The sequence below is a fragment of the Fistularia commersonii genome, chromosome 2 (genome assembly GCF_037954325.1).
Source record: "Fistularia commersonii isolate RoL2024-O1a breed Wild chromosome 2, RoL_Fcom_v1.0, whole genome shotgun sequence".
NCBI classification, from domain to species: Eukaryota; Metazoa; Chordata; class Actinopteri; order Syngnathiformes; family Fistulariidae; genus Fistularia; species Fistularia commersonii.
In genome coordinates, this window is record NC_141285.1 from 6,470,864 (window position 1) to 6,615,042 (window position 144,179).

General features: G+C 41.1%; 1 protein-coding gene and 2 pseudogenes across 2 annotated transcripts; 1 reads left to right on the plus strand and 2 right to left on the minus strand.

Moving 5' to 3' along the window:
• Positions 1-3,332: 3,332 nt before the first annotated feature.
• On the plus strand, positions 3,333-5,208 carry LOC147236221 (nucleolar RNA helicase 2-like; annotated as a pseudogene).
• Positions 5,209-17,025: 11,817 nt separating this feature from the next.
• On the minus strand, positions 17,026-85,780 carry rin2a (Ras and Rab interactor 2a). Of its 2 annotated transcripts, XM_086165167.1 has the most exons (14): positions 85,682-85,780; positions 85,552-85,613; positions 70,897-70,993; positions 63,270-63,366; positions 50,502-50,602; positions 47,732-47,942; positions 47,207-47,318; positions 42,348-42,420; positions 41,541-41,632; positions 32,301-33,836; positions 23,334-23,642; positions 22,399-22,530; positions 22,136-22,299; positions 17,026-20,694 (listed from the first exon to the last, which is right to left on the minus strand). In XM_086165167.1, the coding sequence occupies exons 4-14, from the start codon at positions 63,324-63,326 to the stop codon at positions 20,239-20,241; spliced, it is 3,243 nt and encodes a 1,080-aa protein (XP_086021293.1). In that variant the 5' UTR covers positions 63,327-63,366; positions 70,897-70,993; positions 85,552-85,613; positions 85,682-85,780; the 3' UTR covers positions 17,026-20,238. The 2 variants fall into 2 exon arrangements, with proteins under 2 accessions (XP_086021293.1, XP_086021284.1); XM_086165158.1 differs by lacking the exon at positions 70,897-70,993.
• A 10,241-nt stretch (positions 85,781-96,021) lies between these two features.
• Positions 96,022-103,415, minus strand: LOC147236223 (uncharacterized; annotated as a pseudogene).
• Positions 103,416-144,179: the final 40,764 nt, after the last annotated feature.

Below are 144,179 nucleotides of genomic sequence, written 5' to 3' on the forward strand. Positions count from 1 at the left end.
GCCAAGCACAAGTTGATGAAGGAAGCTAGCCGAAGAAATAGCTAGCTAATGTGACCACGCTGTGCACCCGATCAGATATCCAGACGACTTCTACGAGGATGGATGAGTAAACAAGGAACACAATTGAATGAATGGATAAATTATAACTTAGAGCTGGATAGGAATGGCGAATTAAGGATTATTTCGTCATTGTAATGAACGTAGCCAACTAACGTGACCAAACCACACAGGACGTTTGAAGAGTGCTATATTGTTGGCTAGTCATATTAGCCCAGAAGAAGCTCGAGTTTGATGCTGGAAATAAGAACAGCCCTGGAATCTTGTTTTTGAAAGCATTTACATGTTTTGAGGTCGAGGACTGCTAATCTGGATTTCAGAAATTCGCAAGAGCTTGCTATAAGACTGATCTAACATTTGATAGCCACTTGAAATGTTGTATGAAACTGAGATGGATGGCAATGTCGAGCTAGCGGTAAAAAGAAAGGTCAAGTTGACCACAAAGGCCCTAGAAGAGAAACTTTGTAAACAGATGAATCTCAGAAAACGTGTATTTGCACACCTTGTTTCTAAAGCAGAGGAAATAGAAAACCTCATGCAAAATGATTTTAATGCACTTCGAGCGGAAAAGGATTATCTGAGTGATTATTCAAAATTCTTGAATATTCAAGTTTCAGTGGAAAGCAAGTTGAACTCGGTGAGGTGATACTGAAACAAAAGGATATCACAGAGATGTTAGTCACACAACAGAGACTAGCCAACCTACCTCAATGAAAAATTCCTGCATTCAGTGGTGATCCTTTTGAGTTCCTGCCATTCCTGAAGGCCTTTGAGTACATCATCCACAGTCGTACAGACAACGATGAAGACCGCTTGTACTACCTTGAGCAATTCACCAGTGGTGAACCAAAGGAACTCGTGAGAAGTTGCCAACACATGAGCGCACAACAAGACTACAAAGAAGCAAGAAAGCTTTTGACCTATCACTATGGCAATGAACAGAAAATAGCTGCGGCTTGCATGGGCAAGGCTGTCAAATGGCCTCAAATCAAAGCAGAAGATGCCAAGTCACGTCATAGCTTCTCCATCTTTCTCACCTGATGTAACAATGTCATGAAGGACATGGAGTACCTTGAGGAGAGGAACAGCGCAAGCAACCTCCAGACTGTCATCTCAAAGTTGCCTTTCAGACTTCGTGAAAGATGGAGAATCATAGCCTTTGACATACAGGAAAGGGAAGGAAGAAGAGCAAAGTTCTCTGATCTAGTGACATACATCAACAGACAGGCAAAGATTGCTTCGGACCCGCTGTTTGGTGATGTCAAAGTCCTCTGAAGCGAAAGAAAAGAGTAAGTCAAGATCTGCCAAGGGAGGCGGGCTGAAAAGAACTACTGGCTGCGCTACAAGTGTTAAGCCAGATGAAGAGGATGCCTTAGAATCGAGAAAGAACAAGCAGACAAACAACGCATTTCAAGAGCCATGCCTGTACTGCAACAAAAGACACACAGTGAGCGCATGTAACAAAATAGGAAGTCTTCCGAACAAAGAGAGAATTGAGTTACTCAAAGGTAAAGGACTTTGTTTCGGGTGTCTGGCCCGAGGGCACATGGGAAAAAACTGTAAAAGGAGAGCCACGTGTGAGATCTGCAGCAAGAAATGCACAGCAAAAGGGATGAGAATGACCAAGAGAACGCCCAGTCTGAGAGGAGTCAAGACTCTACCAGCGGATGCTCAACTCTTCAAGAAGATGCGTCAGCCAAGAGTGAAGTCACAGCAGTCACCGGGGCCGGAGGCAACGACTGCATTCTTTCCATCGTGCCTGTGTGCATCAAATCCAAGAGGAGCAACATGACAATAGAGACGTACACGTTCATGGACTCTGGAAGTTCTGCTTTGTTTTGCTCCGAAAGGTTGATGAGACAGCTTGGCATCCATGGTAAGAAGGCTCTAGTGCGACTCCGTACTATGGGCCGGGAGAAGCCTGTGTCCTGTTTTGTGCTCTCAGATCTAGAAGTCTGTGGTCTGACAGAGAACAAGTACATCAGCAATGTCTACACCCACACAGATATACCTGTAACAAAGGACAATGTTCCCGTTGAAAAGGACTTGGAGAGATGGTCTTATCTGTGGAAGGAAGTAGGGCTACCACAGATCGATGCAGATGTTGAGTTACTAATTGGAATGAACGCTCATTCTGCGATGGAGCCGTGGAAGATAATCCACTGCCAAGATGACGGGCCTTATGCGGTAAGGACGACCCCCTCAGTTGGGTAGTTAATGGCCCTCTCAAGAAAGGTGACGATCACCACAGGTCAAGACAAGGCAGGTCAAGCCACTACAGTCAAAGGGCTTCAGTCAACAGAATCTCAGTCAGCGGCGTGGACAGCATGCTTTTGCAGCAATACAATCACGACTTTCCGTAGCAAGCCTGTAAAGAGAAGTCAAGAATGTCGCGAGAAGATGTTCTGTTCATAAAGTCTGTGACTGAGACAATCAAGAAAGTTAATGGGCAATACAGCATTGGGATGCCTCTCAGAAACAAAAATCTGGTGATGCCAAACAATACATGTGTTGCAGAGCAACATGCATCAAACTTGAAAAGGAAACTCGCCAAGAACTCCAGCTTCCACGACGACTACAAGACCTTCATGTCAGACCTGCTGAACAAAGGCTATATGCAGTGGAAGTTCCTGAAGATGAGCGCAATAGCAGCGATGGCAGAGTATGGTATATTCCCCATCACGGCGTGATCAATCCACAAAAGGGAAAGCTGCGGGTTGTTTTTGATTGTGGTGCTTTGTTTCAAGGGAAGTCACTGAACAAGGAGCAGTTACAGGGTCTGGACTTCACTAATGTTCTGGTTGAAGTCCTGACGAGGTTTCGACATGAACACATCACACTCATCTCCGAGATTGAAGCGATGTACCATCAAGTAAGAGTCCCTGATGAGGACTCCAATCTTCTACGATTCCTCTGGTGGCCACTGGGGGATTTGAGCCAGCCACTGCGCGAGTAGAAGATGGTGGTCCACTTGTTCGGGGCCAAGTCGAGCCCGAGCTGTGCCAACTATGCATTACGGCGGACTCCAGAGGATCGGAAAGACAGGTCATCACATGAAGCAGCAACTACAGTCCCAGACCTCATTGCACTTAGTAACAGTGGAGGATTCCGCCTGACTAAGTGGTCAAGCAACAGTCGCGTAGTGCTGTCATCACCTCCGGAACTTGAGAAGACCAAGGAGGGCAAAAAGCTGAGGAAGAAAAAGCAGTTGACACAGGAGGCAAAGGAGGAACAGGAGGAGGTAGACTGTGAACCTTCTGCTCCTAAAAAGAAAAAGAAGAAGAAGCTGAAGAAAGCAATTACTGAGACCCAAATCAATGAACATTCCAATCCAAATACACGTGTTCAGACACCATCACATTAAGGTGAAGACTCAACCAGTGACAGTGAAAAAGAAATGGAGGAGACACCGGAGCAGAAAGAAGGAGCCTTCTCTAACTTCAGGCTCTCTCAAAGAACCATTGAGAAACTCAAAGCTCGTGGAGTCACTTACCTGTTTGATATTCAAGTCAAGACATTTAACCCTATATATGATGGAGAAGATGTACTTGCTCAGGCCCGTACTGAAACAGGAAAGACATTCTCCTTTGCTATCCCATTGGTGGAGAAGCTCCAGTTGGGGTCTGCAGAAAGGACTAGGGGCCGTGCCCCAAGGTCTTGGTTTTAGCTCCAAACTGAGAGTTGGCCATCCAAGTTGCAAAGGACTTCAAAGACATCACTAAGAAACTTGTTATCACTTGTTTCTATGGTGACAGCTCCTACAACCCCCAAATTGATGCTATCCGCAATGGTATTAATATATTCATTGGAACCACTGGTTGTATCAAATACCACATCCAGAATAATAAATTGGACCTTTCTAAACTGAACCATGTTGTGCGTGCCACAAACCCCCAGACACTGCTGTTTTCAGCCACCTGCCCCCCTTGGGTCTATGAAGTTGCCAAGAAATACATGAAACCACAGTGCAAACATGTCGATCTGATTGACAAGAAAACACAGAAAACTGCAACAACTGTGGAACATTTGGCCATGGCGTACCACTGGTCACAGCGAGCAGCAGTGCTACGAGATGTGGTCCACGTTTACAGCGGCAGCCACGGCGGAACTATTGTCTTCTGTGAAACTAAGAAAGAAGCCAATTAACTTTCCCATTACGCATCCATTAAACAGAGCGCACAGTCCCTCCATGGTGATATCCCTCAGAAACAAAGAGAGCTTACACTGAAGGGCTTCAGGAACGGATTCTTCAGGGTTTTGGTTGCCACCAATGTTGCAGCCCGTGGTTTAGATATCCCTGAAGTTGACCTGGTGGTTCAATGTTCTCCACCCAAGGATGTGGACTCCTACATCCATCGTTCAGGTCATACAGGCCGAGCAGGCAGGACTGGAGTCTGCATCTGCTTCTACCAGAGGAAAGAGGAGGACCATCTGCGCAATGTTGAAAATAAAGCTGGTATCACATTCCGACGAGTCGGTGTTCCCACTGCTAATGCTATAATCAAGTCTTCAAGCAGGGATGCAGTCAGGTTCTTGGACTCAGTTCCAACCACAGCTATCGGATACTTCAGGGCCTCTGCTGAGAAGCTGATTGAAGAGAGAGGAGCAGTTGATGCATTAGCTGTAGCCCTTGCACACATTTCAAGAACCACTAATCTAGAGCAGAGGTCATTGCTCAACTCTGATGCTGGTTTTACCACTCTACAGTTGGTGTGCTCTCAGGAGATGCATAATATTGGATATGCCTGAAGAATCATCAAAGAACAGTTAGGAGACGATATGGAGGATCACATTCACAGAATGACCTTCCTTAAAGGCAAAACTGGAGTTTGTTTTGATGTCCCAGTTGACAAAGTCAAGGAAATTCAGGAGAGTTGGACTGATGGCCGTTGTTGGCAACTCACTGTGGCCACTGAGCTCCACGAGCTAGAGGAGAAGCAGCTCAATAATCGTGGTGACAGAGGATTTGGCTGCGGGAATCGCAATGAGAGAGGAGGACGATTCAGGGGTGGAAGAGGCCGTAGTTTCAGGGGAAATGGCAGCCGCGGAAATGAGTACCGTAATAGCAGTGGTGGCAATGGCAACACCTTAGAGATGCCCATAGACAAGTTGTTTCTTCTGCTCGAGATGGAAGAATCTCATGGACAATAAAGGACATTGTTATTTTGGATTTATAATTACTTACAGTGTTACCTACCTTATAAGCTTCACCTAGATTAGTCTAGGTTGTTTGTGTTGTTTAGACCCTATTGAAAGTGTACAGAAAGGGATTAAAATGTAGAAAATGACTCTTTAGTTTTATTTAGGTAATTGTCATCCCCATGATGAGCAATTAGGGGCCGTAAATGTTAATGCCATTTTCCATTTTTGTAATTTAGCCTCAGATTTGGATATAATGCTATTTAAATTAATTTTGGTGATTGTTTATTATAGCATAATAGTTTTATAATTACATTATTGTATTTAATTTTGCATTTTAGTTTAGTACATGTTTATTCATGGCACATGTATTCATGTTTAGGTTAGCCAAATAAGGATAGGAGCACACACTGAGCTATGACGTGGTCAGTTCACGTGTGACTAGAAAATGAAACTGTGTATTTGTACCTGATTCAGAATGCAGTAAAGGACGGATCGAACACACTGTTTGCCACCGTTGTCAACAGTAAACACACGTAGAGACTTGTTCTTTCCGTCTTAGAGTGGTTAAATGAGTGAGTACTTTGGCAAACACTTAATGAATACATAGAGGAAACTTTAGCCACTTCAGTGTCTTCGGTCACTGACGCAGCGTGTGGGTCTGGTCGTAAGATCGACAGGTTTTCAGCTTGCTCTGCCTCCATATGTCCTCTCCAGACTCCTTCCTTGCTGTTGTCTCCCTATTGGTCCCTACTTTGTTTACATCAAAGTCACAAAGGGGGATGTCACTGCTGACCAACCCCTTCTTGGACTGTTGCGTTCACTTCCAACATGACAGAAGCCTGCCCATCAAGATTTACAGGAAACCAACAAACACCGACCAGTATCTACTTTTCGACTTACACCACCCCCTTGAGCACAAACTGGGGGTAATCTCTGCAACTAAACCATCGTGGATGAACCTTGAGCAGTAGGCTGCTGTGGACCAGCACCAGGGGAGCAGTTAGGTTGCTCAACAACCCTTCGACACATTAGGAGGAGCCAAGAATCAAACTAGGAATGTTCGGCTCCAAAGACGATTGCTCTATCTCCACGCCACCCATTGTAGAACTCTACACCACCAGGCAAAGAACATCCCATCAACCACCAAAGGAAGCAAGACCGAGGTACAACACATTAGGAAAGCCATGAGATCCTGTGGCTACCCTAACTGACCCTTCACCAAATCAGAAACACCCAGACGCAGGGAAGTAGAACAGGAGGAAGACAACAACAAATGACAAAGCACCGCCATAGCACCATATATTGATGGTGTTTTGAACAAATACCAGATGTGTACCAAACAATACCAGATATATTTCAAACCCCATAACACTCAGAAGCAAAAACTGGTTCACCCCAAGGACAAAACACTCAGACACAAGGTAACGAATGTGGTGTATTCTGTCACTTGCACTGAGGACTGTGATGATGTCAACATTGGAGAGACCAAACAAACTCTGCACAAACAGATGGGCTAACACAGGAGAGCCAACAATTCAGGACAGGATGCCACAGTCCACCTGAAGGACAAAGGAGATTCATTTGAAGACAGCACTGTCCTTATTCTGGCCAGAGAAGACATATAGTTTAAGAGAGAAGTTAAAGAACCCATGTTCGGAAAATCCCCACAGGTCATTAGAACTGATGAAGCCCCTTGGATAAGGGGTGAAACATCTTCAAGTGAAAGCCCAGTTGCAAAGAAGCCATTTGTCCAAACAGAAAAACCATCTCTGAACAGAGGAGGGGGTTTCAGACACAACCTTTTCCAAACATACAACACCATACTGGGATCAATACCAAGACAGATTTGCACACGGACCAGGCCCATCTGCACCCCCCAAACAACCAGGAAAGTCCCACCACTAGAGCCAGCCCCTGGTAATGTCAACATGAGCCTCACTTCATGCAATCCAATAGGTTTCCCTCCTTTGTTTACCTTTACCTATTCACATTCCAATCCAGTTAATCTCACTAAATTGCTGTTCTATCGAATAACACACATTAAGCATAAAACCCCCTAATACCTAGTTTCTTCAGATCAACTCATTCTATTTACACAACAAGCAACCATAACCTAAACCCACCCAAAACCCTGGCAGCTATATTTAACTCCCCACAGGTCATTAGAACTGAAGAAGCCTCTCGGATGAGGGGTAAAACATCTTCAAGTGAATAAGTCCAGTTGCCAAAATAAGAAGATTTCCACAAGAGTCCCCTCCTATTCAATAGTTTGGGGTCTGTTATGACTGATGATGAATCACTAATTATCTAAGATTATTGATACTGTCTCAAGCCAAGCATTTTACTGCTATATTGGGTCTCAGTGAGGAAATGGTGACAGAGTCCCGGAGTCGTGGATGAGTTCAATTTTAATCACTGAGCACATACAACCAACAACTGCCACAGCGAACCTCCAGGGGCAAATATATCCCCAGCTTAAACCATGGCCCCAAGACCCTCCTCCCCTGGTGTGAGAGGCCGTGCCCCTTAGTTTCTGCAAAACATCCCCCCTTGATGCCCAGAAAGGACACAGTCAACAGTTGCTCCCCCACCTGGACCGCCCTGGAAGGTCTGAGCAGCACCCTTCAAACCAAAAGGCATGCGCAGGAACTCGAAAAGGCCAAACGGGGTTATAACAACGGTCTTGTGCATGTCCTCCGTGTGCACAGGCAACTGTTGATAACCATGCACCAGGTCCACCTTTGAAAAAATGGTGGCGCCTGACAGCCGCAAGGAGAAGTTTTGAATTTGGGGGATGGGATAGCAGTCATTCACAGTAAAATTATTCAACCGGCGAACGTCGCGCCTTGACCCATCAGCCTTGGGCACCATGTGGAGTGAGGGGGCTCATGGGCTGCTGGACTCCCACACTATCCCTGGACCAGTGACCGACAGTGAGTTTCATGGCTGGTGAGGCACTGACGTCATCATAGTCAGATTTACAAACATATGAACCCTACAGAATAGCTTATTCACCATTTTATTGGCAGCTGTTAATGTGTCTTGATTAAAATATCATATCAGCATTCTTTACATATACAAACTGTAGCATAGAAAAAAGCACATTAAAAAAATGTTATTATCTCTTATCCTTGCTCATAAACAGTGGTGGGCCATGCATTTTACGCCTAGTAGTGCTCCGAATCAATCCACCCCCCAATCATTACTTTATGGCTACAAAAAAACATCTTACTACGCAGAAATGAAGTATAAAGAGAGGTTCATCCCAGTTAGATAACTCGCGTCGTGTTAACGTTGTCCGCGGGAACGCATCATGTGATGACAAAGGGATGCCCAACTCTGTACTCTTCCACTGATACCCCCCGCGTGTAATCAATCATGCACCCAGCAGTTTTGTCTGGGGCGTGGCCCAGCACCCAGGTGTCCAAATTCCAAGACTATGTAAAACAAGTCCTTATTAGGAAGTTACCCAACCGCTAAGGCGATGGTAAGAAATGACCGGGCCTCTTCGACTCTAGGCCAGAACCTCCTCACCTGCACATCCGCTGGACTTGTCTCAGTGGGTGTGCAGAGAGGGTGAACACTTCCTCTCAGGGTGACATTCATTCTGGCCCGGGATATCTCGTAAGTGTATTTCCTGACTTTGAATAAACCATTCTTGCTTGATCAGTTCCTGACCATTGTGACGTTTTTCCCTGAATGAAATCACAACAGGACAACAATGCCCGGTCCCGTGGTGGAAGCTACAAATATGGACAGTAGCCACAATAAATGCCTTTTTTTAGGTCAGCAGAGAAGGTCTTGCAGGCCCTGACGGCCCACCACTGCTTATAAATGAAGTCCAAGCGCCGCTCCTTCTCAAGAAAAAGATCAATAACCTGCTTGTAGAAGTCCTCTTCAGTTCTAAAAGTTTCTCTGTCTCAATGGAAATCACTGCCAGTGAAGACAGTCGTCTTTGATTAGTCCTGTTCCAACTGTATGTTTTGAGTCTTTTCAGGGCTTTTTTCAGACTTTGACAAAAAAAAAAAATGTGAAGTGGGGTTGTGAAGTGGAAAAAGTGGAAAATAACCTTGAGAAATCACTGAATAAATATAACCATCTAATCTATTTTTTCATTTTACATTTTTTTCTTTCCATGATGACAGATGAGGCCCGGCCTGCCTTGCCTCTTATGACTGCAAGTCATTGCCCTCGACACTCCATGGTGGTGAGCTCCTCCTTAGCAGTTGCCAACTTGGCCATTGTTAGAGTTTTCTCTATATATTCATAGCTATGTTATTTCGACTAATCACATGAAGACAGCCAGACGTGTGAGCACAAATGGCCCCCATGATCGTATATTCAAATAAGCATAAAGGTGTGCATGAGGTCCTGGGTTCAATCCCCAGCACCACCACTGTAAGTCGCTTTTGATGAAAGCGTCTGCCAAATGACTGCAAAGCAAATGGGAACCTACCCCCTGATAAGGAACCTACCCCCCTGAATGTAAACAGGAATTACCCTCTCCCTGTATATGATCTTGTCAACAACACCAATACAGTTTCACACAATAAAAGGCCGAGCAAGGAGGAACTCAGTGGGATTCTCTGGATCTTGCCTCCAAAGAGCACGCTGAGTCTCCCCCTCTGCAGAGCTTAAAAGAATAGTCACTTGTCTGTTATTTCTTGTGATAACCTCGGTCTCCTCTTTACAGGCTTCAACTTAGACCAGCATGAATTAGAATTACTCTCCAACAGCCATGTTTAGGCACCACGCAACACCTGCGTGATAAGAGACGATCCCACCGTGGGGATGAGTCCTCCACACCATGTCTAGTAGACACTGTGGAAAATGTGGGCGTCGTTAGAACGGAAAATATGCAAACATTGTCACATGTCCCCCAATGCTAAGAAATTAGTGCGTGTTCATGACCCAGTCCCCCCTGTCTCACACCAGTAGGTGGCAAACGAAGGTCACTGTAGAGGACCCGTTGGCGGCACTCAGTAGCAGGCCGCTGCCTGTGGCCTGAATGTCTGTTCATGATTGGGGGAGAAGGCTCTTCTGCGAGCCAGAGTTCACGCGAAATCTCAGTCCATTCTTGAGTCTGTGATGAACAGCAGCCAGGTGTGCCCACGGCTGCTACTGAATGCTTGCTCTGGCAATCTCCTAGCACCCCAAATGAGCATCAGGGAGTGTACCGCCATGCCTTGCTGCCGAATCTCTTGTGGAAAAAACAGTGGTTGGTCCTTCGCCTCCTTGTGGCAAACCCCACAGCTGGATCCGCGACTCCCACCATCATCCACAGGAGCTCTAGCGCCACACTCTCGATGGTGAACTGCTTGGTCATGGGACATGGCTGGCTTCCTCTGCCAAGCCCCAGCAGTCCCCAGCATTCCCTGCTCATTACTGTCCAACCAAGCATACAAGTCATCTTACCCCCTTTGTTTTGCCTTTGCTACCTCTATCTTTACCTTACGTTGTATCTCCCTGTACTCCTGTCTGTTCTCTTCAGTCCTCAGTCCTCCAGCATTCCCCGCAATAATTGGTAAATGATGAATGCGCCTCGAAACCAAATCAGGAGCTTTGCCAAGGTACCACTGAACAAATGTGTATTCAAAGTGTATTTGTTGGATGGCTTGCCGCCTTTCATCTTTAGGTAAAATCAAATGACAAATGACATTTAGGAGTGCCGCACCTCCACCTTGTCAATTTTTCATCTATTATCTGTGTGAAGCCTTCCCACACATTATCATTGCCCAAAATTTGACCTAGGCAGAAATCTTCAAGCAATATATTCACATTTGTAGAGGGAGGAGTTAAACTCAAAACTGCCCTTTTTTAATTCAGCCCAGTTCATACAGCAGCTGCCCTGTGTCTGACAGTAGGGAGTGGATTAGCATCTGCCCGTATTTCCTCTCTCAAAGAGGATGCTAGAGGGAATATCCATCTGTGATATCCTGGAGCACCCCGAAATTTTGTGTCTCACAGGTTGGTCGAACCCATACGGTCTCAATATGCCACAAATTTTTGCCCTTGGCTCACTCATTTATTCTGGCTCCATTGTAACACCCTCCAGAACCTCAATAGATCTGGGTGATGCCACGTTTGACATTTTGAGTGCGGTGTATGATCAAAAAAGTTAATTTTCAGTATGATTAAAACCACCCTCTAAGAAACATAATCACAGGACCTACAGTCTTTCAATTTCTTGTTGGTTCTGTCAAAAAATGTCGCTCTGCAGCTTTTTTTAGGCCATAAATATTCATTAAGGAAATAGTAAAATTATCAAAAGCAGCTATGGCTAATTGACATCTTCCCTGAGCCACATGTTCTTTCGATGGAGTTTGGAGTAAAGGTTCTGGAGAAAAAAGCTCACTTCTGCACTTAATGAAAAGCTACTTTCCCATATCAGCTGGAACTGGATTGACTTGCCATCAATACATCTTAATTGCATGTCTTCAGTATTTTATATGTGAGAAGATTGCCATCATCAGAATGTTGTGAGCTCATGTTGCAGCAAGCAAATAGAAAAAAAGAAAATAATTCTTGATGAAACAGAAAGGATAATGCACTCCAACAACTGCTCAAATAGTCTCATTGATGGTGCTTCCATACATGGTGCTTCCATATTCTCCCCTTCCATCATGTGATGGTTTAGTAGTGGTAAGTGCACTATGATGTTACAAGTACAGTGCACCTTCCATCACAAGGCAACTGCTCTAACCACCTAAGCTACAGCACCCATGAATACAAAACAACAAACATGATTTAAAATTCAAAATAAGAAAGAGAAAAAGTGTTTGTATTTCATCTACTTACTGCACAGTGATTCATTGTGCTTAACACTGGTTGGTTGCCCCTCCTTTTTGTGAGATTTAAGATGCACAGAAAACCCTCTATATGTGAGACAAATAAGTCAAAATATGTAACTGTAAAGTGCAGATAATTCAGAATAATGTGTCATCAAGGACTCAATACCTGTGCCTATGAGACACAGTGCATCAGAATGCATAAAAATGCAGATTGTAGCTTAAGCATCTCAGCTGGCTCTTTCTGAATACAGAGTAGAAGTTTTTGCTTTGATTATTAAAATAGCTTCCTCAGCTAATATATCATAAGTAAATCAGACATAAACAGGAATAAAATGGATAGTCAAAAGTTGCAGGAGGAATACTGAAGATGTTCTCTTTATATAGATCAAATTAAAAAGCAAAGGACTCATCTCTGTTGGGCTTCTACTGGTATCTCTGTTCCCAACGGTGAGTCATTCTATGTTCCACTGAAGCCCTGTTCCATGTTTGGGGTCAGTGACAATATGTGATTCTGCAAACCCAAATATGTCATACCAATTAAGACAAATTTTCTTAAATCAAAATAAATGGAGAAGCAAGAGGACAAGTGGACTTCGAACCAACGTCTTGGTCTGATGTGTCTCTTCCTCTATTTAATCTTCCTGTCCTTCTCTTGTCTAATTGAGAACAACGTCTTCACTTTTGTCAACCTGCTAACCTGCTGAAAAGACTGAGACCAGCAGCCACACACACACAGGCGCGCACGCACAGGCACGCACACACACACTATCTAGTGTGTTGATATGGGAGTGATGGGCAAGCAGTTACACAGCAGAAACAGAAACAAAAACAGCTACTGCTTACTTTTAACATGAAGAATGTTGAAAAATGTCAACAGCAGTCTAGTGTGCTATAAGCTAACCTTTCCTGAGAGGAAATGCGGGCCGATTACATCCACTGAGCTAAGATTAATAAATCTAAAAAGCAATGAAGCACATGGGTAGATGGGGTAGGTGGTCGGAGTTAATCTCTTAATGATTTGAATGATTGAGCCATGTTGGGATGAAGAGCAGAATTTGTTCTGTACATTTTTCAAATGCTATTATGATATGAGGAATATTTTTATCACAGTCATAGCCTCATAATGTTGTATGTTGAATGCTTATCCTATGAAGTAGTTTGATGAGGACATTTTAAGAGCAACAGGCCTTGGAATATTAAAAAAAAACAAACAAAAAAAAAAAAAAAAAACGAGATAATCTGTTTTTCTAAATTAACTTTGAATGATTACCACAACTGTAGTCTCTATGTTTTGTAGAGACAAAGGATTTATTAGATTTATGAACAGCCTTTTTTCTCTAAATAGCCCCCTTTTACATTTTAAATACCCTCCATAATGTATTTTAGGACATGTTTATTTCTGGAGCTTGGGGTGGTTTAAGGCCACACCTTTAAGAGAAACCATGTTCAAGTGAGCACAATTTTCTTGGGGCCAATTGTCATGTGGACCTGTAAAAAACAACTTGCTTAGCGCCATTCTAGTGGCCCGCAAAAAAAATCTGTTTTGTACGTGTGGGCCGCGAGGGCTGCGGGAAGCAATAACAACTCCCGACCATGTAGTGGCGCTAATGCATCAGTCAGTTGTTACTTTAACCAGCTCCATAAATAAGGAGAAGAAGACACTCAGCTGGCTGTAAACAAACAAGATGGAGAAATATTTAAAACGAAAAAATTAAGACGACCCCCCGCCAAAAAGTAAATTTTTGCGCAAGTACAATCCCGACTTCATTGAGTACGGCTTCGTAAACGGAGGTAGCGAGGCAGTGCCGAGAGCCCAGTGTGTGGAGTGTGGGTTAACGCTGTCTAACGAAGCACTTAAAGCCGTCAAAACTACAGCGGCACCTAGAGATCAAGCATCCGACGCTTGTGGGAAAGCCGGTGGAATTTTCAAGAGAAAAGAAGATGGTCTGCAGATGCAGAAAAGATCGATCGTGTCACTGACTGGCAACTCTAAAAGTGCACTGAAAGCTAGTTACCTCGTAGCCAGACGTGTGGCACAAAGTAAGAAACCATTCACCATAGTGGAGGAGTTGGTTCTGCTTGCTGCTGTTGATATGTGCCTTGAGATGATCGGAGAGGCCAATTCAAAGAAGCTGCTGACCATTGAATTGAATACAAATCAAACCAAGAGTGAGATAATTATAAACCTACACAGTGTATATATATTAAATAATACATATTAAATAATATATAATATAATATAATTAATAATATATATTAAGATTATATTTAATGGGCCCTGGGCCCCTCTGTACTGGAAAAAAATGGGCCTCAGGGTCAGAAAGGTTAAGAACCCCTGCTTTAGGTGAACAGTGTTTGGATGTTGAAATTAAAAGAGACAAAAATAAAGCCTGGACTGAAGTTTCACTGAGAGCAACTCTGTCCTTGCAACTGCAAGCTCATTTTAAGGATGCCATCCTTCCTAAAATGAAGCAGGTTTTCCTGTAAGCACCACAATGTTGCATCTGGATCTTTGACATCACATTTGGACTGAAACAAGTAATAGACTGCTGCATTTCTCATTTCAAGGTGCTGAATGATTAGCATGAAATGTGGGTGGAGGCTGGGGGGCCTGGAGGTTATGGAATACTGTGAAATTTACTTCCTCTTTGGTGTCCTGCCACAGTTACCAGGTAGTCTCATAGAGGAAGGCCTGTTTGAGGAAGAGGAAGACCACACCAAGGCCTGTTCAAAAGCTTGCTGCTTTCTGTTGGCACAGAAAGCATCAGGTTTATTTATTACTCAGGAATTCTTTGTATTTCGTCATGCCTAACATCTATATTTGTCCAAGTATGGTAGGTTTATGCATAATGAATATTTCTACTAGTTTTAGATCATTTACATTGTGGTTTGTGACCCCGTTTGTGGCAATTAATTCCACGAGAGGAGTCGTAACTGAGGATGGGAGTAATTTAAAATAACTTTATTTATTAACTTTTTCTACTATATCTATTTTTTCATATTAACAGTTCTGTGCTAGGACAGGAAAACAGGGTTTAGAAGTGTTTGAGTCCTGTGTAACGTAATGATAATGACCTTAGAAGCATGTTAATATTCTGCTGCGTCTCAGTGACTTTTAGCGGTATGTTTTTTTAATCAGCCCTGTTAGTGCTGTGTTACTACCTTATTGCTGCTGTGTTACTGCCGCGTCACAGGCACAGTTTGGAAAGAAGAGCTAAGGTATATTATTAAAACTTTGAAAACTCTTTCTGTGTACCGTCTTTCTTTATAAATACCTCATGTTTCAATGTGGGCACATGCGGCTTATAGACAGGAGCGGCTTATGTATGTACAAAATGTTCTTTCATTTTAAAATGTACTGGGTGAGGCTTATAATCAGGTGCGCTTTATAGTCCAGAAATTACGGTACTCATTTTTAGAGCTGTTGCAGTGGCTGCAACCCTCAATCACCATGGTAACATTCTTTCCACTGCTGTGGTCATGTTTGTGGTAATCAATCAGCGGAAGGAGGGGGGGTCATACCCTCTAAGACAGAGGTCGGCAACCTTTAACTCCAAATGAGCCATTTGGACCCGGTTTCACGGAAAAGAACACTGGGAGCCACAATTACTTTTTGATGTCTGAAATAAAGGTACCATTGTTTATATATTGCTTTTTTTTACCTTTACACTTTGTATAAACAGCTAGTTCCGAAACAGCTTTCTTTCTCTCTTCTCCCTCTGGATATTTTTCAGCAAAGGCTCTGTGTGTATTTTGGAAATGTCTTGTGCCATTTGCCTTTTTTTTGTTTGCCAGTTTGTCTTCACAAATTAGGCACACTAGTAGGTCACTCTCGTCAGAGGTAAATGCAAATGAATCTGCCCAGGCATCATGAAATGTTCTATTTTCTATTTTCTTTTTTTACATTCTCTCCATAGTTTGCCTACCTGGGGTTGAAAGTCTCAAAAAATTGACAATGTTTTGGTGGGTATACAGGCTTCTGTGAGTGTGATGTTTATTTTGAGCATTGAAAAAATATGAATATAATTTTATTTAATATTTCAAGATCACAAAAATCTTCCAATTTAGAAATAAAATTAATAAAAGGAACAAACACACAAATACACTTGAAATACACAACAAATACACTTCAATTAAATACTTATAATTTATTTTCCCAAGCCATTCGGAGCTGCAGTGTATGAATGAAAGAGCCACATGTGGCTCAAGAGCTGCAGGCTGCTGACCCCCGCTCTAGGACAAATCAAGAAATCACATTTTGGAATGTTTCCAAAACAATTCTGACTGTTTCCTAAAATATAAAAATATCACTAAAATGCAACAATACCAATTTTTCTGTGATAGGCTGATATCAGCCAATGATTATTGGCCAACCAGCATATAATAATAATCTATCCTTTATTGATCCCCATGGAGAAATTTATTCTCTGCAATTAATGAACCATGAGCAAGCAGGGGAGCATTAGGGGTTCAGTGTCTTGCTCAACAACACTTCAACACACTGGAGGAGTCAGGAATCGAACCAGAAATATTCAGTTCCAAAAACGATTCCTCTACCTCCAAAGTCATATCAGTGTCATATCGTATCATATCATATCATATCAGTCACCAATCATATCTAGTGTCTGTGATGGCCAGTGATGAGATGGTTTCAGTCAATAATATTAGCTCGAATTTGACAGTAACTGGTGACCACCACAAGCCAAATGCGCACCACCAGTCACTCAACACAGGGCAGTGCCATACAAACATTTACATGAAGTTATGTAATACTAAAGGTTGCCCATTGATAAATCACTGGCCCCAAGGCACTGACCTTTGATCTACTTAAGTATCAGTGTCTGCATGATCTTGAGCTTTTTTATGCTATGTACACAGCAGAAAATATTTGAATCATGCATTTCAAATTACGAATACTTTGTTCTAGTCCTTCTCTGCTGTTACTCAATGCATGCATCTGAATCCTAAATCTAGGATGACATGTCTAAAAGCAGCACAACCAGGGGAAAAGCTATGAAAGGAAGTGAACAGACAATTTGTAATTACAGTATTTAATAAGTATTCATGGAAAAAAATATAATTAACACCTGTGATTCAGATATTTTTTAGGCTAGCAGAAAAGACCTTGCAGGCCCTGACAGCCCACCACACAGATATATACAGTATATGCAGTGTTTATCATTAGTATTCACCCACTTGGATGTTTTACCCTTTTAGTGCTTTCATAAAACAATCACGGTCAATAAAATTTGGCTTTTTTAACACAAAAAATATTGGAAAAAACTCTTTAATGTCAAAGTGAAAACAGATTTCTACAAAGTAATGTCTATGAAATAAAAATATATAAAGATATATAATTTTTTGCATAATTAATCACCCTCATCCAGTCAGTATTTTGTAGATGCACCTTTGGATGCAATCACAGCAGTGAGTCTGTGTGGATAAGTCTTGATAAGTCTTGTACATCTGCCCACAGCAATTTTGCGCCATTCTTCCTTGCAAAACCGCTCAAGCTCTGTCGGGTTGCATGGGGTATCGGGCATGAACAGCCCTTTCTAAGTCCAGCCACAAATTCTCTATAGGATTGAGGTCTGGGCTTTGACTCTGCCACTCCAGAACATTTACCTGGTTCTGGGGCTAATTACTTATGATAGACACTGCGTGTGTATATATATATACATATATATTATTTTGTCTCAATGTCTCAATCTGGATATCTGTTGAATATATTTTCATAGATCCTAGCTCTCCCCCATAATCTCTTCTGTTTGGCATGTTGGGAGACCTCTATCCTTTGTTTATATGCATGGAGATACCATGATATAGTACATATAATTAATCATCATATATGCTATCATACATATAATTATACATGTCATTATTTATCTATCCAACAAGTTTATAAAAATCACTGAATTTAGCTTGAAATGTGCATCCTAAGTGATTGCACAGTTTCACCTGTTAGGTTATAAGAACATGAAGATTGAGGGTGTACAAAGATGACGTGTCAATCTACTGAATGGTTGACTGCGTTTCTGATGTTTCAAACGTAATTTTAGAGATCCTTTTGCTACCAGAACATTAATAAAGATGTCATTGTTTAAATTAATAAGTTTGTTTTCTTTTTCCAATATTGTTTTGATTACATGGACACTGTTTGAAAACAAGCCCATATCTATCAGTAAACGATTGAAAAGACAAAAAACACATGTGATTAATCTTGAGATTAAAAAAAAAAAATTACATCAATAAATATGTAAGGTTGAGGTAATGGAAACCAATTTTCAGAAATATTCAATTTTTGTTAGATATTGAAATGCACTGATGTGCAAGTATTCATCATGAAGCTTATTATAAAGTTGTAGTGACCAAATTGTCCAGCGCATATTCTTGGGGGTTCTTGCACATGCCATGGACTTAAATGCATAGAGGGTTGAATTTCATGATTAGAGACTATGAGATGTTATAATTTTGTATTATTGAGATGAATATTTGTTATTGTTTCCAGGTAGAAATTGACTTCACTAAAAATTATGTTATCACTCAAGGTGATTGGTTAGCAACTTTGCTGGTTACAGGCTGAATTACTTAAATCAGAGTGATTGCCTTATAATATCTAAAATTCAGCACACTTTCACCATAGTTCTGCAATTCAGCTTACATGTGTGACCTCAAACTTAGATCGCTTACTGTTACAACTGTGTGATGTTACGTCTCAAGAATGTTTGTAATTTCAGTTTAAGTTCCTGTGACCTGATGTGTGCATCAAGAAGGCTCTGATTCAATCTCTAAGGATCCTCAAAAGGGTGGAGACAAAATGGTCAATTGACATTACAGAAGCATTTTAAAAGATCCCTTAGTTACATAATTAAGATATATTTTCCACATAAGTGCCCTTTGCAGTACCCTTTGCATTTCATGCCATAGAGTGTTAACAGTTCAATTCATAGTTCAAGTCATTAAAGTACAAAAAAAAAAAAAAATCAATCCTAGGAATATGGAAACCTTCGAAATTCATGCACTGTTTTCAAGTATTTTTAATAGACAGTACCAAAATTGTGTGTAGATACTGTAGTATTTCATTGTCCTCATACATCCTTTAGTCTTTCAAAATATCGCCAAGCCTGGAAATATTCATACCCCTGGGGTATAAACTATTTTTGGCTTGACTGTATATAAGAGCAGTGTTCATCATAGACAAAGCACATACACGTCTATATCCTTTACAAAATTGGCCCTCTTCCCCCTTATTACATGTCATATTTGTCAGTAGCACATAGACTGTTAATAGAGCCACACTACAATCTCTTTCATACCGTCAGGGCAAACAGTTAGATAGAACATTACTGTTCAACACTGGCATTGCCTGACTAACATGGCAAATAAACACAAAGTACTACTGTTAGAAGATTTGACGATGATTACAATGTTAATCCCTCTAAAACATCTCATATATATTTTATTAACAACAACAACAGAAAGAACAAAACACTGTTTCTTACCCTCACTTGGTCGCATATTTGAGGATTATATGAAAATTATAATGATGATGGCTGGATTACATATTACATTTTATCTTGGTAATTTTTTCAAGCCAGAAAAGTTATTGAAGTTAACATGATTATAGGCTGTAACTTAAAGAAAGACCTATTATAGCTGAAAGTTGGTTGAGGTTGCAGCTCACTTTTATTAAGAGAGAGAGTTGTTGTTCACACCATCCGCCACTGGGTGTTGCCCCATCAATGACTACAAATATTCAAAGGGAGCAACAAGTTTCAAAATACAAACACCATAACCAAACAGTTTACCAGCAACTGCTCAAACTTAATCATTGTTCTAAACATAAAAATAATCTTTCTGATATGTATTTACAAAGTAAGGGTTAGTACTGAGAGTATTTGACATGCGATTTCCCTGTGCTTACCCCCAAAGTTGCAACTTGGATCTGGTGATCCTGACCCTTGAAACTACAGGTCCGGTGTAGAAGCATCGGGTCCTGTCATCTTTGCTAAGTTTTTGAACAGCTGATGAAATCTGTTACAAATCTTGAGTAGAAAATATAAAGACAAACTATCCTTCTCACTTCCTTCCCTGCTTCCTTCCTGTGCTCTTTCACCCCAGTCTGTCAGACAACACTTTCCACAGAAAGGATGTTGACTGACGCTAACGCTTCCTCTGTAAAGAGAAGTCAGACCAGATGAAGTCCTGCAACGCACTCTTTGTTTGGCTGTCTAAAATACTGGTGGCATCAGTGAAGTGGGTTAGATACAACAGAGTCAGATATGGAGTTCCCGTTCAGGTGGTTAGGTGACAGGCTGAGGCTCAGACCAGGGCTGAGAATGGATTGGTTGGATGAGGCAGGCAGGTCTTTGAAGATTGAGTGAGGGTCAGAGTATTTGTTGAGTTCAGATGAGGAATCTGAGGAAGATGAAGTGTTGCTCACGCGCCGAAAGACGAAATGAAAAGTAACGGCTTCTGGGCGGCTATGCAGTTCTGCCTTGATCTTCTGAGGGTGTGTGTCCATGGCGAGCTGCTGTGAGCTGCCCTCTATCAACAGGAACAGCCCATAGTTCAAAGGGTCTGAAACTTTGAATTTTTGGGCGCACAGTTGGCACACCTCCTCCACAGTGGTGTAGGGTCGCACCTGGAGGGTCTTGGCAGTGCAACCGCTGTTCATCTCCTGCAGTGCCACACGCAGGTAGTTCTGAGAAACAGAGTGGGTTATGTGCTGTCAATCAGATCAAAATGTTGGAGAGTATCAGCCAGGGTGAAAGGAAAGGTACACAAGACAGTAGTGAGACCAGTGATGCTCTATGGTTTAGAGTTTGCATTGGCAAACTACAGCCCAATGGGCTTTTTTGTTCAGCCAGCTAAACTAGAAATTATACACTTATTTATTTGATTATGCTAGTGTGTAGTTACCTCAAGAATGAGTACCCACGACTCAGAAGTTAACAGCTAATCAACTGAATCACCATTTCTTTTCTTCTTGCGACACAAGAGTCGAGCACCGATGAAACAGGCCCATTCCTTTCATGTGATGGCTTTTACATGTACTCCAACATTGTTCATAACAGTGGCTTTTAGTGCAGAGTATTCAGCCGAGCTCTCGATAATCTGTTCAGGTCTGCCATGGGCATCTAATTGTGACATTGTCTGCAATTCTATCTGGTTCTGTAATTGTCAGATTTGGGTGAGAGCCATGCAAGTATCGTCTAGCAGTTAAAAAAAGTCTTTCTGCTAATGTATTTTAATTTGAATTTTGATCATTATGTCCCTCAATGTCACAGGTCGAGAGGCGGACTCGGGCAGGGAACCACACCAAGGCTAGAGTATGTTCTATTTTTAAATCAGGGGATGCGGGGTCTTCGCAGGGTCGGGTGACTGTCAGACCGGCCGGGTCTGGTCGTGACGGGGTTCTCGCAGTGTCGGGGTCCGGTGGTCCACCACGGGGTCTCACAAGGTCAGGGTCCGATGTTACAACGGCCGGCTGAGTCCGGTCATAACCGGGTTCTCGCAGGGTCGGGGTTCGGTGGTCCATCAGGGGGTCCCGGTCTACACTCGGGGTCCGGTGGTCCACCAGGGGGTCATTGGGCAAAAGGGAAGTCCAGGCACCATGGCTAGGTCCGCTCGTGACAGGGGTCGTTGGGCAGTCCAGGCACCATGGCTAGGTCCGGTCGTGACAGGGGTCGTGGGGATCCACAAGGTCAGGGTTGTTGGGCAAAGGGGAAGTCCAGGCACCACGGCTAGGTCCGGTCGTGACAGGGGTCGTTGGGCAACCACAAGGTCAGGGTTGTTGGGCAAAGGGGAAGTCCAGGCACCACGGCTAGGTCTGGTCGTGACAGGGGTCGTGGGGATCCACAAGGTCAGGGTTGTTGGGCAAAGGGGAAGTCCAGGCACCTACGGCTAGGTCCAGTCGTGACAGGGGTCATGAGGATAAACAATCCCCCGGCACCAGGCAGAGCGTGCCGCTGCCCTTTATAGGGATCTTGATTAGCGGCCGCTGCTGCAGCTGGCGCCGATTACAAATTGGACCAAGGTGTGAGACCCTGACACTCAATATCACTCAACGTCAAAGGAAATGAAATAAAACTCCCCTGTCACACTTGGCTTGTATTCAAAAGGCTGTTTTGTGGTTTTAATACCTGGAAGTCATCAATGGATGGTGTAGCACGCAGAGTGGTTCGGCGGCGGTGCCATTGATGGAGTGTATCCCTGGTCTCTGAGCTGAGGACCCTGGCTGCCTGCTCCTCCTGGAAGTTTCTAATTAGAGACATGGCTCCATAGGCGCTGGTCAGATAGTAGCCCCCTGGGCAGGAGGAAGAGTGACATGAAAAAAGACTCCTATCATGGAGATTCTGCATTTTAATCAAATTAAATAGTCAGTGTTGGAGAGTAAAAAACATACCCTCTCCATGCAGCAGGGCGGGGTCAAGCAGCTCCATCATGTAAAGGATCTCATTCTCCAGCTGGGGCATGTCACATTGGGCCAACACATAGGTAAGCATTGGGAGGAAGTCATCAGCACCGTACAGGCGACCTGAAAGGCAGGCAGTATTGAAAATCTTTAACATAAATTTTGAGTTTCCTGACTGAGGATGATCAAACTCAGATAATTCCTCTTGCTTCAGCTTGACACAATGGATACGCTTATACCAAAAACAGCTGACCGATTCTGGTGTATTTTGAACTTGGTGTGCATTTGCTTTCTAGCCCAGATCCATGAATATCCAGCCCTTTACATTTTGGTACACATTCTAGAATTTTCCTCACTTATAATGTGTACATGTGCAGGTATGGACAATATCATGCGCGGTGGGGCGCAGCAGGTTCAAGCAGTCATCCTTGGAACTGAACATTCCTGGTTTGATTCCTGGCTCCTTGTGTTGAAGTGTTGCTGAGCAAGACACTGAAGTTCTACATATGGCCCATCCATGACTGGTTAAATGCAGTGGTCACATTTTGCTGATGTTATGCTATTTGTATAACTTAATGTGATAAATAAAGTGATTTCTATATTCTTAACAGAGAAACCATTATCCCAGTTACATTACCCTTATAAATGCAGGTTAAGGCATCACAGTAAAAGAAGTCCCACTTATAAGGACAAAGGGCTATTTTGAGAGATTGTATCATAACACTCATAATGGAATTTGCTGGGTAACAATTACACACGTAGTTTTACTCTGGTGTTCGCAAGGTTTGTTATATTGATTCTGATTCTATGCTTTTGATGATCTATGATTTTGATTTAGGGAAAAGACTGTTTATAGTATGGTCTTTATCTTCAAAATATTTTCTGCTGGCTTGTTCATTCTGTCAATGATTTGGTGTAATATCTACCTGAATTATCCTCCATCACAGCATAGATGAGTTTGCAGACTCGAAGGAGCATGGCAACTTTCTTCTCTGGAGAGTAGTGTTTGCACATTGACTGGAACTTGTGTCGGATCTTCTCAATGGCAATCGCATCAGGTGGCTGTGTGTCCGCCACTCCCATTTCCTGTGGCTGCCGAGCCTTGGCCAAGGCCAGGTTATCCTTGAGCTCATGCCAGTCTCCACTACGAACCTGGAATTCCTGGAGGGCAGTGCTCACCACTGGCTTAAGCGGCTTCAAGACACACTTGTACATGGCTTTCTCCAAGACTCGGTCTGGTGAGAGCCAGGCATAAGAGAGATCAACAATTAATTATCATATTTGAGCTGGCAAATAGTTGACATACTCACTCAGAGAGAGGTTAGGGATAAATTCTATGTGGATGATTATACAGTTGATTAGGTTTGTACAGATTTTAGTTGAACAAAGATGTAATTTGCGCTGATTCTGGAGTTCAAAGGATTTAAAAAAGCATAGGGAGAGAAATGAAATGGGTCATTACAAAAAAAAAAAAATCTTTTCTAGCTTATAATTAGGTAAGCTGGGTTTTTAAAATAACTTTTATGTTCTTGACTTCCAGATTAACTAATAGAGCTCTGTCCCTGATTAGAGGAGGATTTGGCAGATATTTTCAAATACTGGTGGGACGCATTACCAAATTTACTGGCAACAAGACAATTTTTCCTACACAATAAGTATAACTAGCTGAAAGTATGTTATTGATTCAGAGTAAAACATGTTTTAAGTGCTTTGAAATGGCTGCTGAACTCTGTAAAGCAGAAAAAAATAATTGTAGGTTTTTGTAGGATGTTTTTCTTCCAGAGCAACAGTATGATTGTTACTGACTAATGCATTTATTTTTTCTCAAATGCCTTTCGAAAATGGATTCAATGTCTTGATTTTAGTGTGCACACAAATGCATGCACCCAAATGTTTTTCCTTATCAGCTGAGTTGTGAACCATAGGAGGCCCGTAAGCTTCCCGGTGATTTGAGTCAAGGCCTGAGTTGCTCAAAACCAATACCACAGTCAGGGGAAGCCTGCGAAGTTGAAGAATTTTAAGAGATTCAAGGCTGTGTACCAAAGCAGGAAAAGTGTCAACCTCAGATTTTACAGCCAAGGCATGCATTCTAACAACGTGATATCACCATCCAGACAGGATGGAAAGAAACCACACAGCTGCTGAATAAGAACCATGTGTAGATGATGTGTGTGCAGCACATTTTTTTTTTTTTTCAAATAGAGAAGTCAGCAATTTTCTTTCCATCTTTTTATAAATGCAGAGGTGGGGTGCATGTTTACTGCAATTAGTTTCTGCCATCCAACCAATCTCTGTTGATTCTTGTCACTATGAATCCTTTGCCAATTCACCTTAAAATTCAAATTCATAGGGCACTGCACTCTAAAAACTGATGAGACCAGACTACTGAGGATGAGCTGATGGACTTACATGCCAGCCATGCAAAAACATTGCAGTCTCAGTTCCTCATCTAGCCTCTTCCTGTTGTACTGCTCTGCCAAGGAGGGAGGTTACTTTGTTAAGCAATGTGTTTTTGTTGTCAAGTGGATGCACTTTGCTGCTGACACAGTGCAAGTTAATTTTCCCAACCCTAAATGGGTCTTGGCTTGTCCTGCATTTTCATTCTTCCTTCTGAGAAAAATAAAATAAAAACACCTACATAGTCACTTTGAGCCTATACTGTCACATGAGTACAAAAACAGACGAAAAGAAAAAAAAAAAAAATCCTCCAGTTCATTCTCCAGGGCTAATCTTAGCAGCTGAACCCCTGGAAATTTCCTACGTATTACAGTGAAACCTTTGAAGTACATGTAGAGATTAGGTTTTTCAAGTGGTGTTTGACATTTTCTAAGCAGTTTCAAGTTTAATATTTGACTATTTGGAGAGACATGAATGACCAACTTTCATAAAAAGCTATACTCAGTGTCACCATGCTCTAATTAAATGACCCTCTTAGTGTCCATCATGGGTAACTTGTATTAATGAACAAGTTGTCTCTGCCCTACCTTTATCTTGGGTTTCTCCACAATGTTTCTTCCTTTCCCTTCAGCCACTCCCTTCAGGGCTTGCCACAGCGAATCCACCTACCCCATTTAACCCTATTCTTTGTATCCTCTTATCTTACACCAACTAACTTCATGTCCTCTTTCAATAGATCTATAAATCTTCTGTTTGGTATTCCTCTCCTCTGCATCCTTTGACCATTTTATTCCCTTTTCTTCTTTGTATGACCAAACCATCTCAGTCTGACTTCTCTGGCCTTTTCTCCAAAACATTCAACACAAGCTTTCCCTCTGATTAGCTCAGTACTGATCATATCCACATTCTCAACATCTTCATCTCTGCTACCTCCAGCTCTGCCATCTGTCTCTTCTCTTAATGTGATTAAGTCACTTGGCGACTTTTAGTTGCTGACCCAAGGATTATTTACAAATGACTATGCCGGCCCAAGATGAAGTCACTTCAAAGGAAAACTCAAACCTTGTTCCTCAAAGGAGAAAGGCAATGTGGACAATGAAACCATATAGGTCTATAGGGTACACATATCATTGATCCTATCAGTTAGAGAGGTAGTGCTACAAGTCCTGTCACAATAATCCGTAATTGGGATATCTGATGTAAACAACATCAAAAACAGAAAAAAGATAAAAAAAGATTTAAAAAATGATTGACATAATTTAATGTCTTTCAAGGTTGTCATTGATTCATCAATTTACCAGAATAACATTTCCTCAGTGGATTAATCAGCTGGTTACTTTTTGAAATTTACAATAAGGGCTGTTTCCTTGTGTACGAGGACTTATCAGGAAACCCTAGAAAAGCGTTATTATCCTGGACCAGATAGATTGTTATTTTGTTACAGTTATTTATCTTGATCCAGTCATGACCACTTTCTGCAGCACACGAGTGAGCCAAATTATATCAAAGAATATAAAAAACATCAGTCATCTAAAGAAAATGGCAGTAGATTTTCTGACTAGATTATTCAACAGGATCTTAGAGAGTGAGAAGATGCCTGAAGAATGGAGACAAAGTGTGATGGTGCCTATTTTTAAGAATAAAGGGGATGTGCAGAATTGTGGCAACTATAGAGGGATAAAGTTGATGAGCCATACAATGAAGTTATGGGAAAGAGTAGTGGAAACTAGACTGAGAGCAGAAGGCTGCCTCTGTGAACAGCAGTATGGCTTTATGCCTAGAAAGAGTACTACAGATGTAGTATTTGCGTTGAGAATGCTTATAGAAAAGTACAGAGAAGGCCAGAGGGAGCTGCATTGTGTTTTTGTAGACCGAGAAAAGGCATATGACAGGGTGCCAAGAGAGGAGCTCTGGTTTTGTATGAGGAAGTCTGGAGTGGCAGAGAAGTAGGTTAGACTGCTGCAGGACATGTATGCTTGCTGTGAGACACTGGTACGGTGTGCTGTAGGGGTAACAGAGAAGTTCAAGGTGGAGGTGGGACTCCATCAGGGATCAGATCTGAGCCCCTTCTTGTTCGCAATGGTGATGGATAGGCTGACAGATGAGGTTAGACAGGAATACCCAAGGACCATGATGTTTGCGGATGACATTGTGATCTGTAGTGAGAGCAGACAACAGGTAGAGGAAAATCTAGAGAGGTGGAGGTATGCCCTGGAAAGGAGAGGAATGAAAGTTAGTCGCAGCAAGACAGAATATATGTGTGTGAATGAGGGGAACTCGGGTGGAACGGAGAGGCTACAGGGAGTGGAGATCAAGAAGCTGGAGGATTTCAGGTACTTGGGGTCAACAGTCCAGAGCAACGGAGAGTGCGGAAAAGAGGTGAAGAGACGGGTCCAAGCAGGTTGGAACGGGTGGAGAAAAGTGTCAGGGGTACTATGCGATAGAAGACTTTCAGCCAGAATAAAAGGAAAGGTGTACAAGACAGTGGTGCGACCAGCAATGATGTATGAACTAGAAATTGTTACAATGTCCAAAAGACAGCAGGCAGAACTAGAGGTTGCAGAGATGAAGATGTTGAGGTTCTCTTTGGGAGTGACCAGGATGGATAGGATCAGGAATGAGTCGATCAGAGGGAAGGCACATGTTCGATGTTTTGGAAGGTCAGAGAAGCCAGACTGAGATGGTTCGGTCATGTACAGAGGAGGGATAGAGAATATATTGGTAGACGAATGCTGTAATTGGAGCTGCCAGGCAAGAGGTCTCGAGGAAGACCAAAGAGAAGATTTATGGACATAGTAAGAGAGGATATGAAGGTAGTTGGTGTGAGAGAGGAGGATACAGAGAATAGGGTTAGATGGAGAAAGTTGACTCGCTGTGGCGACCCCTGAAGGGAAAAGCCAAAAGAAGAAGAAAAAGTCATCTAAAGAAGAAAATACTGCAGTTAAACACCAAAATAAACACAATCATTCATACACATCCATACATCATTATCATTATCACATCATTTTTATATTGCTTTTGCTATTATTGACAGTGGGCTGTCACTGTGATGGGTTAGATTTTTTTTACCATGTGTACATTCTCTATAAAGACAACCATACACAGTTTCTTATACAGACTTGACTCAGACTATGTGCCAGAGGACAAGTACAACACAAGGAAATCTACTCCCTCAGTTTTCCTCAGCCAACTTGAACATCCTGAATTTAATCACCCCAGCCGCTTGATTTGAGTGCAATATCAGAATTATTATATCAACAACAGACAACATATGTGACAGTATCTTAGAAAAAAATAAAACAAAATTAAAAACATAAATATATATTTTTTTTTTATTTTATACATATACACATACATTTTACAGATCTATTGTCATTTCCTAATTGTTACTATGCTTATGTAATTATGCTAACACAGTGTATGTCTAAAAGTAACAATGATTCTAAAAAAATAGAGGGGGGAAAATTTAACAAACACTGAGTGTCAGAGAACGGCTCTGTAGTGGAAAAGGGAGGGGTTGCCTGACCTCCTCCAACTCTGATGGGAGAGTCAGTATACAAGTAGTGGAGCCAAAGTAAGAAAGAGATCACTTGACTTGGCAGATGGCCATTCAGAAGGGTCAGCTGAGCCTTGCTTTGAGCTGAGCGGAAAACACAACTTGACATTGTGCACATTCCAAAAAACATTGGAAACATTCGCAGTAGCTCCCAGTATTAGATCTACAGGAAAATAGGCCATTAAGAAAAACAGGCATCAAAGGGGTGTTCAAGAAGCAGTTATTAAAAAATAATTGATCTCCGCTTTACTTGACATCAATCTGATGTTAAAAGAAAAAAAAAAAATGAAATTTTAATGTTTTTTCATAGCACAGTGATTGTTAACCAACTGTTGCCATATTTTTTACCTTAAAGTTTTTGTTCTTTTCTACTTTTAACAAGGATAATGACCATACAACAAAAGTATCAAGTGGGGTGACAGCGGATGCAACAAAACTTGTGTTTTGTGTGTGTTTCATCAAACATTGTTTTATATCCATATTTTGCATCTAAACTAATGTAAAAAGTCTCGTGATAAATTTATAACTGATTCTAATAAGAGTGATGAACTTTAGTGAACTGAGACATGTTGTTTCAAAAGCCACCATCTGCCTGAGATAAAACCCTCTTTGTGCTCTTTGTTAACATGTTAGTCAGTCCAAGGTCTGTTGCAAGAAAAAAACCTTGGCCTAGATGACTCAAGGCAACTCTTCCACCAGGTGTGTGTGTGTATGTGTGTTTGTATGAATGTATGTGTATATAGGGGTTTCAAGACTGAAGATTCAAGATTTGGAATTGTCGATGTGCAAGCATTATTGAATTTTGTTGAGAACACCCGGCTCAGAGTATGCATAAAAAAAGTGCCACAAGAAAATGAATAAACATAGTATGTGCATAAGAATGGACATGATATAAATAATAGACAAAGTATATACAATAGACAGTATATACATAGATAGAAATAGGTAGCAGCTGCAGAATGGTAATGAATTGTTATTAAAGTGCAGTTTAGTGTAAGTCCCCGTGTATAGGAGGTATTGGGAGAGGCATTGGAGGTATTGGATGACCACTCTGGAGGTCTGAGTTGTCATCAGCAGGTAGGTATTGTGTTTGTCTGTGACTGAGAGGAGGGGGATTGCTTTTACAACTCTAGGGTACAAGCTGTCTCTTGCCATGATTTCTGGTTTTGATAGCCCAGAAACAATTTTCTGATGGAGGTGGTATAAACAGACTGCGCTCAGATGGGTGGGATTTGCATTCAGTTGTCCTATATTGAGCCCAGATCTGGAAAGAGGCAGCCCAAAATGCTCTGTGCTGTTTTCACCGCTCGGGCCAGCTCCTCTCTGTCTCATGCCCTGCAGCCACCATACCACATTGTTGGACTGAGACAGCGGATGGTCGCTCCTGGGCCTTCTTTCTCAGGTGTGAAGTGTTCACAGGTCGGATATAATATAGATACCCAAGAACTGTAGGTTGCGCTCTACCATCTCCCCAGGTATGGGAGCGTATTCCGTTCTCCTGGACCTCCTGTAATCCACTATGATCTCCTTGGTCTTTCCGGCATTCAGGAAAAGATTGTTGTGTCAGGTGCTGGACCTCTTCTCTGTGTGTCTCATCAATGTTTGCTATGAGACTCACCACGTTGATGTCATCTGCAACTTCATAACAGTGTTTGTGGGGTTAATGTTATAACAGTCGTATGTGAAGAGGGTGAAGAGAACAGGGTTGAGTACACAACTATGAGACATGCGAGTGTTCAGGATCAGTGGGGAAGATGTAGAGTCCAGCATTCTCACAACTTGAGGCAGGTTGGTGAGAAAGTCTTAGATCCAGGATCATAGTGATACACACTATCACAGATTGTGGAGCTTCAGGGCAAGCTTGTCCAGGAGGAGGGTGTCGAAGGGAGAGTTGAAGTCCATGAATAGCATCCTAATGTAGGTGTTGAGGTGCTGAAGGTGAGAGAGGGCTATGTGAAGAGCTAGCAAGACAGCATCTCTTTAGAATGGTTCTCTCTGTAGGGAACCTGTAGGCTCTCCAGCCCTGCAGGGATGGCGTCCAGATGGGCTTGAGGAGGATCCTCTCAAAGCACTTCATGAACACTGGGCTTAAAGCGACAGGGCGGTAGTCATTGAGCCAAGTGATGGCTGATTTTATGGGTACAGGCACAATGATGGAGGACTTGATGCAGACAGGGACCATGGACAACTGCAGGGACAGATTGAAAATATCCGAAAAAGGCTTCTGCCAGGTGTTGTTCTTCCTCAGGATTGAACTCACTTGGTGCGGCATGAGGACAAAAGGCTAATGCTGCACCTCTAGTTGAGGAAGATGTACAGTCTCTCTACTGCTCGATGAGTTGAAGCGTGCAAAGAGGCTGCTCAGGGAGTCAGATAGGGTGGTGTCATGGCTGATCTGCTGGGAACTGCCCCTGTAGTCAGTGATGGCCCTGATGCCTTTCCACATGCAGCATGGGTAACTGGTGTTTAAGTGCTCCTCAATGCGCTGTTTATACCTATTTTTGCCAGCTAAATGCTCCTTTTCAGATTTTTCCGGGCCTTGCTGCAGGCCAGTGGCACCCCTAAGCAGAGGCATCACTGTGCCACCCATCCACAGCTTTTGATTAGGAACGACAGTGACCTCCTTTGTAGGTAGAATAGCATTAGTGCAGAAATGAACAGGACAATACAGTCGACAGGTCCTCCTCAAAATCAGCAACCTCTTTGAACATCCCCCTGTCCATGAGACTGTCTGCACCGCTATCTTGCTCACTTAAGGTATTGTTTGTAAAAAAATTGGGATAGTGTAATTGCGTACACACATTTGATACATTCATCTGAAGATTGAGAGCATAAATAGTAGATTCTTTAGATATAATACAATGAAGTAATGGCTTTTGTCCATCCACAGATGAAGTATGGTCCTCCAAGCTAATTCAGCTCTGAAGAGAATTAACTTCCAAAGAGCATGTATGCGAGGTTGGTTTGCAGAGCCCATTTGTCTCATATATCATTGCTTTGCTGAAAGAGGAAGTGACTATAACCTCTCAAATTTGATTTCTGAGGCTGATTCTGAAGAGACTACTTCAAGAAGTAGCAATAAAGGACATGAAATTGATTTGCAAAATACCTGCTATGTAGTGCAGGTATATTGCAGCCCATTACAAATCCTGAAACTTTTACCTCTAAAGGATTAAACAATATGCAAATTAAATACTATCCATCCATCCATCATCTGCAATGTGCCCTGCACTCAGGGCTGCAGGAAGCCTATCCCAGCTGTCATCGGGGGAGAGGCGGGGTACACCCTGGACTGGTTTCCAGTCAATCACAGGGCCACATTTACAGACAAACAATCATTCACTCAATCATTCAGGGCATTTTCCAATTGTTTTCCCAATTAAGCTGCTCCATGTTTTGGGAATGTGGAGGAAAACTGAAGAAAACCCAAGCAGACACAAGGAAAACATACAAACTCCACACAGAAAAGTCCCACATTAGAATCGAACCGGGTCCTTCATGCTGTAAGGCTGAAATTCTAAACACTGTGCCACCAAGCTGAATACTATTGAAGCCTTATTTTTTAATTTTTATTTTCCAAGTAAAACAAATTGGGTGTGGAGGTATTCATGTGTGATACTTATACTGAAGTGAAATTGCTAGGCCAGTATTTACTGTAGGATAGTTCTTCTCTAAACATTAAGATTAATCCACAAATAGAACTTTTCACCACACTTCATAAAAAGAATCAAAAATGTATTTGAAGGTTGCACTCTTGAGTTGAAGATAGGTAGAGAGAATTGTCATGGGCTTGTCAAGAGTAATCAGATTATTTAAGACATAGATCACGATTTTGATTTCCATAAAAAACAGATACTCTAGTACACAAGAAACAGCTTGTGGCTACAAGAAATTTAAACAGAAAAATGCTGAATAATAATTTATGTAATTCCTAACTTACCAATCTGGTCTTCAGGGATGAGACTCTCAATCGGTGGGTCCATCTCAGAGCACTGTCGTAGATAGATCTTCATCTGAGTAATAAACTGACGTATTGTCTGAAGCAGCTCCAGTCCAGAGGCATAGCCTTGCCAAGCCTGTGTTTCTTCACCTTCACCCATGTAGCTGATGAAGTCCTGCACCAAGGAGGAGAAACCAGAGTTTCTCATCTTGGCCATGTCCACCACCTTGCGTATTGCCCTCTTTTCAGGTGTCAGCAGAGAGTGAAAGACACCGCTCACTTTGCGCAAGTCTTGCCACGCTTTCTGGATAACTAAAGCACCTGCACTAGAGCGGCGCCTTGTGCTGCATCCGGGGGCCACCATGGTTAGTTCCTGGTCACTTTCCAGGCTGACTCCATAGTCTACGTCTTCCTCAACATCATCCTCTTCATCATCATCATCTTCCTCCATGCTGCAGTAATGAAGGTGGGATGAGGGGACGGAAAGGGGGAGGTGGGTGTTGAAATCATCCATTGTAGGAAGACTGGGTTCATGCATAGGTGGAAGAAAGAAGGCAGATGATTGTGATAAATCCAGAGAGTCTGAGGAATCAGTGGACATGCTCATGTCACTCAGACGCTGGCCACCCCCACTGCATTCTACTCCTGCCACTTTTTCTCTCCCTTGTCCTTCTTCTGGCTTGCTGGCTGATTTTGGAGGACTACTGGTGAGCTGACAGGATGTTGTACAATTCTCCTGATGCAATTTGGCTCTTCGCAGAGCATTCTCAATCGTGTGGTCCTCTAGGGCCAGGTGGCACTGTGCATCCTCCTGGGTAGCAGATGGCAAAGCTTTGGCCCACCGTGGAGAGGACGACACAGATGACAGAGTGATAGGCAGGGAGGGGATGAATATAGGGGAGCTGATACTGAATCTCTTAGGGGGGGAAGATGAGGTGCTGATGCTTAGTGACGAACCAAGGCGAGAAAGGAAGCTACCTCTCTCTTTTGGCTCCACCTTTTCCTTGGGGACACTAATCCAGGGTATTTTTTCTGGCATGCTGTGTTGTCGGGGAAGTGGGGCTGATGGTTGCGGCAAAATGCGCGGGGGGGGTGGACGGGCAGGTGGAATCCGAGATATTACGTTTATTACACTTTGCTTTTGGGCATCTAATGGGCTTCTTCGATCTAGCATCCAGTCATTACTGGAACCACACACCTGATCACCTAAAGGTGGCTGTGAGCTGTTTTTGGGGCCACTGCTGTTTTTATGAGCTACTTGGTCAAGAAATGTTTCTGTAGAGGAATTTGGGTTGGTGTGCAGATTGCTTTCTGGTTGATGAACCTTCATAAAAAGGGGGTTGATGAACCAAAGGGCCCCTTTAGACTTCCCACACTCAAGCTGAGACAGAGTGTGAGTTAGAACACAATGGGTCTCTGGACTGGTTGACAAGGACACTGGCTTCTGGGCAGGGGGTGGGGGTCTCTCAGGACCTGTGGTTCCTGGCAGGGACAAAGAACCATTCCGCCTCTTGCAAATCTGAGAGTTCCAGAAACCTGTATAGGAAAGATAATGTATAAATGGATTACACAGACAAGGCATGATGCCACATAGTGGCTCAGAATTTTCCTCCAAGCAACTATTCACAGATTACATTCAACTGACAAATAGCCCATCTAGAGTACTGAGGTGATAAAAAAAAAATAGATTTGGCACCTGCTTTTTCCACAAGATTTTACCTATATTCATTAAATGAGAGCCCTTTCTAAACCAGCTGCATATTCAGACCAGGCAAAGAAATGAACACATTGTCTCAGTGGACTTCAATCATTGTACATTTCATTGTTAGTTGATATTTTCATTATTAGTTGATCAAACATATAAATAAACCAGACACCCCTGCCACCACCCCTACCACAACCTAATGTCTTTTTGAACATGTGACATTCAAAGTGATCTTGCAGATGTTTTTCTTCGTGAATCCTCTTCTATCTTAGTCTTATTTAACAGCATTACTTTGTATTTTTGGTATTTTTTTTAATTTTTTATTACGGGATACAAGTGTCTTAATACAGTTGTGGAACTTGAGCAAATGAAATCGAATATTATTTATGTTGTCAAATCACGACAGACAACACGATTGACAGAAATCCTCCATTCCCCAATGAGCATGTACTTGGAAACAGTGACAAGGAAAAACCTTGGACAGATCCAAGCTCGATGTGGGCTTCCTACAGTCTCAACTGGTTGGTGTAGAAACAGAAAAAGTGAGAGAGGACAACAATATGAAGCAAAAGTGTGATTGAGATAGGTCAGGAGGGACAGGCAAAAATATTTTCATTATAATAACAATACTAACAAAAAACAGGTTTTTATTTTACATTTAAAAAATGTAAATAAAAATAAATGAAGAAATATATATATGTTTTTTTTGGAGGGGGGGGGTCGAGATTAGTGCTCCATTGAAAAAAAGAAAATGGCTATGAAGGAGTTGAATTCCTTTTTTTTAACCTTCCAGAGAAATGGGAAATGTCTCCAGGAGTGTTAAAGCCTAGATGAATCAGCAGGATGAGTCATTCTTTGAGTTATAGGAAGGCCCTCTGTTACTCAAAATTAATAAAGAAAACCATAAACAGTGGCCTGGTCAGGTTGAAAAAGGATTATGGCTGCAGGTGTGTGGATTTCAGTAGCTCAGCAGAACATATTTCACTGACTCTTTCATCGATAACATACTTTCAGTCACTAAGTCACTTTCAAACACCGGAACTGTAGAAACCATGAAAATGTTGACAGCTTTATTCACACTACAAACTCCATTAGTTACTTCATCCACAATAGGTATGTCTACATTGCCAAAATCCAATATTGTATTCTGTTCAAACTGTTTCTTAATTGATTGCTATGACATTATTACTGTGTTGATTGGGCTAAGTCAGGTAAGAGGGCTGAAATCAGTTTGATATCAAATTCCCTGTCCAGGCTAGTATGCTGAAAAAAAATTAAAAAATTGACTTGGTGTTGGTGGCAGAAAACCTGTATTTATACAGTACATGAAAATAAAAATTGAATGCAGCCTCAAGGCGGCCTGGGCCAGTGTCTCCCTGAGCCAGCCTCGGGAGACATGAGCCAGTGTTTCCCTGAGGCGGTCCCAAGTCCGGATAAATGCAGAGGGTAACGTCAGGATGGGCATCTGGTGTAAAATGTTTGCCAAAACCAAACACGCGAATCAAACCACATAATCTCATATCAAATCTGTTCAGGCCTGGGTTAACAACCGCCATTGGTACCGATGACCAACAGGCTCCTTCATTGAGCTACTGTAGGTCAATGAAGGAGAGGAGGAAGGCGTGTTTAGAAGTAGAGAGAAGAGGAAAGGCAAGAGTCAGGGACTGAGAGTGAGGACTTCGAATATCGTGACTATGACCGGAAAAGGTAGATTTGGCCTACATGATGCAGAGAAGGAAGGTGAATATACTGTGTGTTCAAGAGACCAGGTGGAAAGGTAGAAAGGCTAGAAGCTTAGAAGCAGGCTTTAAGTTGTACTATCAAGGTACTGACACAAAGAGAAAACTGAGTAGGAATTATCTTGAAAGATGAATTAGTTAGGGGGAAAAGTGGGTGAAAACAATGTCAGATAAACTTATGTGTCTGAAACTGGAAATTGAAGGTGTGATGCTCTATGTTGTTAGTGGCTTTGCCCCACAGGTGGGATGCGAGTATGAGAAGGAAAAATTCTGGAATGAGTTACCTGGAGAAATGCAGAATATCCATAGAGATGAGAATGGTAATTGGTGCAGACTTTAATGGGCATGTTAGTTCAGGAAATAGAGGGATGAAGAAGTGATGGGCAAAATTGGTGTACAGGATAGGAATGCAGAGGGACAGATGGTGGTAGACTTTGCAAAAAGGATGGAAATGGCTGTAGTGAACACTTTTTTCCAGAAAAGACAGGAACATAGGGTAATTTATAAGAGTGAAGGTAGGAGCCAGGGGTAGACTGTGTCTTGTATAGACAAATTAACCTTAAAGAGATCGGTGACTGCAAAGTAGTTGCAGGTGAGAGTGTAGTCAGACAACATTGGATGGTAGTTCATAGGATGATGCTGGTGACAAGGAAGATCAAGAGGACAAAGACAGAGCAGAGGACAAAGTGGTGGAAGCTGAAAAGGGAGAAGTGTTGTATGGTTTTCAGGGAGGAGTTGAGAAAGGCTCAGGGAGAGCTTCCAGATAATTGGACAACTACAGCTAAAGTGATCAAGTAGACAGGTGGGGGAGAACTTGGTGTATCATTTGGAGGGAAAGTAGACATGGACACTTGTTGGTGGAATGAGGAAGAGCAGGAAAATATACAGCAAAAGCAGTCATTAAAGAAGAAGTGGGACACTGGGGGAATGAAAAGAACAGACAGGAGTACCGGGAGATACAGCATAAGGTAAAGATAGAGGTAGCAAAGGCAAAACAAAGGGTGAACAATGACTTCTATGCTCAGATGGACAGTAAGGAGGGAGAGAATGATCTATACAGGTTGGCGAAACAGTGAGATAAAGATGGAAAAGATCTACAGCAGGTTCGGGTGATTAAGGATAAAGAGGGAAATGTATTGACAGATGCTTGAAGAGTGATGGGAAGATGGAAAGAGTATTTTGAAGAGCTCATGGATGAGGAATGTGCAGGAGATGGCTATTTGGTAGAGTGGTGACTTCTGAATAACGACTAGTGGTAATTTGGATTTTCGGTTATTGAATTGCAATTTTTGTAAGTCGCTTTGGATAAAAGCGTCTGCTAACTGACTGTAATGTAATGAGGAAAAAGAGAGAGACAAGGGTAGAAGAGGTGACTATTGTAGACAACAAAGTAGCAGATATTAGTAAAACTGCAGTACGGAAGGCATTGAAGAGGATAAGGCGTGGAAAGGCAGTTGGTCCTGATGATATGCCTGTGGAGGAGTGAAAGTGTTTAGGAGAGGCTCTGGTAGAGTTTCAGACTAGATTATTCAACAGGATCTTAGAGAGTGAGAAGTTGCCTGAAGAATGGAGACAGAGTGTGATGGTGCCCATTTTTAAGAATAAGGGGGATGTGCAGAATTGTGGCAACTATAGAGGGATAAAGTTGATGAGTCATACAATGAAGTTATGGGAAAGAGGACATGAAGGTAGTTCTTATGAGAAAGGTTGATACAGAGAATAGGGTTAGATGGAGAAGGTTGATTCGCTGTGGCAACCCCTGAAGGGAAAAGCCAAAAGGAGCAGAAGAAGACATGAAAATACAAATTGAAAAAGTTTCAAAGCCAAAGATGAGCAAACCAAATATATCACTTTGTTGAACTTTTGGAATTTTTCACATATTTTGTCAATGTAATTGTGTTTTTTTCTCACTGCCCTTCATAATCCCGTTCAGCATCTACAGCAATAATAGTTATGAGCTTGGTGTATGAGCTTCTTAATTACTCTCAAATTAAGTCCGTTTTAATGTATTGGATGAACAATTTTTGAGCCAAAGTAATTAATCCGATTTATTTTTTATTTTCATGCATTTTTTTCAATTTTATTTATTTTTTTTATTTTCTATCTCATTTTAACCAGAAAATGAAAAGCAAAAAATGGAAGTGAGATAGAGTATCGTAGCCATTCCTCTCCTAAGATAATTACAGAAGGCTAAAAGAACACAAAGATGGTTTTGCCAATTGACTGGAGTAATGGAAAACAAGGAGAAAGCATATGAATTTAGTGAAAATATATGTGCTCTCAGTACTGACAAAGCTAATCAGGATTATGATTTTTGCCATTTAATGCAGCTGATCAAGTACTGAGTGAACATTTAGTAGTAAATCATAAACCCACTCAATCATTTCAAATTAATCACAAGTAAGAAACAAGTACAGTAAACTGAGCCCTCCTCCAAAGGCTGCTCTGCCAAAAAGTCATGGGCAAAAAAATAATGAACACATGCAATAAAGCCATTTGTAAAAATCTAAAGGCCATACTATGTAAAAAAGGAAAAGATACAATTATGCAGCAGCAGAAATAGCAACACATGGGGATTATTTGTACCAGACACAGAGTGAATTGTTTACCGGGTGCTAAGCAGAAAAGAGAGCAACAAATCTTACCATGATCATAACACTTGACACACAGAAGAGGTCTTCTGGACACGTTGGCTGCTGGGGTGTGAGAGGTGTCTGTAAAGACGAATGGCTGTGCCTGCACAAGCTGAAACTGGTTTCACTGGCTCACAACAGGTCAGTATTTGTTATGACTCACTCTTTACTGTGTGTATGGGCAGGCTGTTGACACAGTATTCCCGCCCTACTCCCTCCCTCTCAGCTAAGGTTAAGCAGTTTCTTTCTCTATTTTTCTTCTTTTTTGCCACACAGCCCTTTTTTTCCGAACTGCCTTCCTCCTCTACCCTTTTTGACTCAGAGCTACCGACATCTTCTTTGTTCTTGATTGCTGGGTTAAACATATCATATAAAACTGTTGTTTCAACTCACTCTCATTCTGTTCAGGATTTCTTCTGATTAACAAATATGAGTAATTAATTTGAGTAAAAAAGGACCCAATGTAAACAAATGTGCAAATGTGTGGCTAAATTCCAAAGAACTCCTACACATGTGAAATTAAGGCAGCGGGTCCCAACCTCTTTTGTGGCACGAACCAATTACATACCAGACAATTTTTTGGCTGAGCATGGTGGTGGGGGGCGTGGTTCATAAAAAAAAGAGTAATGTAAATGTAAATGTAATAACTCCACCTTTTTATTATGCCCTTTTATTAACTACTCACCGAAATGCAGAATAAGTGGGAATCTGAGCTTGTTTCCCTGCAAGTATTTGTGTTTCTTAGGACCAGTCTCCTCTGTAATCTTGTTTTGTCAAATCATCCCACCTCACAAAGTAAAATGTTGGACAGTTCTTGGCCTCTATGCTTAATTTGCTAGATGGTCATCATATAATATACAGAATGGGTGTGGATCATGTAAAATTACCTGTTGGGATGAAACTGCAGTTTAAGTGAGACTCTTAGTATTTACTTTTAAATGCAGCTCTCTTTTTTCTCACACTCTGAGACCCTTCTGGTGTCTTACTGTTTGCACTTGTGACATTACTTTGCTATCTTAGCTTGGTACCAGTCCGTGGCCCATTGGCTGGGGACCTCTAAATTAAGGTAAACCTGGTTCTCGGGAGTCTTTAAATCATATACACATGCATGTGTAAACTCACACACACATAAATGCATATATTTCCTATAGCTTCCCTTTGAAACGACACTTCTGATATTCCATGATGAAGCTTTGCTCATACACATAGTTGCTGCTTCAGCCAAAATACAGTGAGGAACCTGGACAAGGTAATTCAAATAATTAACAAATCCACACCTAAATGCTGTGAAGAGGAATGTGTTGCTTCATGAATACTCAGTGACCTTTAAAATCAATATTAAAAAATTGAAATCAAAATCATAATTCCAGTTATCTACTCTTGTATGCTTGAGAGGGACAATGACCCTACTTCGCACTAGTTGTGCAAAAACATAATTCATTACATCAACGGAAAGCAATTATTCAATTTAAAAATATTCATATATTAAATTCAGTCTGTGTTTTCCCTTTAATGGAAAAAACAAGGCACAGATGATAACATAAATGGCAAAGAAACTCAGAAAACGTGTCAATAAGTGCTCTTAAGTCACTGTGAAGATTCAGAGGAATTATATATCTCATCTTACACACTTCCAGCACTAATGATTTATAATTTGTTGTGCTGCAATACCATCACACATGCACACGCACACACACACACAAATAAATAAATAATAAGTAGAACACATTTGGCCAAAAAAACTTTCATTTGGTTCTTTTCTTGCAGGTTCTAGGACAGACTTGATCAAAAATGCCTGTTTTGAGTTATAAGGAGAAAGAGAGGGAGAGAGAGAGAGAGAGAGAGAGAGAGAGAGAGAGAGAGAGAGAGAGAGAGAGAGAGAGAGAGAGAAACAACAAACAGTCCCTGTTCCAACGTGATGAAAAAGTTTTAATTTTGGCAAGTGTACTCATTTTAGGACTGACTTGATGAAGATGGCATACCCATTAGGTAATTTCATGACAAGCCAGATTCTGCTGCACATTATTACTTGTTTGTACATCATGTGTGCCTTTTCAAACAATTATTGACTGTCATCACCTTCTTAGCCACGAAACTAACCATTGTTTCACCAAAGTCAGTTAAAGTACTTCATGAAGAGGATGAGACACATTGAGAAAGGGTAAAAAAGAAAAAAAAAAAGATCAAAAGTATGTCCATAAATCTCACAAGACCACATTAACAGGAAGATGACAATCCTTTCACAAAAGACATTCTTTAAGAAGCACATAGATTAAGTCAGAGAGGAGTATGTATGATTGTTGAGTCACACCAGTGTAAAGATTAACAATAGTCGGGCAACGAAAGTTAAAACCTACATAACCCAATCAGTTAATCCTGTAACCAAATATCTGGACAGCTTGAAATAAAAGATATAGATGAAATTAGTTGTTTTTAGGTTGTATTTATGGTCATATAATAGGACTAAAGTTTCTGCTGCCAGCTTGTGGCCCTCTGTAACTTGGAGGGACAGAAATGACAAGCTCTCCTCTAAATCAAAGCTTAGCCACACAGCACAGCAGTATCTGTCCTTGGCCTGAGGCATTTAATACTGGCATTCCTGTTAATTCTTTGGGTGTAGAAGATTGACTTTCATGCTTCAAGGGGGAAAAGGTAAATCAGTTTCATCTCAATGTGGCAAAAGAGACACCTTTCTGGATCTAACTTAACACAAAGGATATGCACTTTACCAAGTAGTAACTTTAGTTAGTAAAGTCCTGTTGCTGACAAGGTCTGCAGAAAAACCTGCAGTGCTTCAGCTAAGCAGGGCAAAACAAGTTATGTTCACTTATAACATGATAATATGATATTACTGCCCTGTCCAATACATTCACAGATTTTAGTAAAGTGCATGCAAATCATTTAAAGGAAGGTGGCTTTTAACATTAGAAATGTACGGTAAAAATTGTCTCTGAAGCTTTTGACGCTTAACACCTAATGCCACAAAGAAACTTATGAGGCCTTGTACAGAACCAATTACAGTGAAAAAAAAAGTTAAAATACCTAAAAACAAAGCATTACCTTTAAAAGATGTGATTCTAACCCCTTTAACACCTCAAAATTCACCTGCATCAACAATTTATACACCTTAGATGCTTATACATCAGAGATATAGAGAACAAACCTGCTCCACGTTTTGCAACTTCCTCGAGATCAGCAGGGGTTTGGGCTGAGGTAATGGCCTCTGGGAGCTTCAGGGTGAAGGGTAACACATCCCTAATACATGCAAAGGAAAAAAAAAGTTTAGGTCAAGACAGACACTATTTTTTAAAAAAAAGTTAAATCAAAAGAAATCAGCCTATAGGGGCAGGATTTGGACCTTACAGATGTGTGACTTACTGAATTGGCCTGTTTTCATGTGTGAGAAATTGCTTGCACCTTGGCTCTAAACACATGTCCAGAAGGCAAAGTATGTCTGCTGCTCTCCTATCTCTGCAGTTTGTTGGAGTTCTTATAGATTAGAACACACACATATATATATATATATATATATTTTTTTTTTATTTTTTTTTTTTTACTGAAAACCAAAGCAATAAAATCTTCCTGTTGTTCAAGAACAGATTTCAAAATTAATCAAAAACAAGTTTTGATGGGAAAGTGACAAATTAAGCTACAAGTATTTAGTGCAATGTAATATGCACTTACATGATACAGTAAACCTGCCCTTTGATGAATATCCAATAATGCTTTTTTGAGCTTAAAGCATACAATAATTTTATGCTGAAATGGTAGTGACCTGAACACATTGTTGTTATACATCCTTGTCATTGCTAGCCCCATTACATCATTTTCTAAGGATTTTTAGATAAAATCAGTGTTGTTGCTAGTCATTATGTGCCAGATATAATAATAAAATAATTAATAAAACACAGTATATACCTGTTATTGTATGGTTTGCATATATTTTTGTCATTTTGAGGAGTGAACACACCTGCTAATGCAACAGAAAGATACGAGATGAAACAAGTCAGCAAAGCACAGCCCCGATCCCTCCAAAGAAAAAGCTGTGGGAAAACAAAGGATAATTAAAATACAGGAATCTCTCAAGAGGCCAGCTCAGTTTGGTCAACCTCTCAATGTGCTTCAAAGTAAGATAAAGACTAATTTTCCACTCTCCCAAAACATAAGTAAAACATTTTGAAATTCAAAATCTGAAATCAAAAGTTGAAATAACTAACCCAATTTATCATTTAAATCCCTACATAAGCCAAATTTTCCCTAGGGTCACAAGGAGCCTACTACTTGTATCTATCTGAGCTTGTCAATTTCAAAAATCATCAAATTGTGATTTATTAACAAAATAGCATTCATTATCTACTGCTGATCCAACACTTAGGGTCACGGGGGGATGCTGGAGCCGATCCCAGCTATCATTGGGCAAGAAGCAGGGTATACCCTAGACTGATCAACAGATGAACAGATGAATGCGTGGACGAACAACCACTTGCTCTCATTCACACAATGGGGCAATTTTCCGATTTTTTTCCAATTAACTTTCTGCCTGTTTTTGGACTGTAGGAAGAAACCTGAAGGACAGCCATAAAAACACGGGGAAAATGTACAAACTCCACAAAGAAAGGCTCCCTCTAGGATTCAAACCAGGGTCCATCGTGCCATGAGGTGGAACAAAACCACTGTGCCATCATGCTGCCTAACATAACAAAACAACATTTAAACAAAATTCAAAGAGATGTGCTCTGACAAATTTGAGTTTTTGATTTGCCACAGAGCATCACTAATTTGGACAAATAATTTTTTTAATAAAATACCTCTATATTGCGGTAGAATACAGTATCATATCATTCTTCTTCTTTCGGCTTTTCCCTTCAGGGGTCGCCACAGCGAATCAACTTTCTCCATTTAACCCTATTCTCCATATCCTCCTCTCTCTCACCAACTACCTTCTTATCCTCTCTCACTACATCCATAAATCTTCTCTTTGGTCTTCCTCGAGACCTCTTGCCTGGCAGCATCCGTCTACCAATAAATCCTCTATCCCTCCTCTGTACATGACCGAACCATCTCAGTCTGGCTTTTCTGACTTTCTCTCCAAAACATCTAACATGTGCTGTTCCTCTGATAGACTTGTTCCTGGTCCTATCCATCCTGGTCACTCCCATAGAGAACCTCAACATCCTCATTTCTGCAACCTCTAGCTCTGCCTGCTGTCTTTTGGACATTGTAACAGTTTCTAACAGCATCTTTGGTCTCACCACTGTCTTGTACACCTTTCCTTTTATTCTGGCCGATAATCTTCTATCACATAGTACCCCTAACACTTTTCTCCACCCATTCCAACCTGCTTGGACCCATCTCTTCACCTCTTTTCCACTCTCTCCGTTGCTCTGGACTGTTGACCCCAAGTACCTGAAATCCTCCAGCTTCTTGATCTCCACTCCCTGTAGCCTCACCGTTCCACCCGAGTTCCCCTCATTCACACACATATATTCTGTCTTGCTGCGACTAACTTTCATTCCTCTCCTTTCCAGAGCATACCTCCACCTCTCTAGATTTTCCTCTATCGGTTTTCTGCTCTCACTACAGATCACAATGTCATCCGCAAACATCATGGTCCATGGGGATTCCTGTCTAACCTCACCTGTCAGCCTCTCCATCACCATTGCGAACAAGAAGGGGCTCAGATCTGATCCCTGATGGAGTCCCACTTCCACCTTGAACTTCTCTGTTACCCCTACAGCACACCGTACAAATGTCTCACAGATAGTACCATACCATTATTTCCTTCAAATCAGGTGAGAAACAGTTTCCATAATACATAACTGCTCACCGAATCACTGGGGTACAAAATCATCTTCTATTCCTTTCGACCTTTGAAATGGGCAAGCAAATAAATGATGCTCACAGTTTACATCTGTATCTTCTTCTCTTTTCAGCTTATCCCTTCATGGGTCGCCACAGCAAATCAACCTTCTCCATCTAACAATATTATCTGTATCCTCCTCTCTCACACAAACTACCTTAATATCCTCTAATGAGGATATATCCTCCGTAAATCTTCTCCTTGGTCCTCCTTGAGGCCTCCTTCTTGGCAGCTGCAATTCCAGCATCCCTCTACCAATATATTCACTATTCCTCCTTTGTACATGACCGAACCATCTCAGCATGGCTTCTCTGACCTTCTCTCCAAAACATCTAACATGTTCCTCTGATAGACTCATTCCTGATCCTATCCATTCTTGTCACTCCCAAAGCGAACCTCAGCATCTTCATCTCTGCAACTTCCAGCTCTGCTTCCTGTCTTATCTTCAATGCCACAATCTCCAAACCATACAGCATCGCTGGTCTCACCACTGTCTTATACACCTTTCCTTTCATTCTGGCTGATATTTTTCTATCACATAGTACCCCTGACACTTTTCTGCACCCATTCTGACCACCCATTATTTTACCACTTTTCCACATTATCAGTTACTCTGTACTGTTGAACCCAAGTAACTCCAACTTCTTGATCTCCATTCCCTGTAGCCTCACAGTTCCACCCAAGTTCCTCTCATTCACACACATATATTCTGTCTTGACTAACTCATTCCTCTCCTTTCCAGCGCATACCTCAACCTCTAAAGATTGTCCTCAGCCTCTACCATATTCTCTATACAGATCACAATTTCATTTGCAAACATAATGGTGCATGGAGATTAATTTATAACCTAATGTGTCAGCCTGTCCATCACCACTGCAAACAAGAAGGGGCTCAAGAAGAAACCCACTTCCACCTTGAACTTCTGTTACACCTAGAGCACACCTTACCACTGTCTCACAGCTAGCATACCTGTCCCATACCAGTCTAATATACTTCTCTGCCACTCCAGACTTCTTAATATAATACCAGAGTTCCTCTCTCGGCTTTTTCTAGGCCTAATAAAATGTAATGCAACTTCCTCTGGCCTTTCTGTACTACTTCTCAAATGCATTCTCAAAGCAAATACTGCATCTGCAGTACTCTTCCTGGGCATGAAGCCATACTGCTGCTCACAAATGCTGACTTCTGCTCTCAATCTAGATTCCACTACTCTTTCCCATAACTTCATTGTATGGCTCAACTTTATCCCTCTATAGTTGCCACAATTCTGCACACCCCCCTTATTCTTAAAAGCGGGCACCATTGCACTTCTCCATTCCTCAGGCATCTTCTCACCCCCTAAGATCCTGATGAGTAATCTAGCAAGAAACTACCGCTACCTCTCTGAGACGCTTCCATACTTCCACAGGCATATCATCAGCACCAACTGCTTTTCCACTCTTTATCCTCCTCAATGCCTTCCTCACTTCACTTTTACTGATCTCTGTTTTACTTTCTCTCTTTTGTTGTCTAAAATAGTCACCTCTTCTACCCTTGCCTCTCTTTCATTTTTGACATTCATCAGCTCTTCAGACTACTCTTTCCATCTTCCCATCACTCTTCTAGCATCTGTCAATGCATTTCCTTTTCTATCCTTAATCACCCGGACCTGGTGTACATCCCTTCTATCTCTTTCTCTGTTCTGCCACCCTGTATAAATCACCTCTACCTCTATCTTTACTTTACACTGTATCTCCCTGTACTCCTGTCTGTTCTCTTCAGTCTCTTCAGTATCCCACTTCTCACCGCTTTCGCTGTATTTACTCCTGCATTTCCTCATTCTACCATCAAGTCTCCATATCTACTTTCTATCCAGACAATACACCCAGTACTCTCCTACCTGTCTCCCTGATCACATTAGCTGTAGTTGTCCAGTCATCTGGAAGCTCTCCCTGACCAACTAGTCTTTTTCAACTCCTCCCTGAAACCATACAACACTCCTCCTTTTCAGTTTCAATCACTCTGTCCTTTGCTCTGACTTTGTCCTCGTGATCTTCTTCACTATGATACAAAATAGCGGATAGAATAACGACAAAATGTGGCAATGCTCTCATACTTTGACCGAAATAACCGTGTTAAACTGTGGGTGTTAAAATGTGAATAAATACTTGTTTGAGAAATAAGCTTACCTATTTCTTAAACTAGTTACGTTTACGTATGACAATGCACTGTTTTGAGCATTGTGGCTGTAACTTGAGCTGCTTGATTGTTGAAATCCTTTGTTTTGTTGGTAAGATTTGAAAAGCAGGTGCTCAGTAACACTGGTCTCACATGCACCCTTCATGTGGGGAATGAAACTAAGATATAGGCTCTTGTAATCTTTCATGTCAGAAAGAGATTTTTTTGTCACCTGTCTGTTCCAGATCACTCCTGTGTTAATTAATTGTAATGGGTTACTCCATAGCTGCAGAGACAGAGCAGCTTAATTGGTAACCATCTAGTAATCACAGGCCTAGAGTAAAGATCTCACTCAGGATGGATAATAACAAGCTTTACAGCAATCTTAAAGAATAAATAAATCCATTTCAAAAAAGTCAAATAAAAAAATAATGCTGCCAACAAAAATCAAATTAAATTCTTGAGTTATATTTGGATTGCGGTGAGCTTAAAAATACAGACTTTTTTGCCTTCCTCCCCATATGATATCATGTTGAGATGAAGACTTGTTAAAACAGTTGGCAGATATTTGGTTTTCACTGTCACATTAGGTCAGCAGATCGTGTAATAGATTGTGCTCAGCTGTTTCATACTACATATCTGTTGTTTTTATATTATTTTTTTCACAGTGTAGATTTGATGCAACAGACTTGTGATTTATGATCACCTGTCTTGTGCCATTCCACTCCAACTACAGAAGAAGATAAGCTTAAGCGTGCTTGTCTACTTCATGCCTTTGAAAAAAACAAAAACAAAAAAACAATAGAGTTTACTGTATTGGCTTTCCATGATAGGGACGTCTTTAACAAGAATGCTGGAGTCTTTGTCCATACGAAGAGATATGACTTTCCTCTGTAGGCTGCTTGACTTCCTCACCAAAAATGTCTACAAGAAGGAAAAAGAAGACAATCCACTCAGAGATAAATGTAAATTCTTAAAAGAAAAACTGTTTAAGAACAGACTTGTCTAGGAGTCATCCAATGGAGGTAGATTTATCTGTCTTTGTGTTTAGGCAAAATAAAAGAAAAAAAAAATACATTAAAAAAAAGTATAACTTATAATTCAATTGAAACCCTATTGGATTTTAAACCTTAGCACTGGTTTACGATTTCAAGTTGGAGATTTCTGTTTATGTGCACAGTTGTTTCAAAACTTGGAAATTATTGAGTAACGTAAGAGTTAAAACTGTGGCTGCTCCAAGACAAGTATTTTGTTTTGACGAACAAAACAAAACAGCTATGAAGATGAAAGTATCTACACAGAATTATATTGAAAATTATTAATTGCTGATTGTTCACCCCTGTGGGTTGCCCCTGCAGGATGTTTGTGGCTTCCATGTGGCTCAGATCAAGCTGTAGCCATACAGCATGTGTATTCACAAGTCGTTCCAGAACACTCATCGGCCTATGGAGGGAGTCGTAGCCTGAATCTCTTGCTCCAGCAAGTGTTGGGCCCATTTCAGCACAGGTTGAAGTCTGCAGGAAGAGACCTCCCACTTTGTCATCCAACCTGGTAAGAAAATAAACTAAATTCACTATAACCACTGCATATTTAAAAGTTTCACTTCTAAATAGCTTTAAAATATGCATGTCAACCATACAAGACTCAGGTATGCATATAGTTGAATATTTCTTAATTCTCAGGGACATAATAATAATTAATTGATAATTCTATTCCCCGTCTATAGAATATTGGCATTATCCATAATAATAGACACTTTAAAAGACAAATTACCACCGAGAATACAACATATGCAACAAGTTGTATCACTTATTGCAGGGGTGTCAAACATATGGCCCGCGGGCCGGAACCGGCCCGCAAGGAGGTTCGACCAGGCCCGCAGAATAATTTGAAAGTGAAAAAATGCATAAAAGACAAGCATTTAATTTTTTTAATTAAATGCAATTCAAGAATTTTCCGCTAGGGGCGCACTATTTTGGTCAGAGTAGACGACAATCCGCATCACTGAGACGGACCAATCAGCAGACATTATCAATGTACCGTCTGCTGCTTGTTATGACGTTGTTTCTACCCTGTTCTCTACCTCCCCGCTACTCCCTCATTAGCCAAAATGTCGTTATCAAAACAGAGAAAAGTAGTTAAAGAGTGTCGAATTTTCAAAGAAAATTAGACTACGTCCTATTTATTTACGGAGAGCACGGGAAACCTTTGTGCTTGGTGTGTGTGCAACAAGTTTCGGTATTTAAGGAATATAATATACGGTGCCACTACGAGACTCATCACAGCAAAAACATCACAGCTTGCAAAGACATCTGAGAAGAGATAAGATCAACAAATTGCTGGCAGGTCTGAGGAAACAGCGGTCCACTTTCACCCATAGCCGAGAAATCAGTGACGCAGCGGTAAAAGCCAGCTAGCTAATTGCTAGCGAAAATGTGCAATTTAACGTTAGTCACCAACTTCAATCCAAACGAGTATGGTGGAATTCTACTGTTCATGCAGCTCTATGCATTTTCAGTATGTGTTGTATGTGTATTTATGTTTCATGTATGAAGTTTACACATTTACAGGACAGGTAAATACTTTCTTCCTTACACATTTAATAGCACTCTTTTTAGTTTGGAGGGTGAAGGCAGGGATTCAATTTAGATTTTATATGCACATGTGTAAATAGTTTAAAAATCCCTTTCTTTATATGTCTCATTTAATCTTAAAGTGCATTACTATATTTTTCAATACCAATTACTTGTTAAAGTTTTGTGCCTTTGCAAGATCAGTGGGATCGCATGATCACATGATTGCAATGCAAACATGTGAATGATAAAAGTAAATTGCACTTTTGTCTAGGGAAATATGAGGTGTTTCATGAAATGTTTTGTAAAAGGATTGTTCATTAAATTCCAAAATTTTCCTTATGTCCTTGTACTTCTTTACACCAAAACAGAGGAAAGACATGATATTTTGGTTATTTATTGCTGAGTATGCTATTATTTTAATGGTCCGGCCCACTTGACATCTACCTAGGCCGTATGTGGCCCGTGATGAGAAATGAGTTTGACACCCCTGACTTATTGTGTCTATATATCAGACATTGTGATAAACAATGTTATAGTCAACAAACAAGCATGGATCTTTTTTTCTTCAGGAAAGTAACTTTAAGGTTTGATTGAAATATATCTTAAAGTTTTCAAGAACTCAGACTTGAATGAAAATTCCCTTAAAACTAATAAAAGGTAGTAGAGATTATTTACGTCTGATTAAAATGATAAACCACTGTACTTGATGTGACATTTGGTTTCAATACATTTGGGGATACAGTGAAATACAATTATCAATACAGGGTCTTTCTTATTTTTGAATAACAAAGGAAAGTTTTACAATGGGCCTGGTGCAGGTGATAAAGCAAACCACTCTATCATTCATTGAGTTCAGTTCAATTCAAGTCAAAGCACTTCTTTTTTTCCCTGGGTGGGGGGAATTATAATTAGTACCGATGCAATATAATTTACCAATATTTGATATTTTGTTTATCAGCAGAAGGAGTACTGGACTATCATATGCAAGTCCAACCAGCACAACTGAACCATAACATACAGCATAAGCAGACCTAGAAGAGTCATAGCAAAGATTTTTCAGGCATTGAAGACAGCACCAGGAACAATGGGGTGTTAGGTTCGAAGTTGTCAAATGTTTTCAGCCTCAGGGCACCTGAGCAGACCTTTGCTATGCTTGAGCAGTAGTTCCTGTTTTAAGTCTAATTAGAAGCAAGAAAAATGTAAAGAGAAATTCCTGAACATCTTTTCAGTCTGTCAGTCAATCTGCTGATTCCTAAAGTACAGTGGCTTCCAGGCAAGTGATTGCAAACACGTCATCACAGTGTCTCATACCAAATATACTGTAAAAGTTGTCAACTCTGTCCTCTACCGGAATTTTGAGGGAATTGCTTTATTATAATCCTGGCAGAGGCACAATAATGTTTGAGTTCATATCTAATATCATTAAGTGTGGAGATGCTTGAAAAATAGCTAGTTCTTCAGTCTCCTCTTAAGGATCACAAGGGCCACTGCAATTCAGATTGATAGTGACAGATAAAGAAAACAAGCTCACCCAAGGAATGTGTCCGTCTTGAGGTCTCCTCTTTCTGTTTCAGTATTATTTCCTACCTCCTTTTTCAGTGTCCCGATTTCCCAGGCAAGAGAGTCAATGAGCTACAAAAAGAAAAGAGGAAACAGAACAATCTTAAGCAACACTGAGATGTGGTCATACATTAATAATTTATGTATGTAATATTTGGAAGACCTTGAATCTGAATTAGCATGAAAATTCTTTTGAAAATAAGAAAACATCTCTACTTTCTCCGCAAGCTGAAGAAAGCCAAAGCCCCACCCCCCATCATGACCACCTTCTACAGGGGCACTATCAAGAGCCTTCTGACCAGCAGGATCACAACATGGTATGGCGCCTGCACAGCATCCTGCTGCAAGCGCCCCCAGCGCACAGTGAGAGCAGCTGAGAAGATTGTCGGTGCCCTTATCCTCTCCCTCCAGGACATCTACAGCACCCACATACCGGTACAATGGATTCTGACCCTGAACTCCCACCCACTGATGCACACTATGGTTTCTGAGCCCTCCATGCATTCCAAGCCTCACTTATTCACTTAGATGAAAAAATACACTGTAAAACTCTTGATGCAACTGCATTTTCATACAACTATCACTTTTCTATTTCTTTTAACTCCACCTTATGGAGTACAATGTGAGACCCACCACTGTGGGTCTTAGAGTAATGCTATTTCAATGCTCTGTATGTGTGAACATATGGCAGTATTGACAATGAAGTTAACTTTGACTTTTGACTTTGACTTGAAAAAGGAGATCGTGATAAACCACTTTACTTGATGTGGCATTTGGTTTCACTCGTGAGATTCAGGTAATCAATAGGGGTAATGAATGAATGAATGAATGAATGATATGTCTTATGTAAAACCATGTACAAATACCGGTACTTCATTTTTGTGTGTACTATAAATGTGCTCATAAATCATAATTTATGTATGTAGACAAAAATAAATAGAAGAATGTTATATAGCCATCAGTGAAAGAGTAACAAAGAGTAGATGACAGGTATAAGTTCAAAGTTGCTGTAAAAGTAAACCTTTTTGGACCTTAAAGTGAAATAATGGTAATTTTAAATCATGATATTTGTGCAGAGCTTGCTCATGAAATGATCGCTCTTTTTGTCTTAAGTAAGCTGGTAGTCACTTAATGTATCCTGATATCAAACATTGTGATAATATTTCACTGTCGATAAAAAGGTACAAATCTTTTTTTTTTTTCCCAAAGGAAATACTTTGTCAACAGCTAATGAGACCGACAATAAAATGGAAAATTTGCTCTGGCCATGTAAATGTAATGGTTTCCAAAACTAATCGAGGATCAAGGCGTCATGAACTGAGATTTATATTTGAAAGGCCTGAATCAAGAAAGTGAGCTACACTTTCTAAAAATTAAATACTGATACATATTTTTCATATCTTGATGTTTTAGCACATTGAGTTGAGACAAAGAAGCAAAGACATGATCTTTGAAACATTCTATCAGTATGTCGATTAAACTTTTACAGGTCGAGCTTAAAAAATTAGAATATCATGAAAAAGTTCAATATATTTTGTCGGTCATTTCTGAAAGTGAAACCCATATATTATATAGATTGATTACACATAGTGTAAAATTTCACATCTTTAATTCTTGAAATTTGAATGATTTTGGGTTACAGTTGATTTAAAGCAAAATTGTGTGTCTCTGAAAATTAGAATATCGTGAAAGCTCAAATTGGAAATTCATGGTGCCAGAACGGCCAATTAACTCAAACATCTATAAAGGTTCCCTGAGCCTTTAAATCTGGGGTGTTATGAGAGATGAGAACAACTTTATTTATCCCGAAGGAAATTGTTAAACACCAAGGGGTCCACTCCAACCTGTGGAATAAATCAACAATATGAAAAAATACATTAAATCATGAACAACTTTTTCAATAAAAATGCATTTCCTATATTGTCTGTGGGAGTGCACTGTTTTAGTCAGCATAACCAAAGTGGCACAACACTATGTGACTCAAGACTTACTGCAGATGGCGGCAATGTAGCTTCTGGGTCTGTAAATAGCATTTTAGAAATTCAGAAATGTACATCTGCTTTTCTGTTGGCCTGGACACCCCCATCAGTAAGATGTCATTGTCAAAAAAGAGAAAAGTGGACATCAAGTGTAGGGTTTTCCAAGAAAAGTGGGCCATTTCTTACATGTTTGTTGAGGTTAATGAGAAATCTGTATGCTTGGGGTGCATGCAGCAACTTTCGTTGCTCAAGAAATATAATCTTCATTCACCACTAAGAGACTCGCCATGCCAAAAAATACAACACAATGCACAGAACAATGTAGAATTGAAGAACAAATTTGCCGATGTGGGCTTGGAATCATTTTTTCAATATCTCTTGTAGAGGCTTTAAGATGCAAGTTTCAGGAGCAAATACAAAGCAAGAATGAATACTGTAAAATGTTGCTTTAAACATTGTTTGAACTAAATGCTGTACTTAATACTGTATAATATGTTGACTGTTAGTCAACAGATTCAGTACAAAACAGTTTGGTTGAGTGTGATACTTTTTTCTAATGCATGCCATCCATGTTGGTAATATAGTGGTTTATGGATATTTGTTACATTTCAAACTTTTACATTTCAAACAAGGTGAGTGAAAAGTTTATTTTTTTAATTGTCTGTACCAAATAGCTGCTACTTAAGGTTTAAAGGTGTGCAGAGTTAATTTAAGTTTTTGGAATTGCTTTCCAGGAACAGTTTAAAGGAACAGTTCATTACGTATAAAGGCTTTTATAATTTACCTGTTCTCCTTTACACTAAAACAAAGGAAAAATTTGGACGTAGTGTTACTTATAGGTAATTATGCGATGATTTTGCTTGGCCCCCTTGAACTCAAATTAGGCCGTATGTGGCCCCTGGACCAAAATGAGTTTGACACTCCTGCTTAAAATGGTCTCTTAGTTTGGGTCAGTCTGCTCCACAATCATGGGGAAGACTGCTGACTTGACATATGTAAAGAAGAGTTATTGACACCCTCCACAAGGAGGGTAAGCCACCAAAGGTCATTGCAAAAACAGCTGGTTGTTCACAGGGTGCTGTCTATGAGAACATTCAAAGAAGGTTGAGAGTGGGGTAGAGAAGATTCACCAGCAAAAAGGGATAACCGCAACTTTGAGAGGACTGTCAAGCAAAATCCCATAAAGATTCTGAGGAAGCTTCACCAGGAGTGGATGGAGTGGCCTCAGATCATCAAGTGCCACTATGCTCAGACAACTCCTCTACGTGGGCTCGGAAAGTTGCATTTCTCAAGTCAAGACATTCTTGAACTAGAGACAATGTCAGAAGTGTCTCAGAAGTGGAGAAAAAGATCTTGATTATTGCTCAGTGGTCCAAAGTCCTCAGATGAAAGTAAATTTATCATGTCCTTTGGAAATTAAATCCCACAGTCCAGAGGAAGTTGGGTCTCTTTGGGCTGGTACTGGCAGGCCAAGCAGAATACAGCTTCTGCAGTTAGCACAAAGGCGAAAACTCAGGACTGGAATAATAATAATAATGAGATGAGAGATGAGATGAGAACAACTTTATTAATCCCAAAGGAAATTGTTGTGCCAGAGTTTCAAGCAAAAAACACAACAGTAATAGACGATAGTAGAAAGGAGGAAGAATGAGAAATACAATGAAATATGAATCGTTTAACTGTTAGCAGTAACTACAAAGATTGAAGATTCCCTGCGGCTGAGGGAAGAGGAATTAAAAAGTCTGATAGCCTCAGGTAGGAAAGACCTCCTGTGGCGTTCAGAGGAGCTCTTTGGTGGTATCAGTCTACGACTGAAAGAGCTCTGACAGGTCATCAACGTGGCATGCAGGGGGTGATGGATGTTGTCCATGATGCTGAGGAGCTTCCTCATCATCCTCCTCTCTGAAACCTGCACAACAGACTCCAGCTCTACTCCCAGGACAGACCCAGCTCTCCTGATGAGCTTGTTGAGTCTGTTGGTGTCAGCTGTCTTGAGCCTGCTGCCCCAGCACACAACAGCGTAGAAGATGGCGCTGGACACCACCGAGGGGTAAAACATCTGCAGCATGGTCCTGCAGACATTGAAAGATCTGAGCCTCCTGAGGAAGAACAGACAGCTCTGACCCTTCTTGATTATGGCATTGGTGTTAAAAGTCCAGTCCAGTTTATTGTCTATGTGGACATCCAGGTATTTATAGGTGTCCACAATGTCCACATCAGTACCCCTGATGGTGATCGGATTCAGGTGGGTCCTTTGTTTCCTGAAATCCACCACCAGCTCCTTTGTCTTAGACACATTGAGCTGCAGGTGGTTCAGTCCACACCACTCCACAAACCTGTCCACCACGCTCCTGTACTCCTCCTCCTGGCCTCCGTTGATGCAGCCCATGATGGCAGAGTCATCCGAGAATTTCTGCAGGTGGCAGGACTGCGAGGAGAACCTGAAGTCTGAGGTGTAGAGCATAAACAGGAAGGGAGACAGGACCGTCCCCTGTGGCGCCCCCGTGCTGCTCACAATGGTGTCCGACGTGATGTTTCCCAGCCTCACGTACTGCGGCCGACCTGTGAGGTAGTTGTTGATCCAGGTCGTGAGTGGAGCATCCACCTGCATGTCCAGGAGCTTCCTGTTCAGCAGGGCAGGTCGAATGGTGTTGAAAGCACTGGAGAAGTCAAAGAACATGACTCTCACAATGCTTCCTGCCTCCTCAAGGTGGGTATATACTCTGTGCAGCAGGAAGATGATGGCGTCTTCCACTCCAATCCGGGGCTGGTAAGCGAACTGCAGGGGGTCCAACGAAGGTCCGACAACATTACGAAGTTGCCTCAGGACGAGCCTCTCCAGCGACTTCATGACGTGTGATGTCAGGGCCACTGGTCTGTAGTTGCTGTGTGTGCTGGGATTCCTCTTCTTGGGCACTGGGACCAGACATGAGGTTTTCCACCGGTCAGGGACAACCATCTGGATTAGGCTCAGGTTAAAGAGGTATGTGAAGATCCCACAAAGCTGAGAGGCACATCCTTTCAGCACTCTGGGGCTAAGTCCGTCAGGGCCGGCGGCTTTCCTGGGATGAAGGCGACTAAACTCTCTCCTCACCTCCTCAGCAGTGAAGGTGACAGGAGGGGGTGGAGAGAGTCCTATAGGGGGGCAGGAGGGCTGAGGTGTAAACGAGACATCGTCCAGGGAAGCAGAAGAGGTGCGTGGGGGAGGGGTAAAAGTCTTAGAGGTGAGGGCACAGGGGGAGGAAAGTCCTGAGCGGAGCTGGGGGGATGGTGGGCAGAGGCTTCTTCATCAAATCTGTTGCAAAACAGGTTTAATTCATTGGCCTCATGCAGGTCTCCAACCATCATCTGGCTTCCTTGTTTTCCATGGCCAGTGATGGTTTTCAACCCACTCCACACCTCCCTCATGTTGTTCTGCTGGAGTTTGCTCTCCAGCTTCCTCGTATAACTGTCCTTGCCCTCTGCAATCTTCTCCCTCAGCTCAGTCTGTACCTTCTTCAGCTCCTCCTTATCTCCGTTCCTGAATGCCACCTTCTTCCTGTTCAGCGTGGCCTTAATGTCCTTAGTCACCCAGGGTTTGTTATTTGTGAAACAACGCACTGTCTTGGTGGGAATGATGTTGTCCGTGCAGAAGTTCACATAGTCCGTAATGCAGGCAGAGAGTTTTTCAATGTCCTCTCCCTGATCTTCGCAGAGCACATCCCAGTCAGTCATCTTAAAGCATCCCTGAAGAGTCAGTTCTGCCTCCTGAGACCAACTTCGGACAGTTCTGGTGATCACAGGTTGCTGCTGGACTTCAGGCACATAGCGAGGCTTTAGATGGACCAGGTTGTGGTCTGCCCTGCCCAGGGCAAGGAGAGCTGTGCATGTGTATGCATCCTTGGCATTTGCATACAACAGGTCCAGGGTTTTATTGTCTCTTGTCTTGCAGTCCACAAACTGTTTGAAAGTGGGCAGAGAAGATGACAATGTGGCGTGGTTGAAATCCCCAGAGATGGCAATGAAAGCACTGGGGTGCTGAGTCTGGAGTCTTGGGACCGTTGAGCTGATGACGTCATTAGCCCACGGTGCAACGGCAGACGGTGGGATGTAAACTGTTAAGATGATGGTGTGGGAAAACCCTCTGGGCAGATAGTACGACCGGAGGCTCACTGCCAACAGTTCGATGTCCGGGCTGCACACGCTCCTTTACCGTGATGTGTCTGGGGTTGCACCACTTGTTGTTTACAAACCCAGCGACACCTCCTCCTTTCTTCTTGCTGCTGCCGGCACAACTCCAGTCCCCTCGCACCAACTGAAAGCCGGGTAAACTCACCACACAGTTTGTTGCTGTTTAGCCAAGTCTCTGTGAAGCACAACACCGAGGCCTCACGAAACACACCGTTGCTCCGTGTGAGCGCTGTTAGCTCCTCCAACTTGTTGCCCAGCGATCTCACATTTCCCATCACAATGGAGGGGAGATACAGTCTGTATCTCCTCTTCCTCAGCTCCGTCTCCTCCCCGCTCGGCAGCCCCGGTATTTCCTCTGTAGCTCCTTAGGGATTTCGTGCCTCTCCCCCATCCCGCCGCTGCATCTCAGCTCCATCAGCTGATCCCAGGTGTAAACAATGGAGCCGTTGCGCTGCTCCGCCTGAGACAGCGCCGGAAGAGTATAAGTATAATGTGTCCTTTATTAATCCCCTGTGGGGAAATTTGTTCTCTGCAATTAACCCATCATGGATGAACAATGAGCAATAGGCTGCCATTGACCAGGGGAGCAGTTAGTGTCTTGCTCAAAACACTTCGACACACTGGGAGCAGCCGGGAATCAAATCAGGAATCTTTGGTTCAAAGACGATTGCTCTACCTCCTGCACCAGACAGCCCCAGGAGGGAGTTTGGTGAGGCTATGGTCAATGACTTTGCAGGGCTTTGAGAGTATTCTGGTCCATCATCTGGCTGCTCAGGAGAGGGAAACAGTGTACTGTCAATGGGATGGGGTGCTGCTAATCTCAACTCAGGGCATTTTGGGTCGGTGGGGGGAATACTTTGAAGACCTACTCAATACTACTGACATGCCACGGAAATGGAAACGGAAGGTGTTGAGGCGCTGCAGGGTGACATCACTCAGCGCCTTACAATGCTGCAAAAAGCAGAATGCTTGAAAAAGCAACATAAAAGAAAGAGTGAACAAGGATTGCCCTTCTACAGAGACTGCTACAAGTTCAGCAAAAACCTCTTCATCAAGGAGAAAACAGGGAATCTCATTATATTTTTGAGGGAACTGGAGGAACACCTGAGAAAGCCCTAATCTGACCACCAGAGTCATGTGCTTACCACCATCCCTGATGACATGCCACCAATCCAACCACCTCAGCACCAGCTGGACTCAAGACCCCCAATATGGAGCAGAGTTGAGAACACAGTAAAGTGGGCAAGAACAGCATCAACCCCTCGGCCCAATGGCATCTCATATAGGCTCTATAATCATATCGCAGGCGTCTTGAAGTTCCTTTGGAAGCTAATGAAGGTGGCATGGAAAAAAAAAACATCTAACCTATGGTACTGCTAAAGATAGGAGGGATCCTCATCCCTGAAGAGAAGAACTCCTCAGCCAGCAATAGATTCTACTTGATCAGCTAACTGAATGTGGAAGGAAAAAAATTCTTCAGTGTGATGTCCCAAAAACTCAGCATTTCTGCAGAAGCACAACTATATCAACATCTCAGTACAGAAGGCAGGTATACCGTATTTTCCAGACTATACCTCGCACTGGAGTATAAGTTGCTTTTTTTTGTGTGTGTGTGTGTGTGTGTGTGGGGGGGGGGGGGGGGGGTCATTTAATAAAATCCAACACCAAGAATAGACATTTCATCTTGAAAGGCAATTTAAAATGAAAATAGAATAAAGAACAACAGGCTGAACAAGTATAGCCTTTATGACGCATAAACAACGAACTGAGAACGTGCCTGGTAGGCTATGTTAACGTAACATATTACGGTATGAGTCATTCAAATAACGATAGCATATAGCACATGCTACAACAAAACAATTTGTCACTCTTAATAACTAAATCCAACGAAATCTTCTTTTCTGTGCCATTTTTGATCAGCCCTTCTCAGTTGTTTTTATAAGTTAGCGCGAATGTTGAAAGGATCAATTTTCATAGGTACAGAAGTCGCTGGTAGCTTCTTTTTTCACAACACACTTCTGCCATGACCCGCCCCCGCTGAATTTTGATTGGTTGGCATGTGTGTGTGACAATTGCTGTTATATTAAAGACACACACACACAGACACAGACACACACACATCAGAGCAAGAGAGCTCAATTATTTCACACATAAGTCGCTCCAGAGTATAAATTGCACCCCCCGCCAAACTATGAAAAAAAACGCGACTTATAGTCCAGAAAATACGGTAAATGTTTTTTTCAGGATGCCTGGAATATGCAACAATCATCTGGCACCAGAAAAAAAACTCCCAAGAGGGAAAAGAAAGATCTGCATATGGTATGCTTAAACCTTGTCAATGCCACTGGGTCAGTGCCTCATGAGCTATCGTGGGCAGTCTGGGTGGACTACCCAGATGCCTCACCAGCATAGGACTCTGCGCCAATAAAGCCATCTCGATGCCTCTAGCAAGCCACCTGCTGAAGGAATACAAGTGTTTCAAAGCAAGGCTTGAGATGACTCTCAAAGTCCCAGGATACCTTTGTCAGAGGTGCAGCTCCTACCTTGGAGCCACAGGGAAAAGATGGAGACCAGGTGCAGCAGTAGCACATGGAAAGTCTGCTATGCAACATCAGGCCATAGTGGGCCAACATGGCAGTGGAGGCCTAGGTGCGAGAACAACAACACCCACATCAGTCTCCTACATGCCCAGACTATCTCCTTGCAAAAAACATCCTTCGTCCAGGAAGGGAAGAAACCCAGGACTGGAAAATGCAATTAGGCTTGAGTCAGAGGCTTACCTCTCCACCTGAATTTGCAGTAACCAACCTGAATCCGGCCTATATCCTCTGGTCCAAATCCTGCCAATCTATCTTCATAATGGAGCTGACAGCCCCTTGAGAGGAAGCCACCGATGAAGCATTTGAGATAAAAACACTGTGGAATGAAAACTTGGCTGCTGAAGCATAGGAGCGGGGGATGGAAGGTATATGTTCTTCTAGTGAAGGTGGGCTGCACAGGCCCTGTAGGTAGTTCCTCCAAAAGGCAACCATAGGAGGTTAGAATTCGGGGAAAGTCTCAATGGAAGACAATCAAGGAGCTTGAGAAATAGTCAATGTCTCTGGCTAAAGCAAGGTACATGGTATGGGCGCCAAAGTAACCTTGTGGTACCTCCTGTGACACATACCCAGGCACAATCAGCCTGCAGTGGGCCAGCCTCATCTGAGAGTGTATTGTGATAAAAGGCCGAAACACCCAATGAGGCAGGGGTGCATAACTGATGAGGTGTTGTGGAGGTGCCAGAAAACATCTCCATGCAAGAGGACAACACCAATATAAGCGTCATCCGGAGATTTGCAAACCTCAGTTGCATCTCTCCCCCTGGATTCCTATCCTGGATACTTAACCTGCCCATCACTTCTTCATCACCTCTATTGCCTGCAACAACATGTCCAGTGAAGCCTGCATTGTTCCCCACTCTCATCCCTGGATATATTCTGCATCACATCACCTAAATCACGTCAGAGTTTCATTCTCCTCCAATCCTCCCTAACATTACTAAGAAACTGTGCCTTCATGATCACTTCTACTCAATTTATCTTCCTCTCAATCGCATGGCAACTTGAAAGCTGCCCCTAAGTTTCTGCCCTTGCCACATCTCCCACTGGACTTCCTGGATACACAGTATATCCACCTTCTCTCTCGGTCTGGCAACCAACCTGTTTCCTTCGCTCTCTCTGCTCCTGAACTCACCTTCCTCTTTTCTTTATTCGACCCATGGTAGCCAAATTGCCCCTGGTACCCTGAAGGACCAGGGGTGACTGTTAACAACTTGGAACAAAACTGGTCTGGGACGGAAGTCATAGGAGCCAATTCACAACTTTTGTTTTGGCACAATTGCCAAGCTGGTATTTTCAAAAAAACAGCCCCACTCGTGACATATAATGCCATCTGAGAAGACCTCTCCAACCAATGTTGTGCTGATTTATCAAGGTATTCCAACATCTAGTCCGAGCAAGCGATCATTTGGGAACTCAGGGTTGGGCTTTCCAATCTCGGGAGCTGAAGTGGTTTAAAAGGGCCTTGTTGGAAGGGCCTTGGTGTGTGAATGAGATCTGCTCAAAGTTCCTCAAGGCTCTGGATGTTGAGGTGTTGTCTTGGTTGACATGCTGCTTGCAACACTGTGTTGATGTCAGGGACTGCGTCTCTGGATTGGAAGACTGGGGTAATGGTCGCCCTCTTTAGTGGGAAGAGGGAAAAAAAGAGTGTTACCGGATGGTGTGATCCAACTACAGGTCCATTGCATCCCTCAGCTTATCTAGTATGGTCTATTCAGGGGTCCTATTGGGGAAGAGCATTGGACATTTGAACCTTGGACTCATGAGGAACAGTGCTGTTTTTGTCCTGCTTGTAGAATAGTGGACCAGCTCTACACTTTTGGCAGGGTACTGGAGGGTGTATGGGAGTTGGACCGACCAGTCTACATTTGCTTTGTAGCGTGAACGAAGCCTTCAACCACATCCCTTGCGTAATACCATGGGGAATGCTCTGGAACTATGCAGGACCTTCTTTTGGCCCCAATGCTACCAGTGTTTTTGAAGGATTTCTGACAAACTTAAATGACAACGCCTGGAGTGAATCCATCATTAGGTCAAAGGCTGCTCCATGCTCCTGCAGCTTCATTAGATCAAGCAGATGGAGAAGTGTCTCATTTTGAATGTTTTCAGAGCTGTTCTTCTGTTCCTTATTTTGCATTTACAAAGATTAGGTCTCAGTCACTACCCACAGCTGGTCAAACATCAAGTCAAGTAGCTGCATGGAGAAGCACTAACAAGACTGTACTCAGGACTGTAACCCCCCATCCCCCACTCCCCTAACCCCCTGTCCGAAACACAAACAGACAAGTGTTAACAAGGCATGGGAGGCAAATACGAGCATGGGCAGCCATGCCATCAAGGAACCTTAAGTAGACAAAACCATAATCAGCTTTACTTTATCAATATGGGTGATTTTGAACCAAAGAAAAACAACAATCAAACAAATGAAACAGTTTGTGCTAATAAGCCTAATAAGCCTTGTCTAATAAGCCTTTCATCTCAAGCACTTTATGATCAAACTTGAATGACTTGATATCCACATCTGATGTAGAATAGCATAAGCTACTATTTTTTTGACTATCTTTGGCTTGGCTCGGTGTCATTTGTTTAAATTCCCATTTATGTATCAAGCACAGGCAGCCATCCATTCAGTATCATCATGTCAGCAGAAGGAAATCATTTCCTAAGCAGTTCAAATGAAAATCTTACATTTTTGAAGAATTCAGTAACTTCCAAGTACCAGACTGCAGTGAATTCATACAGACATAAGACCACCTCAGATGAGTACGAGATTTCAAGTAGGATTGTAGACAAACTGAACCTCCAATTGTTTTTGTTGGTTTAAGACTAATTAGAACTGGATATCAATTCAGAAATGTTAATTCAGAATCATATAACCAATTAATTTTCAATGAGTATCAAATACAGCTTTAAAGCAAAATAATTCCATTGTATTCCATTTATTCAAGCTAAAAACAAAAATTGAAATATGATTTTCAATATAACACAAGTTGAGTATTTTAAATTCAAATATGAAAATTACAGAATGTTGCATATTACTATTGAGGGAAGCATTGGTTTGTAGATTTGTTTTCAAATAATAGAATAATCCAAAATAAAAGTTTGTGTGCAAGAGCACATCCACTTGAAAGAGGATTCAAAATATAACAAGGCCTTCAATTTATGAATTGGGGAACAAGAGATCAGGTCTAATGGATATGCAACCATGACAATGAACTGATATATGAACTGACTTTGTTTTGGAGCCATGGTTTCAAACACATTCTTTTGACTGATATCTCAATGACACCTGATCCCACTGATTGAAATTGACACACTGAAAGTACAACTGCAAGGCCAAAGTTAATTCATGTTTTACATTTGATGCTAGCTTAGATTAACCCCCTGACACACGAACATTTGATGGTACTTTGGTGTTATTTTACTACATCAGATTTAAAATCATCAGGGGTTATAAAAGAAGAGAAAAATAAACAATTGGCTTGTGATAAAAAGTGCCATTACTAAATACAAGATAAAAACTATAAGTAATTTGCTTGGATTAGTTGTCAAAGACAAATCTAACATTTAGTCGAAACAAGGTTAGAGCACAAAAATAAGCATTTCTATCACAAATGTTAGCTTACTCACTTGTAATCAAACAGAACACTGAAGAAACATTGTAGAATTCTTGCTGACTTCCGTGTTTTTCATTATTTCAGGACATGAGCCTAAACTTCACTTTGGCACAGATTTTAAAAATACTGAAGTAAGGATATCCACATAAAATCTTATCTTAATTAAAAAAAACCCAAACAGGAAACACAATCACAAACAAGCGATATAAAGCCATATTTGCCTTTCCTCTTTTTCATCATTCTAAATCTTCATTTGTTTGTCACTTGAGTGTTAAATGTAAACTTCTGTGAAATTAAAAATTTCTATATTAAAGTGAACATTATTACAACTTTACATGAGACAGCTTACAGGGAGATGGTTCAGAGTGTCATGTACCTTGAAGAAGCTGCCTCTCTTCTGCTTGTAGGGTTGATTGATGGTTTCAATTGACATGCTGCCTGTATTGTAGGCTTGTTCTCTGCTTACTGAGCATCTGGAGGGGGAATGGACACTGGTTATACACATTGCCAAAAAACTGCTTACATTTTTCAAAAGCTGAAAAGATTGATTCTGTGATGGACTAAAATCTAAAAACCCTATGATAAACTCCAAAGACAATAATCACTGGATCGCTTTGACCTGAGGGTGCCAAGAGCATAACCTCTGTTTGTGACCCTGCCCAATTATTGTTGACTTTTGCTGAATATCTAAACGTGACCGCTCTCCCTGCCTGACCTCATCAGGTCTTTCAGGCACTAAACAGGCCAGTGATCTTGGTTTTATTCATGAACTTGCTCAATTTGGCTCTATCAAAGGGGTGCTGGGTCCTGTCTGAGCCTACGTTAATGTATTCCTACATGGTGTGTAGCTGACTGATAGATACACTGTGTATGTCCAGTGAACTTTATCAAGTTTAGCAGCAACAAGTAACCTGTCTTAGCAAAACTGTTCCACTTCATTAAAACACAGACATTTTAGGGAAGACAGTACCGGTTAAATATGCCATATATAGTTAATATTTGCTGTTTGCACACAAATACAATTTAATAAGAATAAGAACAACTTAGTTGAGGAAAATACGAGGGATACATACAACAACTGGAAAAAAAAATGGACAGACTTCAAAATTGAATACATATGAACTTTTCCTCAGTATAATTGGGTGATTTTCTGTCCTTTGGTTGAATGGTAAGCTTACAAAAGCTGACTGTATGAAAAGAAAATTTTAAAATGATTGATTAAATATACCTTACTGCTATGAGCTGTGACAAAATAAAAAGTCTTGATATTGGATTCAAATTATACTTGACCCAATAATGATACTGAATTGTTTGTTGAAGGCTAAATATTGTAAGAACATCCCTGACCAGGTTCACCCTGGATTGGTCGCCAGTCATTGATATGGCTGCTCTTCAAGAAATATAACCACTCACTCTGTCATTCAAACACCTGGGGAATTTCAGTGTCTTCAAGTTACCTAATGACGTTTTTTTCGGATTATGGATGAAAACAGGAGAAAACACACAGACACACAGGAAAACACCCAAACTCCACAAAGAAATAAATCAAACCAGTGTGGCAAACACGAAGGGGCGTGGTCTCTCCCCCCACAGGAGTAACGGTCAGGGGGTGTGGTTAAGCCGGGTATATACAGATGATCCTGGATGTTCAACCTGTGATCAGCGTCCAGGAGCCTTGCCCGCGCAAAAAACGGCGGCCCCGCAGTGGAGATAAAATGCTCCACTCTGTGTCTCAATGAACGAGTGGAAAATGTGGGTGTCTTCAGCGACGGAAAATCCGCCAACAACCGATGATAAACATCCCCTGAAACCAAAAAAGTTGGCGTGTACACATGATCCAAACCACTCTGTCTCACAGGGATCGGTGGCAAAAGACAATGCGTCGATAAGGCAGCAGTTTGCACCATCCACTAACAGGCCGTTGACACACAGAAAGTCCGTGCCGATAACGGGGGTCATAAAGGCGGCGATCACAAACTCCGACTCAAACTGGCAGTTATCACAGCAAACTGACAACGACCGTAAACCGAAGGTGTCTATAGCAGACCCGTTCGCAGCACTTAACAGTGGTCCGCTGCCTCTGGTTTGAATGTCCTCCCTTGCCGGTGCAATCAGGCTCTTCTGGGATCCAGAGTCAACCAGGAACCTGAGCCCGGACCTGGAGTCCTTGATGAACAACAGCTATGTGCGACCGCCGGTGCCCACAGCTGCTACTGACCGCTGGCTCCGCCATCTCCCAGCCTCATGGACGAGCAGGGTGGAACACACCACCATGCTCTGCTGCTGAATCGCCGGTGAGAAAAACAAAGGCCCGTTCTAAGTCTCTCCCGCGTAGATACTTCGGCTACGACAGTTGCGTTTTTGTCTTCACGTGCCATCCACGAGGGCTCCAGAGTCGCACACTTCACAACGAATGTTCTGGAAGTTAGCAAGATGTGATCAGCCTCCTCTGCCAAACTGCGGTAGTCGCCGGCAGCTAAACATCAGGAGTTCGCCAGGATCGGTGCATGGGAGCCGGCAGTTGGCGCAGAAAAACATGTAGAAAAAGGAACCCGCCGTCATCGGATTCAACCACCAACAACATGTCCTCCATAAGATCCACGGCAGGCCCGTCTCCCAAGCCGGACATGGAAAGTAGCCTGAGCCCGCCCTGTAGCGGACAGCCCGTCCCTCTGGAGTAGAAACTCCCTTAACGCAGCATACCTGCCACGCCGCGGAGGGTCGTGCAACAACTCCATGCCCCGTTTGGTCTGTTACCTAGCATCCTCTGACAAAATTCCCGACAGTTGGAAAATTGCCTCCATGTGTTGGAACCAAGCAACTAGGGCGCTCTGCCAAAACTCCGGCAGCTGGACGGCCGTGACAGTCGGGTTTGGCTGAGCAGGATGGGGCACCGTAGATGAGGTTGCATCTCAAGCTTCATCTGAGTCAGACATGCCCAGTTCAGGGTCACCAATGTGGATATGACTACTAGGTGGCCGGAGGTGGTCCCGTTGTCCTCCACGGCTGCTGCTGACGTGTCTCAAGCATTTATGTCTTCTTGGGTCGCCCGTTTTGATACCCCATCAGATATTACTTTAGACAGGGGTCCCTTGTTCGTGTCGTCGCTCCAGTCAGCGTTGGCTGGGTCTTTGGGGACGACGGTGCACTGTACAACGGTGTACATCCCTCAGACTAATGGCTTGTGCAAGCGGTTTCACCGGTCCCGAAGGCGGCGTTGCGGGCTGCGCTCTCAGGCGACAATTGGGTGGACCGTTTGCCATGGGTCTTGTTAGGGTTATGCTCCGCTCCTAAGGATGACCTTGATGCCCTCCCCCACTGAGCTGGTGCTTGGTCAGCCATTGCGTGTGCCAGGGGAGTTTTTGCCTTAGAGGTCTGCTCCACTTTCCTGGCCATTTGCACCCCTAGGTTCGCCTTATCTGGGCCCGTCCTACCACTGTTTCCTGCGGTCTTTCGTGCCGGCGGAGCTCATGTCGGCTTGTTTCATGTTCGTTAGGTCGCCACTGCAACCCCCATATGATGGGCCATTCCGGGTGCTTGAGGCAGGCACCAAGAGTTTTGTTTTAGACATGGTCACGCTAGATCACTTGATCGGTTGAAACCGGCACACAGGGTGGCAGGTGGAGAGGAAATAGTTAGCAACAACCTATTACAGATTTGATTCTAAATCTAAATAATGAAAACTTATTTTTGAGTTTCAAGTTTCTGTAGCTACATCTGAAGTTATCAGCACACCTACAATAGGGGCTGAAGATGTCTGGTTAGCAAAACATTAGCTGTGGGGCAAGCATTGAAGCAACAGCTTTACAGATTTTACACATGCAAATATTTTTTCTTTTTGTTTTTTTTTTTTGTTTCTTTGTCATTTTGAATGCTTCATAAATCCCTTGTGGAATATTGTTCCCATCATGGATCAACCATGAGCAATGATTAGCCACCTAGGCCTGGGAGCAGTTGTGGGTTAATTGTCAAACTAAACGGCACTTCAACAGGCTGGGAGGAGCTCAGGAATCATGAAAAGAAAAGAAAAAATGACAGCATCTAGTCTCTGTAGCGCGTACTGGATCTTCCCCGTGGCCTCCTCCCAGATGGAATACTGGAATACCTCTGCCAGAGGCATCCAGGAGGCATCCTAACCAAATCCCCAAGCCACCAAATCTGACTCCTTTCCATGTGAAGGAGCAGCGGCTCTACTCCGAGCTCCCCCCGGATGATCGAACCTCTCACCCTATCTCTAAGGGAGCCCAGCCAACCTGCAGAGGACACTAATTTCAGCGGCTTGTATCTGAGATCTTGTTCTTTCCGTCACTACCCACAGCTTGTGAACATCGGTGAGGGTGGGAACATAGATCGATCAGTAAATTGAGAGCTTCACCTTTTGGCTCAGATTCCTCTTCACTACGACAGACCGGTACAGAGTCTGCATCCCTGAAGACGCCGCACCGATCCACCTGTCGATCCCCGGCTACATCCTTCCTTCACTCATGAAAAAGACCCCAAGATACTTGAACTCCTCCACTTGGGACAGGACCTCTTCTCAACCCGGGGTAGGCATTCCATTCATTTCCCATTAAGCATCATGGTCTTGAATTTGGGGTGCTGATCCTCACACCGGCCGTGTCACACTCAGCTGCGAAGCGTTCCAGTAAGAGCTGTAGATCATGGCCTGATGAAGCCAACTTAACCACATCATTTGCAAAAAGCAGAAACTCGATCCTAAATGTTAGTTTTCTCTCTATATTTATTACTATGTTCTTTCAATTACTCACAAGATGACAACCAGACATATTTTCCATCTTTGAGCGCAGTCATCCTTGAACAGGAATGTATCGTCCCTGAGCATAATTTTTGTTTCTGACCAAACTTATCCTTGAACTGGAACCTATCCTCCCTGAGCATATCATCCTTGGACAATATATCACAAAGCACAAAGGAACTGTATGAAAAAAAACTATGCACAGGTGCAGCATGAGCTGACCTCATTCCTGTATGACTGCATGAACTATATTGTCCAATGAAAGTTGTTATGTAAATAAACACACTCACACATTAAAAGGCCGAGCAAGGAGGAACTCAGTAGGATTCTCTGGATCTTGCCTCCAAAGAGCGCGCTGAGTCTCCCCCTCTGCAGAGCTAAAAAGAATAGTCACTTGTCTGTGTTATTTCTTATGATAACCTCAGTCTCCTCTTTACAGGCTTCAATTTAAGCCAGCATGAATTGGAATTACTCTCCAACACGAAAGCAACCAAAACGAGCCCCCTTGACGCCCTGGCTGCAGCTAGAAATTCTTTCCATAAAAGTTATTAACAGAATCGGAAACAAAGGGCAGTCCTGGCAAAGTCCAACTCTCACCGGAAACGGATCCAACTTACTTCCAGCAATGCAGACCAAGCTCCTTCATCGATCATACACGGACCGAACAGCCCATTGATGGGGTACCCCATGGGGTACCCCATACTCCCAAGCACCCCCCACAGGATTGCTCATGGGAGATGGTCAAATGCCTTCTCCAGATACACAAAACACATGTAGAATGGTTGGGCAATCTTCCATGCACCCTTGAGCATCCTGCCGAGGATATAGAGCTGGTCCACTGTTCCACGGCCAGAACAAAAATCACCCTGCTCCTCCTGAATCCCAGGTTCAACCACCCAGCGGACCCTCCTCTCTAGCACTGCCGAAAAGACCTTACCAGAGGCTGATGAGTGTGATCACCCTGTATTTGGAGCACAACCTCCAATCCCCCTTTTTAAAAAGGGGGATCACCACCCCAGTCTGCCAGTCCAGAGTCACTGTCCCTGACATCCACGCAATGTGGTAGAGGCGTGTCAGACAGGACAGCCCTACAGCTTCCAGAGCCTTGAAAACCCCGGGCAGACATCATCCACCCCTGGAGCCCCGCTACTGAAGAGCTGTTGGACTGCTTCAACAACTTCAGCCCCAGAAATAGGTGTGTCCCCCTGCTCTGCTTCTTCATTGGAAGGCATTTCAACGGGTTTGAGGAGGTCTCGGAAATATTCATGCCACCAATCTAAAACGTCTCGAGGTGAGGTCAGTAGCACCCCGCTCCCACTGTACTCAGTGTAAACGGAGCACTGCTTCTCCCTCCTCAGCCGCCGGATGGTGGACCAGAATCTCCTTGACGCCCACCAGAAGTCATTCTACCAAACTCCTCCCACACAAGTTTTACCCAGCAACCCCCGAAGCCAGATGCCGCTTAGCCTGCCGGCACCAGTCAGCTGCCTTCAGTGCCCCACAGGCCAGAAAGGCCCGATAAGACTCCAGTTTGACAGCATCCCTCACCGCTAGAGCCATCAGTGGCTTTGAGGATTAAAACCCAGACGGGTGCCGACCGCCTTACAACCACAGCTCCAATCTGCCGCCTCAACAATGGAAGCACGGAACATGGGCCAATCGGACTCAATGTCGCTCGCCCCCATCAGGACGTGGTTGTAGTTCTGCCAGATGTGGGAGTTGAAATCCCCTCTGAAAGGGGACTTCGCTAGACCTTCCCAGCAGACCCTGACATTACATTTGGGTCTGCCAGGTCTGACCAGCATCCTTCCCCACCATCAGAGCAAGCTCACCACCAAGTGGTGATCGATTGACAGCGCTGCCTCTCTCTTCACCGGAGTGTCCAGGACATGCAGCTACAAGTTCGATAATACTACCACATGGTCGATCAAAGAACTGGGGTCTAAGGTGTGTTGGTGCCAAGTGCACACATGGACACCTTTATGCCTGAACATGGGGTTTGTTTTGGACTAGTAACAGAAGTCCAATAACAAAACACCCCTCGGAATCAGATCGGAGGGGGGTCCTCCCAATCATGCCCTTCCAAGTTGCACTGTCATTGCCCACCTGAGCGTTGAAGAAAGATTCCAGGGTAGACAGGAGCTGGCGGTGCACTGGGATGGCTTTGGTGTGATTTGTCACTCTTTGCAACATGGATTGTAAATCTTGGCATGAATCAATCAATACAGTTTGGGATGAGTGGTACCTGCTTAGAAGCCAATCTGGGCTCTCATTGAGCAGGTCAACCACCTCCTCACTGAAAATACGCTCAATTCTCCAAATACCCAAGTAGTGCAACATAAGCCATGGCCCACGGATTTCAATTTCTTTTCTGATTGTCTTGTCAAAGCTTCCTTTTATAATCTGTTATACCAATTACTCAAATTGTCAAACAAAGTAGTCATTGACAAATCTTTTTCACAAGAGGGAACAAGAGGCATATGTGAGGTTTAAGATCCCTGACCACTGTGACTGAGGGTCTTCTATTTGTAGCTTTATTGTACTTCCGCTAGGTTTCGTGTGTATACTTGGTAAGATTCACTACATACATTTATGCATGTTCCTACATACAAGTAGGATTCATCACAAGTTTATGAATTCTATACTTTGCGTGGTAAAATTCAAATGCACTCTTTACGCACGCTTCTGTGTGTACGCAAGGTTGATAAATGAGGCCCTAGGATTTTTTTATTTTCGCGGTTTGATAACATTACCAAGTCTGGACAAGTTCTTCTTCACTTCAAAAATCTCTAACCTTCTCCAGCAAGTTGCCTCTGAAGTAGCAACTGTTTCTGGAGCAGACTCTATGTTCTTCTCTCTGTTGATCTATCTAACTTTTTTCAAAGTTGACTCCTTTACTGATATATCAAAAATTCTTAAAAAAAACTAAAGCAGCTACCAGGTCCCTAAGCTCAGATCCATATGATCTCAGTAATCTTTGCCCAACTGCTTATCTCCCTTTTATCTCCAAAATATGTGTGTCGCCACCCAGTTTCACACACACACACGTCAGTAATCACAATAGTTATGATCAATTCAAGTCCGATTTTCTGCCACCTTCACAGTATAGAAACAGCACTACTAGGAGGTTGCCTAACTCTGGTTAGGACTCCGGGTATGATTCTAGCCTTTCCAGTCCCATGTTAGTAAGAAAATACATATTCTGCCTATATCTATATCCATTAAGAAAGCATTAAGGAAACGTTACAGCCATTCTTTTCGGTCTTTCCAGAAAGTCCCGCCACAAACTCCAGCTCCTCTAGATTTTTGCAGCTCGAATCACAGCTCACTCTCCCACCCCCGCCCTACAAACACAGTCACATGAAATAGATCAGTCCTTCAACAGCCTCACTTAGTACCCATAAAATACAGGATTAACTATAAAAAAAACTGTTACTCTCCCACATTTTAAGTCAAACTCAAAAGCCATACATTCAAAATTGCCCACTATGGAATGTCGATTCAAACTTCTGTAAATCTTTTTATTTATTTTTTTTTTGTAACCATCTGAGATTTGTAACTATCTGAGACTATCAAACATCTGAGATGGAAACAGATGATTCGCTGTGGCAACCCCTAGAAAAATTTGAAATTCAAATTAATTCAAAATAAATGTTGTCTTACTTGAATTCATAAGCCATATTCCTATATTTTGTTCATGTATAAGCATTTGTTTATTAAAGCAGTCTCATTTGGGTTGTGACAAAATATAAAATGATCACATGACTAGCTCTAGCAGGAAGTGCAAACACGAGACCGATGCAAGAGGTCAATGCAAAGAAGATGCTAGTTTTTGGCACAGTCAAAGCAACATATTTTTCACACCTTCATCATGGAAAGCACAGAAAGAAATGCATGTGATGCAGCTTTCAAGTTGAAAGCAATTGATCTGTCTACCCAGGAAGGAAATAGAGCTGCTGCACATAAGCTTGGCATTAATGAATCAATGGTAAGATGTTGGAGATGGCAGTGTAAAGAACTTATTCAATGCCAAAAGACAACAAAGGCTTTCAGAGGTCATGAAAGTTCAGGCCACATGGCCAGAACTTGGAAACGTTTTAGTGGACTCGGACATTTGGACAAGTGTCATTTAAGTGGACATTTAACATGTGTTTTGAGCTGCACTGCATCCGGACAAAAGCTTCCACCAATGGTGATTTTTAAGCGGATGACTATGCCAAAAGAAAAACTCCCGAAAGACATAGTTGTTAAAGTTATCAAGTTGGAACTAACATTGTGAGCAACACCGACAGAGACTGAAAGGGTGTGTGACAGAGATTTTCTGAGGCTCTTCAACTCTGACACTAAAGAGGATGAATAAAGCAATCAATGGCTTTTCAGTATTGTTTGATAAGCTGTTTTACTGCCTTGCCGTGAGTTAGCTGAAGCCTAATATTTTAAATTTGCTTAGCTGGCGTTCTAACAGCTCTTGCATGTTGCCAAAATGTGATTGGTTTATTCATGTTTTGTTCAAAACATAAGCATGAAATAAGCAATGGACCCCTTAAATCATGTTCCTGTTACAGTGGACATTTAATTGTAGCCTCAAAGCAGCAAATGTGGACAATCCAGGGGCACACTGAACTGTGTGCTTTTTTCCATGAATCTTACATCATCAAAGAGACCCTGATCATTTTAAGCAGCCTGGCCATTTAGAAGAGTTACTGTTAACTCATGTAGAGTGGAGAGATGCAGAAACTGCCGTGCATAATTATGGAAGAAACAAGTTATCTGGCATTAGCTTCACTGCACCCCAAAGCAAGTCATCATTGTGTTAAATAGCCATTCATACAACTGTATTTTTGCTTTTGCTTTCTTCGTTTGCAGTCAAAGCCTAATATATTATAAACTGAGATACCATTCTGGATGAATTTTTTTTTTTTTTTCAAAAACACCAACACTAACTATGGAGAAAATTGTTGCAGCATACCAGTGTAGAAGTTAATTATTGTGGGTAGATGTTAATTTACTTTAGTATACAGGGTGAAAGTAGCTTGTTGTTGCTGGTGTTGCTGTTGTTGAGGTGGTTCTAGTCCTTGGTGTGATTGGTTTCGTTTTTGATTGGCCCATCAACCTAGGACGTATCTGGGCGTATCCCAGTCTCCCACCTGTCAGCGATTGACTGACAATTAGTGCTTCTTAAATTCCAGCCACTCTTGAAAGCTGGCGTTTCATAGCTGTACTCCCGTAGTGAAGGGCACCGCGAATTAAGGTAGTCCAGTCAACTTTTTCAACGCAAAAAATTTCAAAGCAAAAACACAGTCAAGCAAAACCGACAAAACCCAGGTCCAACCACCCCCCAACCGTTAATCTAGTCTAGACCATGTGCTTCCTTCCCATCCCCGGCGTAGCACCCACCCGCAGGCTTTGGCTCACACCTAGATGCCGCAATCATTCCCACTTCATATATCTAACCGTATCTAATTACACTAAGCAGGAGGTATCTGGGGCTCTCTGAAACTGCAGGTCAGCAGTGAAAGAAAAGGCAACAGATTTCATTGCAACCTGCCAATCCACTCTCACATTCAACTTTCTAGCTCTCACAGAAACATGGATTACACCCGAAAACACAGCCACACCGGCTGCCCTGTCAAATGTGTACACTTTCACTCACACGCCCAGAGTTAATGGGGGTGGGGGTGGCACTAGCTTGTTAGTCTGCCAAGAATGGAAATCTTCTCCTGTTTCCATCCCACACTTTCTTTCATCCTCTTTTGAGTTCCATGCCATTTTTGTCATTCACCCAGTGAGACTCACAGTTGTAGTTGTGTACCGTCCACCGAGACCCTTCAGGGGTTTCTGGAGGAACTTGATGCAAAGAAAGTAAACGACATTAGATCCACTTTCTCTCACAATCCGATGAGCTCCACAGCCATCCTCCCCTCCTCTCCCTTCCCAACAACCGCACCAGTCACTACCCGCCCCCCTCCAACCTGTCCTCTTCATGCCCTCCAAGTCCACCTAAGCCTACCCTATTCTCCCCTCTCTCTCCCCCCGAGGTCCTCAAACTCATAACATCGAGCCGCCCAACCACCTGCTCCCTTGACCCGGTCTCCTCCCCCCTCTTACAATCCATAGCACCAGACCTTCTCCCATTCCTATCTCACCTCATCAACAAGTCTCTCCAGACAAGCTGCTATCCATCTGCATTTAAGTCTGCAAGGGTCGCCCTGCTCAAGAAACCAGCACTTGACCCAACTGACATCAAAAAACTATAGATCCGTCTCCCTACAACCTTTTTTAAAAAAACACTGGAGCGTGCAGTTTTTAACGAAGTCTCTCTCTACCTTCAGCAATACAACCTCCTGGACCCTCTTCAGTCAGGGTTGTAAGTATGTTACTTGAAAGAGAAGGCCCTCCTGTCACAATCACTACAGGAAGCAAGAGCAGCCTCTCTCTCATCTGTGCTCATACTTCTTGATCTGCCAGCCGCATTCGACACAGTCAACTTTGTGTCCACCCTCGAGTCTGAGTGTCACAGGCTCTGCACTCTCCCTGTTAGCATCCTACCTGACAGGTTACTCCTACCAGGTGACATGGAGGGGGGCTGTGTCTGAACCACGCAGAGTGTCTACTGGTGTTCCACAAGGTTCGGTTCTTGGCCCTCTCCTCTTTTTCCTGTGCACAACATCGCTTGGTTCGGTCATTCGCTCACATAGCTTCTCTTACCACTGCTATGCCGACAACACACAGCTGATCCTGTCCCTCCCTCCGTCTGACACACAGGTGGAAGACCGAATTGCAGCTTGCCCGTCCGACATCTCAGATTGGATGGCAACTAACCATCGGAAGCTGTACCTAGAAAAGACTGAACTGCCCTTTCTCCAGGGGAAAGGTTGTCCGCACAGACATCTGGCCATCAACATTGACAACACTGTGGTAAGGCCCACCCCAACTGCGAGAAACCTGGGTGCGGTCCTAGACAACCAACTGTCATTCTCAGCGAATGTCGCAGCAGTCACACGTTTCTTCAGATTCCTTCTCTAAAACATCAGGATGATCCGCAGATTGCTCACTGAGGATACAGCACAGATACTCATCCAGGCTCTAGTCATCTCTCGTTTGGACTACTGCAACTCCCTCCTTGCTAGTGTCCCAGCAGTGTCCATCAGACGTCTGGAGCTTATTCAGAAAGCGGCAGCCTGCCTGGTGTTCAACCGTCCCAAAGTCTCCCACACAACTCCCCTTCTTATGTCCCTACACTGGCACCTGGTAGCCACCCGCATCTAGTTCAAGACCCTGGCGCTTGCCTACCGGGCAGTGAATGGGACAGCCCTGTCTTATTTCCAGGTTATGGTCAAGCAACACGTCCCTAGCCGTCCCCTCCAATCTGCCACCTCTGGGCGACTGTCCATCCCAACACTCAGAGCCCCTGGCTGCTAATCGAACCGGTCTGGGCTCTTCTCGGTCTGGGCTCCTCAGCGGTGGAACAAACTCACGAAAAAGGTCAGAACAGCGGGGTCGCTGCCCATCTTTCGCTGTGAGCTGAAAACATACCTCTTCACCAAGCACTACCCTACTAATCACACTTAGCCCCAACTCCCCCACCCCTCCCCTCAAAAAAAAAAAAAAAAAGTATATATATGTATATTGTTTTGAGATGGCTATTTGGTTGAGTGAGCACTTCTGACTTCTGATGACTGGTACTTCGGATCTTCGGTAACTGAATTGCACTTCTTGTAAGTCGCTTTGGTTAAAAGCATCTGCCAAATGCCTTTATTTTAATGTAATGCAACACTTTTGTGTCGAATTAAGAGGCGTTGATAAACTATGTAAGTGACTTATGCTTGGCTTATACCTAACAATTTTCATAGTCCAAGACAAAAAACTAAAAGTCGGAAGGACATTTTCTGAGTTTTACTGGACTTGCAGAGCACTCCCTCTCGGCCGTTAAGTATGAGGTGGTAATCTGATAAGTCTTTTCCTAGTGTTGGGCTTATGAAAAAATGGAATGTGTTTGGTATTATTGCTAATCTTTCACTCATTACAGTGATGTAACACAATTAACAACTAATGGATGAGCTCTAACAAACCCTGAGAAAGGAAACCTGGGGGACAAGCAATCACCAGAGACAGTTTTTGTTGGTGGCCTTTGCTTGGCACAGATGATTGTAAAGTACACAAACACAAATGGAAAATAGGCATATTTGAGTTGGTGTGTGTTTTTAGATCTTCATATACCACTTGCCAGATAATTTCTCCATGAATTAGATGTTAGAAGATATCGAATCAGCAATTAGATTGCACTCATGTGCAGAGGTACCTCACTGCAAGAGATGCTGCCTCCTGACATACAAGTTCATTGGGTTTTTAAAACATTACAACAATGTCAACAAAAATAGATAGAGGCCACATTTTAACAATACACACCCCTAGCAGGGTGTTTCCCACATTACATGAAACTGTATTTTTCTCTGAAACCCATGCACATCACAGCACAACATTTGACAAGCAGGCATGACTCAGCAAATACTACAGAGATAACAAAACATTCTTAAAACATTTTGTCATAACAATGAACACAAGATACCAGGTCTTCATACCTTTATCCACACCTGGTTCACTGCAGTAAAATATCTAGGCAGTAAAGAACACAAAACCAATCATTTCAAAACAAAATAACCAAATCCAGGATCTAACCAGACATAGATTCAACCATCCACTCTGCTGTACCTGTTAAGCTGTACGATCTACAAAGTAAGTTCTGTAGTGGCTACCACTGTAGCCTCACAGCATGAGAGTCCCTGCTTCAAATCCAAACCGGGGGTCTTTCGTGTGTAAACTTTCGTGAGTTTGTATGCTCTACATCAGTGATTCTTAACCATAGGGCCGCAGCCCAAACTTGGGCCCCGAGCGCCATTCTAGTGGGCCGCAAAAAAAATCTGTTTTGTACGTGTGGGCCCCGAGGGCTGCGGGACGCAATAACAACTCCTGACCATGTAGTGGCGCTAATGCATCAGTCAGTTGTTACTTTAACCAGCTCCATAAATAAGGAGAAGAAGACACTCAGCTGGCTGTAAACAAACAAGATGGAGAAATATTTAAAATGAAAAAAGGAAGACGACCCCCCCGCCAAAAAGTAAATTTTTGCGCAAGTACAAGCCCGACTTCATTAAGTACGGCTTCGTAAACGGAGGTAGCGAGGCAGTGCCAAGAGTCCAGTGTGTGGAGTGTGGGTTAACGCTGTCTAACGAAGCACTTAAGCCGTCAAAACAACAGCGGCACCTAGAGACCAAGCATCAGCTTGTGGGAAAGCCGGTGGAATTTTTCAAGAGAAAAGAAGATGGGCTGCAGATGCAGAAAAGATTGAACGTGTCACTGACTGGCAACTCTAAAAGTGCACTGAAAGCTAGTTACTTCGTAGCCAGACGTGTGGCACAAAGTAAGAAACCATTCACCATAGCGGAGGAGTTGGTTCTGCCTGCTGCTGTTGATATGTGCCGTGAGATGATCGGAGAGGCCGCTGCAAAGAAGCTACTGACCATTGAATTGAATACAAATCAAACCAAGAGTGAGATAATTTATAAACCTATACAGTGTACATATATTAAATAATACATATTAAATATTATATAATATAATAAATAATATATATTAAGATTATATTTAATGGGCCCTGGACCCCTCTGTACTGAAAAAAATGGGCCTCGGGGTCAGAAAGGTTAAGAACCCCTGCTCTACATGACTGTCTGTTTGTATGTCTACCCATTTCCAAAAGCTTGCAGTCTCATCACCTGGAAGGTGGAAGACAAAGACGAGTGGTCTTTCTAGGAACCAAACAATCCTGGCTCAACTCCTACACTCCTTTTGGGCCCGACATGGGCATTTTACAGCCTGTGGGCCACATCAACCTCTGTCTGAGCCTGTTGAAGTGTTGCTGGGAAAAACACCGAACCCCTAACTGCTTCCCCAGTACTACTCATTAGCTGCCTTCTGCTCATGGTTCATCTATGATAGGTAAAATGCAGTGGTCATATTTTGCTGATGTTGCGCTGTATGAAAGACTGAATGTGACAATGTGGGTCTTTCTCTCTTTAACAAATTAAGAGTCAAATTTTACTGTCTGAAAATTAAGATAAAAATGTAGCAGCTTGTGAAGCAGATAGTCAAACTAGCACACAGGCAGCTCTGTAAAAGTGAACCGCCTAACCCAGTCTCAGCATCTCCCACCCCTCAGAGAATCTACAATCACCGGCCACTTTATTAGGTACATCTGTCCAACTGCTCGTTAACACTTAATTTCTAATCAGCCAATCAAATGGCGGCAACTCAGTGCATTTAGGCATGTAGACATGGTCAAGACAATCTCCTGCAGTTCAAACTGAGCATCAGTATGGGGAAGAAAGGTGATTTGAGTGACTTTGAACGTGGCATGGTTGTTGGTGCCAGAAGGGCTGGTCTGAGTATTTCGGAAACTGCTGATCTACTGGGATTTTCACGCACAACCATCTCTAGGGTTTACAGAGAATGGTCCGAAAAAGAAAAAATATCCAGTGAGCGGCAGTACTGTGGGCGGAAATGCCTTGTTGATGCCAGAGGTCAGAGGAGAATGGCCAGACTGGTTCGAGCTGATAGAAAGGCAACAGTAACTCAAATAACCACCTGTTACAACCAAGGTAGGCAGAAGACCATCTCTGAACGCACAGTACGTCGAACTTTGAGCAGATGGGCTACAGCAGCAGAAGACCACGCCGGGTGCGACTCCTTTCACCTAAGAACAGGAAACTGAGGCTACAATTTGCACAAGCTCATCGAAATTGGACAATAGAAGATTGGAAAAACGTTGCCTGGTCTGATGAGTCTCGATTTCTGCTGCAACATTCGGATGGTAGGGTCAGAATTTGGCGTCAACAACATGAAAGCATGGATCCATCCTGCCTTGTATCAACGGTTCAGGCTGGTGGTGGTGGTGTAATGGTGTGGGGAATATTTTCTTGGCACTCTTTGGGCCCTTTGGTACCAATTGAGCATTGTTGCAATGCTACAGCCTACCTGAGTATTGTTGCTGACCATGTCCATCCCTTTATGACCACAATGTACCCAACCTGCTGATGGCTATTTTCAGCAGGATAATGCGCCACGTCATAAAGCTGGAATCATCTCAGACTGGTCTCTTGAACATGGCAATGAGTTCACTGTACTCAAATGGCCTCCACAGTCACCAGATCTCAATCCAATAGAGCATCTTTGAGATGTGGTGGAACGGGAGAGTCGCATCATGGATGTGCAGCCGACAAATCTGCGCACTGTGTGATGCCATCATGTCAATATGGACCTAACTCTCTGAGGAATGCTTAAAGCACCTTGTTGAATCTATGCCACAAAGAATTGAGGCAGTTCTGAAGGCAAAAGGGGGTCCACCCCGTTACTAGTAAGGTGTACCTAATAAAGTGGCTGGTTAGTGTACATAATTATCACAGGACTTCCTGTGGCATAGAAGGCTTTAAAATGGGAGATGCGATCCCAGCTATGTAATTTCATAAAAAAAAAAATGTCAATAGTTGAGTGTGTCGGAAGCATTCCACTGTTCAGGTGGTGCCCTTCTCTCAGAAAGTATTGTTTTTTTTTCCATAAAAAACCCTCTCTGCAGCAGAATCAAATGAACAAATACAAATCTTGAGTGGGAGGAGGACAAGCTGTGCAAAGCAACACTGTGAACACAGTACAGTAACCCCCACCCTGCATTCATCAAATAGAAAGCCTCAACTAAAGTGCGTAACTACAAACTGTGGGCATCCCAACTGCACGGAATTTACAGACAAGGGACATTTGAACCTGTGTGCTTTACATTGTCATGGTCATTAAGTAATACATCCACTTTAGGGCAGTGTAAGAGTTCAGCCTTTACTTTCAAGTGCCATGTTCCCTTTTGGACACTAAAAATGGCAACTGTGGAGAAGCTTGTGATAATGTAGATTCTATGAAACAAAAAACCAACAAGAGGGAGCATAGTGGACATCAGTGGGCTGTGCACCCATTAAATATAACACGGCATATGGACAGAATTTTTTTTCTCCCTAATTATTCCAATGCAATGTTGCCTTCTTGTTCTCCATTCACTTGACCATACTGTGCAACACTGCCCCCAGGACTTCTGGTGATACTGCTCTGTTCACTGTATTTGGCTCGGGTCAGCAATCTTCCTGAAAACAAAGAATTCCGCATGAAATGAATGCAGAGGATGGACAGATCGCTCTGTCCCTATGTGTATGCGGCATTTAACACTGAGCATTGATGATCCTTTGAGGGGATGCCTGAGGAATGGCAGAGTGTGCTGGTGCCAATGTTTAAGAACAAGGGAGAAGTTCAGAGTTGTGGTGCCTACAGAAAAGTTGATGAGCCATACAATGAGGGTATGGGAAACAGTAGTGGAAGCTATATTGAGGGTAGAACTGAGCAGTTATGAAGAGCAGTATGGTTTGATGTCAAGTCAGACTACTTCAGATGCAGGGCTGCTGGATTGTACCTTTGAGGATCTAGAAAATGCAAAAGGAAAGGTTGTCGGGATGTATGCGGACGTCTGGAGAGACAGAGAAGTATGCTGGAGTGGTGCAGGGCATGATAGATCACAGTAGAGGTAGGACTATATCGGGGATCAGCTCTGAGCCCCTTCTTGTCTGTTATAGTGATGAATGGGCTAGACAGGGAGTTCTATAATATTTGCAGATGACATTGTGATCTGCAGTGGGAACAGAGAACAGGTGGAGGTAAATCTAGAGAGATTGAGATGTACCCCTGGAAAGGAAAGGAATGAAGGTTGAATGAGAATGACCTAAGTAGAACAGTGAGTCTACAGAGTCTAGAGATAAAGAAGGTGGACGATTTTAAGTACCTAGGGTCAGAAGTCAAGAGTAATGATGAGTGGGGAAAAGAATTGAAGGGCAAGGACATTGGAAAGGGGTTAGAAAAATGTTGGGTGTGATTTGTGAAAAACGATTATCAACCAGAAAGAAAGGTCAGACAAAAACTTTAGTTGTGTTTTGGCTGTTTGTCTATATAAGAACAGTTTGCGCTGCCCGAAAAGACAAAATACAGAAGCCGGTTCAAGAGAGGAAATGTTGTAACACACCTGCATCTCTATGTAAACCTGTCAGAGGTGTTAGACATCTACAATGATTCCCCCTCTCAAGCAGCTGTCCTCACCTGCATGAAGACATCCACCATCATGTAGGTCACTTTGGATAAAAGCGTCTGCTAAATGGCTGTAATGTCATCATCCCTGTTCCCAAAACCTCCACAGTGACAGACTTGGATGACTACCAGCCAGTTGCTCTCACTCTGATAGTCACGAAGTGGCTCAAAAGGCTAGTCATAGCGAACATTAAGACAACATTAATGTCACCATGGACTCTGACCAGTACGCATACTGGCAGAACCGCTCCACGAATGATGCTATATCATCAGAGGTCCACACAGCCCTCTTGGCTCTTGGTGAATAAGGACTCTTATGTGGGCTTCCTCCTCAATGACTTCATCTGCATTCAGCAACATCATCCCACATATCTTGGTGCAGAAACTCCACATACTTGGACTAAAATCCACCCACTGCGACTGGTTACAGGACTTCCCAACAGACAGATTGCAAGCTTTCAGGATTCACAACAGCTCCTCCTCCCCATCCCCCTCAGCACAGGCTCTCCTCAGGGCTGTGTGCTGAACCCCCTCCTGTTCACTTTGCTGATATATGACTGTTCCGTTATGAACCCCAGCTGTCATATAGTTAAGTTTGTGAATGACATGACAGTGGTGAGATGCATCACTTACAATGATGAGTCCAAATAAGAGAGGAAGTGGAACACCTGGAGTGCTGGTGCAGAGAAAACAACCTCTGTTCAAGAGAGAAAGTCCTTAACCCCCTCCCCTGCACATCAGAAGAGCAGCTTTGGATGTGGCCTCCAGTTGCTGGTACCTGGGTGTTAAGTTCAATGAGGACCCCCCCTGGAGCAACTTAAACTTCCGAACTGGTCAGGAAGGCTCACCAGCACCTCCACCTTGTCAGGAGATAGAGGAGGGTTGGACTTCGGATGCTCAGTCCTGTCCTACAAATGTGTGGTGGAGGAAGAGGAGGAGGTGGAAGAAACTTCTGCATTTGTAGGAGACGATGGAGAGATTCCGGTATATAACTGCTGGGGTTTCTGGTGGTCACTGGTCTAGATTGAACAGGGTTCATCAAGTCACTGGTCCAATGTTTGGTTTAGTTGTCATACATTGTTTTCAAATAGTTCAGAGAGCAGACACCAATGTTTAGAAAACAAACTCCATATACATCAGACCATACGAAACACCAAAAATGCTGCAGTACGCATATCAGACCGAAAGTTGACAGTGTGGGTTTGTGGAACATTGAAAAGGGGAAAGTAAATGCTGGCAGTGTATATATTTTATCCGGAGAATTTATTTGTTCTGGTCAGACTTCACTAACATTGGCTAATAAGTTTCTCAATTGTTCATGAGGCACAGCAGAATACCATTTCTTTGTATCAAATCTACTTAGCTTTGATTTAGTCTGATCCCCAGACCAGGAAATGAAAATTATTATAGCCATGTAAAAAAGTGTTTGATGCTGGGTTATTTTTTGGTGGTTGCTTTTTCCTTGTATTAAATTATGAGAAGAAATACAAGTACAATACAGAAAAGTATTGAGGAAGTGTCATGGGGTTGTCGCAACTCAAAATCTGATTGGTTGAAGCACTAGCTTCATCAACAGTCATATTTTGCTAAAGCGCCTGTGAGTGATTCTGCAGGCCTCCAGGCAGATGTCTTTGACTTTGACCATGCCTGGCATTTCAGCCAAATAATGGCTGAAATGTGATTGGTTAGATTCTTTAATATATAAATACATGTCTGGAAGCAGCACAGCCAGGGAAAAGTATCTGAAAGGAAGAAGACAGACCATTTCGAATTATATGATAAGTATTCATTGACAAAATATAATAAAATCAGTCTGTGATTCAGATATTTTTTTAGGCCAGCAAAGGAGGCCTGACGGCCCACCACTGCTATTAGTCAGGGACATAGCTTGCGTCTGGAATACTGATACCAATGCATTGACTGACAACTAACCATGTTCATCAGTTCATTTCCTTCCTTTTATTGGTTTATAATACCTCTTGTCTTAATTCTTAATAAGCGACAGTGGCTTCAAGTAAGACAGAAATGCTCTATCATACCTATCCTACCCGATCCAAAAAAGTATGCAAAAAATACCATTAAAACACCAACAGAAACTCAAGTCCACACAAATGATGAAAAACAACATAATGTAATAATCGTTAAGTCTACCCTTTTATAGAGCCTATAAAGCGGACAACAAGGACTACCAAAATTAAAAGATTTCTGAGGAGATTGAAAATCAAAGGTCTTTAACGGGCAATGTTTTTCCATTCTTCCTCCAAGAAAAGGTAATGGAAGAAAAATTTGATGGAAGGCTTAGAAAAACAGATCATTTTACAATCCGTGAACCTCACAAATTCCCGGAAGGCATTTCGATAGTCTAATCACCTTGTAAACAATAGGTTATACACTGGTATCTGAGCTGGAACAAGTTAGGGGTTTGATGTTGAATCATTGACAAGTGAATTTCTAGACTATGCTGAAACTTCAGACAGCTCTAAAAATTCTGCGTTAGTGGGTAAAAGCTCATATTGCTTTTCTAGATACAGTGACACCCCCCACACATTCGAATGAAATATTTTGGACATTAATACATTACTGATCTTCGGTGACTGAATGGCACTTTTTGTAAGCTGCTTTGGATAAAAGCGTCAGCCAAATGACTGTAATGTAATGTAATTATCACTGGTTAATATCATTATATCCCTTTCAACTAAATTATTTCTATGTCTAATAAACTATATTTCTAATAAACTATAATTTATTCAAACCACCCAGTGAAACTGTGCCTTCTGAAATGGAGAAACAATGGGATGTTAAGGTGAGCATATCAGCAAACATTGGAAAAATATTTTTTTGATTTTCACTAAAATGTCATTACATTATGAAAAATGTAGAAACCTACAGAGATTTTGATATTTTCATGTTAAGGAAAACTTTTTCAAAATGTAAAAACATTTGAAATCGCATGATTTCTTGAGGTTACAACTACGTGAACATCAGTGTCAAAAATCCATTATAATTTACTCTGAAAAAACAAGCTTTATTATCACATACCTCAAGACGGAATATGAATTTACATATCTTGAGAAAGCTGAGTTTATTTTGTCTATAGATGTATGACATCATAGAGCGTCTAGATCAAGGGTGTCAAACTCAATTTTAGCCCAGGGGCCACATGGAGGAAAAGCTATTCTCAAGTGTGTCAGACAGGTAAAATCATGACAGATTAACTACTGTTAATGCACCTATTGTTATATTCACCCTGAACCTGGTATCTTTTAGCTTTGAAAGTTGGATTAAACACATTTGTTGGCCGGATCTGGCCTGTGTGCCTTGAGTTTGACACCCCTGTTCTAGATGTTTTCATCTGGAGCTTGTTTTTTGATATTTTTTTTACCGACAAAAAGAACATATCCTATAGTGTAAAATGATTTGAACCGCATGGTCTGGTTGTTGACTGATCATTTTACTGGTATAATGCAATATTTTCCTCAGTGTAATCTTAAGAACAGTAAAGACAATCACCTTGACTGTACATTATACTAATGTGATGTAGTATTTTGGACTTTTGCAATACATCTGGTTCTAAAATATTTTCAAGTTTAATGACTATGTGTTTTCAGTGGTGCAGACCATGTTGTAGGCCTCATGATAGAGAGAAATTTAAAATGCTTAGGTATTGGAAAATATTATCTTTTTGTATCCTTTGATTCTCTTCTGTTAAGATTTATCCAGAACAGTGCAGGAGGTTAAATCTGCCAAGTATACAAATAATCACACGCAAAATCTTTAAATGTACCATATCTGACAGCTTGCAACGGTATTATACAATATGTGACTTAAAACTAAGCCAGTGTTCAGAGGATGGGTTGTTGGCAAAAGCTCACGTTTACTTGCTTGATTCATCCCCATTCCAAAACAGTAAGGACAAGATTTTGGTTACATGTATCATGGCTAGTCTGTTATCATATCTCTATCAACAGTACTTGAATAAAATCTCTCTAAAAAAATTGAACTAAACACACTCACACACACTTCAGTGAAAATATAACCTTTTAATTGTTGGATTCAGTATTTTTTCGAAGTTGAAAGTTACTGCAAGATCTACGTTAAAGAAATATAATGTAAGGTGAATGTAAAAGGAATCAGCAAACGTTCGTGTCTGTATGTAAAGTAACCACCAATATTTTGAGATACAATTCCTTACATGTAAAAAAATGTGTTTTATTATTCCACCTAGAGCCTACTTTTTTAATGAACGTACTAATATTAGTTCAAACTCTTGCTATTGGCAAGAAATAATAAAGTGGGTCTGTCGTATTGAAGACCGGGAAAGGGTTAAATCGTGTTATTGAAACTACCGCCGGTCTAATACAGTTTTCATGAATGGCATACTAAACACGATAGTATTAGAATTGACAAATACATGATTTCAAGTTTTAATAAAGATTCATTTAAGGTATTGCCTTCACGAGGCAGATTTTTCTCGGACGTCCAATGGCATGTGACGGTGAGCCGAACGCCTACAGATGAATTCCTGACGTCAAGAGAAGTAAGTACTTGAAGCTATAGTACAGCTAAAACTTCAACCGGTGGGAATTTCATATCGTGCTTGCGTGTGGGTTGGTGGGTGAGGGCTGTTAAAGCTTTGCATTTGACAACAGAGGTTCGTAAGACAGGAGGAAAATTACGACATAGACAGTTCATAATGTGAACACAAAGGAATGCTAACTTTGGTGGCACTTACCCATAACGGGGTTTTTGTTTTTCCAGTTCGGCAGAAGAAAACGCCGCCGCGGCGGCCGCTCGCTGAATAAAATACAAATACCATTATAGTTCCGTAACGAAGTTATTGTCGAAGGTTGTTATGTACTCACAAAATATTGGACAGAGGGACGTAAACAGTGGCCGTCATTTGCCGGTTTCTTGCATGGTTCCAAACCAGTTCAAGGAAGCAAATTACAGTTGGCTGCATTGTATTTCAGTAATTGTAGAGTCAAGCACACACAGCTTCCGTTTGTATTTTTCAAAATAAAATGCAAAACTGTTAACTATGTTGTGGAGTTGTATTTATTTATGTATTTATTCATTCGCCTACTCAGTTGCTATGACAAATTTTAAGACGAGCAACAATGTAAGTAGTGTCGAGATTAAAAAGAATGTTTTGTCTGACAGCACAATTTTAGACCGAATGAATCCAAAAATTCCGGGTCTGGTGACGAATCCCGTCGCACCTAACAAGCACAAGGCGCAAATGATTGATCTAATTACGCAGTGTGATTTTGACATATATAATCAAACCGTGATGGCATATTTTATTAAATCGGTGCAAAACTGTGGCACCCTGCTGCACTATTTAAGAAAGCTTTGCCAATTTGTGTTTAAATTTATATCAAATAACGAGCCAAGAATGTGAGATTGTTCCGAAGGTGCAACGCCTTCCCTCAAATGAGGAAACGATAGGCTTTTATTTTAAAGGCCAAATACCGATTTCCGGCGTTTACTTTCCTGACTACAAACTAGTGATGTTTTCGAAATCCGCCCTTGTCACTTAAAAAGCTACATACCCCTTGTAAACTTTCATATCACGTTATCACGTGCCCCGCCTGCTGGCATCCTAAGAAAGCTCTGGATCCTGCGTGTCTTCAGCAACATTATGGGTTTTAATTGAAAGACAACTCTATGCACCATATTTTGGGATGCAAAACTGTTGCAAAGAAATACAGAACCTCCTTACATGTCCAAAAACAACTGCAAATTATTCGGGGAGGGGGGGGGTCACTGGATCTGTATTCAGTTAGATACTATGGCATCTTGGGCGGCCTCTAGAATGTGATAGGAGAAAGATGGAAAAGGGGCAAATACGGCTGGATATTGATTACAAACTAGACTGTTTTAAAGGGAATTTTCATGTAATTCTGGGTTTGTTACGTTATCATTGTGATGTAAAACATTTAGAACTTAACGCCTGTGGAAACCTTTAGTGAGATCGTTGGACAGTTTATTCAGATTCAGCCATTGCCCACTGTGTGCTTTAAATAAATCAGTTAACTGACCAAGCAATGCTTTTTTCACAACAATTAGAGATCACAATCTCTGAACTTGCATTGCCTTGTAGTTAAAAAACTGAAATATATCTAAGGATGTGAAATTTAGAGGCAGCAAATAGAGCTAAGACATCAATGAACTTCTTCTCCTTTCCCATAAGGGGTCATCACAGAGAGTCATCGTACTCCATTTAACCCAATTGTCTGTATCTTCCTCTCCCACATCAACTACCTTCATATCCTTTCTCACTACATCCATAAATCTTCTCTTTGGTCTTACTCGAGACCTCTTGCCTGGCAGCTCCAATTCCAGCATCCGTCTACCAATATATTCACTATCTCTTCTCTGTACATGACCGAACCATCTCAGTCTGGCTTCTCTGACCTTCTCTCCAAAACATCAAACATGTGCTGTTCCTCTGATAGACTCATTCCTGATCCTATCCATCCTGGTCACTCCCAAAGAGAGCCTCAACATCTTCATCTCTGCAACTTCTAGTTCTGCCAGCTGTCTTTTGGTCATTGTAACAGTTTCTAGTCCATACATCATCGCTGGTCTCACCGTTGTCTTGTACACCTTTCCTTTTATTCTGGCTGAAAGTTTTCTATCACGTAGTACCCCTGACACTTTTTTCCACCCATTCCAACCTGCTTGGACCCGTCTCTTCACCTCTTTTCCACACTCTCGGTTGCTCTGGACTGTTGACCCTAAGTACTTGAAATCCTCCAGCTTCTAGATCTCCACTCCCTGTAGCCTCACCGTTCCCCCGAGTTCCCCTCATTCACACACATATATTCTGTCTTGCTGCGACTAACTTTCATTCCTCTCCTTTCCAGAGCATACCTCCACCTCTCTAGATTTTCCTCTACCTGTTGTCTGCTCTCACTACAGATCACAATGTCATCCGCAAACATCATGGTCCATGGGGATTCCTGTCTAACCTCATCTGTCAGCCTGTCCATCACCCTTGCAAAAAAGAAGGGGCTCAGAGCTGATCCCTGATGGAGTCCCATCTCCACCTTGACCTTCTCTGTTACCCCTACAGCACAGCATACCAATGTCTCACAGCAAGCATACATGTCCTGCAGCAGTCTAACCTACTTCTCTGCCACTCCAGACTTCCTCATACAATACCAGAGCTCCTCTCTTGGCACCCTGTCATATGCCTTTTCTAGGTCTACAAAAACACAATGCAGCTCCCTCTGGCCTTCTCTGTACTTTTCTATTAGCATTCTCAACGCAAATACTACATCTGTAGTACTCTTCCTAGGCATGCAGCCATATTGCCGTTCAAAAATGCTGACTTCTGCTCTAGTTTCCTAGAGTCTAGTTTCCTAGTCTAGTTTCCACTACTCTTTCCCATAACTTCATTGTATGGCTCATCAACTTTATCCCTCTATAGTTGCCACAATTCTGCACATCCCCTTTATTCTTAAAAATAGGCACCATCACACTTTGTCTCATTTCTTCAGGCATCTTCTCACTCTCTAAGATCCTGTTGAATAATCTAGTCAGAAAATCTACCGCTGCCTCTCCTGGACACTTTCACACCACCACAGGTATATCATCAGGACCAACTGCTTTTCCACTCTTCATCCTCTTCAATGCCTTCCTCACCTCACTTTTACTAATTTGTGCTACTTTGTGGTCTACAATAGTCACCTCTTCTACCCTTGCCTCTCTTTCATTTTCCACATTCATCAGCTCTTCAAAGTACTCTTTCCATCTTCCCATCACTCTTCTAGCATCTGTCAATACATTTCCCTCTCTGTCCTTAATCACCCAGACCTATTGTACATCCTTTCCATCTTTATCTCTCTGTTTCGCCAACCTGTATAGATCATTCTCATTCTCCTTACTATCCAACCGAGCATACAAGTCATCGTACGCCCTTTGTTTTGCCTTTGCTACCTCTATCTTTACCTTTCGCCGCATCTCCCTGAACTCCTGTCTGTTCTCTTCAGTCCTCTCAGTATCCCACTTCTTCTTTGCTAACCGCTTTCTCTGTATATACTCCTGCACTTCCTCATTCCACCACCACGTCTCCTTATCTACTTTCCTTCCAGATGACACACCAAGTACTCTTCTACCTGTCTCCCTGATAACACTAGCTGTTGTTGTCTAATCATCTGGAAGCTCACCCTGACCACCCAGACACTTTCTCAACTCCTCCCTGAAAACCATGCAACACTCCTCCCTTTTCAGCTTCCGCCACTTTGTCCTCTGCTCTGCCTTTGTCCTCTTCATCTTCCTTGTCACCAGAGTCATCCTACAAACCACCATCCTATGATGTCTGGCCACACTCTCACCTACAACTACTTTGTAGTCACTGATCTCTTTCAGGTTACCTCGTCTATATAAGATGTAGTCTACCTGCGTGCTCCTACCTCCGCTCTTATAAATTACCCTAATCTCCTGTTTTTTGTGGAAAAAGGTGTTCACTACAGCCATTTCCATCCTTTTTGCAAAATCTACCACCATCTGTCCCTCTGCATTCCTATCCTGGATACCAAATCTGCCCATCACTTCTTCATCCCCTCTATTGCCTTCACCAACATGTCCATTGAAGTCTGCACCAATGACCACTCTCTCATTTCTGGGAATATTCTGCATCACTTCATCTAACTCATTCCAGAACTTCTCCTTCTCTTCAGGTCCACATCCCACCTGCGGGGCATAGCCACTAACAACATTGAGCATCACACCTTCAATTTCCAGTTTCAGACTCATAGTCTATCTGACATTCTTTTCACCTCTAGGACGTTCCTTACAAACTCCTCCTTCAAGATAACTCCTACTCCATTTCTCTTCTTGTCAGTACCATAATAGTACAACTTAAAGCCTGCTCCTAAGCTTCTAGCCTTACAACTTTCCACCTGGTCTCCTGGACACACAGTATATCCACCTTCCTTCTCTGCATCATGTCGACAAACTCTCTAACTTTTCCTGTCATAGTCCCAATATTCAGAGTCCCTACTCTCAGTCCCAGACTCTTTCCTTTCCTCCTCTCTCTCTGCTTCTGAACACGCACTCCTCCTCTTCTTCTTGTTCTTCAATCCACAGTAGCCCAATTTCCATTAGTACCCTGTAGGTCATCAGTACCAATGGTGGTGGTTGTTAACCCGGTAAAACCCGCGACCGATCCGGTATAGTTTTGGTTGACTCGCATGTTTGGTTTTGGCAAAAGTTTTACGCCGGATGCCCTTCCTGACGCAACCCTCTGCATTTATCCGGGCTTGGGACCGGCACAGGGAGGCACTGCTCCGTGCCCCCCCAAGGCAGGCTTGGAGAGACACGGGCCAGTGCCGCCCTGTGGCTGAACAGTAACTCTAATTCACTTTCCACAGAGGAATTTTCTTTGTGGAGTTTGCATGTTCTGCTCATGTCTGCATGAGTTTTCTCTGTGTCTTCTGGTTTCCTTCCAAAACATTCACGAGGTTAATTGGAAACATTGACCAGATATGTGAATGATCATGTATTGTTTCTCAGTATGTGCCCCTGCTATCAATGGCCCAGGGTGTATACACCATCTTTCTCCCAAATGACAGCTGCATTGGCTCCCAGTAACAATATCCCTGTGACCCAAATTGCTGAGTAAGTAGCAGTTGATGAATCAAAATAGGAAGCTTCCCATTTCTTCTTCTTTTTACATATTTTCCTCAGAACAGAAATGTTTTTCAGTTTTGCTTCCCTTTATCCCAGAGACCTGAGCTTATTTGCAATGATTCAGTTTCTTTGAGCAATCTTAAATCAGTTTAACAGTCAAAGAACATCATGGACTTTGCTACTTATAACCTCACAATGGAACATGGCGGCACACTTGCATAGTACCTTTAACACCCTGCAGTTTCAAAGCACTTTACTCTGGATTACAATTGTCCATTCACACACTGATGTGGCAGAGCTGCCATGCAAGGTGCTAACCTTGACCATCACAAGCAACTGGGGGTTCAGTATCTTGCCCAAGAGACACTTTTGCATGATGACAGGAGCACCCAGGAATTGAACTGCAAACCTGATGTTTGGAGGCACACTTGCTCTACCAACCTAGCCACAGCTGCTCCCTATAACATTTATAATTAGACATAAAAATCATTGTGTCTGTATCGTGCATCCCATTGTATGTGAAAGAGGTCCAGACAGTGATTTACTTTCTTGCAATTATATAAAGATAATTACATTAGGTATAGAGAAGTCAAAACATGTCACAAGGACTATGGAAAATACCTGTGATACAATCGGTGGGAAGAGAAGCTTCAAATCACATTTTAATATTTCCTAAGTAAATAAATGGAAACAAATTTCATCGGAAATGTGTGCTCATTGTACTAAAATTGGAGGTGGGCAAACTACGGCTAAAAAGCCACATGTGGCCCACAGCATAGTTGATTCCATCTCACAGGGATTCCCAGCAATTAAAATTCTAATATATTTACATTTGTAGGTTTCATTTAACTTTTCCCTACACTACATAATTAGTACCACTAGGTAAACCACAACTGCACCAGGCTGTCATGATTTTCGGAGGGTACCTGACTCCAAATTCAAGGATTCTCTGAGAAGGTAAGGCATTAGAGGGGTTTATTTACAAGGAAATTAATGGAGGGCTATGCTGGGTCCAGGTTGTTTCTGGACAACGAACAACGATGGACAACGAGTCCATCGAACCTGCATACTTGGGGCTTAGCGGAGTCGCCAGCCTGCCCATTGTGTTCTAAGAGAGGCACCTTATAACACGTCCTAAGCTGCTGCACCACAGCATTAGGAGAAGGGTGCTACCGATAGAGGCATGACCAAGTCCTGAAGACCATCGCTGAGGCACTTAGCAGAGGGTTGGTTTGGGCAAAGCAGTTCCGCCCTGCCAAGGACTTCATTGGCTTTGTCAGGGCTGGGGAGCAGGCGGCCACAGCTAAAAGAACACCAGCAGGCATCCTGACATCTGTAAGAGACTGGCAGCTGATAGTGGACCTTGGAAAACAGCTTAAGTTCCCAAGCCATATTGCAACCACCACCCTCCGTCCTGACATTGTCCTTGTATCAGAGGCCACCAAGCAAGTGATAATGCTGGAGTTGACCGTCCCGTGGGAAGACCGCCTGGAAGAGGCTTTTGAGAGGAAGCTCTCCAAGTACACGGGACTGGTCAGGGGGTGCCAGCAAGCAGGATGGAGGGCAAAATGCCTTCCAGTGGAAGTGGGCTGCAGGGGATTTGCAGCCCGGTCCTATGCCAGCGCTCTGGGTTGTCTGGGCATTGTTGGGCAGCATAGGAGAAGAGCCATCCGCAATACCACCGAAGCGGCAGAGAGGGCCTCAAGATGGCTGTGGCTCAAGAGAGGAGAGCCATGGAATCATGGTAGCTAGCGTGCCAACTGGACACAAGCCGGGGCCTGATTAGCTCTGGCTGGGTCACCTGGATGAGGGTGTATGATGTTGAAAGACCCGAAACACCCGACGATCCCAGGAACATCACTGAGGATGTGTCCAGGTGCATTAGTAGATGTATTTACACAGTGGAGCCACGTGAGTCTCAGGAATTTATGAAGAATAGGAGCATAGGGTTCTGGACTTGGGAACAAGGACAGCTGAGGCATCGAACTCTGGAGCAAGGAACTGCGAGGAAAGGGGGTGCATAGAATTCTGGACTGAGGAACAAGGCGCTTGCAAAGAGAAGTGAGACATAGATTTCCAGACTCAGGAACAAAAATGCAATAATGGATCCTTCTGTGGAGATGGCAGTCCACCAAGATAGGATTTTTGACTCCAGGAGAAGGCATCCACATGGCAGTGGCCACTGTAGTTGAACAATCTGACACCAAAGTGCTGGCAGCAGGTTCCTCTTAAGCGCAGCCTGACAAGGCCTAAAATCCATTCATCTACAGGGTTTATAGTCTATCAGGCCAATTAGTGAAGAACTGAGTTGAAAGGAGCTGTACACAGACACATAATCTCGTAACCCAACACAACTCTTCTTTTCTTGACTTGGTCTCATGTACCCCTGACAACAAAATAAGGGGACAAAAAAGCAGGATGTCTTCAGCAAATGCTGGATTTGCTACAAGGTCTGAACTGAGGGAGAGGAACAAGGAAAGAAGTAAATGACAGGTTGAGTACAGAACTAACTATTCATCTTCTCCCAGCTTTCTCTCCCCCAATGAACACACAGATCCACCACTCCAGTACCAGAACCTCTGCAGGTCGGTTAGACCCACCTGTTCCCGGAGGAACGTAAGTGGTGAGTACAATCTAACTAATGCCTCTTCTGCAGTAGATACAGTGAGACTGGCGGACCATCTCAGAATAAGGATCTCGTCCCAATTCATGCTCTCTGCCACAATTATTTTTAACAACGACTCTCTCAGCCTCACAACACTTATTGATTCCGGTTGCAAGCAAAATTTGATTGACCACTCTAGTCCTACAATCCAACATTGAAACAATGCCTCACACTCTATTACATGTCTCTGCACTGATTGGTAGAGCCTTACCCCAGATCACCCACAAAACAAAGCCCCTACAGTTAATAATTTCTGGAAATCACCATGAACAAACATCTTTCTATGTCTTCCTCACATCTCACTCATCCATCGTCCTTGGTTTTGACTGGCTCCAACACCACAATCTGCATCTTAACTGGTCAGAACTCTGAATCTAATCCTGGTCATCTAACCGTCTTTCTCACTGCCGACAGAGTGCCTCCAAGTCCATCTCCTGCAAACCCCAATTATGCATACCCAGCTGATCTGTCTCTCATTCCCGAAAAGTATCATGATTTCAGCCAAGTCTTTAGTAAGCACAAGGCTCTTCCTTTCCCACCTCACCTTCCCTATGATTGGATTCATAAACTTGCTTTGGAGGAGTGACAGCATTGGTGTGCTGAGCATCCTGTGCTGGTTTGGACAGGTCATAACAATCTATCTTACCTACAGTCAGCCAAACATCTTAAATCACGTCAATGCCGTTGGTCTCTTTTCTTTTCCCAATTTAACCTGTCCATTTTATATTGCCCAGGTGCCAAAAACACAAAGCCAAATGCTCTTTCCCGCCAGTTCTCCTCGGATGATAGCAACAAGACCCCAGCACCCATCCTGCCACCTAACTGCACAGTTGAGGCTCTTTCCTGAGACATTGAAGGTTTCATGAACTAAGCTCTCCAGACTGAAACAGACCATGGCACTGGTCCACCAAACAGAATATACCTCCCCTTCTGGGTTCGATCTCGTCTCATTCACTGGATCCACTGTTCCAAATTTTCTGTCAATCCTGGTATCAGACGAACCGTTGCACTCATTAACTGCCGCTTCTGTCGGCCATCTATCCACAGGGATGTTAAGGTTTCAAGGTTCAGGTTACAAGGTTACAAGTGTTTCTTGTCATATGTACAGTATGGAAACGTGTTTCCCCGTACAAAGAAATACTTACTTTGCTGTCATTTGGGCGGCATGCAACTCCGGAGCAGGCAAACACATCTGCCACACAGGATGCCATGTTGTGTAAGAAAAGAGAGAAAAGAGGGGAGAACAAGGGGAATGAGAGGAAAAAAAAGCCAAACCAAAATTAGGCTCCTGTAGGGGGCGCAGTGCGGGATTAGAAAAAAACACCTCAGCTCATAAGCAACATAAGTGAACTTCACAAATATGACATTACATTAAAGACTGCATCCTTGCTCGTTCTGTTTGCGCATGCAACAAATCCTCCAATCAACCACCCGCTGGATTCCTTCAACCCTTGACCATTCCGAAGAGACCCTGGTCAAATATTGCTATCAATTTTGTCACTGGACTCACCCCCTCTAAAGGTATGACCACCATTCTCATCACATCATAGACTGTTTTTCTGAAGCTTATCATGTCATTCCCCTCACAAAGCTCCCCTCAGCTTTTCAAACCACTCAACTGCTTGGCTTCTGTCTCCATGGCATCCCCCAGGAGATTCTCTCTGACATATATTATTTACCTGCTCTCTTTGCTGCCCGTACTGGGACAGCACTGCACAGAGGCCCACATTACTGGCCCCTCGGACCACCTATCCTTTTTGAGTCAGTATTAGCAGGAGGCTGGTGATGGTAGTCCCTGACAAACCGGTGGCTGTTGGAAGCCAGGCCCAGAAAGCTCCACAGCTCCCAAACATTGCAGGGGACAGGCCAGTCTCTCACGGCTGTTATCTTGGCTTGGTCAGTGGTTTCCCCAGCTGAACCAGAGAGGATGTCATTCAGTGGAACAGGTTGCACTTCTTTGAGTGGAACAGGTTGCACTTCTTTGAGTGGTAGAGGAGGTGCATTGACAGGAAGAAGCAGCAAGACACGCCAAAGCCATACTATAAGCCAAGAAGGGTTGCTGGATGAGGTGGGAGGGGGTTGAGAGGAAAAAAACTCACATGGTATGAGCTCTAGAACATGGAATCCAACCGTCTGAGTTCTGCAGCTATGGCTTGGAAAGGACCCATTTTGCCCCCTTTGTACCACTGCTGCAACACTCAAGCACATTCTGGTTGGCTGTAGAACCAGTCTCAATCACTTGGAAACACAACGTGGTCCTCAAGTGCCTGGCTGATAAAGTTTAATGCAAAAGGGTATCTATCAACCTCCAGCCCTTCAACAACCAGAATGTGCACCAACACCACTCAGTGTTTGTTTGAGAGGGGGAAAAGCTGAGGGCTGGCCCCTCGAACCCTGATCTGTCCCCACTGAATGTAGCCAGGGACTGGCAGGTGCAAGTCGACTAAGATCAGAGCCTTGTTTTCCTTCCGGAGATAGTAACAACAACTCTGCGACCAGACATTGACCTCTGGTCCAAGTCCTGCCAGTTGGCCTACATCATAGAGCAGACAGTTCCCTGGGGGGACATCGAGGAGGTGTATGAGTGCAAGACATTACGCTATGCCAACTGGACGCTGAGGTGGAGGACAGAGGCTGTAGGATAATTGTGTATCCAGTGGTGGTAGGATGCAGGGAGCATTATAGCTACTTCATTACATTACAGTCATTTGGCAGACGAAGAAATTGTTAAGTATAAGCCCAGCATAATTCACTGACATAGTTGATCAACCCCTCTTAATTTGTCACAAAAGTGTTACATTACATTAGATTACAGTCATTTGGCAGATGCTTTTAACTACGGCAACTTACAAGAAGTGCAATTCAGTCACCGAAGATCCAAAGTACCAGTAGTCAGAAGTGCCCACTCAACCAAATAGCCATCTCGGAACCATATACATATATTCACTCATTTGTTTTTGTTTTTTTTTTGAGGGGAGGGGTGGTGGAGTTGGGGCTAAGTACGATTAGTAGGGTACTCTTGGTGAAGAGGTGTGTTTTCAGCTCACGGCGAAAGATGGGCAGCGACCCCGCTGTTCTGACCTTTTTCGAGAGTTCATTTCACCACTTAGGAGCCCAGACCGAGAAGGGCCCAGACTGGTATGTGGCAGCCAGGGGCTCTGAGTGTTGGGGTGGACAGTTGCCCAGAGGTTGCAGATCGGAAGGGACGGCTAGGGACGTGTGGCTTGACCATAACCTGGAAATAAGACAGGGCTGTCCCATTCACTGCCCGGTAAGCAAGCACCAGGGTCTTGAACTAGATGCGGGCGGCTACCAGGAGCCAGTGTAGGGACATAAGAAGGGGAGTGGTGTGGGAGACTTTGGGATGGTTGAACACCAGGTGGGCTGCCGCTTTCTGAATAAGCTCCAGACGTCTGATGGTCACTGCTGAGGCACTAGCAAGGAGGGAGTTGTAGTAGTCCGAACAAGAGATGACTAGAGCCTGGATGAGTATCTGCGCTGTATCCTCAGTGAGGAATCTGCGGATCATCCTGATGTAGAGGAGGAATGTGCAGGAACGAGCGACTGCTGCGACATTCGCTGAGAATGACAGTTGGTTGTCTAGGACCCCACCCAGGTTTCTTGCAGTTGGGGTGGGCCTTACCACAGTGTTGTCAATGTTAATGGCAAGGTGTCTGTGCGGACAACCTTTCCCCTGGAGAAATACCAGCTCAGTCTTGTCTAGGTTGAGGGGCTAGATGCCATCTGAGATGTTGGACAGGCAAGCTGCAATTCGGGTTTCCACCTGTGTGTCAGACGGAGGGAAGGACAGGATCAGCTGTGTGTTGACGGCATAGCAGTGGTAAGAGAAGCCATGTGAGCGAATGACAGAACCAAGTGATGTTGTGTACAGGAAAAAAAGGAGAGGGCCTAGAACAGAACCTTGTGGAACACTGACAGTGTGCGTGGTTGAGACACAGCCCCCCTCCATATCTCCTGGTAGGAGCGACCTGTCAGGTAGGATTCCAACAGAGCGAGTGCAGAGACTGTGACACCCAGACCCTTGAGGGCGGAGACAAGGATCTGGTGGTTGACTGTGTCGAACGTGGCTGACAGGTCAATAAGTATGAGCACAGGCGAAAGAGAGGCTGCTCTTGCTTCCTGCAGTGATTATGACACCGTTACGAGGGCTGTCTCTAATGCAGCCTCAGGGCAGCACTGGCCCGTGTCTCTCCAAGCCTGCCTTGGGGGGGCACGGAGCAGTGCCTCCCTGTGCCGGTCCCAAGTCCGGATAAATGCAGAGGGTTGCGTCAGGAAGGGCATCCGGCGTAAAACTTTTGCCAAAAGCAAACATGCGAGTCAACCAAAACTATACCGTACCGGATCGGTCGCGGACCGGGTTAACAACGACCACCATTGGTACTGATGACCTACAGGGTACTAATGGAAATTGGGCAACTGTGGGTTGAAGAACAAGAAGAGGAGTGCGTGTTCGGAAGCAGAGAGAGAGGAGGAAAGGAAAGAGCCTGAGACTGAGAGTAGGGACTCTGAATATTGGGACTATGACAGGAAAAGGTAGAGTTGGTCGACATGATGCAGAGAAGGAAGGTGGATATACTGTGTGTCCAGGAGACCAAGTGGAAAGGTAGTAAGGCTAGAAGCTTAGGAGCAGGCTTTAAGTTATACTATTATGGTACTGACAAGAAGAGAAATGGAGTAGGAGTTATCTTGAAGGAGGAGTTTGTAAGGAACGTCCTAGAGGTGAAAAGAATGTCAGATAGACTTATGAGTCTGAAACTGGAAATTGAAGGTGTGATGCTCAATGTTGTTAGTGGCTATGCCCCGCAGGTGGGATGTGAACCTGAAGAGAAGGAGAAGTTCTGGAATGAGTTAGATGAAGTGATGCAGAATATACCCAGAAATGAGAGTGGTAATTGGTGCAGACTTCAATGGACATGTTGGTGAAGGCAATAGAGGGGATGAAGAAGTGATGGGCAGATTTGGTATCCAGGATAGGAATGCAGAGGGACAGATGGTGGTAGATTTTGCAAAAAGGATGGAAATGGCTGTAGTGAACACCTTTTTCCACAAAAAACAGGAGATTAGGGTAATTTATAAGAGCGGAGGTAGGAGCACGCAGGTAGACTACATCTTATATAGACGAGGTAACCTGAAAGAGATCAGTGACTACAAAGTAGTTGTAGGTGAGAGTGTGGCCAGACATCATAGGATGGTGGTTTGTAGGATGACTCTGGTGACAAGGAAGATGAAGAGGACAAAGGCAGAGCAGAGGACAAAGTGGTGGAAACTGAAAAGGGAGGAGTGTTGCATGGTTTTCAGGGAGGAGTTGAGAAGGGCCTAGGTGGTCAGGGTGAGCTTCCAGATGATTGGACAACTACAGCTAGTGTTATCAGGGAGACAGGTAGAAGAGTACTTGGTGTGTCATCTAGAAGGAAAGTAGATAAGGAGACTTGGTGGTGGAATGAGGAAGTGCAGGAGTGTATACAGAGAAAGTGGTTAGCAAAGAAGAAGTGGGACACTGAGAGGACTGAAGAGAACAGACAGGAGTTCAGAGAGATGCGGCGAAAGGTAAAGATAGAGGTAGCAAAGGCAAAACAAAGGGTGTACGATGACTTGTATGCTCAGTTGGATAGTAAGGAGGGTGAGAATGATCTATACAGGTTGGCGAAACAGAGAGATAAAGATGGAAAGGATGTACAATAGGTCCGGGTGATTAAAGACAGAGAGGAAATGTATTGACAGATGCTAGAAGAGTGATGGGAAGATGGAAAGAGTACTTTGAAGAGCTGATGAATGTGGAAAATGAAAGAGAGGCAAGGGTAGAAGAGGTGACTATTGTAGACCACAAAGTAGCACAAATTAGTAAAAGTGAAGCCAGAAAGGCAATGAAGAGGATGAAGAGTGGAAAAGCAGTTGGTCCTGATGATATACCTGTGGTGGTGTGAAAGTGTCCAGGAGAGGCAGCGGTAGATTTTCTGACTAGATTATTCAACAGGATCTTAGAGTGAGAAGATGCCTGAAGAATGGAGACAAAGTGTGATGGGGCCTTTTTTTAAGAATAATGGGGATGTGCAGAATTGTGGCAACTAAAGGGGGATAAAGTTGATGAGCCATACAATGAAGTTATGGGAAAGAGTAGTGGAAACTAGACTGAGAGCAGAAGTCAGCATTTGTGAACAGCAGTATGGCTTCATGCCTAGGAAGAGTACTACAGATGCAGTATTTGCATTGAGAATGCTAATAGAAAAGTACAGAGAAGGCCAGAGGGAGTTGCATTGCGTTTTTGTAGACCTAGAAAAAGCATATGACAGGGTGCCAAGAGAGGAGCTCTGGTATTGTTTGAGGAAGTCTGGAGTGGCAGAGAAGTATGTTAGACTGGTGCAGGACATGTATCCTTGCTGTGAGACATTGGTACGCTGTGCTGTAGGGGTAACAGAGAAGGTCAAGGTGGAGATGGGACTCCATCAGGGATCAGCTCTGAGCCCCTTCTTTTTTGCAAGGGTGATGGTGTCACGAGACGCAGGGGCGGACTCGAGCAGGGAACCACACCTCAGAGCAAGGATCTGGATGGAAAGCGCTTTATTGCGTTGAAACGGCAGGTAGGGTGTCGCTGGTAAGCCCCTGGCCCCGAGACAGAGTTGCACAGGGCTGGGTCTCACCAGGATGGGTTGCAGGCGGGACAGGATGCAGGCAGGGCGGGCCCCAGGCAGGGTGGCAGGCAGGACGGGTTGCAGACAGGAAGGGCCCCAGGCAGGGTGGCAGGCAGGACGGGGTCTCAGACAGGGTCAGAGGTTACACCGGCCGACTGGGTCCAGTCGTAACGAGGGAGGGGACAGAGGTTACACCGGCCGACTGGGTCCGGTCGTAACGAGGTAGGGGACAGAGGTTACACCGCCCGACTGGGTCCGGTCATAACGGGGTTGGGGTCCGGTCGTGGCAGGGCTCCGCAGTGGTCTGAGAGCCACAATCCCCCGGTGCCAGGCAGAGCGTGCCGCTGCCCTTTATAGGGATCTTGATTAGCGGCATCTGCTGCAGCTGGTGCCGATTACAAATTGGGATCAGGTGTGAAACCCTGAGGACAGTACCCCCCCCCCCCCCCCCCCCCGAGTCCATGGTGGCCGGGGGATTCTGTCAGGAGACGCAGGGGCGGACTCGAGCAGGGAACCACACCTCAGAGCAAGGATCTGGATGGAAAGCGCTTTATTGCGTTGAAACGGCAGGTAGGGCGTCGCTGGTAAGCCCCTGGTCCTGAGACAGAGTTGCACAGGGCTGGGTCTCACCAGGATGGATTGCAGACGGGACGGGTTGCAGGCAGGACGGGCCCCAGGCGGGACGGGTTGCAGGCAGTACGGGTTCTCGTACAGGACGGGGTCAGAGGTTACACTGGCCGACTGGGCCCGGTCGTAACGAGGTAGGGGACAGAGGTTACACCGGCCGACTGGGCCCGGTCGTAACGAGGTAGGGGACAGAGGTTACACCGGCCGACTGGGTCCGGTCATAACGAGGTAGGGGACAGAGGTTACACCGGCCGACTGGGTCCGGTCGTAACGAGGTAGGGGACAGAGGTTACACCGGCCGACTGGGTCCGGTCGTAACGAGGTAGGGGACAGAGGTTACACCGGCCGACTGGGTCCGGTCGTAACGAGGTAGGGGACAGAGGTTACACCGGCCGACTGGGTCCGGTCGTAACGAGGTAGGGGACAGAGGTTACACCGGCCGACTGGGTCCGGTCGTAACGACGTAGGGGACAGAGGTTACACCGGCCGACTGGGTCCGGTCGTAACGAAGTAGGGGACAGAGGTTACACCGGCCGACTGGGTCCGGTCGTAACGAGGTAGGGGACAGAGGTTACACCGGCCGACTGGGTCCGGTCGTAACGAGGTAGGGGACAGAGGTTACACCGGCCGACTGGGTCCGGTCGTAACGAGGTAGGGGACAGAGGTTACACCGGCCGACTGGGTCCGGTCGTAATGACGTAGGGGACAGAGGTTACACTGGCCGACTGGGTCCGGTCAGTACGGGGTAGGGGTCAGAGATTAAACCGGCTGACTGGGTCCGGTCGTAACGGGGTCGGGGTCCGGTCGTGGCAGGGATGGGGGTCCAGCCGTGGCAGGGATGGGGGTCCGGCCGTGGCCTGAGAGTAACAATCCCCCGGCGCCAGGCAGAGCGTACCGCTGCCCTTTATAGGGATCTTGATTAGCGGCATCTGCTGCAGCTGGCGCCGATTACAAATTGGGATCAGGTGTGAAACCCTGACAGACGGACTGGCTGACAGATGTGGTTAGACAGGAATCCCCATGGACCATGATGTTTGCGGATGACATTGTGATCTGTAGTGAGAGCAGACAACAAGTAGAGGAAAATCTAGAGGTGGAGGTATGCTCTGGAAAGGAGAGGAATGAAAGTTAGTCGCAGCATGACAGAATATGTGTGTGAATGAGAGGAACTCGGGTGGGACGGTGAGGCTACAGGGAGTGGAGATCAAGAAGCTGGAGGATTTCAGGTACTTGGGGTCAACAGTCCAGAGCAACGGAGAGTGTGGAAAAGAGGTGAAGAGGTTGTAATGGGTGGAGAAAAGTGTCAGGGGTACAATGTGATATAAGACTTTCAGCCAGAATAAAGGGAAAGGTGTACAAGACAGTGGTGAGACCATGTATGGACTAGAAATTGTTACAATGACCAAAAGACAGCTGGCAGAACTAGAGGTTGCAGAGATGAAGATGTTGAGGTTCTCTTTGGGAGTAACCAGGATGGATAGGATCAGGAAGGAGTCTATCAGAGGAACAGCACATGTTTGAGGTTTTGGAGAGAAGGTCAGAGAAGCCAGACTGAGATGGTTCGGTCATGTTCAGAGGAGGGATAGAGAATATATTGGTAGACGGATGCTGGAATTGGAGCTGCCAGGCAAGAGGTCTCGAGGAAGACCAAAGAGAAGATACATGGATGTAGTGAGAGATGATATGAAGGTAGTTGGTGTGAGAGAGGAGGATACAGAGAATAGGGTTAGATGGAGAAAATTGACTCGCTGTGGCGACCCCTGACAGGAAAAGCCGAAAGAAAGAGAAGGAGGGCTGTCTCTGTCGAGTGATTTACTTTGAACCCTGACTGAAGAGGGTCAACGAGGTTGTTTTGTTGGGTTAGGGTTATTTTGGAGCAATAGAAGCTGGCTTTCGCTGTTGAGTGGAGAAGAAGGTGGATATGGACCGATTGGACATTTTGAAGGTCATCAGGGAGTTGGGACGTCCATTTGTGATCAGACGCTCTGAGGGTCCATCTGTCACTACGCATAGTTTTAGATAGCTATGGAGCTGGTGGGGTTAACTGAGCAGATCTGGAGGTGAGGGGACAGAGTTTTTCTATTGAAGAGGAGAGGGTGGAAATCAGGGTGTCTGTGGCGGTGTCAGCGGGGAGGAGTGACAATGAATTGATTGAGGGGAGAGAAGCAGTAGTGGATAAGGCAAGATCCGTGGGATGCAGTGAACGGAAGTGTTTGTGTGTAGAGACCAGGTGGGCAGTGGGGGCAGTTGAGTGAGAGGGAGAGAGGGCTTGGGTGCAGGTGATGAAATGGTGATCTGAGAGCTGTTTCTTATCAACAGGCATGACTGAGATCTTAGTCGAATAGCAGTTTCTGGTGATGATTACCTCAAGCTGACGGCTGGCTGCATGGGTGGGAGCGGAGGAAGAGAGATGATGGTCCAAGGACGAGAACGGTTCAAGCTTGTCATTTTCTCCATAGTTGAAGTCCCCAAGAAGAGTAAGAGCGGAATTGTTGATGGGGAAGTGTGATATGAGTGCATCAAGTTCCTCCAGAAAACCCCTGAAGGGCCTGGGTGGATGGTACACAACTATAATAGTAAGTCTCACTAGTTGAGTGAAAGAAACAGCATGGAACTCAAAGGAGGATGGAAGAAAGTGTGGGATGGAAACAGGAGAAGATTTCCATTCTGGGCAGACTAACAAACCAGTTCCACCCCCGCACTCATTTGCTCGGGGGGTGTGAGTGAAAGTGTATTCATCTGACAGGGCAGCTGGTGTGGCTGTGTATTCGGGTGTAATCCATGTTTCTGTGAGAGCTAGAAAGTTGAACGTGCGAGTGGCTATACGGGACGCAATAAAATCTTTTGCCTCTTCTTTCACTGCTGACTGGCACTTCCAGGGAGCCCCAAATACCTCCTACTTAGTGTACTGTAGTTAGATACAGTTGGTTACATGAGGTTGGAAGGGTTGGGGCATCTAAGTGCAAGCCAAACTCTGCAGGTGGGTGCTGCCCCGAGGATGGGAAAGATGCACATGGTCTAGACTAGGGGAACGGCTGGTGGATGGTTGTACCTGGGTTTTGTCGGTTTTGCTTGACTGCGTTTTTTGCCTTGAAAAAGTTGCCTTGTTTCGTGGTGCCCTACACTATGAAAGCCAAGCTTTCAAGAGTGGCTGGAACTTATGGAGCACTAATTGTCAGTCAATCGCCGACAGGTGGGAGACTGACACGTCCCAAGTTGACGGGCCAATACGAGAAAATCCCACCAAGGAGTAGAACAACAACATCTACAACAAGCTTGTCTCACCCTGTCTCTACCCACAATAACTAACTTCTACACTGGCGTGCTGCAACAAGTTTCTCAATCGTTATTTAGTCAAGTTAGTTACTTACTGGATTTCCAAATGTTAGTCTCCTGAACTCTTCTTTGTTCTGAATAGCAATAAAGAAATCCAGAATTTGTATTATTTTCCTCATTACAGGTTATTTCAACTATTATAACCATTGAGTAACATTAAGCATCTCAATTAAACCAATACGAAATGAACACCCTCAATTGCAATCCCAATCACATTCACAGGTCGACTTATTCAAAATATTTCAAATCAAATGAATCATAAAGGTAATATACAGTTCTATAGTTACCAAAATCTTGCTACTCAGTCAGTCCTTTAGCAAGTAAATGCAAGTTAGCAAGTGAAAGCAAAGCTATTTCTTCTTACTACCATGTTGAGATCCACTCTTGGTAGACAGTTGGAAACTGTACTTTCGGCTTTGCAGTTAAAAATTCACGTTCCCCAAAAGCAAAGAGAACGGAAGAGTAGGGAGGCTCTCCCACCAATGTCACATCCAATTGAGTCGAAACTCGTACTGTGGTGGCTGGCAATCAAGCATTCATATCCATGCGTGGGACGCATGAGCTCCACAGTTCACCGTTTCAATACAGTAATTCACTTAGCAGGAAAATGTTCAAAGTAACCACATTCTATCAACATAGTGTCAGGGTTCACACCTGATCCCAATTGTAATCGGCGCCAGCTGCGGCAGATGCTGCTAATCAAGATCCCTATAAAGGGCAGCGGCACGCTCTGCTTGGCGCCGGGGGATTGTGGCTCTCAGATCCCTGCCACGGCTGGACCCCATCTGTAACCTCTGTCCCCTCCCTCGTTACGACCAGACCCAGTCGGCCGGTGTAACCTCTGTCCCTTCCCTCGTTACGACCGGACCCAGTCGGCCGGTGTAACCTCTGTCCCCTCCCGCAACCCGTCCAGTCTGCCACCCTGCCTGGGGCCCGTCCTTCCTGCAACCCGTCCCGTCTGCAACCTGTCCTGGCGAGACCCAGCCTCGGCAGTCTCATATGCATCCTGTCCCCCCTGCAACCCGTCCTGGTGAGACCCAGCCTCTGCAGTCCTGCCTGCAACCTGTCCTGCCTGCGTCCCGTCCGCAGTCCCGTCTGCAACCCGTCCTGCTATTTCAATGCAATAAAAGCGCTTTCAACCCATCCCTGCTCTGAAGTGTGGTTCCCTGCTCGAGTCCGCCCAGTGACACAGACGGAACATTATAGAACACACATCAGCACTATGATTTGTTAATAGATCTACCACTTCCTAAAGCAACAGTAATATTAAACTAAATCAATGATATATTCACTAAGAATATGAAATTATATTTTTCATCAGCAATATGATTGGAGGATAGATCTTCTTCTTTTGTTTTTATTCCTTCAGGGCTCGCCACAAGGAATCAACTTTCTCCATCTAATCCTATTCTCTGCATCCTCCTCTCACACCACTACCTATCAGCATTATAATTGGTTGATGGATCTACCACTTCCTAAAGCAACAGGACTATTAAACTAAATGAATAATTAATTCACCAACAATATGAAATTACATTTTAATACTGTTTTTCTCATTCAGACATTTTTATATCACTAATATAACTTGTTAGAAAAATGCTGAAATTCTCAGTATTTATTCTTATTCATTCAGGTATTTATTAAATGCAGCCTCAGGGCAGCACGGGCTGGTGTCTCCCCGAGCCGGTCCCAAGCCTGATTAATGCAGAGGGTTACGTCAGCAAGGGAATCTGGCCTAAGACTTTTGCTAAAAGCAAGCATGTGAATCTATCATAATGACCAGATCATACCGGGTCGGTCGAGGCCTGGGTTAATAACGACTGCCATTGGTACCGATGACCTAAAGGGAACCAATGGAAACTCGGCTACTGAAGGTCAAAGAAGCAAAGGGGATGTGTTCGAAAGCAGAGAAGATGAAAGGTAAGAATTTTGGACTGAGAGTGGGGACTTTGAATATCGGGACTATGACAGGAAAAGGTAGAGAGTTGGCCAACATGATGCAGAGAAAGAAAGTGGATATACTGTGTGTCGAGGAGATCTGGTGGAAAGGTAGTAAGGCTAAAAGCTTATAAGCAGGCTATGCTAAGTTGCACTATCATGGTACTAACAAGAAGAGAAATGGAGTTGGAGTTATCTTGAAGGAGGAGTTTGCTAGGAACGTTCTAGAGGTGAAAAGAATGTCGGATAGACTTATGAGTCTGAAACTGGATATTTAAGGTGTGTTGCTCAATGTTGTTAGTGGCTATGCCCTGCAGGTGGGATGTGAATTTGAAGAGAAGGAGAAGTTCTGGAATGAGTTAGATGAAGGATGCAGAATATTCCCAGAAATGAGAGAGAGGTAATTGGAGTAGACTTCAATGAACATGTTGGTGAAGGCAATAGAGGGGATGAAGAAGTGATGGGCATATTTGGTGTACACCCGAAAACACAGCCAGCTTTCCTGTCAGATGTGTACACTTTCACTTGCAACCCCAGAGCTAATGAGCGTGGGGGTTAAAATAGGGTAACATAGGGTAACTTATAAGAGCGGAGGTGGGATCACGAAGGTAGACTACATCTTGTATAGACAAAGTAACCTGAAAGAGATCAGTGAATGCAAAGTAGTTGTAGGTGAGAGTGTAGCCAGACAGCATAGGATAGTGGTTTATAGGATGACTCTGGTGACAAGGAAGATGAAGAGCACAACTATAGAGGGATAAAGTTCATGAGCCATACAATGAAGTTATGGGAAAGAATAGTCGAAACTAGACTGAGATCAGAAGTCAGCATTTGTGAAGAGCAGTATGCCTTTATGCTTAGAAAGAGTACCACAAAGTACCATGAAGTATTTGCTTTGAGAATGCTGTTAGAGAAGTACAAAGAAGGCCAGAGGGAGATTCATTTTGTTTTTGTAGACCTAGAAAAAGCAAATGACAGGGTGTAGTATGTTAGACTGGTGTAGGATATGTATGCTAGCTGTGAGACAGTGGTGCGGTGTGCTGTAGAGGTAACAGAGAAGTTCAAGGTGGAGGTGGGACTCCGTCAGGGATCAGCTCTGAGCCCCTTCTTGTTCGCAATGGTGATGGATAGGCTGACAGATGTGGTTAGACAGGAATCCCCATGGACCATGATGTTTGCGGATGACATTGTGATCTGTAGTGAGAGCAGAAAACAGGTAGAGGAAAATCTAGAGAGGTGGAGGTATGCTCTGGAAAGGAGAGGAATGAAAATTAGTCGCAGCAAGACAGAATATATGTGTGTGAACCAGAAGAACTCGGGTGGAGCGGTGAGGCTACAGGGAGTGGAGATCAAGAAGCTGGAGGATTTCAGGTACTTAGGGTCAACAGTCCAGAGCAACGGAGAATGCGGAAAAGAGGTGAAGAGACGGGTCCAAGCAGGTTGGAATGGGTGGAGAAAAGTGTCAGGGGTACTACGTGATAGAAGACTTTCAGCCAGAATAAAAGGAAAGGTGTACAAGTCAGTGGTGAGACAAGCGATGATGTATGGACTAGAAACTGTTGCTATGACCAAAAGACAGCAGGCAGAACTAGAGGTTGCAGGGATGAAGATGATGAGGTTCTCTTTGGGAGTGACCAGGATAGATAGGATCCGGAATGAGTCTATCAGTGGGACGGCACATGTTCGATGTTTTGGAGAGAAGGTCAGAGAAGCCAGACTGAGATGGTTCGGTCATGTACAGAGAAGATATAGTGAATATATTGGTAGACGGATGATGGAAATGGAGCTGCCAGGCAAGAGGTCTCGAGGAAGACCAAAGAGAAGATTTATGGACGTCGTGAGAGAGGATATGAAGGTAGCTGGTGTGAGAGAGGAAGATACAGAGAATAGGGTTAGATGGAGAAAATTGACTCGCTGTGGCGACCCCTAACGGGAAAAGCCGAAAGAAGGTGAAGAAGAAGAAGAATAAAAAACGCGTCAACTCGGTGAGATAAGCACATTTTAAACGCATGGCTATATCTTTTGAACTTGTAGCTGGATTACACTGAATTTGAAATATTGTGCAGAATCATGTCCTAAACAACATATTTCAACAGCAGAACCCAGCTTGATGAAATTTATAAATTATTTCCACTCCGAATCAAAAACGCTTCAACTCGGTGAGATGAGCACTTTTTGAACGAATGGCTATATCTTTTGAACTTTTGGATGGATTACAATGAATTTAACATATATTGTGCAGACTCATGTCCTAAACAACATATTTCAACAGCAGAAACCAGCTTGATGAAATTCATTAGTTATTTCCACTCCGAATCAAAAACGCTTCAACTCAGTGAGATAAGCACTTTTTGAACGCAGGGCTATACCTTTTGAACCTGTGACTGGATTACACTGTGTTTGACATATATTGTTCAAAATCATATCCTAAACAATATATTTAAACAGCAGAAACCAGCTTGATGAAATTCATGAGTTATTTCCACTCCGAATCAAAAACGCTTCAACTCGGTGAGATAAGCACTTTTTGATCGAATGGCTAAATCTTTTGAACTTGTGGCTGGATGACACTGAATTTGACATATTTTGTTCAAAATCATGTCCTCAACAACATATTTAAACAGCAGAAACCAGCCTGATGAAATGCATTAGTTATTTCCACTCTTAATCAAAAACGCGTCAACTCGGTGAGATCAGCATATTTTGAACGCATGGCTATATCTTTTGAACTTGTAGCTGGATTACATTGAATTTGACATATATTGTGCAGAATCATGTCCTAAACAAAATGTTTCAACAGCAGAATGCAGCTTGATGAAATTTATTAATAATTTCCACTCCAAATCAAAAATGCTTCAACTCGGTGAGATAAGCATTTTTTGATCGAATGGATATATCTTTTGAAGTTTTGGGTGGATTACAATGAATTTATCATATATTGTGCAGAATCATGTCCTAAACAACATATATCAACAGCAGAAACCAGCTTGATGAAATTCATGAGTTATTTCCACTCCGAATCAAAAACGCTTCAACTCGTTGAGATAAGCACTTTTTGAACGCATTGCTATATCTTTTGAACCTGTGACTGGATTACACTGAGTTTGACATATTTTGTTCAAAATCATGTCCTTTAAAACATATTTCAAAAGCATAAACCAGCTGGATGAAATTCATTAGTTATTTCCACTCTGAATCAAAAACGCGTCAACTCGGTGAGATAAGCACATTTTGAACGCATGGCTAAATCTTTTGAACTTTTAGCTGGATTACACTGAATTGGACATATATTGTGCAAAATCATGTCCGAAACAACATATTACGACAGCAAAAACGAGCTTGATGAAATTCATTAGTTTTTTCCACTCCGAATCAAAAACACTTCAACTCTGTGAGATGAGCACTTTTTGAACGCATGGCTATATCTTTTGAACATGTGGCCGGATTACACTGAATTTGACATATCTTGTGCAAAATCATGTCCTAAAGAACATATTATGACAGCAAAAACCAGCTTGATGAAATTCATTAGTTATTTCCACTCCAAATCAAAAACGCTTCAACTCGGTGAGATCAGCATATTTTGAACGCATGGCTATATCTTTTGAACTTGTAGCTGGATTACATTGAATTTGACATATATTGTGCAGAATCATGTCCTAAACAAAATGTTTCAACAGCAGAATGCAGCTTGATGAAATTTATTAATAATTTCCACTCCAAATCAAAAATGCTTCAACTCGGTGAGATAAGCATTTTTTGATCGAATGGATATATCTTTTGAAGTTTTGGGTGGATTACAATGAATTTATCATATATTGTGCAGAATCATGTCCTAAACAACATATATCAACAGCAGAAACCAGCTTGATGAAAATTCATGAGTTATTTCCACTCCGAATCAAAAACGCTTCAACTCGTTGAGATAAGCACTTTTTGAATGCATTGCTATATCTTTTGAACCTGTGACTGGATTACACTGAGTTTGACATATTTTGTTCAAAATCATGTCCTTTAAAACATATTTCAAAAGAATAAACCAGCTTGATGAAATTCATGAGTTATTTCCACTCTGAATCAAAAACGCGTCAACTCGGTGAGATAAGCACATTTTGAACGCATGGCTAAATCTTTTGAACTTGTAGCTGGATTACACTGAATTGGACATATATTGTGCAAAATCATGTCCTAAACAACATATTACCACAGCAAAAACGAGCTTGATGAAATTCATTAGTTTTTTCCACTCCGAATCAAAAACACTTCAACTCTGTGAGATGAGCACTTTTTGAACGCATGGCTATATCTTTTGAACATGTGGCCGGATTACACTGAATTTGACATATCTTGTGCAAAATCATGTCCTAAAGAACATATTATGACAGCAAAAACCAGCTTGATGAAATTCATTAGTTATTTCCACTCCAAATCAAAAACGCTTCAACTCGATGAGATAAGCACTTTTTGAAAGCATGGCTATATCTTTTGAACTTGTAGCTGGATTACACTGAATTTGACATATATTGTGCAGAATCATGTCCTAAACAACATGTTTCAACAGCTGAACCCAGCTTGATGAAATGTATAAATTATTTCCACTCCGAATCAAAAACGCTTCAACTCGGTGAGATAAGCACTTTTTGAACGAATGGCTATATATTTTGAACTTTTGGGTGGATTACAATGAATTTAACATGTTTTGTGCAGAACCATGTCCTAAACAACATATTTCAAAAGCAGAAACCAGCTTGATGAAATTCATAAGTTATTTCCACTCCAAATCAAAAACGCTTCAACTCGGTGAGATAAGCACTTTTTGAACGCATGGCTATATCTTTTGAACTTGCGGCTAGATTACACTGAATTTGACATATATTTTGCAGAATCATGTCCTAAACAACATATTTAAACAGCAGAAACCAGCTTGATGAAATTCATGAGTTATTTCCACTCTGTATCAAAAACGCTTAAACTCGGGGAGATAAGCACTTTTTGAAAGCATGGCTATATCTTTTGAACTTGTTGCTGGATTACACTGAATTTGACATATATTGTGCAGAATCATGTCCTAAACAACATGTTTCAACAGCTGAACCCAGCTTGATGAAATGTATAAATTATTTCCACTCCGAATCAAAACCGCTTCAACTCGGTGAGATAAGCACTTTTTGAACGAATGGCTATATATTTTGAACTTTTGGGTGGATTACAATGAATTTAACATGTTTTGTGCAGAACCATGTCCTAAACAACATATTTCAAAAGCAGAAACCAGCTTGATGAAATTCATGAGTTATTTCCACTCCAAATCAAAAACGCTTCAACTCGGTGAGATAAGCACTTTTTGAACGCATGGCTATATCTTTTGAACTTGCGGCTAGATTACACCGAATTTGACATATATTTTGCAGAATCATGTCCTAAACAACATATTTAAACAGCAGAAACCAGCTTGATGAAATTCATGAGTTATTTCCACTCCGAATCAAAAACGCTTCAACTCGTTGAGATAAGCACTTTTTGAAAGCATGGCTATGTCTTTTGAACTTGTAGCTGGATTACACTGAATTTGACATATATTGTGCAGAATCATGTCCTAAACAACATGTTTCAACAGCTGAACCCAGCTTGATGAAATGTATAAATTATTTCCACTCCGAATCAAAAACGCTTCAACTCGGTGGGATAAGCACTTTTTGAACGAATGGCTATATATTTTGAACTTTTGGGTGGATTACAATGAATTTAACATGTTTTGTGCAGAACCATGTCCTAAACAACATATTTCAAAAGCAGAAACCAGCTTGATGAAATTCATGAGTTATTTCCACTCCAAATCAAAAACGCTTCAACTCGGTGAGATAAGCACTTTTTGAACGCATGGCTATATTTTTTGAACTTGCGGCCAGATTACACTGAATTTGACATATATTGTGCAGAATCATGTCCTAAACAACATGTTTCAACAGCTGAACCCAGCTTGATGAAATGTATAAATTATTTCCACTCCGAATCAAAAACGCTTCAACTCGGTGGGATAAGCACTTTTTGAACGAATGGCTATATATTTTGAACTTTTGGGTGGATTACAATGAATTTAACATGTTTTGTGCAGAACCATGTCCTAAACAACATATTTCAAAAGCAGAAACCAGCTTGATGAAATTCATGAGTTATTTCCACTCCAAATCAAAAACGCTTCAACTCGTTGTGATAAGCACTTTTTAAACGAATGGCTCTATCTTTTGAACTTTTGCGTGGATTACAATGAATTTATCATATATTGTGCAGAATCATGTCCTAAACAACATATTTCAACAGCAGAAACCAGCTTGATGAAATTCATTAGTTATTTCCACTCCAAATCAAAAACGCTTCAACTCGGTGAGATAAGCACTTTTTGAACGCATGGCTATATCTTTTGAACTTGCCGCTAGATTACACTGAATTTGACATATATTGTGCAGAATCATGTCCTAAACAACATATTTAAACAGCAGAAACCAGCTTGATGAAATTCATGAGTTATTTCCACTCTGTATCAAAAACGCTTAAACTCGGTGAGATAAGCACTTTTTGAAAGCATGGCTATATCTTTTGAACTTGTAGCTGGATTACACTGAATTTGACATATATTGTGCAGAATCATGTCCTAAACAACATGTTTCAACAGCTGAACCCAGCTTGATGAAATGTATAAATTATTTCCACTCCGAATCAAAAACACTTCAACTCGTTGAGATAAGCACTTTTTGAACGAATGGCTATATATTTTGAACTTTTGGGTGGATTACAATGAATTTAACATGTTTTGTGCAGAACCATGTCCTAAACAACATATTTCAAAAGCAGAAACCAGCTTGATGAAATTCATTAGTTATTTCCACTCCAAATCAAAAACGCTTCAACTCGGTGAGATAAGCACTTTTTGAACGCATGGCTATATCTTTTGAACTTGCGGCTAGATTACACTGAATTTGACATATATTTTGCTGAATCATGTCCTAAACAACATATTTAAACAGCAGAAACCAGCTTGATGAAATTCATGAGTTATTTCCACTCTGTATCAAAAACGCTTAAACTCGGTGAGATAAGCACTTTTTGAAAGCATGGCTATATCTTTTGAACTTGTAGCTGGATTACACTGAATTTGACATATATTGTGCAGAATCATGTCCTAAACAACATGTTTCAACAGCTGAACCCAGCTTGATGAAATGTATAAATTATTTCCACTCCGAATCAAAAACGCTTCAACTCGGTGAGATAAGCACTTTTTGAACGAATGGCTATATATTTTGAACTTTTGGGTGGATTACAATGAATTTAACATGTTTTGTGCAGAACCATGTCCTAAACAACATATTTCAAAAGCAGAAACCAGCTTGATGAAATTCATGAGTTATTTCCACTCCAAATCAAAAACGCTTCAACTCGGTGAGATAAGCACTTTTTGAACGCATGGCTATATTTTTTGAACTTGCGGCTAGATTACACTGAATTTGACATATATTGTGCAGAATCATGTCCTAAACAACATGTTTCAAAAGCAGAAACCAGCTTGATGAAATTCATTAGTTATTCCACTGCGAATCAAAAACACTTCAACTCCGTGAGATAAGCACTTTTTAAACGAATGGCTATATCTTTTGAACTTTTGCGTGGATTACAATGAATTTATCATATATTGTGCAGAATCATGTCCTAAACAACATATTTCAACAGCAGAAACCAGCTTGATGAAATTCATTAGTTATTTCTACTCCAAATCAAAAACGCTTCAACTCGTTGAGATAAGCACTTTTTGATCGAATGGCTATATCTTTTTAACCTGTGACTGGATTACACTGAGTTTGACATATTTTGTTCAAAATCATGTCCTAAACAACATATTTCAACAGCAGAAACCAGCTTGATGAAATTCATGAGTTATTTCCACTCTGAGTCAAAAACGTGTCAACTCGTTGAGATAAGCACTTTTTGAACGCATGGCTATATCATTTGAACCTGTAACTGGATTACACTGAATTTGACATATATTGTGCAGAACCATGTCCTAAACAACATATTACGACAGCAAAAACCAGCTTGATGAAATTAATTACTTATTTCCACTCCAAATCAAAAACGCTTCAACTCTGTGAGATGAGCACTTTTTTAACGCATGGCTATATCTTTCGAACATGTGGCTGGATTACACTGTGTTTGAAAATATTTTGTTCAAAATCATGTCCTAAACAACATATTTCAACAGCAGAAACCAGCTTGATGAAATTCATGAGTAATTTCCACTCTGAATCAAATACGCTTCAACTCGTTGAGATAAGCACTTTTTGAACGCATGGCTATATCATTTGAACCTGTAACTGGATTACACTGAATTTGAAACATTTTGTGCAAAATCATGTCCTAAACAACTTATTTTAACAGCAGAAACCAGCTTGATGAAATTTATTAGTTATTTCCACTCTAAATCAAAAACGCTTCAACTCGGTGAGATAAGCACTTTTTGAACGAATGGCTATATATTTTGAACTTTTGGGTGGATTACAATGAATTTAACATGTTTTGTGCAGAACCATGTCCTAAACAACATATTTCAAAAGCAGAAACCAGCTTGATGAAATTCATGAGTTATTTCCACTCCAAATCAAAAACGCTTCAACTCGGTGAGATAAGCACTTTTTGAACGCATGGCTATATCTTTTGAACTTGCGGCTAGATTACACCGAATTTGACATATATTTTGCAGAATCATGTCCTAAACAACATATTTAAACAGCAGAAACCAGCTTGATGAAATTCATGAGTTATTTCCACTCCGAATCAAAAACGCTTCAACTCGTTGAGATAAGCACTTTTTGAAAGCATGGCTATGTCTTTTGAACTTGTAGCTGGATTACACTGAATTTGACATATATTGTGCAGAATCATGTCCTAAACAACATGTTTCAACAGCTGAACCCAGCTTGATGAAATGTATAAATTATTTCCACTCCGAATCAAAAACGCTTCAACTCGGTGGGATAAGCACTTTTTGAACGAATGGCTATATATTTTGAACTTTTGGGTGGATTACAATGAATTTAACATGTTTTGTGCAGAACCATGTCCTAAACAACATATTTCAAAAGCAGAAACCAGCTTGATGAAATTCATGAGTTATTTCCACTCCAAATCAAAAACGCTTCAACTCGGTGAGATAAGCACTTTTTGAACGCATGGCTATATTTTTTGAACTTGCGGCCAGATTACACTGAATTTGACATATATTGTGCAGAATCATGTCCTAAACAACATATTTAAACAGCAGAAACCAGCTTGATGAAATTCATGAGTTATTTCCACTCTGTATCAAAAACGCTTAAACTCGGTGAGATAAGCACCTTTTTAACGCATGGCTATATCTTTTCAACTTGTGGCTGGATTACACTGAATTTGAAATATTGTGCAAAATCATGTCCCAAATAACATGTTTCAAAAGCAGAAACCAGCTTGATGAAATTCATTAGTTATTCCACTGCGAATCAAAAACGCTTCAACTCGTTGTGATAAGCACTTTTTAAACGAATGGCTATATCTTTTGAACTTTTGCGTGGATTACAATGAATTTATCATATATTGTGCAGAATCATGTCCTAAACAACATATTTCAACAGCAGAAACCAGCTTGATGAAATTCATTAGTTATTTCCACTCCAAATCAAAAACGCTTCAACTCGGTGAGATAAGCACTTTTTGAACGCATGGCTATATCTTTTGAACTTGCCGCTAGATTACACTGAATTTGACATATATTGTGCAGAATCATGTCCTAAACAACATATTTAAACAGCAGAAACCAGCTTGATGAAATTCATGAGTTATTTCCACTCTGTATCAAAAACGCTTAAACTCGGTGAGATAAGCACTTTTTGAAAGCATGGCTATATCTTTTGAACTTGTAGCTGGATTACACTGAATTTGACATATATTGTGCAGAATCATGTCCTAAACAACATGTTTCAACAGCTGAACCCAGCTTGATGAAATGTATAAATTATTTCCACTCCGAATCAAAAACACTTCAACTCGTTGAGATAAGCACTTTTTGAACGAATGGCTATATATTTTGAACTTTTGGGTGGATTACAATGAATTTAACATGTTTTGTGCAGAACCATGTCCTAAACAACATATTTCAAAAGCAGAAACCAGCTTGATGAAATTCATTAGTTATTTCCACTCCAAATCAAAAACGCTTCAACTCGGTGAGATAAGCACTTTTTGAACGCATGGCTATATCTTTTGAACTTGCGGCTAGATTACACTGAATTTGACATATATTTTGCTGAATCATGTCCTAAACAACATATTTAAACAGCAGAAACCAGCTTGATGAAATTCATGAGTTATTTCCACTCTGTATCAAAAACGCTTAAACTCGGTGAGATAAGCACTTTTTGAAAGCATGGCTATATCTTTTGAACTTGTAGCTGGATTACACTGAATTTGACATATATTGTGCAGAATCATGTCCTAAACAACATGTTTCAACAGCTGAACCCAGCTTGATGAAATGTATAAATTATTTCCACTCCGAATCAAAAACGCTTCAACTCGGTGAGATAAGCACTTTTTGAACGAATGGCTATATATTTTGAACTTTTGGGTGGATTACAATGAATTTAACATGTTTTGTGCAGAACCATGTCCTAAACAACATATTTCAAAAGCAGAAACCAGCTTGATGAAATTCATGAGTTATTTCCACTCCAAATCAAAAACGCTTCAACTCGGTGAGATAAGCACTTTTTGAACGCATGGCTATATTTTTTGAACTTGCGGCTAGATTACACTGAATTTGACATATATTGTGCAGAATCATGTCCTAAACAACATGTTTCAAAAGCAGAAACCAGCTTGATGAAATTCATTAGTTATTCCACTGCGAATCAAAAACACTTCAACTCCGTGAGATAAGCACTTTTTAAACGAATGGCTATATCTTTTGAACTTTTGCGTGGATTACAATGAATTTATCATATATTGTGCAGAATCATGTCCTAAACAACATATTTCAACAGCAGAAACCAGCTTGATGAAATTCATTAGTTATTTCTACTCCGAATCAAAAACGCTTCAACTCGTTGAGATAAGCACTTTTTGATCGAATGGCTATATCTTTTTAACCTGTGACTGGATTACACTGAGTTTGACATATTTTGTTCAAAATCATGTCCTAAACAACATATTTCAACAGCAGAAACCAGCTTGATGAAATTCATGAGTTATTTCCACTCTGAGTCAAAAACGTGTCAACTCGGTGAGATAAGCACATTTTGAACGCATGGCTCTATCTTTTGAACTGGTACCTGGATTACACTGAATTTGACATATATTGTGCAGAACCATGTCCTAAACAACATATTACGACAGCAAAAACCAGCTTGATGAAATTCATTAGTTATTTCCACTCCAAATCAAAAACGCTTCAACTCTGTGAGATGAGCACTTTTTCGAACGCATGGCTATATCTTTCGAACATGTGGCTGGATTACACTGTGTTTGACATATTTTGTTCAAAATCATGTCCAAAACAACATATTTCAACAGCAGAAACCAGCTTGATGAAATTCATGAGTTATTTCCACTCTGAATCAAATACGCTTCAACTCGTTGAGATAAGCACTTTTTGAACGCATGGCTATATCATTTGAACCTGTAACTGGATTACACTGAATTTGAAACATTTTGTGCAAAATCATGTCCTAAACAACTTATTTTAACAGCAGAAACCAGCTTGATGAAATTTATTAGTTATTTCCACTCTAAATCAAAAACGCTTCAACTCGGTGAGATAAGCACTTTTTGAACGAATGGGTATATCTTTTGAACTTGTAGCTGGATTACATTGAATTTGACATATATTGTGCAGAACCATGTCCTAAACAACATATGTAAACAGCAGAAACCAGCTTGATGAAATTCATTAGTTATTTCTACTCTGTATCAAAAACGGTTCAACTCTGTGAGATAAGCACTTTTTGAACGCATTGCTATATCTTTTGAACCTGTGACTGGATTACACTGAGTTTGACATATTTTGTTCAAAATCATGTCCTTTAAAACATATTTCAAAAGCATAAACCAGCTTGATGAAATTCATTAGTTATTTCCACTCTGAATCAAAAACGCGTCAACTCGGTGAGATAAGCACATTTTGAACGCATGGCTAAATCTTTTGAACTTGTAGCTGGATTACACTGAATTGGACATATATTGTGCAAAATCATGTCCTAAACAACATATTACGACAGCAAAAACGAGCTTGATGAAATTCATTAGTTTTTTCCACTCCGAATAAAAAACACTTCAACTCTGTGAGATGAGCACTTTTTGAACGCATGGCTATATCTTTTGAACATGTGGCCGGATTACACTGAATTTGACATATATTGTGCAAAATCATGTCCTAAAGAACATATTATGACAGCAAAAACCAGCTTGATGAAATTCATTAGTTATTTCCACTCCAAATCAAAAACGCTTCAACTCGATGAGATAAGCACTTTTTGAAAGCATGGCTATATCTTTTGAACTTGTAGCTGGATTACACTGAATTTGACATATATTGTGCAGAATCATGTCCTAAACAACATGTTTCAACAGCTGAACCCAGCTTGATGAAATGTATAAATTATTTCCACTCCGAATCAAAAACGCTTCAACTCGGTGAGATAAGCACTTTTTGAACGAATGGCTATATATTTTGAACTTTTGGGTGGATTACAATGAATTTAACATGTTTTGTGCAGGACCATGTCTTAAACAACATATTTCAAAAGCAGAAACCAGCTTGATGAAATTCATGAGTTATTTCCACTCCAAATCAAAAACGCTTCAACTCTGTGAGATGAGCACTTTTTCGAACGCATGGCTATATCTTTCGAACATGTGGCTGGATTACACTATGTTTGACATAATTTATTCAAAATCATGTCCTAAACAACATATTTCAACAGCAGAAACCAGCTTGATGAAATTCATGAGTTATTTCCACTCTGAATCAAATACGCTTCAACTCGTTGAGATAAGCACTTTTTGAACGCATGGCTATATCATTTGAACCTGTAACTGGATTACACTGAATTTGACATATATTGTGCAGAACCATGTCCTAAACAACATATTACGACAGCAAAAACCAGCTTGATGAAATTAATTAGTTATTTCCACTCCAAATCAAAAACGCTTCAACTCTGTGAGATGAGCACTTTTTGAACGCATGGCTATATCTTTCGAACATGTGGCTTGATTACACTGTGTTTGACATATTTTGTTCAAAATCATGTCCTAAACAACATATTTCAACAGCAGAAACCAGCTTGATGAAATTCATGAGTTATATCCACTCTGAATCAAATACGCTTCAACTCGTTGAGATAAGCACTTTTTGAACGCATGGCTATATCATTTGAACCTGTAACTGGATTACACTGAATTTGAAACATTTTGTGCAAAATCATGTCCTAAACAACTTATTTTAACAGCAGAAACCAGCTTGATGAAATTTATTAGTTATTTCCACTCTAAATCAAAAACGCTTCAACTCGGTGAGATAAGCACTTTTTGAACGAATGGGTATATCTTTTGAACTTGTAGCTGGATTACATTGAATTTGACATATATTGTGCAGAACCATGTCCTAAACAACATATGTCAACAGCAGAAACCAGCTTGATGAAATTCATGAGTTATTTCAACTCCTAATCAAAAACGCTTCATCTCGGTGAGATAAGCAATTTTTGATCGAATGGCTATATCTTTTGACCCTGGAGCTGGATTACACTGAATTTGACATATTTTGTGCAGAATCATGTCCTAAACAACATATTTCAACAGCAGAAACCAGCTTGATGAAATTCATTAGTTATTTCCACTCTGTATCAAAAACGCTTCAACTCGTTGAGATAAGCACTTTTTGAACGCATTGCTATATCTTTTGAACCTGTGACTGGATTACACTGAGTTTGACATATTTTGTTCAAAATCATGTCCTTTAAAACATATTTCAAAAGCATAAACCAGCTTGATGAAATTCATTAGTTATTTCCACTCTGAATCAAAAACGCGTCAACTCGGTGAGATAAGCACATTTTGAACGCATGGCTAAATCTTTTGAACTTGTAGCTGGATTACACTGAATTGGACATATATTGTGCAAAATCATGTCCTAAACAACATATTACGACAGCAAAAACGAGCTTGATGAAATTCATTAGTTTTTTCCACTCCGAATAAAAAACACTTCAACTCTGTGAGATGAGCACTTTTTGAACGCATGGCTATATCTTTTGAACATGTGGCCGGATTACACTGAATTTGACATATATTGTGCAAAATCATGTCCTAAAGAACATATTATGACAGCAAAAACCAGCTTGATGAAATTCATTAGTTATTTCCACTCCAAATCAAAAACGCTTCAACTCGATGAGATAAGCACTTTTTGAAAGCATGGCTATATCTTTTGAACTTGTAGCTGGATTACACTGAATTTGACATATATTGTGCAGAATCATGTCCCAAATAACATGTTTCAAAAGCAGAAACCAGCTTGATGAAATTCATTAGTTATTCCACTGCGAATCAAAAACACTTCAACTCCGTGAGATAAGCACTTTTTAAACGAATGGCTATATCTTTTGAACTTTTGCGTGGATTACAATGAATTTATCATATATTGTGCAGAATCATGTCCTAAACAACATATTTCAACAGCAGAAACCAGCTTGATAAAATTCATTAGTTATTTCTACTCCAAATCAAAAACGCTTCAACTCGGTGAGATAAGCACTTTTTGATCGAATGGCTATATCTTTTTAACCTGTGACTGGATTACACTGAGTTTGACATATTTTGTTCAAAATCATGTCCTAAACAACATATTTCAACAGCAGAAACCAGCTTGATGAAATTCATGAGTTATTTCCACTCTGAGTCAAAAACGTGTCAACTCGGTGAGATAAGCACATTTTGAACGCATGGCTCTATCTTTTGAACTGGTACCTGGATTACACTGAATTTGACATATATTGTGCAGAACCATGTCCTAAACAACATATTACGACAGCAAAAACCAGCTTGATGAAATTCATGAGTTATTTCCACTCCAAATCAAAAACGCTTCAACTCTGTGAGATGAGCACTTTTTCGAACGCATGGCTATATCTTTCGAACATGTGGCTGGATTACACTGTGTTTGACATATTTTGTTCAAAATCATGTCCTAAACAACATATTTCAACAGCAGAAACCAGCTTGATGAAATTCATGAGTTATTTCCACTCTGAATCAAAAACGCTTCAACTCGTTGAGATAAGCACTTTTTGAACGCATGGCTATATCATTTGAACCTGTAACTGGATTACACTGAATTTGACATATATTGTGCAGAACCATGTCCTAAACAACATATTTCAACAGCAGAAACCAGCTTGATGAAATTCATGAGTTATATCCACTCTGAATCAAATACGCTTCAACTCGTTGAGATAAGCACTTTTTGAACGCATGGCTATATCATTTGAACCTGTAACTGGATTACACTGAATTTGAAACATTTTGTGCAAAATCATGTCCTAAACAACTTATTTTAACAGCAGAAACCAGCTTGATGAAATTTATTAGTTATTTCCACTCTAAATCAAAAACGCTTAAACTCGGTGAGATAAGCACTTTTTGAACGAATGGCTATATCTTTTGAACTTGTAGCTGGATTACACTGAATTTGACATATATTGTGCAGAACCATGTCCTAAACAACATATGTCAACAGCAAAAACCAGCTTGATGAAATTCATGAGTTATTTCAACTCCTAATGAAAAACGCTTCATCTCGGTGAGATAAGCAATTTCTGATCGAACGGCTATATCTTTTGAACTTGTAACTGGATTACACTGAATTTGACATATTTTTTTCAAAATCATGTCCTCAACAACATATTTCAACAGCAGAAACCAGCCTGATGAAATTCATTAGTTATTTCCACTCTTAATCAAAAACGTGTCAACTCGGTGAGATAAGCACATTTTGAACGCATGGCTACATCTTTTGAACTTGTAGCTGGATTACATTGAATTTGACATATATTGTGCAGAATCATGTCCTAAACAAAATGTTTCAACAGCAGAACCCAGCTTGATGAAATTTATTAATTATTTCCACTCCAAATCAAAAATGCTTCAACTCGGTGAGATAAGCATTTTTTGATCGAATGGATATATCTTTTGAAGTTTTGGGTGAATTACAATGAATTTATCATATATTGTGCAGAATCATGTCCTAAACAACATATATCAACAGCAGAAACCAGCTTGATGAAATTCATTAGTTATTTCCACTCCGAATCAAAAACGCTTCAACTCGTTGAGATAAGCACTTTTTGAACGCATTGCTATATCTTTTGAACCTGTGACTGGATTACACTGAGTTTGACATATTTTGTTCAAAATCATGTCCTTAAAAACATATTTCAACAGCGGAAACCAGCTTGATGAAATTCATTAGTTTTTTCCACTCCGAATCAAAAACACTTCAACTCGGTGAGATGAGCACTTTTTGAACGCATGGCTATATCTTTTGAACATGTGGCCGGATTACACTGAATTTGACATATATTGTGCAAAATCATGTCCTAAAGAACATATTATGACAGCAAAAACCAGCTTGATGAAATTCATTAGTTATATCCACTCCAAATCAAAAACGCTTCAACTCGGTGAGATAAGCACATTTTGAACGCATGGCTATATATTTTGAACTTGTAGCTGGATTACACTGAATTTGACATATATTGTGCAGAATCATGTCCTAAACAACATGTTTCAACAGCAGAATCCAGCTTGATGAAATGTATAAATTATTTCCACTCCGAATCAAAAACGCTTCAACTCGGTCAGATAAGCACTTTTTGAACGAATGGCTATATATTTTGAACTTTTGTGTGGATTACAATGAATTTAACATATTTTGTGCAGAACCATGTCGTAAACAAGATATTTCAAAAGCAGAAACCAGGTTGATGAAATTCATTAGTTATTTCAGCTCTGTATCAAAAACGCTTAAACTCGGTGAGATAAGCACCTTTTTAACGCATGGATATATCTTTTCAACTTGTGGCTGGATTACACTGAATTTGAAATATTGTGCAGAATCATGTCCCAAATAACATGTTTCAAAAGCAGAAACCAGCTTGATGAAATTCATTAGTTATTTCCACTGCGAATCAAAAACACTTCAACTCGGTGAGATAAGCACTTTTTAAACGAATGGCTATGTCTTTTGAACTTTTGCGTGGATTACAATGAATTTATCATATATTGTGCAGAATCATGTCCTAAACAACATATTTCAACAGCAGAAACCAGCTTGATGAAATTCATTAGTTATTTCCACTCCGAATCAAATACGCTTCAACTCGTAGAGATAAGCACTTTTTGAACGCATGGCTATATCATTTGAACCTGTAACTGGATTACACTGAGTTTGACATATTTTGTTCAAAATCATGTCCTAAACAACATATTTCAACAGCAGAAACCAGCTTGATGATATTCATGAGTTATTTCCACTCTGAGTCAAAAACGTGTCAACTCGGTGAGATAGGCACATTTTAAACACATGGCTCTATCTTTTGAACTGGTACCTGGATCAACTGAATTTGACATATATTGTTCAGAACCATGTCCTAAACAACATATTACGACAGCAAAAACCAGCTTGATGAAATTCATGAGTTATTTCAACTCCTAATCAAAAACGCTTCAACTCTGTGAGATGAGCACTTTTTCGAACGCATGGCTATATCTTTCGAACATGTGGCTGGATTACACTGTGTTTGACATATTTTGTTCAAAATCATGTCCTAAACAACATATTTCAACAGCAGAAACCAGCTTGATGAATTTCATGAGTTATTTCCACTCCTAATCAAAAACGCTTCAACCCGGTGAGATAAGCATTTTTTGATCGAATGGCTATATCTTTTGAACCTGTGACTGGATTACACTGAATATATAATATTCTGTGCAAAATCATGTCCTAAACAACATATTTTAACAGCAGAAACCAGCTTGATGAAATTTATTAGTTATTTCCACTCTAAATCAAAAACGCTTCAACTCGGTGAGATAAGCACTTTTTGAACGAATGGCTATAACTTTAGAACTTGTAGCTGGATTACACTGAATTTGACATATTTTGTTCAAAATCATGTCCTCAACAACATATTTAAACAGCAGAAACCAGCCTGATGAAATGCATTAGTTATTTCCACTCTTAATCAAAAACGCGTCAACTCGGTGAGATCAGCATATTTTGAACGCATGGCTATATCTTTTGAACTTGTAGCTGGATTACATTGAATTTGACATATATTGTGCAGAATCATGTCCTAAACAAAATGTTTCAACAGCAGAATGCAGCTTGATGAAATTTATTAATTATTTCCACTCCAAATCAAAAATGCTTCAACTCGGTGAGATAAGCATTTTTTGATCGAATGGATATATCTTTTGAAGTTTTGGGTGGATTACAATGAATTTATCATATATTGTGCAGAATCATGTCCTAAACAACATATATCAACAGCAGAAACCAGCTTGATGAAATTCATGAGTTATTTCCACTCCGAATCAAAAACGCTTCAACTCGTTGAGATAAGCACTTTTTGAACGCATTGCTATATCTTTTGAACCTGTGACTGGATTACACTGAGTTTGACATATTTTGTTCAAAATCATGTCCTTTAAAACATATTTCAAAAGCATAAACCAGCTGGATGAAATTCATTAGTTATTTCCACTCTGAATCAAAAACGCGTCAACTCGGTGAGATAAGCACATTTTGAACGCATGGCTAAATCTTTTGAACTTTTAGCTGGATTACACTGAATTGGACATATATTGTGCAAAATCATGTCCGAAACAACATATTACGACAGCAAAAACGAGCTTGATGAAATTCATTAGTTTTTTCCACTCCGAATCAAAAACACTTCAACTCTGTGAGATGAGCACTTTTTGAACGCATGGCTATATCTTTTGAACATGTGGCCGGATTACACTGAATTTGACATATCTTGTGCAAAATCATGTCCTAAAGAACATATTATGACAGCAAAAACCAGCTTGATGAAATTCATTAGTTATTTCCACTCCAAATCAAAAACGCTTCAACTCGGTGAGATCAGCATATTTTGAACGCATGGCTATATCTTTTGAACTTGTAGCTGGATTACATTGAATTTGACATATATTGTGCAGAATCATGTCCTAAACAAAATGTTTCAACAGCAGAATGCAGCTTGATGAAATTTATTAATAATTTCCACTCCAAATCAAAAATGCTTCAACTCGGTGAGATAAGCATTTTTTGATCGAATGGATATATCTTTTGAAGTTTTGGGTGGATTACAATGAATTTATCATATATTGTGCAGAATCATGTCCTAAACAACATATATCAACAGCAGAAACCAGCTTGATGAAAATTCATGAGTTATTTCCACTCCGAATCAAAAATGCTTCAACTCGTTGAGATAAGCACTTTTTGAACGCATTGCTATATCTTTTGAACCTGTGACTGGATTACACTGAGTTTGACATATTTTGTTCAAAATCATGTCCTTTAAAACATATTTCAAAAGAATAAACCAGCTTGATGAAATTCATGAGTTATTTCCACTCTGAATCAAAAACGCGTCAACTCGGTGAGATAAGCACATTTTGAACGCATGGCTAAATCTTTTGAACTTGTAGCTGGATTACACTGAATTGGACATATATTGTGCAAAATCATGTCCTAAACAACATATTACCACAGCAAAAACGAGCTTGATGAAATTCATTAGTTTTTTCCACTCCGAATCAAAAACACTTCAACTCTGTGAGATGAGCACTTTTTGAACGCATGGCTATATCTTTTGAACATGTGGCCGGATTACACTGAATTTGACATATCTTGTGCAAAATCATGTCCTAAAGAACATATTATGACAGCAAAAACCAGCTTGATGAAATTCATTAGTTATTTCCACTCCAAATCAAAAACGCTTCAACTCGATGAGATAAGCACTTTTTGAAAGCATGGCTATATCTTTTGAACTTGTAGCTGGATTACACTGAATTTGACATATATTGTGCAGAATCATGTCCTAAACAACATGTTTCAACAGCTGAACCCAGCTTGATGAAATGTATAAATTATTTCCACTCCGAATCAAAAACGCTTAAACTCGGTGAGATAAGCACTTTTTGAACGAATGGCTATATATTTTGAACTTTTGGGTGGATTACAATGAATTTAACATGTTTTGTGCAGAACCATGTCCTAAACAACATATTTCAAAAGCAGAAACCAGCTTGATGAAATTCATGAGTTATTTCCACTCCAAATCAAAAACGCTTCAACTCGGTGAGATAAGCACTTTTTGAACGCATGGCTATATCTTTTGAACTTGCGGCTAGATTACACTGAATTTGACATATATTTTGCAGAATCATGTCCTAAACAACATATTTAAACAGCAGAAACCAGCTTGATGAAATTCATGAGTTATTTCCACTCTGTATCAAAAACGCTTAAACTCGGGGAGATAAGCACTTTTTGAAAGCATGGCTATATCTTTTGAACTTGTTGCTGGATTACACTGAATTTGACATATATTGTGCAGAATCATGTCCTAAACAACATGTTTCAACAGCTGAACCCAGCTTGATGAAATGTATAAATTATTTCCACTCCGAATCAAAACCGCTTCAACTCGGTGAGATAAGCACTTTTTGAACGAATGGCTATATATTTTGAACTTTTGGGTGGATTACAATGAATTTAACATGTTTTGTGCAGAACCATGTCCTAAACAACATATTTCAAAAGCAGAAACCAGCTTGATGAAATTCATGAGTTATTTCCACTCCAAATCAAAAACGCTTCAACTCGGTGAGATAAGCACTTTTTGAACGCATGGCTATATCTTTTGAACTTGCGGCTAGATTACACCGAATTTGACATATATTTTGCAGAATCATGTCCTAAACAACATATTTAAACAGCAGAAACCAGCTTGATGAAATTCATGAGTTATTTCCACTCCGAATCAAAAACGCTTCAACTCGTTGAGATAAGCACTTTTTGAAAGCATGGCTATGTCTTTTGAACTTGTAGCTGGATTACACTGAATTTGACATATATTGTGCAGAATCATGTCCTAAACAACATGTTTCAACAGCTGAACCCAGCTTGATGAAATGTATAAATTATTTCCACTCCGAATCAAAAACGCTTCAACTCGGTGAGATAAGCACTTTTTGAACGAATGGCTATATATTTTGAACTTTTGGGTGGATTACAATGAATTTAACATGTTTTGTGCAGAACCATGTCCTAAACAACATATTTCAAAAGCAGAAACCAGCTTGATGAAATTCATGAGTTATTTCCACTCCAAATCAAAAACGCTTCAACTCGGTGAGATAAGCACTTTTTGAACGCATGGCTATATTTTTTGAACTTGCGGCCAGATTACACTGAATTTGACATATATTGTGCAGAATCATGTCCTAAACAACATATTTAAACAGCAGAAACCAGCTTGATGAAATTCATGAGTTATTTCCACTCTGTATCAAAAACGCTTAAACTCGGTGAGATAAGCACCTTTTTAACGCATGGCTATATCTTTTCAACTTGTGGCTGGATTACACTGAATTTGAAATATTGTGCAAAATCATGTCCCAAATAACATGTTTCAAAAGCAGAAACCAGCTTGATGAAATTCATTAGTTATTCCACTGCGAATCAAAAACGCTTCAACTCGTTGTGATAAGCACTTTTTAAACGAATGGCTCTATCTTTTGAACTTTTGCGTGGATTACAATGAATTTATCATATATTGTGCAGAATCATGTCCTAAACAACATATTTCAACAGCAGAAACCAGCTTGATGAAATTCATTAGTTATTTCCACTCCAAATCAAAAACGCTTCAACTCGGTGAGATAAGCACTTTTTGAACGCATGGCTATATCTTTTGAACTTGCCGCTAGATTACACTGAATTTGACATATATTGTGCAGAATCATGTCCTAAACAACATATTTAAACAGCAGAAACCAGCTTGATGAAATTCATGAGTTATTTCCACTCTGTATCAAAAACGCTTAAACTCGGTGAGATAAGCACTTTTTGAAAGCATGGCTATATCTTTTGAACTTGTAGCTGGATTACACTGAATTTGACATATATTGTGCAGAATCATGTCCTAAACAACATGTTTCAACAGCTGAACCCAGCTTGATGAAATGTATAAATTATTTCCACTCCGAATCAAAAACACTTCAACTCGTTGAGATAAGCACTTTTTGAACGAATGGCTATATATTTTGAACTTTTGGGTGGATTACAATGAATTTAACATGTTTTGTGCAGAACCATGTCCTAAACAACATATTTCAAAAGCAGAAACCAGCTTGATGAAATTCATTAGTTATTTCCACTCCAAATCAAAAACGCTTCAACTCGGTGAGATAAGCACTTTTTGAACGCATGGCTATATCTTTTGAACTTGCGGCTAGATTACACTGAATTTGACATATATTTTGCTGAATCATGTCCTAAACAACATATTTAAACAGCAGAAACCAGCTTGATGAAATTCATGAGTTATTTCCACTCTGTATCAAAAACGCTTAAACTCGGTGAGATAAGCACTTTTTGAAAGCATGGCTATATCTTTTGAACTTGTAGCTGGATTACACTGAATTTGACATATATTGTGCAGAATCATGTCCTAAACAACATGTTTCAACAGCTGAACCCAGCTTGATGAAATGTATAAATTATTTCCACTCCGAATCAAAAACGCTTCAACTCGGTGAGATAAGCACTTTTTGAACGAATGGCTATATATTTTGAACTTTTGGGTGGATTACAATGAATTTAACATGTTTTGTGCAGAACCATGTCCTAAACAACATATTTCAAAAGCAGAAACCAGCTTGATGAAATTCATGAGTTATTTCCACTCCAAATCAAAAACGCTTCAACTCGGTGAGATAAGCACTTTTTGAACGCATGGCTATATTTTTTGAACTTGCGGCTAGATTACACTGAATTTGACATATATTGTGCAGAATCATGTCCTAAACAACATGTTTCAAAAGCAGAAACCAGCTTGATGAAATTCATTAGTTATTCCACTGCGAATCAAAAACACTTCAACTCCGTGAGATAAGCACTTTTTAAACGAATGGCTATATCTTTTGAACTTTTGCGTGGATTACAATGAATTTATCATATATTGTGCAGAATCATGTCCTAAACAACATATTTCAACAGCAGAAACCAGCTTGATGAAATTCATTAGTTATTTCTACTCCAAATCAAAAACGCTTCAACTCGTTGAGATAAGCACTTTTTGATCGAATGGCTATATCTTTTTAACCTGTGACTGGATTACACTGAGTTTGACATATTTTGTTCAAAATCATGTCCTAAACAACATATTTCAACAGCAGAAACCAGCTTGATGAAATTCATGAGTTATTTCCACTCTGAGTCAAAAACGTGTCAACTCGGTGAGATAAGCACATTTTAAACGCATGGCTCTATCTTTTGAACTGGTACCTGGATTACACTGAATTTGACATATATTGTGCAGAACCATGTCCTAAACAACATATTACGACAGCAAAAACCAGCTTGATGAAATTCATTAGTTATTTCCACTCCAAATCAAAAACGCTTCAACTCTGTGAGATGAGCACTTTTTCGAACGCATGGCTATATCTTTCGAACATGTGGCTGGATTACACTGTGTTTGACATATTTTGTTCAAAATCATGTCCTAAACAACATATTTCAACAGCAGAAACCAGCTTGATGAAATTCATGAGTTATTTCCACTCTGAATCAAATACGCTTCAACTCGTTGAGATAAGCACTTTTTGAACGCATGGCTATATCATTTGAACCTGTAACTGGATTACACTGAATTTGACATATATTGTGCAGAACCATGTCCTAAACAACATATTACGACAGCAAAAACCAGCTTGATGAAATTAATTACTTATTTCCACTCCAAATCAAAAACGCTTCAACTCTGTGAGATGAGCACTTTTTTAACGCATGGCTATATCTTTCGAACATGTGGCTGGATTACACTGTGTTTGAAAATATTTTGTTCAAAATCATGTCCTAAACAACATATTTCAACAGCAGAAACCAGCTTGATGAAATTCATGAGTTATTTCCACTCTGAATCAAATACGCTTCAACTCGTTGAGATAAGCACTTTTTGAACGCATGGCTATATCATTTGAACCTGTAACTGGATTACACTGAATTTGAAACATTTTGTGCAAAATCATGTCCTAAACAACTTATTTTAACAGCAGAAACCAGCTTGATGAAATTTATTAGTTATTTCCACTCTAAATCAAAAACGCTTCAACTCGGTGAGATAAGCACTTTTTGAACGAATGGGTATATCTTTTGAACTTGTAGCTGGATTACATTGAATTTGACATATATTGTGCAGAACCATGTCCTAAACAACATATGTAAACAGCAGAAACCAGCTTGATGAAATTCATGAGTTATTTCAACTCCTAATCAAAAACGCTTCATCTCGGTGAGATAAGCAATTTTTGATCGAATGGCTATATCTTTTGACCCTGGAGCTGGATTACACTGAATTTGACATATTTTGTGCAGAATCATGTCCTAAACAACATATTTCAACAGCAGAAACCAGCTTGATGAAATTCATTAGTTATTTCTACTCTGTATCAAAAACGGTTCAACTCTGTGAGATAAGCACTTTTTGAACGCATTGCTATATCTTTTGAACCTGTGACTGGATTACACTGAGTTTGACATATTTTGTTCAAAATCATGTCCTTTAAAACATATTTCAAAAGCATAAACCAGCTTGATGAAATTAATTAGTTATTTCCACTCTGAATCAAAAACGCGTCAACTCGGTGAGATAAGCACATTTTGAACGCATGGCTAAATCTTTTGAACTTGTAGCTGGATTACACTGAATTGGACATATATTGTGCAAAATCATGTCCTAAACAACATATTACGACAGCAAAAACGAGCTTGATGAAATTCATTAGTTTTTTCCACTCCGAATAAAAAACACTTCAACTCTGTGAGATGAGCACTTTTTGAACGCATGGCTATATCTTTTGAACATGTGGCCGGATTACACTGAATTTGACATATATTGTGCAGAATCATGTCCTAAAGAACATATTATGACAGCAAAAACCAGCTTGATGAAATTCATTAGTTATTTCCACTCCAAATCAAAAACGCTTCAACTCGATGAGATAAGCACTTTTTGAAAGCATGGCTATATCTTTTGAACTTGTAGCTGGATTACACTGAATTTGACATATATTGTGCAGAATCATGTCCTAAAAAACATGTTTCAACAGCTGAACCCAGCTTGATGAAATGTATAAATTATTTCCACTCCGAATCAAAAACGCTTCAACTCGGTGAGATAAGCACTTTTTGAACGAATGGCTATATATTTTGAACTTTTGGGTGGATTACAATGAATTTAACATGTTTTGTGCAGGACCATGTCTTAAACAACATATTTCAAAAGCAGAAACCAGCTTGATGAAATTCATGAGTTATTTCCACTCCAAATCAAAAACGCTTCAACTCTGTGAGATGAGCACTTTTTCGAACGCATGGCTATTTTTTTCGAACATGTGGCTGGATTACACTATGTTTGACATAATTTATTCAAAATCATGTCCTAAACAACATATTTCAACAGCAGAAACCAGCTTGATGAAATTCATGAGTTATTTCCACTCTGAATCAAATACGCTTCAACTCGTTGAGATAAGCACTTTTTGAACGCATGGCTATATCATTTGAACCTGTAACTGGATTACACTGAATTTGACATATATTGTGCAGAACCATGTCCTAAACAACATATTACGACAGCAAAAACCAGCTTGATGAAATTAATTAGTTATTTCCACTCCAAATCAAAAACGCTTCAACTCTGTGAGATGAGCACTTTTTGAACGCATGGCTATATCTTTCGAACATGTGGCTTGATTACACTGTGTTTGACATATTTTGTTCAAAATCATGTCCTAAACAACATATTTCAACAGCAGAAACCAGCTTGATGAAATTCATGAGTTATATCCACTCTGAATCAAATACGCTTCAACTCGTTGAGATAAGCACTTTTTGAACGCATGGCTATATCATTTGAACCTGTAACTGGATTACACTGAATTTGAAACATTTTGTGCAAAATCATGTCCTAAACAACTTATTTTAACAGCAGAAACCAGCTTGATGAAATTTATTAGTTATTTCCACTCTAAATCAAAAACGCTTCAACTCGGTGAGATAAGCACTTTTTGAACGAATGGGTATATCTTTTGAACTTGTAGCTGGATTACATTGAATTTGACATATATTGTGCAGAACCATGTCCTAAACAACATATGTCAACAGCAGAAACCAGCTTGATGAAATTCATGAGTTATTTCAACTCCTAATCAAAAACGCTTCATCTCGGTGAGATAAGCAATTTTTGATCGAATGGCTATATCTTTTGACCCTGGAGCTGGATTACACTGAATTTGACATATTTTGTGCAGAATCATGTCCTAAACAACATATTTCAACAGCAGAAACCAGCTTGATGAAATTCATTAGTTATTTCCACTCTGTATCAAAAACGCTTCAACTCGTTGAGATAAGCACTTTTTGAACGCATTGCTATATCTTTTGAACCTGTGACTGGATTACACTGAGTTTGACATATTTTGTTCAAAATCATGTCCTTTAAAACATATTTCAAAAGCATAAACCAGCTTGATGAAATTCATTAGTTATTTCCACTCTGAATCAAAAACGCGTCAACTCGGTGAGATAAGCACATTTTGAACGCATGGCTAAATCTTTTGAACTTGTAGCTGGATTACACTGAATTGGACATATATTGTGCAAAATCATGTCCTAAACAACATATTACGACAGCAAAAACGAGCTTGATGAAATTCATTAGTTTTTTCCACTCCGAATAAAAAACACTTCAACTCTGTGAGATGAGCACTTTTTGAACGCATGGCTATATCTTTTGAACATGTGGCCGGAATACACTGAATTTGACATATATTGTGCAAAATCATGTCCTAAAGAACATATTATGACAGCAAAAACCAGCTTGATGAAATTCATTAGTTATTTCCACTCCAAATCAAAAACGCTTCAACTCGATGAGATAAGCACTTTTTGAAAGCATGGCTATATCTTTTGAACTTGTAGCTGGATTACACTGAATTTGACATATATTGTGCAGAATCATGTCCCAAATAACATGTTTCAAAAGCAGAAACCAGCTTGATGAAATTCATTAGTTATTCCACTGCGAATCAAAAACACTTCAACTCCGTGAGATAAGCACTTTTTAAACGAATGGCTATATCTTTTGAACTTTTGCGTGGATTACAATGAATTTATCATATATTGTGCAGAATCATGTCCTAAACAACATATTTCAACAGCAGAAACCAGCTTGATAAAATTCATTAGTTATTTCTACTCCAAATCAAAAACGCTTCAACTCGGTGAGATAAGCACTTTTTGATCGAATGGCTATATCTTTTTAACCTGTGACTGGATTACACTGAGTTTGACATATTTTGTTCAAAATCATGTCCTAAACAACATATTTCAACAGCAGAAACCAGCTTGATGAAATTCATGAGTTATTTCCACTCTGAGTCAAAAACGTGTCAACTCGGTGAGATAAGCACATTTTGAACGCATGGCTCTATCTTTTGAACTGGTACCTGGATTACACTGAATTTGACATATATTGTGCAGAACCATGTCCTAAACAACATATTACGACAGCAAAAACCAGCTTGATGAAATTCATGAGTTATTTCCACTCCAAATCAAAAACGCTTCAACTCTGTGAGATGAGCACTTTTTCGAACGCATGGCTATATCTTTCGAACATGTGGCTGGATTACACTGTGTTTGACATATTTTGTTCAAAATCATGTCCTAAACAACATATTTCAACAGCAGAAACCAGCTTGATGAAATTCATGAGTTATTTCCATTCTGAATCAAAAACGCTTCAACTCGTTGAGATAAGCACTTTTTGAACGCATGGCTATATCATTTGAACCTGTAACTGGATTACACTGAATTTGACATATATTGTGCAGAACCATGTCCTAAACAACATATTTCAACAGCAGAAACCAGCTTGATGAAATTCATGAGTTATATCCACTCTGAATCAAATACGCTTCAACTCGTTGAGATAAGCACTTTTTGAACGCATGGCTATATCATTTGAACCTGTAACTGGATTACACTGAATTTGAAACATTTTGTGCAAAATCATGTCCTAAACAACTTATTTTAACAGCAGAAACCAGCTTGATGAAATTTATTAGTTATTTCCACTCTAAATCAAAAACGCTTAAACTCGGTGAGATAAGCACTTTTTGAACGAATGGCTATATCTTTTGAACTTGTAGCTGGATTACACTGAATTTGACATATATTGTGCAGAACCATGTCCTAAACAACATATGTCAACAGCAAAAACCAGCTTGATGAAATTCATGAGTTATTTCAACTCCTAATGAAAAACGCTTCATCTCGGTGAGATAAGCAATTTCTGATCGAACGGCTATATCTTTTGAACTTGTAACTGGATTACACTGAATTTGACATATTTTTTTCAAAATAATGTCCTCAACAACATATTTCAACAGCAGAAACCAGCCTGATGAAATTCATTAGTTATTTCCACTCTTAATCAAAAACGTGTCAACTCGGTGAGATAAGCACATTTTGAACGCATGGCTACATCTTTTGAACTTGTAGCTGGATTACATTGAATTTGACATATATTGTGCAGAATCATGTCCTAAACAAAATGTTTCAACAGCAGAACCCAGCTTGATGAAATTTATTAATTATTTCCACTCCAAATCAAAAATGCTTCAACTCGGTGAGATAAGCATTTTTTGATCGAATGGATATATCTTTTGAAGTTTTGGGTGAATTACAATGAATTTATCATATATTGTGCAGAATCATGTCCTAAACAACATATATCAACAGCAGAAACCAGCTTGATGAAATTCATGAGTTATTTCCACTCCGAATCAAAAACGCTTCAACTCGTTGAGATAAGCACTTTTTGAACGCATTGCTATATCTTTTGAACCTGTGACTGGATTACACTGAGTTTGACATATTTTGTTCAAAATCATGTCCTTAAAAACATATTTCAACAGCGGAAACCAGCTTGATGAAATTCATTAGTTTTTTCCACTCCGAATCAAAAACACTTCAACTCGGTGAGATGAGCACTTTTTGAACGCATGGCTATATCTTTTGAACATGTGGCCGGATTACACTGAATTTGACATATATTGTGCAAAATCATGTCCTAAAGAACATATTATGACAGCAAAAACCAGCTTGATGAAATTCATTAGTTATATCCACTCCAAATCAAAAACGCTTCAACTCGGTGAGATAAGCACATTTTGAACGCATGGCTATATATTTTGAACTTTTGTGTGGATTACACTGAATTTGACATATATTGTGCAGAATCATGTCCTAAACAACATGTTTCAACAGCAGAATCCAGCTTGATGAAATGTATAAATTATTTCCACTCCGAATCAAAAACGCTTCAACTCGGTCAGATAAGCACTTTTTGAACGAATGGCTATATATTTTGAACTTTTGTGTGGATTACAATGAATTTAACATATTTTGTGCAGAACCATGTCGTAAACAAGATATTTCAAAAGCAGAAACCAGGTTGATGAAATTCATTAGTTATTTCAGCTCTGTATCAAAAACGCTTAAACTCGGTGAGATAAGCACCTTTTTAACGCATGGATATATCTTTTCAACTTGTGGCTGGATTACACTGAATTTGAAATATTGTGCAGAATCATGTCCCAAATAACATGTTTCAAAAGCAGAAACCAGCTTGATGAAATTCATTAGTTATTTCCACTGCGAATCAAAAACACTTCAACTCGGTGAGATAAGCACTTTTTAAACGAATGGCTATGTCTTTTGAACTTTTGCGTGGATTACAATGAATTTATCATATATTGTGCAGAATCATGTCCTAAACAACATATTTCAACAGCAGAAACCAGCTTGATGAAATTCATTAGTTATTTCCACTCCGAATCAAATACGCTTCAACTCGTAGAGATAAGCACTTTTTGAACGCATGGCTATATCATTTGAACCTGTAACTGGATTACACTGAGTTTGACATATTTTGTTCAAAATCATGTCCTAAACAACATATTTCAACAGCAGAAACCAGCTTGATGATATTCATGAGTTATTTCCACTCTGAGTCAAAAACGTGTCAACTCGGTGAGATAGGCACATTTTAAACACATGGCTCTTTCTTTTGAACTGGTACCTGGATTACACTGAATTTGACATATATTGTTCAGAACCATGTCCTAAACAACATATTACGACAGCAAAAACCAGCTTGATGAAATTCATGAGTTATTTCAACTCCTAATCAAAAACGCTTCAACTCTGTGAGATGAGCACTTTTTCGAACGCATGGCTATATCTTTCGAACATGTGGCTGGATTACACTGTGTTTGACATATTTTGTTCAAAATCATGTCCTAAACAACCTATTTCAACAGCAGAAACCAGCTTGATGAATTTCATGAGTTATTTCCACTCCTAATCAAAAACGCTTCAACCCGGTGAGATAAGCATTTTTTGATCGAATGGCTATATCTTTTGAACCTGTGACTGGATTACACTGAATATATAATATTCTGTGCAAAATCATGTCCTAAACAACATATTTTAACAGCAGAAACCAGCTTGATGAAATTTATTAGTTATTTCCACTCTAAATCAAAAACGCTTCAACTCGGTGAGATAAGCACTTTTTGAACGAATGGCTATAACTTTAGAACTTGTAGCTGGATTACACTGAATTTGACATATATTGTGCAGAACCATGTCCTAAACAACATATTTCAACAGCAGAAACCAGGTTGATGAAATTCATGAGTTATTTCAACTCCTAATCAAAAACGCTTCGTCTCAGTGAGATAAGCAATTTTTGATCGAATGGCTATATATTTTGAACCTGTAACTGGATTACACTGAATTTGACATATTTTGTGCAGAATCATATCCTAAATAACATATTTCAACAGCAGAAACCAGCTTGATGAAATTCATTACTTATTTCCACTCCAAATCAAAAACGCTTAAACTCAGTGAGATAAGCACCTTTTTAACGCATGGCTATATCTTTTCAACTTGTAGCTGGATTACATTGAATTTGACATATATTGTGCAAAATCATGTCCTAAACAAAATTTTTAAACAGCAGAACCAAGCTTGTTTAAATTCATTTGTTATTTCCACTCCAAATCAAAAATGCTTCAACTCGGTGAGATAAGCACTTTTTGATCGAATGGATATATCTTTTGAACTTTTGGGTGGATTAAAATGAATTCATCATATATTGTGCAGAATCATGTCCTAAACAACATATATCAACAGCAGACACCAGCTTGATGAAATTCATGAGTTATTTCCACTCCGAATCAAAAACGCTTCAACTCGTTTAGATAAGCACTTTTTGAACGCATTGCTATATCTTTTGAACATGTGGCCGGATTACACTGAATTTGACATATATTGTGCAAAATCATGTCCTAAAGAACATATTATGACAGCAAAAACCAGCTTGATGAAATTCATTAGTTATATCCACTCCAAATCAAAAACGCTTCAACTCGGTGAGATAAGCACATTTTGAACGCATGGCTATATATTTTGAACTTGTAGCTGGATTACACTGAATTTGACATATATTGTGCAGAATCATGTCCTAAACAACATATTTCAACAGCAGAACCCAGCTTGATGAAATGTATAAATTATTTCCACTCCGAATCAAAAACGCTTCAACTCGGTGAGATAAGCACTTTTTGAACGAATGGCTATATATTTTGAACTTTTGTGTGGATTACAATGAATTTAACATATTTTGTGCAGAACCATGTCCTAAACAAGATATTTCAAAAGCAGAAACCAGGTTGATGAAATTCATTAGTTATTTCCACTCTGTATCAAAAACGCTTAAACTCGGTGAGATAAGCGCATTTTGAACGCATGGCTCTATCTTTTGAACTGGTACCTGGATTACACTGAATTTGACATATATTGTGCAGAACCATGTCCTAAACAACATATTACGACAGCAAAAACCAGCTTGATGAAATTCATTAGTTATTTCCACTCCAAATCAAAAACGCTTCAACTCTGTGAGATGAGCACTTTTTCGAACGCATGGCTATATCTTTCGAACATGTGGCTGGATTACACTGTGTTTGACATATTTTGTTCGAAATCATGTCCTAAACAACATATTTCAACAGCAGAAACCAGCTTGATGAAATTCATGAGTTATTTCCACTCTGAATCAAAAACGCTTCAACTCGTTGAGATAAGCACTTTTTGAACGCATGGCTATATCATTTGAACCTGTAACTGGATTACACTGAATTTGACATATATTGTGCAGAACCATGTCCTAAACAACATATTTCAACAGCAGAAACCAGCTTGATGAAATTCATGAGTTATATCCACTCTGAATCAAATACGCTTCAACTCGTTGAGATAAGCACTTTTTGAACGCATGGCTATATCATTTGAACCTGTAACTGGATTACACTGAATTTGAAACATTTTGTGCAAAATCATGTCCTAAACAACTTATTTTAACAGCAGAAACCAGCTTGATGAAATTTATTAGTTATTTCCACTCTAAATCAAAAACGCTTAAACTCGGTGAGATAAGCACTTTTTGAACGAATGGCTATATCTTTTGAACTTGTAGCTGGATTACACTGAATTTGACATATATTGTGCAGAACCATGTCCTAAACAACATATGTCAACAGCAGAAACCAGCTTGATGAAATTCATGAATTATTTCAACTCCTAATCAAAAACGCTTCATCTCGGTGAGATAAGCATTTTTTGATCGAATGGCTATATCTTTTGACCCTGTAACTGGATTACACTGAATTTGACATATTTTGTGCAGAATCATGTCCTAAACAACATATTTCAACAGCAGAAACCAGCTTGATGAAATTCATTAGTTATTTCCACTCTGTATCAAAAACGCTTAAACTCAGTGAGATAAGCACCTTTTTAACGCATGGCTATATCTTTTCAACTAGTGGCTGGATTACACTGAATTTGACATATTTTTTCAAAATCATGTCCTCAACAACATATTTCAACAGCAGAACCCAGCTTGATTAAAATTTATTAATTATTTCCACTCCAAATCAAAAATGCTTCAACTCGGTGAGATAAGCATTTTTTGATCGAATGGATATATCTTTTGAAGTTTTGGGTGAATTACAATGAATTTATCATATATTGTGCAGAATCATGTCCTAAACAACATATATCAACAGCAGAAACCAGCTTGATGAAATTCATGAGTTATTTCCACTCCGAATCAAAAACGCTTCAACTCGTTGAGATAAGCACTTTTTGAACGCATTGCTATATCTTTTGAACCTGTGACTGGATTACACTGAGTTTGACATATTTTGTTCAAAATCATGTCCTTAAAAACATATTTCAACAGCGGAAACCAGCTTGATGAGATTCATTAGTTTTTTCCACTCCGAATCAAAAACACTTCAACTCTGTGAGATGAGCACTTTTTGAACGCATGGCTATATCTTTTGAACATGTGGCCGGATTACACTGAATTTGACATATATAGTGCAAAATCATGTCCTAAAGAACATATTATGACAGCAAAAACCAGCTTGATGAAATTCATTAGTTATATCCACTCCAAATCAAAAACGCTTCAACTCGGTGAGATAAGCACATTTTGAACGCATGGCTATATATTTTGAACTTGTAGCTGGATTACACTGAATTTGACATATATTGTGCAGAATCATGTCCTAAACAACATGTTTCAACAGCAGAATCCAGCTTGATGAAATGTATAAATTATTTCCACTCCGAATCAAAAACGCTTCAACTCGGTGAGATAAGCACTTTTTGAACGAATGGCTATATATTTTGAACTTTTGTGCTGATTACAATGAATTTAACATATTTTGTGCAGAACCATGTCCTAAACAAGATATTTCAAAAGCAGAAACCAGGTTGATGAAATTCATTAGTTATTTCAGCTCTGTATCAAAAACGCTTAAACTCGGTGAGATAAGCACCTTTTTAACGCATGGATATATCTTTTCAACTTGTGGCTGGATTACACTGAATTTGACATATTTTGTTCAAAATCATGTCCTCAACAACATATTTCAACAGCAGAAACCAGCCTGATGAAATTCATTAGTTATTTCCACTCTTAATCAAAAACGCGTCAACTTGGTGAGATAAGCACATTTTGAACGCATGGCTATATCTTTTGAACTTTTAGCTGGATTACATTGAATTTGACATATATTGTGCAAAATCATGTCCTAAACAAACTTTTTCAACAGCAGAACCCAGCTTGATGAAATTCATTAGTTATTTCCACTCCAAATCAAAAATGCTTCAACTCGGTGAGATAAGCACTTTTTGATCGAATGGATATATCTTTTGAACTTTTGGGTGGATTAAAATGAATTCATCATATATTGTGCAGAATCATGTCCTAAACAACATATATCAACAGCAGACACCAGCTTGATGAAATTCATTAGTTATTTCCACTCCGAATCAAAAACGCTTCAACTCGTTTAGATGAGCACTTTTTGAACGCATTGCTATATCTTTTGAACATGTGGCCGGATTACACTGAATTTGACATATATTGTGCAAAATCATGTCCTAAAGAACATATTATGACAGCAAAAACCAGCTTGATGAAATTCATTAGTTATATCCACTCCAAATCAAAAACGCTTCAACTCGGTGAGATAAGCACATTTTGAACGCATGGCTATATATTTTGAACTTGTAGCTGGATTACACTGAATTTGACATATATTGTGCAGAATCATGTCCTAAACAACATGTTTCAACAGCAGAACCCAGCTTGATGAAATGTATAAATTATTTCCACTCCGAATCAAAAACGCTTCAACTCGGTGAGATAAGCACTTTTTGAACGAATGGCTATATATTTTGAACTTTTGTGTGGATTACAATGAATTTAACATATTTTGTGCAGAACCATGTCCTAAACAAGATATTTCAAAAGCAGAAACCAGGTTGATGAAATTCATTAGTTATTTCCACTCTGTATCAAAAACGCTTAAACTCGGTGAGATAAGCGCATTTTGAACGCATGGCTATATCTTTTGAACTTGTAGCTGGATTACACTGAATTGGACATATATTGTGCAAAATCATGTCCTAAACAACATATTACGACAGCAAAAACCAGCTTGATGAAATTCATTAGTTTTTTCCACTCCGAATCAAAAACACTTCAACTCTGTGAGATGAGCACTTTTTGAACGCATGGCTATATCTTTTGAACATGTGGCCGGATTACACTGAATATGACATATATTGTTCAAAATCATGTCCTAAAGAACATATTATGACGTTAAATACCAGCTTGATGAAATTCATTTGTTATTTCCACTCCAAATCAAAAACGCTTCAACTCGGTGAGATAAGCACTTTTTGATCGAATGGCTATATATTTTTAACCTGTTACTGGATTACACTGAATTTGAAATATTTTGTGCAAAATCATGTCCTAAACAACATATTTTAACAGCAGAAACAAGCTTGATGAAATTCATTAGTTATTTCCACTCCTAATCAAAAACGCTTCAACTAAGTGAGATAAGCACTTTTTGAACAAATGGCTATATCTTTTGAACTTTTGTATGGATTACAATGAATTTATCATATATTGTGCAGAATCATGTCCTATACAACATATTTCAACAGCAGAAACCAGCTTGATGAAATTCATTACTTATTTCCCCTCCAAATCAAAAACGCTTCAACTCGGTGAGATAAACACTTTTTCGAACGCATGGCTATATCTTTCGAACATGTGGCTGGATTACACTGTGTTTGACATATTTTGTTCAAAATCATGTCCTAAACAACATATTTCAACAGCAGAAACCAGCTTGATGAAATTCATGAGCTATTTCCACTCCTAATCAAAAACGCTTCAGCCCGGTGAGATAAGCATTTTTTGATCGGATGGCTATATCTTTTGAACTTGTGACTGGATTACACTGAATTTGAAATATATTGTGCAGAACCATGTCCTAAACAACATATTTCAACAGCAGAAACCAGCTTGATGAAATTCATGAGTTATTTCAACTCCTAATCAAAAACGCTTCATCTCAGTGAGATAAGCAATTTTTGATCGAATGGCTATATCTTTTGAACCTGTAACTGGATTACACTGAATTTGACATATTTTGTGCAGAATCATATCCTAAACAACATATTTCAACAGCAGAAACCAGCTTGATGAAATTCATTAGTTATTTCCACTCCAAATCAAAAACGCGTCAACTAAGTGAGATAAGCACATTTTGAACGCTTTGCTATATCTTTTCAACTTGTGGCTGGATTACACTGAATTTGACATATTTTGTTCAAAATCATGTCCTCAACAACATATTTCAACAGCAGAAACCAGCCTGATGAAATTCATTGGTTATTTCCACTCTTAATCAAAAACGCGTCAACTCGGTGAGATAAGCACATTTTGAACGCATGGCTATATCTTTTCAACTTGTAGCTGGATTACATTGAATTTGACATATATTGTGCAGAATCATGTCCTAAACAAAATGTTTCAACAGCAGAAACCAGCTTGATGAAATTCATTAGTTATCTCCACTCCTAATCAAAAACGCTTCAACTCGGTGAGATAAGCACATTTTGAACGCTTTGCTATATCTTTTGAACTTGTAGCTGGATTACACTGAATTTGAAATATATTGTGCAGAATCATGTCCTAAACAACATATTTCAACAGCAGAAACCAGCTTGATGAAATTCATTAGTTATTTCCACTCTTAATCAAAAACGCGTCAACTAAGTGAGATAAGCACTTTTTGAACGAATGGCTATATCTTTTGAACCTGTGACTGGATTACACTGAATTTGAAATATTTTGTGCAGAATCATGTCCTAAACAACATATATCAACAGCAGAAACCAGCTTGATGAAATTCATTAGTTATTTCCACTCTGTATCAAAAACGCTTAAACTCAGTGAGATAAGCACCTTTTTAACGCATGGCTATATCTTTTCAACTTGTGGCGGGATTACACTGAATTTGAAATATTTTGCAGAATCATGTCCCAAATAACATGTTTCAAAAGCAGAAACCAGCTCGATGAAATTCATTAGTTATTTCTACTGCGAATCAAAAACACTTCAACTCCGTGAGATAAGCACTTTTTAAACGCATGGCTATATCTTTTGAACTTTTGCGTGGATTACAATGAATTTATCATATACTGTGCAGAATCATGTCCTAAACAACATATTTCAACAGCAGAAACCGGCTTGATGAAATTCATTAGTTATTTCCACTCCGAATCAAATACGCTTCAACTCGTTGAGATAAGCACTTTTTGAACGCATGGCTCTATCTTTTGAACTTGTACCTGGATTACACTGAATTTGACATATATTGTGCAAAATCATGCCCTAAACAACATATTACGACAGCAAAAAACAGCTTGATGAAATTCATTAGTTATTTCCACTCCAAATCAAAAACGCTTCAACTCTGTGAGAGGAGTACTTTTTCGAACCATGGCTATATCTTTCGAACATGTGGCTGGATTACACTGTGTTTGACATATTTTGTTCAAAATCATTTCCTAAACAACACATTTCAACAGCAGAAACCAGCTTGATGAAATTCATGAGTTATTTCCACTCCAAATCAAAAACGCTTCAACTCGGTGAGAAAAGCACTTTTTGAACAAATGGCTATATCTTTTGAACTTTTGGATGGATTACAATGAATTTATCATATATTGTGCAGAATCATGTCCTAAACAACATATTTCAACAGCAGAAACCAGCTTGATGAAATTCATTAGTTATTTCTACTCCAAATCAAAAACGCTTCAACTCGGTGAGATAAGCACTTTTTGATCGAATGGCTATATCTTTTTAACCTGTGACTGGATTACACTGAGTTTGATATATTTTTCGCAAAATCATGTCCTAAACAACATATGTTAACAGCAGAAACAAGCTTGATGAAATTCATGAGTTATTTCCACTCCTAATCAAATACGCTTCAACTCATTGAGATAAGCACATTTTGAACGCATGGCTCTATCTTTTGAACTGGTACCTGGATTACACTGAATTTGACATATATTGTGCAAAATCATGTCCT

Coding starts and splice junctions, on each gene's coding strand:
- rin2a (XM_086165158.1), bottom strand. CDS start 63,326: ATGTCAATTGAAACCATCAATCAACCCTACAAGCAGAAGAGAGGCAGC. Junction 23,643..32,300: donor CATCCCTGAAGACCAGATTG/GTAAGTTAGGAA, acceptor GGCTCTCACCAG/ACCGAGTCTTGGAGAAAGCC. Junction 22,300..22,398: donor CGCCCTGCTGCATGGAGAGG/GTATGTTTTTTA, acceptor CCTCCTGCCCAG/GGGGCTACTATCTGACCAGC.